The following is a 117,691-nucleotide window of genomic DNA, read 5'->3' on the forward strand; positions in this document are numbered from 1 at the left end:
TGTATTGGCTTGTATACCTGCTGCTGCCTGCTGTCCTGTATACAGATATCTGCCAAATGTAGACATACCTACTATAGAGTATATACCTTATATATACAGTATATACCTTATATATGGTACAATCCTGGTAAAATATTTTGCTACTGACCACTGCCCACCCACAATCAAAGTGTTGTACCACACACACACACACACACACACACACACACACACACACTTATGCACACACAGAGACACACACACACACACACACACACACACACACAAACCACAGAAGCTCATTCTTGGTTGGGAGGAAGGAACAGCTGAGAGTCGTGGGGGTCAATGGCGAGGGCTGGTCAGTTGATGGGCGTTGGTTAAAGGGCAGTCAGATGTTACGGCTCCATGTTAACTGTGTCAGCGGTGATACTGCCACACTGCCACTCTCTCCTAATGACCAACCAATCAATAGCAGTCAGCCCTCAACTGTGGCCAATCAAATTGACATATAGAGACATATAGAGCTTGTCTCTAGCAGGGAGTATTCCGCCGCAGCACATACTGGCTTTTCTATTCTAGTTTCCAGAAGTGTTGAGAGCCGTCTGCATATTCTTTAGTTGGTGTGGGTTGTGTTAAATATATTGTACCATATTGAAAAATGATGGCCAAAGCCTTGTACAAATCAAACTTTATTGATTAACTGAATTAGAGCACACATTATCTTTTACAATGTCAGGTTTGTGGGGCAAACACCAGATAACTGCATATATACGGGAGAGTTATGGCCAATGAAGTTTAGTTTAAATAGACTGCAGTTTCAGAACAGGACTGAACAGTTCAATGGTTGTGTACAGTCCAATAAGCTGTTGCAGTAACACTATCATCATATAAATGTTGTTATAAATTGTTATAACAATGATATAAAAGCATTTATAGTAAACTATCTGTATAAATGAATATTCCAGCATTCATATAATAATATAATATAATATATGCCGTTTAGCTGACGCTTTTATCCAAAGCGACTTACATTGCAGTGAGTGCATACATTTCAGTAGATATGGTCCCAGCAGGAATCGAACCCACAACCTAAGCGTTGTTAGCGCCATGCTCCACCAACTGAGCCACAGAGGACCATTCATAAACATTACATGATATTCACCTACATTATAATCATTTATAAGCATGACAAATTAAACGCATGTATTTGCAGTTATACAGCCCTTTCAAAGAATGCATGTCATGTTCAAAGTGGCCCTTTATAAAGTTCAGTTAAAGTCAGGACCCAGCCCATTTGTGGAGTGAGGGACAATTCACAATGGAAGCCTCTCTGACCATATACTGAAATAAAAAAGTGCAGCATACAGTGCTTTATCCTCCAATCTTCTCTCTCTCTCTCCTCTTCCCATCCCCCCCCCGCTTTTCTCTCCCCCCTCACCATCCTCCTCTACTTCCCTCCCTCCTCTCCTCCCTCTCTGCTGTATCATGGTTGAAGGGTACAGGAAGTTCAGTTTGAAGCAGTGGACTTGTGAGATAAAAGGGAATTCATCAGCGATGGGCACCGGTCACACAAGAGCCTCAGTCCTCAGTGTCTGTCCGTGACCTACACCATCTGTCCATGTGTCCGTCTGCCCCTCAAAGAGCTGTTTGTGTGAGACTCTTCAGAACCAACGGGCCTAGTTGGACAGGGGCCCAGAGGAGAGGAGGGTACGGACCGGACAACTGGACCTCTCTCTGAACCTGGAGTGGAGCGGCTTGTGAGTGACACGGGCGGGTACCACACAGACATGACACAGGACGCGAGACACCAAGGGATGTTTTCTTCTGCTGCTTTAATAGTTGGCATGGTACATATCCATTTATGCATTCATACATTGCTTACAGGAACAGGTCGCATTCAATGACTCAATCATCTAGGTCATGAATAACATTATGGGAACATATTATACTAATTCTACTACTGAAAATCACAAATACTGTACAAGTGTGCGTAATTATAATAAAAATATTAATAACAATAATAATAACAATAATAATAATAATAATAATAATAATAATAATAATACTATCATGATATGACAATATCACAACATCTAGAAAATAATGAGTGCAAGAGAGATGTACCGTATAATTCCTACTGGCTAGTTAAACTTTAAAAATGACTGCAGGCAAGATTAGGAATTATAGAAAACTGGTGAGATGAAAAATATCATCCTACATCGCCACTAAAAAATACTCCTTCATCTGATGTTCTAAAAAAATTGATAATTTGGACCATTATAATTTTATACAAAATGTATCATCATTTCCTTGTCTTGACGTTCATAAAATAAACTATTTCACCATAACACTACTTTTTTTATTAGGACTTTTTATATTTTTTTGGTCCCCTGATAATCTGTTTATCCGTTAGTGTCACATTACATTTGCAAAGCAGCTGGAGGGACCAGTGGCATCTTGTATGGAGGGCTTCAGTGTGATTACTCCAGCTCATATTTGGCGGGCACTCAGACTTGTCAAATCCTTTGATCTGAACTGTCTTCATAATCACTTCAAAAAGTCTTCCTGAGACCGTGAGGGCTTTACAAATGCGCTCCTCTGCCCCCCCCCCGCCCCCCCCTCTGTCTGTCTGTCTGTCTCTCTCTCTCTCTCTCTCTCTCTCTCTCTCTCTCTCTCTCTGCTCAGGGACTTTTGAAGGCCCGGTTGTTATATTTTATTTGTATTTATTTATTTACTGTGCTGTGGTGTAGGCCTATGTTGGGTTTCATATGTGAGATGCTACCCCCCACCCCATCTCTCTCCCTCTCTGCTTCCTCTCTCTTAAACAGATGGTCAGAGAATATGACCACAATCGAAACAGACAATGCCTGCCTTCGAGAATATTTTTAATATCCATCCCCTCTACCTGGTCAGCGGCGTCTCCGTCTTTGTGAGCCGTGCAAGAGACAAAATGAAACCCCACAGCCCTCTCTCCATGCATTATACTCACCAGGAACACAAGCAGAGGGGGAAGAGAGAGAGAGAGAGAGAGAGAGAGAGAGAGAGAGAGAGAGAGAGAGAGGGAGAGAGAGAAAGAGAGAGAGAGAGGGAGAGGGCTCCTCTACTTTGCGCTTTAACAATAGCATTTGCATATTTTTATAGTCTCTCAAAGAAAACAGCCTGGAGCGTGAATACTCCAGCAGCGGCGCGCGGAGGAAACGGAAGCTGGGGAGACTTGTGTGTCCGCTGCTGGGGGAGAGAGCACACACACTGAGGCCCTTACCTCTTGAAGAGGGGGTGGGGAGGGGTGGGGGGGGGGGTTGTTGGAGGGGCGGGGTGGGGGGGTTCTGCAAGATAGAGAAAAAGAATCTCACATTAAAATCAGCTGGAAGAGCGCATCATTAACCGAGAATATTTTTCAGGATCGACTTAAAAATGAAGTCCACTTATTCAAGCACTCTGGAGCTACCCCAGTCATTTTTTTAGGGTTACTATAGCATTCCACGACGAATGGAGCTAAACCCCATCTATGTAAATGCAGCCTGTTTGTCAAAATATTAGATACACCTGAATAACTGTTATTTTCCCTGCCTGAAATGCAAGCCTGCGGAGAGGGTACCACTTTAACCAGATATGCCCTGTGTTGTAGCATACACAACCTAGTAAAAAAAAACGTGGCAGACTCCAACCAAACATATTTCTAAAAATGCAAAATTCTGTCCCGTTTAGATTTTGATTTGACAAACGGTACCATGGAGTGAAACGCAGATGAGGACAGACCTGAAAACAGCATCACAGCAATTGACTAAACATGAACTAATGTCAACAATGTGTTTCACAACGTGAGCTCAGGTACGGCAAAAAAAACATCGCATTTGTATTCTAGCCTCAAGGTCATATTTCCACAGCACAACAATATGACTGCACATATAGTGCTCTGTGTATAGGAAAACAGTAAGGGAGACAGACAGGAGAGGAGAGAACAACATTACATAACTGTAACTATAACTACTGCATGTCACTGGTTCTGGGGTTTAGGGAAGTGATATGTAGTGATTGAGGTTGGCTTAGTCTACGTGTTTCTGAGAGTGACTTACATACTTGAACATGTGGGAAGTATCGGGTCGCCTCCCATGCCATAGATAGACATGCATGTTAGTGCTACCGCGTGATTTTACCACCAGGTTTTGCAAATGGTTTGTCTAAAGCTGCACAGGATTTCAACGCATGAATACAAAATAGCAACCCTGGCACACACACACACACACAGACACACAGACACACAGACACAGACACAGACACACACACACACACACACACACAAACATGCATGCATGCATGCATGCACATACGCACATCCACACACACACGCGCACACACACACACACACACACACACAAACACTCTATTTAATGAAGTTAATGGGCACATAACTAGTGCTTTCGGCTGAGGAAATGGCCCATGCTGTGTTGAGCTTTAGTCTCACACCTGGACATGTGGGAATAGCCGTACAACAACAAGCTATGCGCCACTTTGCACTGAGGGAGCGGAGTATGGTACATAATGACCAGATGCATTATCTCAGCTCCAAGTATTCATATATGTATCGAAGTAGGCATTCAAATATAAGTGGGCTGCAATAAATTAGAGAGAGGAACATTTACTTTTCAGACCGGAACGGACTACGAAATTATATTACGGCTAAACCATAGGGCTCAGGTAACTATCTGAATAAAGAATTCCTTGAGTGCATTTGCAATTGATATGTGTGTTTTAAAAAAAAAACGGACTGAGGAAAGAGAAATCCCCTCCTTGAGGGAGGAGACAGGAGTTACACATCACATCAGCCAGGTCCAACAGCAGAAAGACTGTCCAATCTCCAATAAGGGTGGGGGGGGGGGGGGACCCCCGCTCTCCTTGCCTGGGACATGAGTGAGGCGTAAGGGGTGAGTAATGTATGGTGGGCATGATCTCAGAGGGTCACAGCTCAGCATGCCGTCCTCTCAAAGCCGCTTTTGTGATGCTGCTGGCTGAATGCACGCGCCCGGACAGGGAGGGAGGGAGGGAGGGAGGGAGGGAGGGAGGAAGGGAGAGGGCCTAGCGCCCAGGGACTGTGACTGTGACTGTGTGTGTGTGTGTGTGTGTGTGTGTGTGTGTGTGTGTGTGTGTGTGTGTGTGTGTGTGTGTGTGTGTGTGTGTGTGTGTGTGTGTGTGTGTGTGTGTGGTGGATAGGAGTGAAAAAAACAGGCACAGAAGATGTATGTAAACCCATTTACAAACAAATGGGGCTGACTCCATGCGAATGGGAGAGGGCCATAAGCACCCAACACGCATAATGCCCACATGAATCAAGACTTCCTAGCAGTGAACGTGACCACACAAGCTCATAATAGCACATATCACGCACACTTACAATCTAAGACAGACTCTGTCTCAGAGTTGGGGGACTCCGCTAGAATTGGACACATTCAAGCTAACTCTTCTTCCTCAATATACTGTATCAATACACGTGATAACTGTTGGAACAGAATAACAACACAATTCATGTACTGTACATTAAATACAAATATGTTATAGCGGGAATACAAAACTATAGAATATCGTAGCACCACAGCTACTGAGTATGCATATTTATGTGCAGTACATTTGCCTACATGGAACCATGTCCCTGTAGGAGCACCCTTTGTATAACCTTTCTGGGTTCCATGTAGAACCCTTTCGGCTTCCTTGTCAAACCCTTTTGATTTCATGTTGGACCCTTTCCACATGAGGTTCTCAACGGAACCCAAAACGGTCTACATGGAACCCAATAGGGTTCTTCAAAGGGTGCCCATACAGGGACAAACGAATAACCCTTCTTTCTTTTTTTTTTCCTAAGAGTGTACAGCTGGCCTAGGGTCCCCATGAAGCTGTATAGCCTACATTTTCCCGCTCATTTGCTGAGCATCATGGGTCATCATATAGTGCCAGTGTGTGTTCTGGTTCTGGTGAGCGGCCAGTCTGGACCCTCTCTCGTGTCAGCCGTTCAGCCTGCGATGGCTGGTGATGAGGCTCTGGGGCTCGGTGGGGTCAGACAGGGACCTCCCTCATGTCTACTCACTCCCTGCACTCCCAGTAGACATGGCGCTGTAGTGCGGTGCTGTGGTGGCGGCAGGATTGCCTTTTCGCCACGACGCAGCGAGGCCATCATTTATCCCTGATTGGAGGGAAGGCAGGAGTGCTGAATTTGTGTTACAATGCGGCCGCCATAAAGAGAGGCGACATTTCCTCCCCATTTCCCTCATGAATATCAAACACGCAGGCCGCGCCGGGTCGCAACATAACAACACATAAGAAAAATTACAGCTCTATTATTTTATTTGCATTACCTGAAATAGGCAGCATATTGGGGGGAGTATTTATTGCGGTAGTAAGGCCGGCTTTCGCTGTAAACAGTCGCTGATTTATTAGGCAGCCAGCTTTACTCTAAATCACATGTAATTATTTAGCAAATTGTGAAAGAAATGATGTTATTTTCTCTCTCTCTCTCTCTCTCTCTCTCTCTCTCTCTCTATTTGTGATATTGCAACGCTTGCTAAGTTTTGAATTGACTACAATTGCAGGCAAGTCTAGCTCCAGCCCGGGTGCTAGATGTTTCTCAGTCTTAGAAGCAACCAAGATCCCAGTCTAGCCATGTGTTTAGACTCCTTATCCATGTGATGGCCCCACACAGGCACCACCGAGAGGGATGCTGGCTGTATTTGTACAACTCTATCCTGAGTCAACCCTAGACTGTGCAAGGAGGTGGTTAGTGTTTGTATGTCTCTATCTGGGTGCCGAGTTCCCATCCAATTATGTTGTTTGGGCTTTCAACGGCCGGGAGCCACAGCTTTGTAAAGCCCATCCTCTCTGTTCCACAAAGTTAGATAGAACTAGATCCATTAAGTTGGCGAAATGAGCAAAAAAAAAAAAGGTTACTTATAGTGCTCAGGTCCTCCGTTATCCAATTTTGTTGGGATTTGGAGTGATTTGTGCCGAGCTCCCCAAGGGAAATAAATACTTTGATTAATGTAATCCTGGGCAGAGAGGTGCCACAAACCCTTCTCCTGAGGGAATTCTCCTGTTTGACAAACAAAAACAAAGGAATGACTATAGCAAACTGCACTCAATGGCAACATCTCACACTGCTGGGATCCATCCTACCACCACACTTTGGATTTCAGTTTGTTTGGAATTAAGCGATTTATTTATTAATTACTAAACTTAATAATACGACATCAGTCTTGATTAACATGTGTAATGCAGCCTAATAGAATACAAGTAGCAGCACATTTGTGTACTTATTTGCATACACAATAATACTCAGATATGTGCTTGTGCTCCACCATTGGTGGCGGGGGGGGGGGGGGGGGGGTTTGAAGGTTCTGGATGTTCCAGACAGTGTGTCCTTGTTGATGTGTTAGTGCTAGTGCTCGGGGGGGGGGAGATGGGGAAGGGGGGGGGTGTTGAGATGCCTTAGGTAGGCTCTGTCTGAGCTCTCTCTCTCCATCCCTGGGCGTCCCTGGGCAGTGTGTGGGGTGAGCTTGCTTGACAGACAAAAGGCCCTCCCTCCTACAGACCTCTGTCCTCCCCTCTACCACTTCATCCTATCTGTCCGTCTATCACTCACCCGAACGCTGAGGTCCGTGTGTGCCCCCACACCTGCCTGCCTATGTTCAGAGGGACCTGACAGACTGAATCAAATGCATCCGTCCCCAGCCCGAACTTCGCAGTGTACATTTCAGACCTCCACATGTTGTGTAGAACTATAACGTCTAACTCCTGTTGGCAGGTATCTCCCTGTTGCGCTAGGAATGCTGAATTTCTGCCTGAGATAATGTGTTGTCGCCAATCTGTACGGCATCGGTCAATCACTCCAAATATGTTCATATTTCACAAAACACACTTCATTGGTGTCAAAAAGCTTGTCCTGCGGATGATCAATAGTCAAGTCCCTCTGGCCCATTTCAGGGTAAAAACAAAAACACTGCCATTACAGGATGAGTCTAAAAATGCTTGCCTTGAATAATTCATATTCAGACATAAGTCACTATATCAGGAATGCTGTAGTCCGTAGACAATTTCATCTGGGGAAACACATTTATGGATAGCAAATTATGAGATTTACATTGATTTCTGATCCGTGAGACACAATCAATAAGGGACCGGTTGATATATGTATGAATAATGGAAGTTAGTCAGATGAAGGCAAAGCACATCCTAGATCCATGAAATGAGACTTCCCCATCTAGTCCTTCCTCACCTCACCTATAAACACAGCAGCCAGAGCGCTCTGTTCAGGGCAAAGACGCCCCATGGGAACACACAACAAACAGGCAGTCGTGGGCTATTATAATATAGGCTATGTAGATGAATATAAATAGACTCCCTGTGTAGTTATCATGGGTTTAAATGATATTTAATGTAGCACACACCATGTCGCAAATTGAGAATATTTATATTGCTCGGTGATATTCAGTGTGCGCCATTTAATTAACGCGGTACATTATTGTTGGACTACTCCAAGTTGAATTCTGCTTTAAATCAACGTCTGGCTTGAAGTGAACAGTTAACGTATTTTGTGATTAACTAGTAGACCAAGTGAAGAAAATAAATCATGTATAGCCTACATTAACTAACCTGTAATTAAAATAGCCATTGCACCAATTCAATTTAAATATTGAGATATTATAATATTTAGATATTATAGTCTTATGACGCCAGTTATGAGTTGTTGTTAAAAGCCACGACATGTTTCTGCATATGACAGACGACAGTGGATGGATGCATGTCATTAATCCAAAGGCAAAATATTGTTCTCTCATGTAAAGACATCGATGACCCGATGTGGTAGCCTACCGGAAAGGTTAATATGATGTCTTCTTTGAGCACATGCAGTTATTGGCTAAGATTTGCAAATAGGCTACATGAATGGGGGTTAGCAAAAGCAATATGACTCTGGCAATATCAGCTCTGCTCATATAGTAAATTGATTGATACATTGATAGGTTATCAAAATAATTAGCATATTGCGATTCCATTATGTTCTTGAAATGATTAGCCTATGTTTATTATGCAATGTTACGGCTATAATTTCATATTTTATATTTTACAAGTTGTTAACTATTCAACTGTGGTTTTAGTAGCCTAGATGGTTGATGACGGTGATAATGATGATGAAGATGACGATGATGGTGATGATGATTATGATGATGATGATGATCATTCGAACTATACAACATACTTTTAGGTTGACTTAGGTTGAATTACTGGTCAAGCATGCATAGAAACCACAGGGTACTAATTCCCAAGACAATTGGTGAGTTTTTTTTTGTTCTAATTTGTTATGGTTTCAAATAGAATACAGTAACAATTCTATTAGGCCTATTATACCAGTGATTAGTGATGATGTTCATTGAAAAAGACTAGCCAGTTCATTTCAAATCTAGAACATAGCCTAAATGACCAAACAACCTTAAGCAATAATAAACATATTAGCTAGAGTTTTGCATATTAAATGAAATGGTCTTAATTAGGCATATACAGTAGGCCTACGTGTTGGGTTATTCACAGTCCCATGTCATGCCGCTGAGGTTTATTTGCTTAGTGACATATTTTTTGCTATAAATATTTGCTCTCATATTCAAGTTATATCAATTGAATTATGGTGCTACATACGTTCAACATAATATCTGCGATCAAGTCGAACAACATCAAGGTGATCAGTAGGCCAACCAGTATTTAAAGCATAATGTAGATTTCAAGGAAACGATTTAACAATTTGGCGTGCAAGAACGGAGGTAGTGGTGGTAGTGGAGGCTTACCCCTCTGAAGTTCTGGGTAATGGATAAGGAAAAAGTAAATATCGCCACAGAAAGTATCATGTGAGTTCAGTTGTATTTCCAATATACTAGGGTCTATTTTTATTGGGTAGGCCTAAACGTCTCTTAGGTTATTTATCACAGAAATGCAAATATTAATCAGACATTTCCATTTAATACATTAAGCACAACCTGACAACGACTTAACTAGGCTATTGTAAACCAATTGAATATAATATTTCATAAATTAGGCACCAGACATATTAGGCCTATTTACCTTTGGAGTGCAGACAGTTTCTTCATGTCTTGTCTTCATTTTCTTTCTCTCGTCCAACTGTTTCGGTTGCTTATATATATGTAGTCGTCTGTAGTTTTGTCTCTATTTAAAATTGCTAAGCAGTCAACAAAAACAATAATGCACTCACCCAAAACTGGATTGCCAACATGAGTGAGCGCGACACCTGCTGGTGCAAAATATGTATCTAGCCTAAAGTCAACAATGGAACTCAATTTGATTCTCCCTATCTAAAGCAACCAGCCCACAGGTGAGTCTCTGACTGGTTCTACAGTGTTGGTATAAAGATGAGGTCTAAGAACTTGGAAATGAGGTTGAGTTGTTGGTTTGGCTTTGTGATGATAGTCCATGCTTCTATAACCTATATGGTCTTGGCTTCAGCAGCTAGGCTCTTTCATCTAGAGTCCAGTGCACAAACATATAGCTTAATGCGACTAGTGTTCTCTCTTTTATTCGGCTCACCATGACAACCGAAACTCTGGGTTCAGAAATGTCTCCCCATCAATGAAACAAACGGTCTTAGCTGGGCTGCGCGCGACGGCATGAGGGCACACAAAGTTAACCCGTGAGAAAAACGCAGTAAAGTGAAGAAATTCGACTACAAAAAAGTGCGATTTTAGAAATTGTATGTTATAGACTACAACATGTATAGCCTACTTTCAATAATGGTTAAAATTCCAAGAGACAATATAAATATATTTTTTAAGCAAAGGTGGTAGAGGATCATTGCATACGGATTGGATTTATGAAAATCTGAATATTGTTGTCTTAATCAGTTCATCCGCATAATAATCTATCGCTTTAAGGATTAAGGATTCCCTATCCCTCTGCTCTGGGAATCGCTCCATGAATTCCTGAGATGGAACAAAATGTAGCCATATGTCAAAATATAGTCCTAGAGCGTCCCATTCGACTCGTTTTCATAAGCATGCGTGCGGTGATTACAGTGAATGAGTGGGCTATGTCTGTAATGTTGCTAAACTTTAAACAAACTTTGCAACAGCGGCATGGGATCGATTTATGTAAACGATTTGATATTCACTTGTGCCTACGCGAATCCTCCAGAGAATTCAACCGAAGGGGTCTCCTGCTTAAATTTGATTGATTGCGCCTTCTCCAGTGGACATTCACTACAAAACAGCACAGCTTAACCGTCTGCTCACTATTTATAAAACCGAGGGAGAGAGCGAAAGGCAACACAAAGCATATATTGATTTTTGGTTTTAAAAAAGAAGAACAACATATGGTTTTATGAGAGTTAGAGGTGGGAAATGTTATACAGCATGACAAACATATAGACTAGGCTAACATTACATAAAGAGACACAAAACAACAACACTGATGTTAAGAAATTCATAAAGCTATACGTTTCCAATGAAGTTCATTGCATTCTCACAGACAGATAGTGTTAGGAAATTGAAATAATTGTTGACTTACCTCATGTCCAAGAACACTCGAAAAAATGCTTTACATTTATATTTTGACTCTATTAATGGCTATCTCCTGTCCTACGATTCGGTGCTCCCTAAGATTTTCTTTCCTCTGCCTCAACTGAGCAGAGCAGTCCTCGGCGCCGCTATTATTTTCACTAAAATATATGAAAATTTATGCAAATGAAAATCAGCACTAACTGTTCGTCTCTTGTTATACTTGGGGATTTTTTTTCCCCTTTCTTTTTTGCATACAAAACAAATGAACTCCCCAGCAGGGAACTTGTGGACCTTATGAAATAAACAAATAAATAATAAACACATCATATTTCAGAGAGAGGACTTTATCGGTAAACGTTGAATTAGGGAAATGTTTTAAATGGCTTTTCACTCTTTTGGGTTATCTTTTAGGAGTGAACGGTTTGCTTCCCACATCCCCGGTGTCACGTTTCTCACGGCCGCACGAGACGCCCTCTGAACGCGTGCAATGTGAAATGCATAGCAGTAATTTAGACAGAAATCCTCACTGTATATTAATGAAAAGACTGTCCCATGGCACCGACCCTATCCAGCCTATTCAATATAAACAAATCCACGAGGCTCTCTCGGTTTTGAGCCGAGTCCAAATTAAATCTATTGGGAATCAGAGCACTGGCGTTTGACAATGTGCTGAATTACACCGGTGTTTATCTTTTGCTCAAGTGAAAAAAAAAATCTGTCTCCAATACTTGGTTTGGTAAGTTTTTAAAGGGAACAATATTGAGGGTTAGAATGGTCATATTACCTTTCTCTTACAAACCCCTACAACATAAGGTCGTGGTGGTTCATCCTAAAAAAACAGTAAGGATAGACTATCTTATTGGCAAGAGGCGAACGCTGTATCGCTCCTGTGCGTCCTTGCTTTTGCTCCACGTGAACGCGACTGCGCCTCGACCAGTGTACGCTATATATATATTTGGCATTCATTAACACCTCTGGGTGAATCCATATGCTGAAGGGGTCCATCACTAACAAAGGGCCATTCATTTCTAGGTGATGTAGCCTAGTGATCTGAAGGGAGGCCTAAATTTAGCTGGTATAGTGGTATTCAGATTCAAAGGCAGACGTTTTCTCTGCAAATCCCCAAAGGACTGCTCAATTTGCCCTTGTTTTGGTTGCCACTTTCTCTTCTACTGTGGTTCAGTGAGGTTGCCTATGCGCTGTGTTTTCCGCATGGAAGCACCCCCACAACCTTTGTGCGTTAACTCCTGAGGAGCCAGAGCACTGCCATGGAGCACCGTGCTTGGGTTATTGAATATTGTGGTATTAAGGCGCCATAAATGGCATCACTCATTTGTCCATCTTATCATATCATTCAATACATTCTCAAGGGCACACTGCCTCTGACAGCAAGCCTGCCTCTCCTGATTTTACAACTAACAACATGGAGCATTAATGCCCTTGCAGCACACTGATAATGATCAATGTGATGCTATATCTTCATAGGCCTAATAATCGTTTGTTTTCCTGATTGAAAGGGTGAGGGTTAGTATATGCAGCAAATAATGCATATGTTATGTTTGTGTTATGAAATACTATCTTTCAGTATTTCAACAAAAAACTACTTCGATGCGTTTTCTAATTTCAGAAGGCTATATGGTAATGAGGAGAACCTATAGCCTACTTCTTTTTGTAAAAAAACGATTTAGGTAAGGGGCCATTTTATGTATCTATTTGTTTATTATTTATCTCTTTTTTTGTTATTATTAACTTACACTTATTTATTTATCTATTTATTTGGATTGAATTAAAAATCAGCCAATTGGAACGGCCGGAAGGACGTTTACGCGCCTGAAGCAAGGCTGGCGAGACCTGTCAATCGCACCCCGGGTATCCAATCAACGGGAGTCTTGCACTCGACTTCCTCGTATTTGGGGGGAAAGACGTGGACGATGTGCGTACGCTTGGCACAGGGTAAACATTCGTGTGTCCTCGAGCTTTGAGGGAGGGACTGAGCGAACTGTCAGAAAGAGAAAGAGAGGGAGAGAGAGAGAGAGCGAACAAGCGAATGAGAGAAGAGTCTTGCAACCATCGCTTTGCACTGTAATACTGGATTGTACTTCAACGGGAGTTAGCGGTTTGGCAGGTTTATATACATCAAAACAGAACAAAGAGATAGACTCTACACTACTATAAAAGAAACAGCGAAAGAAAAGAATAAAGCAACAAGGGAGAAATCTCAGCGGCTAAATTACAAAAGAACTAAGGAGCCTTGCTTGTGTTTTTCTCCGCGATTAAAGGAACATAAACCGGGAGTTCATATTTTGTGGAGAAATTGCGAAATTTCTTCGACCAATACAAGTTTGTTGGGGACAAAGATTTTTCTGTGCATTTGAATTTTAATTCGAAGAAATTCCGAGACGACAAACTTTTCTCGACGGACTGCAAATGGTTTCAAAGGGCTTTTGAAAACCTGGATTTTTATTCATCGACATTTATTAATTTCTATATGAAATACATGAATGCTGTAAATACTAAAACTACGGATTTTATTCATTTTTGCTGTCCTTTTTTAACCTTTTGGTTTTTCACGAACAAGTCGATGGTATTTGCCAAAATACAACCCAGACTTTTAAAGTTTGAATAATTCATGAGATACAATTTGCCTGCTCAAAAAAGTAACTGAAAAAGGGAGGGGGTAATCAACAAACATATTCATAAGGGTTAACGGAATGGCCACCGCGGCTTCCAATCCCTATTTGTCCAGCAATATCTTATCGTCAGGCTCGATCGTGCATTCTGACTCTGGAGGCGGTGGCATGCAGCCGGGCAGTGCTGCGGTTAGCTCGGTGTCTGGTGGGTACAGGGGAGACCCCACAGTAAAGATGGTACAGAGTGACTTCATGCAGGGGGCAATGGCAGCGAGCAATGGAGGACATATGTTGAGCCATGCCCATCAGTGGGTGACATCCCTGCCGCACGCCGCGGCGGCCGCAGCTGCAGCCGCAGTAGCAGCAGCCGAAGCCGGATCACCTTGGTCGTCGAGTCCCGTTGGCATGTCGGGCAGTCCACAGCAGCAAGACGTGAAAAACAACTCGGGGAGAGACGATCTACACACGGGCACCGCGCTGCATCACAGGCCCTCACACTTAGGTCCCCACCAGACTCATGCAGGGGCTTGGGGGAGCACGACTGCGGCTCACATCAACTCATTATCGGGGGGACAGCAGCAGCAGCAGTCGCTGATTTACTCCCAGCCCGGGGGCTTCACGGTGAATGGAATGCTCAGTCCACCGGGGAGCCAGAGTCTTGTGCACCCGGGTTTGGTAAGGGGGGATACCCCTGAGCTCGACCACGGCAGCCACCACCACCACCATCATCACCAGCATCCGCATCACCAGCAGCAGCAGCACCACGGAGGGGTGAACAGCCACGACCCACACTCCGACGAGGACACACCGACTTCGGACGACTTAGAGCAGTTCGCCAAGCAGTTCAAACAGCGCCGGATCAAACTAGGCTTTACGCAAGCTGACGTGGGCTTAGCTCTGGGAACCCTGTATGGGAACGTCTTCTCTCAGACCACAATTTGCAGGTTTGAAGCTCTTCAGCTCAGTTTCAAAAACATGTGCAAGCTGAAGCCATTGCTAAACAAATGGCTCGAGGAGGCAGATTCGAGCACCGGTAGCCCCACCAGCATCGACAAGATCGCCGCGCAAGGTCGGAAGCGAAAGAAGCGCACCTCTATAGAAGTGAGCGTGAAGGGGGCATTGGAGAGTCACTTCCTAAAATGCCCCAAACCCTCGGCCCAAGAGATAACCTCTCTAGCGGACAACTTACAGCTGGAGAAAGAAGTGGTTAGAGTGTGGTTTTGCAATAGGAGACAGAAAGAAAAAAGGATGACGCCCCCAGGAGTGCCACAGACGCCGGAGGATGTGTACTCTCAGGTCGGCAATGTGAGTGCAGATACACCGCCCCCCTCCATGGACTGCAAAAGAATGTTCAGTGAGACATAGAAACAGCACAAGACTAAAAAATATTTTATATACAATTAAACTGATAAAACACAGACTGTCGTCAAGATAGCCAAAACATTTTTGATACTGTGATTGTGAGGGAATATGAATAAGACTGCAAATGTGTTATATATTTTTCACCAGAAAAAAAACAACCCCCCTTTTCAACCCAAACCCAAAAACGCACCGCTAACCTTCTTCCAGGCCCTGAAATGTCTTAACCTAAAAGGTTCCTTCTTCTTCTCTTTCTTTCAGGGACATTTTTTAGTAGATTACTTAAAAGATGCAAGTTTAACTGGGCCGAGTGAACCGAGCGACCAGAGGGTGACAACTACAAGTTCGTTCCATCAGGTAATTTTGGCGCATTAACAACACCAACAGGAAAAGAAAAGCAAGTATTCGAATTTTTCTAAAGATTTTACCCCCCTTTACCCTGTATCTGATTTGCGAAAGACAAACGAAGCAGGCATTTGTATATTTAAAAATGGGAATGGGACATTAAACCCAACTTTAACAAAGGAAAAAAACAGCAACAGCACCAATGCGAAGAAGAGTGGCATCCACGAAGCTTCCAACATGTTTTTGTTTTTGAGGGGAAGACTGCATGGTTTAATTTTTTCACGAAAAGGAATTGGGATTTTGTGGGCCCCCCACGCCTAATGTGGTAAAAGATAAACACACAGGACTGTCCCCGCCAACTGATCTGCAAGATCACATCTTTTTTTTTTTTTAAATGGGTTTTTATTTAAGGGACTGAACACCGTGAATGGATTTTTGAAGAAACAGAAAAAGACATTTGAAAAGACTATCTTCAGCTGCACTTATTTGAAATTCTCCTCTGCGAAAATCTGTTGCCAAGTGTGACTGACTGGGTGCTGTGGATGTAACTGTACTGCTGCCCTTTCTAAGCAGTATTCTTTAATAAACAAGACTCTGTAAAGCCGGCAATATAGATTCATTAGATCAGATGCTGATCTGATTTATTTACTTTATATTTTTCATCAAAATGACTTGTTTTAATATTTTATTCGGAATACATATGAATTATTCCAAACGGTAATTTATTTTCCCCCAGAACTTGTGTAAGATGTTTTGTTTTCCTGTTTTCGTTGTTGACCTTATTTGTTTTGTTTAATTTTGTATTATCATTTCTAAAGGAGCACAAATCAACATAAACTGACATTGACAGTTGTTAGGTAATAAGGGTATATTTTGATGTGATAATTTGATTGTAATTTAATTTCAGTAGTGATTCCGTAAGAGCTGATTGAGAACAATAAATTTGTTAGAATGAAATTGATTACGTTGATTGTGTGTTTTGGGATTTATATTTGGAAAACTAGGGTGTTGAGAAACAAAGCATAGGCCTATATTCGTGCTATTGTCGTGTTATGAGGAAGACTAACGTTGAAAAATGGCGGATTATATTTGTCCTCACTACCATTCATCTACTTTTATTAGATGGATATAAGATTTGCACAATACATAAACAACAAAACTCGTTGAATTAAAGACAAAATATCTTGTATGGAATGATAACATCTGGACATACCTTATGACAATATTATTGAGGCCACAGGGGATTGACAATTTTGTATAAATTAGTCTTATTTTAAGATTATCATTAACGCATGATATTTATCAAGAATATAGGCGTATTGATCTTCAACTAATACGCGCGTCCCGACCTTCATCATAGTAGCAGCAACCGATAGGCCTAATTCTATTGATTATGCAGCATTTACATTATCTGTTGGCAAACTATAGCCTGTCACTTAACTGGGCTGCACCCGTTTGTTTACATCGCCACCGTGAATTCATAAACGCTCGGTATAGAGTCGTATTCGCCGAGCCTATTCTGTGACTCTATCATTAGGCCCTGTATATTTTTGCTCATCTGTGTTTTGCAATATTTAACAGAGCATAATTGTTTGTAAAAATGTTTTATATTGTCGGAAGTATAGGCTAACTCAATTCAAAATAGCAGAGGTTTAAATAGTCATAGTAGTCATGATGAAATCTCAGATGAGTCTTGAAATTACGTGTTTGGACGGTTGCTCTCAGATATTGTTTTTCAATGTGTAGCCTGATGAAACCTTAATTCTTTAGTGGTCGCCATTCAACCTAGATAATCAGAGGCTGCACTCACACACTATCGAAACAAACAAAAACTTTCTCTATCCATGTCCCCTTTGTTGTTGTTTTGCGATGAGAGCAGTGGTATGGTACTTTGTTTCTTAGCTTTTAGTTGCGACTGCACAGTTTGGGTTCTGCTATGGAGTACAGCCCTATGCTCTTGCACATCGACTACAATAATATTATGAGTGATTACATAGAACTGCAATAAGGTTAGATCTTTGGAGACTCATACTACGAGTTCTCGTTATAGTTGTTTGATTTATTATGATTAAACTTTTGGCCAGCCTTACTCTCATAATACTTACACTGGGTTTTTTTTTCTTCGTTTTTTTTTTTTTACATTCATACATTCCATTCCGTTCAGAGTATGACGTGCTGTCTTGGGTGTAGAATAGGCTATATAATTCAGCCTAACTTGGTGCATTGATATGTTGTCTGACGTCAGGATTCGGGGCAGTTGGTCCATTGAAGACGTTAAATGGTAACTTTCTAACAAATTATTAGGGTCTATTGGAAGCGAAGAAGAGATAGTCCTAACAAATGGGTTATAACATGTTTGAATTACATTTTGGGGTGCATGAACATTGGTATTGCCATACCTGTTAAAACATAGGGATAAAGGATATGATTATTTTGTTAATGTTTTAGACTTTGTTGTTCTACTTTATTTGGCCTATACATGCCTATCTCTATTTGCGTAGCCTATATAGGCCTAGGCGATATGTCCCGCCCTGTTAGGCTATACAACTATTTCGTTTTCTGGAGATTGAAAAGGGGATATAGGCCTAGGCCTGTAAACCTCATATGCTTAGCAAATTCTCTTGGTTCTCAACTTTCTCTTGAGTTGACTATTCAGCAAAACGCACAAAACGCATCTCCTCGCTCAAAGATTTGAATTTCGCGGATGATTTCCCACAATCGTTGCTTAGCAACTGAATTCAATGTTATAGAAGTATGCATCACTTTCCTTTGTCCCCCATTAATAAAAGTGCCAGTCAGACACATGGGCGGAATTTGTATAATTCAAATCCGTGGAACCTCAGAAAAAAATACGGTATAGGCCTATAGGTTTTGGAATTAGAGATACCCAGTAGGTCACAGCTTGCTTTGAACTGAGTGCCAAACTGTCTTGACTCGCAATTGCTATCGCGCTAACCTATAGGCTATATCCAGGAAAAACTCCTTAAAGGGATCCGACGTGAGAGAACATTAGACTTTAGGCATACGATAGGCCTAATACAAATAAGGATATCCAAGATTGTTGTAGCCTATGGTGGGGCATAACAACACAATATATAAGGCCATGGAGGTTTATAGTATTATATAGGCTATTTTATCTTATATAGGCTCAATGATCTTGCACGTCCTTGAAATGTGGGAACCGCAGATTGCATGCGCAAACAATAGTTTCATAATAGGCCTTGCTTTTGCTAAATGCAAACACATTTATAATATCATATCTTCATTGTAAATGGTTTATTGTAGGCTACTTTTTTACACACGGGAAAGTTTTCTTGCAGCATTATTTTTTGCAATAGCAATAAAGAATTTTTTTGCAATAAAGAAAATTGCAATCGCCTACTTTGTATATGGCGACTCTAAGACTTGCAGTAGTACTATGCACAACCTTACTCTTAAACAGCCTTGCTTTTTACCTTCAAAACAGACAATGGAAATATATCCTAACTTGTGTCTCCATACGTAGTTATAATGATGATTTTCGTTGTGGAATCTTTATGTCACCGTTACTTTCTCGTCACGCCGAATGTGACCTTCAGTAGGGGAGGTGGCACCCCGTCACCCTAAAGCAACACAGTGTGCACGCTCTCACAACACAATAGCGGGCCTTTTCACAATAAGGCCGTTTTCACCGAAAGATTTACGCATGTTTCATCGCTGCAGCAGGCCAGTGGTTTCGTAGATATTAATTGACGTTTATGATGTGGTATAATATCATGGGAGCATTTATGCGATTAGATCAGATAGAGTGGCAGATACATATTGAGTGTTATATTTGATATATAAACGTAACACTCAATTCCACCATCAACACTCTTTCTCTACACATCAAAATCCATCCATTCTGTCACGGCGTACCAAACTTGTGACTAGATTAACGACTGAATGATAAACCTGAGCTGCAGATATATTGAGGAGACATACGAGGCTATAAAAACAATAATAACAACTACCACAACAAAATGAAACAACAAAAATGAAAACACTATAACACTATGTATACATATATATAGTGCTCCTACAGTGGCCGACCAGTCGCCTATACTGCATGTACCCTCAGTTTTGGGCACCCTCACTTTTGGGCATGATGGTCTCAAAATTGTAATTAGGCAACATCATATTAGACTGCAGGGATATATGTTAAGTGCCCCGTATTAATTTTTAGCACCGGCTAGTATGTTATGTTATTTCCTACATATAAGTGTCTATGCAGTGTTTACATTTCTTGTCAGTGAAACACCAAGTCTATTGCCTTGAAATATGAACACACATCGTTTTCCTCATCCTATTTATCCCACGTGCCGGCCACATGAATATGTATTATTCTGGCGTTGCTCTCCATGGGGAGGCTTCCTCGATGTCCTATTGTAGGGGAGCAGTTTATATCCTGTTTCGAAATTGTGACTAGCGCATTCATGCTCTTGGTTATAATATAATTATAAAATCAAATACATGTTTTTCATTTGATAGACCTGATCCCGCGCGAATAGGCCTCCATTACCCTCAATTTAACTTAACTTTCCCCTTCTTCTTTTTCTTCTTCTTCTTCTTCTTCTTCCTCCTCCTCCTCTTCTTCTTCCTCTTCCTCTTCTTCTTCTTCTTCTTCTAGATTTCTGTCCTTGTTTCCATAGTTATATTTCTCATGCTATTGTTTATCTAAACTTTTGCAACTAGGCCAGGGGTAATGGGTGTGGTGAGGGGGCAACTTCTGATAGATATATGTTATAGTAGGCTATGTCAATCCCTTTTCCAGCTCCATTTCACCAGAGATGCAGGAACATTCTCAGCTCTCCTCCATGGGCAACATAATCCCGTCTCTCATGTGCAAAACTTTCTCTCCCTTTGTGAATTTCAAATCCTGCAGGTAAACATCAAATTCTTCGAAAAGTGAATTTTAAAAGCCTTTATAAACTCCAAATGACGTGAATCATATTATCACAACAATTGTAGGCTATTGAAATTACAATGATTTTTATTCAAGCGCTATAGGCTTACATTATGAGATTGTATTTGTTTTGATTAAAAATATATAGAGGCTACTGAATAATATACCACATATTATCAATACAACTAGGCCTACATAATTATAATTATTGTTATTATTATTACCATTATAGATTAATTCAAGCCACATGGACATTAAAATGGATGAAAGCCGATATGGATCACATTGCGCGCTATCCACGTAGCCTAGGCTCTACAAGTTTGAACTATGGACCTCACTTAACTAATTTGGCTCACTATTTAGACCCCCAAGTACAACAGTTAAACGAGGACATAACATGGTAATAATAACTACAGAATATACTGTATATCATGTGTATCACTCCACTCTGACAGCGAGTGCTTCAGATATTGAACCGTACAAAGCAAAGATTGGATTCCTTGATTTGCATCATGTGTGCTGCACGCGGGGTGCCTATTCCTAATTCTGTCTGCCTCGTGCCTTCGACCGACATTCTCACGCGCAGGAACGGAGGAGGACGTTTTAAAATATGTATGATGGTGACGTGACTCTCGGGGTTTCCTTTCTATAAATTGCGAAGGTCATGGTTTCATCGTCAGAAAGGATGGAAAGGCACAAGATGAATAGTCTATTTAAGTATAGCCTAAGTACTCTGAGGTAATGGTTAAGCATGATCTGTCAGTCAACAGCCCTAAAAGATAGGCCTACCTTAAACTCCAATGTTAGGCCTATATCTTTCCTTAATTAAAATCAGAGGGCATATAGACTTGAACTCTATGAGGCTAAACGTGTGATGCATGACCAAATTTGACAAAACGCCTTGAATATCAATCTCATCTGATGAAAGTATTGTCCCATGTTTTGTAAACGAATCACATGGAAATCCTTGTGTCAGCATATCTTAGATATTCCCGTTTCAAGCACCTCGGCCGAGAAGTGATTTAAAAAAAAAAAAAAACTCATAGCCTATATAAAACAATCTGCCAATCAGCCGGAAAGTTTGCAACTTGTTTTAATCCACAAGGAGTGTTCAGATGAATTGTGTGTACCACCGATACACCATGGGGTTTCCAACCATTCTTTTAAGACAACTTGACAGTTGCAAAAAAAGTTGAGGATGACTCGATTCTGGTCCGACCCCTGCATGGTTTCACCCAAGTTGAACCGCGGGGTTACTGTCAGTCTAGCGCGCGAGTCCCTGCTGCATTAGCCATTTAAACCTGCACCCGCACGGCCTCCTTCACCAGCCTCCATAGCATACAGCCTATCCAGCCTATCCAGCCTAAACAGCCTATACGTCAGACGTGTGGCTACTGGAGACGTTATCTGCACAGACAGGTTCATCATTTTAGAGATGCATACAACATTTGGGCTTTCTTAATGGACACCCGCCACGCGCTCGCAGGTCTGTTGCATGTGTTGTTTGAATATTTTTAACAGCAAGTATGAGTAAACAAATAAATAAGATGGTAAGACGGTTATATGAAAAAAAAAAAAAAAAAAAAAAAAAAACTTTATTCAGCTTTGACAGTTGTATTGTTGACGTGTTTCCTTTAAACTTAAATCTCAAACATAAGCTTTGCCTAAAATGTTACCTTGTATTTTATAAGTTGAATGGATAATCTAAGATTATTATTATTATTATTGTTATTATCATTATCATCATTATTATTATTATTATTATTGTTATTGTTATTATTGGCACTTTGTAGGCTACTTATCAGTCATATTTCAGCCAAGAAAATAAAGTGGTGGCCTGAATACTCACTTCAATAAAGAATGTAATGGCTTTCTAAGCTTTGTCATGCGAATCAAACTTTAAGCCTATTCGTTTGGATCTGTGTAGCGCTCCAAGTTTTCCTAAACAGTTACCAGCGGCTTATCACTTTTCCTTTTATACAGCCACGAAACTATACGTTTCTTATTTGCAAGCTTCTTATTATGCTTTGTTTTGTTAAAAAAGCATCACTCGTTTGATTATCAAAATAACTTGAAATATTTGATTCTATCTCTTGGATGTATGAAATGGATTTGAGGGCTCACTGTATCTCCCTAAGCTTCTATGACATTATAGCGCCATCTGCTGGGATTGACAATTGGGTTTCAATGTTGCAAAAATATGCTTTTGTTTTGTCTTAGCCTTTCACTGACCAACTGAAAAAAATAAAAGTAAAATCAGAAAAGATAATACAAAATATAAAACTGGGACAATTCAGCCTATATGATTATTAGTTGTATATATCTATAATTCATGTGTGCAATTTGCCTATTTTTGTGTGTTTACACAAAACCGTAATGTTTGTGTATTACATTTAAGTATTATGTTAAAATAGGATAGCATAAATAACAATAGTACACTGAATCAACTGCATTTGGTTTGGTTAATTCGTCTGAATTCTGATTGTTTTAAATATGTTACACTCAAATGTACACGGTACTGTACTTTTGAATATCAACTATCTTTGTGACAACGCATAGGCCTATGTGAGTTTTCGCGGAACAATCTCTAATTTCTTTGGATGAGTCTATATTTGTATATCTGTATTTCATTATGGCTGATTATAAATAGCAGATAGGATCCAATAAAATGTGTTCTGTAGAGTCTACTAGCCCCTGGCATTATGGTCTGACAAAACAGCATCACCGTATAAACAAAGCATAATCACCAGGCTTTTACGGACGCTATTTAGCTTACTACTGCTCCGGTTTTATTTTCTCTAATGTTAATACTTTTTTTGCATGCAATTGTGTATGCATTTATCACAACTTGCGTTGCTGTGTTTGCCTCTACTTCTGCTGTTGGTGCAAGTTTAATTTCGTTCAATTGAAAATATTGCACGTCATATCTCTTACAGTAGGCCTATATGTGGAATTTAATCGAGGGAAACGTAACTTTTAACTTGTAAATGTCCCCATACCAACCTTGCAAATTCATACGCATTCATAACAAATCAACTGGTTTTAGAGGCAATACCGTTTTACACTAATATTCAAACTCCAAAAACGGTTGTTTATAAATGTATCCCCTACTTGTAACATATTTATACACTGGTCGTCTCTGTTACTCATGATATTTGTGTTTGTGGTCATGCAATCTTTACCTCCCTGAATTGTTTACTATATTCCTATATTCGTTCTGTACTCACACAACAGAAGTGCCTCTGACTGTGAAGCTCCGAGTAAGATGCACTGTACTCACTCTCTGAGCCATAGAAAACTATTGAACATATAAAACCAGAATCAAACGGTTATAACTGACAAAAACATTGTCCTGACTCGATCATCTCTCTGTGCTTTCGGCAATGGAGCACTCTGTCTCTCCTAATCAGAGTAGGCTGTTGACCACTCTCTCGACTGTGCTCCCTTTCCCCCGCTTCTTACCAGGACGCAGGAGAGACATTTCTTCTCAAGGGTAACTGTTGTTGATGGCGACAGAATCCTAAAAGTCCCGAGTCATCTGCATGACATCATGCATAACTCTGATGTCATGGTGGTCCTCTGTGCCTCAGTTGGTAGAGCATGGCGCTAACAATGCTTAGGTTGTGGGTTTGATTCCTGCTGGGACCATATATACTGAAATCTATGCACTGCAATGTAAGGCACTTTGGATAAAAGCATCAGCTAAATGGCATATATTATATCTCCTTTTTGGGAATGGTCTATCTGAGGGGGGATATGTTGTCACTGATGACAAACCTATGCGTTATTCATGCCAGATATGTTTCAAGTTTCTAATAGTTTATGTGCTTTGTTAAATCCTCCAGGCACAACACAGGCATCAACAAATAAAGAGCCCCGTTTAACAACATAAAATCCTAACCTCACCTGACATGCTGATCACCTGATTCACCTCCCTCTTGTGTAAACTAACCATGCCTGCCAAATGAAAAGACACATAAGTTATGAAATCAAATCAAACTGTATTTGTACATGTCATACACACATGCAAAGGGAGATGATGAATGTGTTACTGCCAGAGAAGATCAAACAGCTAAAACAAGGATTAAGAGTATAATACAATCATACCAGTAGGATTATGCCCCGTCTGTGCTAGCACCAAACCATGTCCCATTATCTTATGATCAGTTGTTAGACTTACATCCTCAGTGGTCCTCTGTGGTTCAGCTGGTAGAGCATGGCGCTAACAACGCTTAGGTTGGGGGTTCGTTTCCCGCTGGGACCATATATACTGAAAAATGGATGCAGCCACTGCGATGTGAGTCGCTTTTGGATGAAAGCGTCAACTAAATGGCATATAGGGTATATACTGTAGTTCACCCTTTGCTTCTCCAGTAAACTCACCTTGACTGGACTGAGCCGTGACATTTTAAATGATTAAACTAACACTCTAATTCAACCCTATAAGCCTACATGCAAACACTGTGTGTATATAGTTTTAAAAATCTCTCCTCTAATGAAATTGTTGACTGTGAGTAACTCTTTATACTGTCTCTTTATAATGTGTTCTGTCATTAAAACAGGAAGTCATGCGTATTTAGCCAGACGAGCCACATGTGGTGTGGATGCTCAGTGAAGGAACAGCTCCAGACCTCATGTCCGATGGCTGGCTGACTGGCTGGCTGGCTGACTGGCTGCTCCACAGACTGGAGAAATAAAGTGTTCTGAACAATGTCTGCCCACAACCACAGTGGGCCAGTGCCATTGAATACTACGAAAATCGCCCCTAAGAACTATTGTTCAGTATTCAGTTCAGTATTACAGCTTCATGGACAAATAAGGGCAAATATTGGTTATTATCAGAAATGTTATCCCAACATTTGCTAGACCATACATTTCCAAGGTACTGCAAGGAAGAAATCACATAAAAAGACTTGAGGGTATTTAAATGCGATTTTTGTACTGGTCATTGAATAATATATTGCCTGCTAACTCTCAAGAACAAACCAATCTATGTAATCAATTGTTGAAATCTATTACCACCCCTGCCAGTCTAGCCCCAAAATGTTAAGCAGAATAAATTCTCTCCAAGTTGGTCCGAATCAATGGCTGGTGCCGTGAAGGGCCCGCCCTCTGGGATCCGGTGACATCTCCTGCCACACGCCAGCCACAACTCCACGCCGGCCCGCCAACAGAGGTCAGCCATCCCAGCAGGCCGTTCGCTCCGGCAGCAGTTACCAAGGTGACAGCATGTCAGTGCGGCCCCAGAGTCCTGCAGGGGTGAGGTACGGGAGCCCGATGCATCACTGCTTCTGATGGGTTTGTCAATAATACTTAGACCAGGGGGAGTGAGGCCTCGCGTGACACACACTGCTGCCCCCACCGGATAGTTGTCCCCGACACACACACACACACACACACACACACACACACACACACACACACACACACACACACACACACACACACACACTCATATCATGAGCATGAACACACCTCAGCATATACACTGACATACATGGATAGCTGTCCCCAACACACACACACACACACACACACACACACACACATACACACACACACACACGCTTTCTCTCTCTCAAGCACACAGCCTCACACATGCACTACTGACAGGCTGATTGTTTGAGGAGACATGTGCGTTTGCATACATGCATGGATTAAGCCATGAGTGCAGGAGGCTACAGTGAGCTGGCAGATAGAATTACTGTATGCTCTGAGGCCCAAAGGAAACGGAGAGGAAGAGAGAGAGAGAGAGAGAGAGAGAGAGAGAGAGAGAGAGCGCACAGTTGGGCCGTATGACTCTGTGTCTCATTAACCAGAGAGGGATTGAAAGCAGAGAGAAAATCTGTGGCGTTTGGCTCAGAGGGGTTGCAGAGTAACCATTCAGAGGTGGAGGATTTAATAGATTACTAATGATTGGACACAGGTATTTTCAAGTTAGGCATTAAGTCCCTAGGCCCAAAGATAGATCATGGTTAATACGTACATTCTCACCTCTTTGGCTCTCTAGTTTAAGATCCCTTACAGAATATTTGAATGAGAATGGGAGTCATGGTTCTGGTTGTGAAGGTGCTAATGATAATACAGTTCATAGTTTAAATGTACATGCGAGAGGATTTAGTGTTAGAATATTTTGCTGTGGTGGTACAGGAGCTTATGTCATGATATTGACGTCACTTGTAGGCGCAGGTTTCAGGACATGCAGTATGCCCCTGATTCATAGGCGACATCCAACGTTACGTCCTTAGCTTGAAAGTAGTCTCTGGGCCAGGAGAAACTGTTATCCACGGTTCAGAGTTGTTTAAATAGCCACTACTACCATCAGCTAACTTTAGCCACTGATAACAGAGAAACAATAGGACTGATTCGGGAGCAAACTAAAAAGTTTAACATTTGTGGCCAAATCACCTCAAAGTAACTTCCAACCAAGTCAGAGAGTTAATTTGAGGTAAAATAGTGAACTCTCCCTTTAAGGACATGCTGTAAGAGCAGCCATGAATCTGTAATTCAACTGTACTGCTCAACCCTTTTCAGTCATTCTTAAAGGGTTGGTTCAGGATTTTTTAAAACAATATCTAGGTATTCTACTTAGCAGCAGTGCTGTCGATCGATGGGTTCTATTTTGGAACCTATTTGAGCTGTCATTCATATCGGGCGCCTTCACCCGATAGCATTTTCCTCATGAGCCACAATGCTACTCTAAGTAGACGGGGCTACAAATTCAGTCTGTCCAAAAAGCGGCCAATTAAACTCCACATGACACTTACAACTAATAATAATGTGGTGGCAGTCCATCGAAGCTAATTCGATTTTTAACACCATCACGTTGAAGTCAAATAAACGTTCAATCCAATACTTTGTGGATTTTTTTCTGTTGAGGTATGCAATAGAGTGTCCCCCTGGCAAAGTACCCGCGAAGCGATAGGTTGTAGCTACACTCTCAGCCTGACATTTACGTTACATTTATGGCATTTAGCAGACGCCTTTATCCAAAGCGACTTACAACAGATACATTTGTTTAAGTAAGTGAATTATCTATCCATCAGTCATCATAAGATAAAGTAATCAATGGTCGGACCAGGGACATAGGCAGTCACAATGCTAGAAGATGCTTATTTTATTTTTTTAGACAGTAGCAGCTGTGGAGGGGCACAGTAATGCATACTTTAACTGAAAAAATAAGTTCCACCACAAAGTAATCTCATGTGAAGTTTATTTGGGTGCTTTTGGACAGACTGAACTTATAGCCATCGATCAATATCACTGCTGGTAAGTAGAATGCAAAGATATGGTTAAAAAAAATCCCAAACTTTAAATACCCGCAACCACAGTGGTCCTTTGGCTAGTGGTATAGTGGCAGGGTGAGAGGAAAAGGAGAGAAGGAGGGGGGGGGGGGGCAGGGAAAGAGAGAAGGGGGGGGTGGGGGGGCAGGGAAAGAGAGAAGGGGGGGGTGAGGGTGTGAATAGGACCAGTGTTAACACTGTCTCTCTGCCAGCTTGGCAAGACCCAAGGATAGCTGTCTGCAGCCTAGAATGTGTTAGAATGTGTCATCTGTACAGGAATGAATGGGCAGCTTCATTTCCAAAGTGTGTCAGAAAGCTGTAAACACAGAAGAAACATTTTGCAAATGCACGACAATATACAGTAGGCAAGATGATGGAGTGGTTTTGTATTATTTTCTATATGCTGCCCAGAACAACACCTCGTCAAGAATATGGTGTCATAGCTATGTTCTTAGTGTTTTTAAGATAATATTGATGATGAGGAGGAGGAGGAGGAGGAGGAGGAGGCAGAGGCGGAAGAGGAAGAATTGTGCTTTTTCACTAAAGGTAAATCAATTTGCCTTGCGACTCACTTCACCTCACTCACCACCAATGTGCAACACTCATCTGGGGCCTATGAATTATTAAAGCCATGTGAATGAAGCTGCTAATAAACAAGGTCAGAACAATCTGTCACTATTTGGAGATTGAGACTGCTGTCATTCATTCAAAATTGTTTTAGAAATATTATGAAAAAGACATATGTGGCGTGCCTCTGGTATGCTCTGTTCTTCCCCGTTTTGGAAATAGGAAATCCACAGACACAAACAGACCAAAGTTGCACACTTCCAAAGATGAGCTACGTTTGAATAGCTTCCGCAGTTGATTAAGAGCTTTGCTCGCTGAAATAAAAGTAATTAACTGGTGTTATACACCAAGGACATAATTATCTTTTCCAGTAACTGGCACATATTTAATTACAAGTAATTGTTCCCCAAGCCTTGTTCAAAAGTGTTGTACACCAGACAGTTATAATGTATTATACACTAATCCTGTGTTTGATACTCGGTCATTAGGATATTTGAGTCAAAGAGCAGTCATGAAAACACCACTATGAAAAATTACCACACCCCCTTCAAAGAGCAATAGCGTACGTAGCTCCTAAGTAAATATAGCAGGCTGCATATACGTACATCTCTCCCTGCTTGACGCAGCTTTGCTCCAATCCTTGGAGCCATACCTATCCTCCACCCTTGGTGTTAATGCCTGCCAGATTGCGAAAGTAATTTGAGACCATTTTGCAACAAAGGGCACAGATACTGATTAACGTGGCTTTCTGTGAAGAGTGGTCCCATTTAAAAGTGTTAGGAGCTAAATTTACCCCGCTGCACTGGGGGGCAGAGTGGGCCGGGGGGCAGAGCTCGGGCCCTTGAACATGAGAACAGGGCTTAATAAGTAAACAGGGAGGGAGAGAACAGTGCTTCTGATCAGGGGCGTATTTGCCCGGCCAGCCCCGCTGTACGCTGTAGTAGCTGATTAGCCTTGCCGATTGTACCTTGTAATTGCAGTGCCTTGACCCCCTCTAGGCAAATATTACATTTTAGTGGTTTAACCTTTGCAGTCTACAGTGCGGTTAAAATGCCTAAGCAGATGTTAAGGAGCCCAGCGGTAGTCCCCAGGTCCTCTGATCAGCAGGGAAAATGTCTCCAGATTGGAGATTTTTTATTATTGTCTCAATTTGCTGTGGCCTTTCAGGCAGATTTTTTTTTTTACAGCGATTTAAACACTCCTATCCTATCCTGGCGGTGATTTGAGGTTACGAGCATGACATATTATTTTAAATCAGTGCAGTCACAGTATTCGTTTTTAGGGGGAATGGGGGGGGGGGGGGGTCAATCAACCATCAATCTAGTAATCAGTCAATCCATCTATCTATCTATCAATCTGTTCGGCAAACCATGAATAACTCTCCCCCTGTTGTTATTAGTATGTTATTATTTTATTTCCCACTACTGAGAACTTGTGATGGTTCAACAAAGGTGAATTATCTTAGTCTACATGAAGGCTTGGTCAAGTACAAATTATTTACTATAAAACATCGGTAACACTTTACTTAAAGCACACTTTTATAGTGCATTATTATGCATTCAGAATGCTCCTGAGCTACTTTGAGCCATTTTCCAACAGTGGAACAACAATGAGATATAGACATAAGACATAATACAGTATATTATAATAGATTATGAAGACTTTATAAGGCATCATAAATGGTACAATGACTTATAACACATCATACCGATGTGCTTTAATGAAAGTGTTACCGCTACATCAGTTGCACCACATTGAAAGAGTGAGATCCAGCTGGTCACATTGTGTTGACAGAACCTCACAGACTGAGGCAAACAGGGAACACTCTCTGTGAAGTCTCTGAGTCTCGTCTCTTGAATGTTTCATATGTCCTCAAATTACCCTAGGGTTTCAGCTTGGGGGAGATGTTGAAGCTCAACATTTACAGAGTCTTGTCACCCGGATAAAAGCACTACTCTCAGACAAATCCCTTTTGTAATAAACCGTGATTGATGTGTGACTACATGCTGGAGTTCTCTTCTTGCAACCACAGCCAGAACGAAAACAATATGAATATTGTTGCAAAAGCCCTCACAACCGCACACAGACTGGAATTTCCTTGACTTTTAACTTCCATGTTCATAGATCTGAATCAGGATCTGAATATTCAAACAAATATGTCTTGGTGCCAAGCAACTGGAGACAGCGCCATGAAGCGCTGTATGCCTGGTTTTGATCATTTGTATAACACTGCAGGTGTTGAAACTGCAGAGTTCAGCGTTACACATATTGGCCTCTTCAATTTTTTTATTTTTTTTACATTTTTCTTCTCGGTGTTAAATACTGCCATTCTTAACATAAACCTCATCCACTACTCTTACAGTCATTTCATCAATGGATGGGTGTCTGTCTGTGTATGTCTGGGGGTACAGAGTACTGCTCAGTGCTTTCTGTCTCGGGGGAAACCCAGGGGAGAGGCCTTGCCAGGCTGAGACGATTATGGAAAATGTTTATGGGACGAGGCCGGGCGGAAGTTTTCCTTGGGTCATTCCCAGTTATTTCCAGGGGCTCAGGTTTCAGCCCGTCCCGTCTCAAGGCCCAGAGCCTTCCTCCCAAATCGCCGGCAGCTGTGTCCCAGGGCCCTCCTCTCCTCACAACACTGTAATGATTTCCTTCCTCCTGACGCTAAAGGGACTCCCCGCCTCGCCCGCCGCTCACCTGAGAGAAAGAAACAACAAGTCATGGAAGCAAGGAAAAAAGGAGACTATAGTCTCCTTTTCATCCCGCGGAAGGGCTGGAGTAACCCTTCGGCTTGTTTCAGGGTGGAAACCCAATACTGCCGATTTTTTTTTCTTCTAAGAGAGAGAGAGAGAGAGAAAGAGGAAAAGGAAAAGAGAGAGACAGGGGGAAGCCTCCAAAGTGGTTCCATGTGATAGACTGAAGTCTAGTTGTGGGACACAGCCCCACTGCCCCCAGCTGACATAGGCACCTGATAGAGCCCTTCCCACAGCCATACAACCAGGTTTTATAACTGAGACAGAAAGCCCAGAGAAGATGAAAAGATGCAGCAAGTTGCAGCAGCATGAGAGGCAAAAGCCTTTTTGTTTTCACATCAATTAAATTCATTTAAATTCAATTCAATTCAATGCAATTCAATGCAATTCAATTCAATTCAATTCAATTCAATTCAATTCAATTCAATTCAATTTTATTCTATTAAATTACAATCAATTATATTCTGTTCTTCTCTTCTATTCTATTCCATTATATTTTATTCTATACTATATCATTGACAGTGAAATCTTGCAGAGCTGACATCCCAATGAGAATGTGAATCCCTGTTTAGTCTGTATCCCTGTTTAGTCTGAAGGCACATAAAGGCGTCTCTCCTCAGCTGGCCCCCCTATGGGCCCTTGCTAAAAGGACTAATATCTGTGGACATCTATGGCCGAGGCCCAATCTGTTGCAGTGGTCGATTTGTTTCACGCTCTGCCAGGAGTGCTTTGTAATTAGCCTGACATTGATGAAGGCTGATTCCTGCAGGTAATCGCTGGCAGTTCAACTTCTCTACGCATCTCGGCAGAATGTCTCTATTCATTACTGTGTGTGTGTGTGTGGGGGGGGGGGGTGTATGTATGTGTGTGTGTGTGTGTGTGTGTGTGTGTGTGTGTGTGTGTGTGTGTGTGTGTGTGTGTGTGTGTGTGTGTGTGTGTGAATAATTTCCATTTCGTGCTCTGCTCTTTGATAATCTGTGAGTTTTTTTTTTTCATGCCCATCGGAGATAGTGATTCTAGCTAAACAGTCTTAACCATCCCTGCCCCAGCTGGTGGGGTGGGAGAATGGCAGTGGCCTTGGCAATCCATACACTAAGAAAAACATGGTTCTTCATTTGTCCCTGTAGGGGCACCCTTTGAAGAACCATTTAGGTCTACATAAAACCCTTTGGGTTCTATGTAGACCCCTTTTGGGTTCCATTTAGAACCATCTGTGGAAAGACTTCAACATGAAACCCAAAAGGGTTCTTCAAAGGTCGCCCGTACATGGATTTTTTTACTCTAGGTGTAGAATGATCATTTTAAGGAAACAGGAATCCAATGCTCTTCTAGTAGGTCTAGGACACTCTGTCACATATGTTTTGGACCAAAGGGTTAGGGAAAGGGTTAATCCTAGCCCTGTCAGTACTTCTGGCCGGGGACAATAAGACACAGTGGCAAAGAGAACAGCTGATTTAGGACTTTTAAAAGCCAGCCATTCAGATTCAGATTTAGAAAATGTTATTGTCCCACTCTTGGGCAATTGGTTTCGTAGCTGTATAAAATGTTGTACATAGCACATTACAAAACACAATATAAAAACACACACAAAATATAGACAGGTACAAAGACATAACAATGGTTGCAAAGTGCAGCATCAATGATAAAAGGGCAACGTTGAGTCAGGTCGGCCAATAAAGACAAAGCATGCTTTACATTGTTCAGTGCGTATAAGGCCCTGGCCATGAAGGCAGAATTACCTCTGACGGTTTTCAGTTTTGGTACCCTGTACCGTTTGCCTGATGGCATCAGTTCACATTTAAAAAAACAGGGGGTGGTCACAGTCACAGCCATCAGCACCTCACCCCCTTCTCCAGCTCCTGGTATTGATGCCTCCTGCTAACACCCTGGAGCTGGGGTGGAGGTGGGAAGAGCGGTTGCTGGCCTCAGGCACTACTGATGATGGAAATTACCTCTGCACGATTATTTAGACAAGGTTTCAGCCTCAGTCCACCTGGCCTCAGTCTAGGTGGCCTGAGGGCTGTAGCATTGGAGAGTGGACAGATTAAAGATGCATTAGCTTGGACCCTGAAGTCTGTCCAGTAGCCTGTCTGCTAATTGAGCGCTAAGCGTGGGCCAGTGGCTGGGACCAAGAATGGGAGTCCTGGTTTTAGGCTCAAAGGGTATCATGTTTTTCCAGACACACACACACACACACACACACAGAACTGTGTCTTTGTTTCATCCCACAGCGAGACCCTTCTGTGTTGGTGCCCGATGTGTCCGTCTGAAGAGAAGACAAAACACACCCAAATAAATGAGTGGAAGGGAGAGAAAATAAGATGGAGAGACACAACCTTCCTCCTGGGAGAAAACAGAATATGTATGTCTGTGTATTCATGTGAGTTGTTCAGGTGCGTGCGTGCGTGCGTGCGTACGTGTGCGTACGTGCGTGTGTGTGTGTGTATGTTTTGCAGGAGGACTGCTGGCTTCCTCTGGATTACAGTGCCCCTGGCCCCTCTCTGCTCCCATGCTGCGGCCGGGACACCATGTGGCCCACTCATATCCCCCGGCTGCCTTTTCCAATCACGGCCTCTCCACTCCCCACAGATAAGAAGCCAATCAGTGTTGGCTTGGGTACGCATGCTTGTTCCTGAATGAGAGAGGTGGGGGGTGTGAGGGGTGTGAGGGGTGTGAGGGGTGTGGGGTGGGGGTGGGGGTGGGGGTGGGGGTGGGGGTGGGGGTGGGGGTGGGGAGGGGCGGGGGGGTTGTAGCCTGGGGATATGTACAGTGTGCTGGCACCCATGACAAAAGCATAGGCCTGTATCCACAAGGGTGGGGGAAAGTCAGCTCTCTCTCCCCCCCGCCCCCCCTCTGCTCACCTCACATCTGTCTCTCCCCTCAACTCTATATTGTGTGGCAGTATTTCTCCCATTCTCCCATTCTCCCATTCAACTGTCCAAAGTGATACACACACACACACACACACACACACACACACACACCAAGCTCATACACACACATACATGTAGCATGTACAGACACACGCACGCATACACACACGCACGCACACTTCTCTTGACGGAGAAGATGGGTGTTTTCAAAAACGGTTGGTTGACTGCGACCTTCTGTTTCAGGTGAAGGTAAAGATGACTGTCAGCCAATGAGGGGAAAGGGATTGCTATTAATAAACACAGTATAAGCACTTAAAGGAGCTTCACATGACATTTTCACTTTACTACAGCATATAAATAGCCTTGACAAATCTGCAGGGATTGTGGAGCAATAGTGTTTAAAAGTAATAGCTCATCACCAACGTTTCGATTGGCTATGGTATTAGCATATTGATTTCTCCTGGCCGGCTCGGCCACTCCGTTCGTAGCTGGTTACAAGTAGGCCAATCGAAACTATCCGTAGCAAATATTTATTATTACCTGTTCACTTGACATGTCGGGATCTTATCTCAATGGTCTGGATAGCCCATAGCCATGATGGAAGTTAGCTAGTACCAATGGCTAATGTAAACAAAGCGCCTTGTCATTGCAATTTCCAATCGTGGCCACAGGGGAGGCAGATTTCATGCGTAGCTCCTTTAAGTACACTCGTAGAGGCAGGAGATCGTGTCTTGCTGTATGATGTATTGATGCTGTCGTCCACTGCAATGTGTCAGGCTTTCGGAGAGAAGCAGCGAGCGCGGTTAACCTTATCATGGAGGACATCAGTACAGCTGAGGGAGTCTGTCCTTGGTCATGTTTGTACTGTCACAGTATTGAATCCCTCTGTTAATGTATCAACTAGATGGATGGTATGAGATGTATACATGAATACATACATACATGAGCACATACAGTGCACATATTCTACATACACACCATACAATTAAATCATTAATCATCTTCTCCATATGAATCTATTTGTCTTTGGCAGAGAGTTGACATTCTGGTAGCATTTACCAGCTTCAACTGGTCACACACAAAAAAAATTGTTTCTGGACTGCGTTGCCATGTATTAAGTCTCCTCCGGTACATTACTGTACATATCACTGGAGTAAATACCAGTAGAAAATTAGCTTGTGAAAACTGGCCCTTTGAGTTCATGTTTGTGGAGACTATAATGGATTCTTAAAGCGATGAATGGCTTATAGGCATGACAGCCATGTTTCAGCGGGATGGGCTTATCCCAGCGCAAGGCGCTAAGGATATTAGGGAATCAGCGTAAAGCACCATGGAAAAGATGACTGGAGCAAAGCCTCAGCTCGCTGGTAAGCCCTCGCCACACCAGCTTGGGAAGAGGAATCCGAAGTAGAGTTGGCACACATCCACACCATGATATTCCCATTATTTGTTGTGTCATTAGTTCTTATCCATACAATTACCAGAATGTCACTCCATCTGCAATCAAACTGACTCGAGGTCAACGTTGTTTATTGTGGTATTCCCTCTCAAGATTAATGTTCGCTGGAATGCCTCGGAAGTCCATATGGAACAATGACAAGATTGGATGAAAGCCAATTCACTAATGATGGTAAGCAAGGTGTAGATGAGATCACAAAACGTGCCAACAAGCAATCAGGCATCTATAACACAGGCCCATGGTATTTACTTCATTTTACATTTATTTCACTCTCATACCATATTTAAAATTCGCCACGTACATCTTCCCATGTAATTGTTTTTTTTAATTTATTTTTTAATATTTTTATCGGCGAATAATTCCTGAGTGATAAATGGTGTCATTTGATGGTAAACATTTAACAAATAGCATATACATGTTTGAAGTAACTACTGTGCAGTGTCATGTTTCATAGTTTATACGAGAACACCCTCTGCACACAAACATCTCCACCCAATCTGTAGAGCTTCTCCTGCAGAGAGAAGGACTAGGGCAGAAGTATGATTTATGTCCCACCTCTCACCCCACACTGTGAATTAGAGACCATGGGTCGAAACTATTTTTCATTGTGAGCAGGAGCATGCTTGTGGCTAAAAACCAGGGCAAACACAGTTTATCATCTGCTTGATGACAGCCTTCCTTAGGCGAATTAGCCACGCAACCATATCGACTGGCACAAGCCGGGAGTCTGTGCCCCTTCACTGTGATTAATCTCCCAGAATTCCCATTCCAACTCTATCAAAGTGATCTGAGTGAAGACAACATTGATCTGTATACACTACACAAGCCCCCTTCAAAGTCGAACCAGGTCTGGAGGGTGCTCTCACCTGCTAAATGCAGAGCCGGTGTCCTGTTATCTTGCATAACTTGCGTACTTAGTGTGAGGAGATGTGCATTCTAAATAGTGTGCTAGAGTGACAGTCAGAGCAGACGCAGACGCGAGCAGGCATGAGCTATTAGTACTATTACTACTAATACGACTACGCTGGCGAGCTTACTACTACTACTATTACAACTATTACTACTACCACTACTACCATTATCACTATTATTACTACTACTACTACTACTACTACTATTACTACCACTACTAGTACTACTAGTACTACTACTACTACTATTATTACTTTTATCACGATTACTACTACTACTACTACTAATAATAATAATAATAATATTATTATTATTAATATAATATTACTATTATAACTATTACTACTACTACTACTAATACTATTATAACTATTACTACTACTACTATTATCACAATTACTATTACTACTACTAATACTACTGCTATTATTACTATTACTACTACTACTATTATTACCACAATTACTACTACTACTACTCCTAATACAACTAGGCTGGCTAGCTTACGACTACTACTACTACTATTATTACTATTACTACTACTATGACTACTATTATCACTATTACTTCTACTACTACTACTAATATTATTATTACGATTAGTATTACTACTACTGTTCTACTACTACTACTACTACTACTATTAGTATTACTATTACTTCTACCACTACTACTACTACTACTACAATTTAATGTAGTGCCTCTGTCGATGTATCTCTGTCAGAGTATACAGATAGATTGGCCCAAGTTTCCTTTACATGGCTTCTGTATATTCAACAATGAACCTCAATACACGCTATGAGGTATTATGCCTAGCTCCAGCCCTAACCCTAACCCTAGCTCCAGCCCTAACCCTAACCCTAGCTCCAGCCCTAACCCTAGCTCCAACACTAACCCTAACCCTGGCTCCAGCCCAACATACAATACAGATACAGAATATATTGTTTTATTGTTTTGGGCATGTGTTTGGCAAGAAGATTAACTAAATTGTCATTGCTTTTCCAGCTGTGTATGTTTTTTATCAAGCAACAGATATCACTTTGAACATATTTGTTGGGCAAAATATATAAAAATGAACCCTTCCCTGGACGTCTTGCACGTTTTCTTGCAACCCCTGGTCCCCTCACTGTGTCAGCCTGAGCCCTCACACCGCGGAGGAGATACGACCACTTCCTAACAGCTGACGTCACCGTGCCATCAGAGCGGACCAACAACATGGCTGCCTCCGGAGGGCGAACCGTGGGATCCTTTCTATGGAAATGCGGCACTTGTTCCAATTTCAACGCAACCTCGTCAAGTTTAACCCGCCAGGTAGGTTAAGGCGAGAGTGTTGCGAGAAATGTCCTAACCGCTTTTCCTCCATGTCAGACTACGCTGCAGAAATCGGCCAGAGTTGTCCTTGAAATAGCTAGCTAGCTAGCTAGCTAACGCTAGCAGTACAGCTCCTGTATCCTGTCACTCAGCTGGCTCGTCGGCTCACAGAAACTGGTCATTGGTCTTGGAGCTGTCTAGCTAATCAGTTCAATTACCAGCTGAACGTTGGCGAGTGTTTCTTGTTACAATATGCCGGTCATACAGTCCTCTCTATTCCGAAAATAATGTATAATTTACACAGTTGGTCACAACGCTATTAGCCCCATCTGTCCCCATCGTATTCACATGTGCTTATCATTGCTGTGTGACGATGCGACAGATTGGCCGGCAGCTAAATGACAATGACAGCTCTGGACTGTGGCTATAAACGTTAATAGTACGCTCGGTAGTAGTCGGTATCTTCCTTCAAAACCGATTCGGAACGCTGGAATAAAAAATAAATCGATGAAATAGAGAGAGTCCCAGACAGTGTGATAATGTTGTTGTTCTGCTCCTCTTCCCTCCAGGTCCTCAGTAGGCAGATATGTGTGACCTCTGCGCTCCACAGGAAGAACCTGGCCGCCGCAGGGCCGGAGAAGTTCTCAGAGGAGTTCATCAAAAAGCAGGTGGAGGACTTCAACATCGGGAAAAGACACCTTGCCAATATGATGGGAGAGGACCCGGAGACGTTCACTCAGGAGGACATTGACGTAAGAGCCCGTTTTAAAATAACAGTGCAGAACTTTGAGAGCTGGGTGATGCTGAAGTTGAAGTTTCGCATTAGTTTGTGTCTCCTCCGACATTTAGAAAAATTGGTCTAACTTACACTTCCGATTTGGGTAGGCTAACCATTCATCATCAGAGAGGGCCTAAATGCCATGTGCATTTAGACCATTTAAAGTGTTTTAATAGCCATTAGTGTTCCTATGAACTAAGGACTGTTCCAGGCCTGGCCCAACTGGCCTCTGTAGTCACACATGTCACCAGCATCTGTGTACGTGGATCACACAAACAGTGGCCAGCAGGGGCCAGCAGTGCGTAATGTGGTCTGTCTACAATATTAGCAACGCTTTCTACCTCTCTCTCTCTCTCACACACACACACACACACACACACACATGTTTTATTCATGACAGAGAGAATACATTAGCTCTGTTAGCCCCACTCACTTAGTTTGATTTTTCCTTTCCCAGAAACCCCTCACATGTAATGAACAGAGCCGTTAGGACGGGGGGGTGTGTAAGCAGAAGTGACGGAAAGCTTCCCGTCCTCAGATGTGTTGAAGGAGAGAAGCGGAAAATAGGGGAAACCACAGGGGGGTTACCTTGCAGCCACCTGTGTGCTAGCTCCTCTCCGCTTTATGTCGAAGCGCTTCAGCCGACATGACACCCCTCCTATTAGTCCTAATGATGATTCTTCCGAGACGAATTACGTCTCATGAAAAAGTGAAACTTCTGCAAGGAACCAGTGTGTGTGTGTGTGTGTGTGTGTGTGGGTGTGTGGCCGGCGCTACAGCTGTTGTCATGTCGTAGACCTAATCGTAGGCTTAATCCAATGAGCCTGAAGAGATTCTGACACAATGCACAAGTGCATTATTTTCTTTTTTGTTATGAATCCACACATGGTATGAAAAAAAGAGAGTTGAAGGAGATGCTGATATGCACATAGTCAAGTGGAAGTGTGAGGTACGCTATTTCTTCCACAACCAGCCAATCCTGGCTCAGAGCGCTTTCCTTTAAACAGCCGTCTGGCCGTGACAGTTTTCACATGCATACGTGCATCCCATAAGATGGCGCCGATGAGCGTGGTCTCCGTTCGACGAGCTCTACCTCGACTCCGTGTTTTGCTGAGTATTTCAGTGTTTAATTTTATTTTATTTTGTGTATACGGTTTCTTCAACCATTTATGACCGCCAAGCACTTTTTCTACATAAGAGCAACTCTCAACTTTGATTTATCTAAACTGGAATCTGCTGCCACCATCAAATATCTGTTTCACAGATGAGGTGGTATGCTGTAAATCTTTTCCCTTGCAATCACTCTGGTGATGTCTGTCTTATCTGTCCACAAGACTGTTTTTCCAGACCTCTGCAGGGTTTTTAGATACTTTTTTAGTAAACTGTAACCTAACCATCCTTTTTGAGGACAACTAGTGGTTTGCACCTTGTAGTGAAGCCTCTGTAGTTCCTTTTATTTACTCTACACCGTTAAGAGGTTGCTTGTTTCAAGCATTTTATTGTACCGTTTACATCTGTATCCTGTGCATGTGATAAAAAAGTTTCAATAAACTTTGATTTGGTTTGATCTGGCAAGGCCTCTCTGCCTTGGGCCTTCTCGACTGGAGCTGAAGAATCAGTCAGTCACTTCCTATGCCAGACCTTGGTTTGACTGAAGTGAAGTTGCCCCGGCCAAGGGGACACCTCACTCTCTCAGTTGTGTGTTGACATGGAGGGAGTTTAGACAGTCACAGTGTTGCGGGCACGATCAAATCTGTGGCGGAGAGCTCTCTCTCTTTCTCTCCATCCCAGGGGGCTGAGCCATATTGCATCCCAGGATATGAACAGGTGCTACCTTCGTCTGGCATCCCTTGTTCCACACTCCTCCTTGTCGTCTTTTTTCTCTCTCCCTCACCTGATTTCTCCCTCCCTCTCTCCCTCCCTCTCTCTCTCTCTCTCTCTCTCTCTCTCTTGACAAGCCTAAAGGCTGCAGCCTGTTCCCTCCTCTCGGCACCTGCTCCCCCTCTAATTGAGCAGACAGAGTGAAGGAGGAAAAGTTAAAGATGTGGGCAATGAACAGCCTGGCTGGGTTTGAGTGGCAGGGTGGACATTACCTGTCCTGTCCTGTCCTGTCCCCCCCTCTTCCACCCACCCACATACACACACACACACACACACAGCGTCTTGTCAGGAGAGTGTCGTCTGTACTGATGATAATGACCTGGCCACACTGCTGGCTGGTGGCTGAACTCCGGGTGAACTGGTGGATCCAGCCTGTCCTGTCTGTTCCCTGTCAGCGGCCCGTCTCCTCTCTCTCCTCTAACGCTGTTTGTCTGTCTGTCTCTGTGATCGTGTCCCTCCCTCGCTCCCTCCCTCCCTCCCTCTCTAGGGCTTCAGGAAGTTCCCTCTCTCCCCTTTGCCTGAACTCTCAGAAGCTTGTAGTGCTTCTGTAGTCATCTTCCCGTTTCTATAGCTACTTGCCGGCCCATCATCCTTCATTGTTCAGAACCGGCCATCTGTCTTCAGACGTTTGTCATTGTTGCTGTCAGTGGGAGCGGACATCCAGGGAGCAGAACTGCTTTTGTGTGTGTCGAGGGCTGTGTACGGTTTTGCATATCGAGTACTTTAATAATAATAATAATGTAATATGTCATTTAGCTGACGCATTTATCCAAAGCGACTTACATTGCAGTGAGTGCATACATTTCAGTATATATGGTCCCAGCAGGAATCAAACCCACAACCTAAGCGTTGTTAGCGGTATGCTCTATCAACTGAGCCACAGAGGGGGAGAGGGGGAGAGGGGGAGATTTCTGTCTGTAGCCTTATGGCTTGTCCTTGTCACCACTTAAATCTGTATTATTGGCTTATAAGCAAATATTGATGGCAGTTAATGACTGTATTTGATGTTTAGGAATGAAAGGCGAGATGTTCTGTTCTGTAGACTTGTGTATGACCCTGGGTACGAAGGCTGTTGTGTAGAGACCAGCGGGGCAGGGCTGTAGTCTGGCTCTATACAGAACACTCTGATCAACTGAACCCACAGGGTGCCAAGATACAGGCATGCACCCCTCTGAGGTGTGTGTGTGTGTGTGTGTGTGTGTGTGTGTGTGTGTGTGTGTGTTCAAATATTTCAAATAACATTACTTTTTTTTCACTGTTACAGAAAAGTATTTCCTACCTGTTCCCTTCCGGCCTGTTTGACAAGAAAGCCAGACCACTGATGAAGGTAAGAACTCCTTCCATGTTGCTGCCTGTCTCACTCTCTCTCTCTCTCATTTACAAGTGTATATACCTTAGAAGTATGTGTGTAGACCTACATGTGTGTAGATAAAAACACCTCTCTCTTCTTCTAGCATCCAGATGAAATATTCCCAAAACAGAGAGGTAAGTCCTCCTTTGACTCATGCCAATGTTGTCACAGAGACAAACAGTTCTCAGAACAGTTTGCTGCCCATGGTTCTAGTCACTGTGACCAGAGGTGCCATTTCATCATATCCCCAGCAGGGGGACTCAGGAGTTTAGGAGTTTTCTCCTGATGGTTATGAAACAGTGCTGTGTGTTCTCGTCCTCCAGCTGTCCAATGGGGAGCAAACGGCCGGCCGTTCCACTTCCTGTTCTACACAGGCAAGCAGTCCTTCTACACCCTGATGCATGTGAGTATGAGAGAGTGTGTGTGTGTGTGGGAGAGAGAGAGAGAGAGAGAGATGGGGCTGTCCTGCCTCCTGGGAAGAGTGCATGGTAGGAATAAACTCCTGTCCCAGCTCCCCAGGGCTCTGTTCACAGAGAGGGGCTCCTGGTCCCCTGGGGAAGGTGCTGTCAGATCCCATTTCACACACACAGGTACAGCTGAATAGAGAGTAGAGCTGCCCACAGGCAGGGTAGGGGGGTGGGGGGGGTATGAGAAAGGGGAGAGGTAGAGAAGAGCTGGGAGAGATGAGGTAGGGGGAGAGATGGAGGGAGATGGGTGGGGAGGGGAGCTGCAGGAGGAAGAGTGAGTGAGTGAGTGTGTGTGTGTGTGTGTGTGTGAGAGAGAGAGAGAGAGAGACAGCCCCATCCCCATCCTAAATCGTGTTTCAGGCCTGGCGTAGGGACTAGCATGGCTGGCTTGTCAGGCTTTGTGGGGGGATGAGAGCCGGTCTGCCATGGGGATTTAGGGGGAGATAGAGGGACCCCCTGGAGACTACTGCCACTGGAGCTATCCACCTCCAAGTACAGAGAACCTCTCTCTTTCTCTCCCTCTCTCTCCTCTCTCTCTCTCTTTCTCTCCCTCCCTCTCTCTCTCTCTCTTTCTCCCTCTCTCTTTTCTATCAGGGTTTCTGTTAATTTGCCGCCAGACAACATGACCGACAACATTACCTCATTTCCTTCAAGCATCGGAGCGCGTGCTCTGGCACACTGTGGACTGGACGTGAAATCTTTTTCAGACTATCGGAATAGCGAAATCAAAATAATCGTTCAAAGGGCCTCTTTCATCGAGCTACAGTCAGTCTGTAGGTCTAGAATAGCTAAACTAGCCTATTCTTTCATCCTTCGGGTCGGGGCTACAACCGGAACCGTCCGGTATCGGGTGTCTTTGTTCACGTGTCCGTTCGGGTTTGATTCTGACCATCCACGGGGGCGTTCGGGTCCAATTGTCTTGGCTACAAGACAATTGTATTTATCGGTTTATTTTTATCGCCCAAAAGCCGGCTATTACCGGCTAACGGATACTTGGGAGTGCCTACGCTGAGCAACCAGTGAGTGTGCCCGTGTTTTGTCCTCTGGGTGAGCATGTCATCTCCCTAGCCCACCCCCACCCCCATCCCATCTCCCCAGCCCACCCCCACCCCCTGCTCCCCTCCTGCTGTTGGTTTAAATAGGTATGTCAGGTGAGTCTCCCCAATCTCGCCACTCACTACACTCTCCCCTGCCTCCTCTCCTCTACCTCCTCTCCTCTACCTCCTCTCCTCTGTCTCTTCCTTTCTCTCTCTACTCCCCTTTCTACCCCATCTCTCCTCTTCCTCCCCCCTCTCCTCTGTCCATCTCTCCTCTTCCTCCCCCCTCTCTTCTGTCCATCTCTCCTCTGGAAGCAGCACTCTCTCTCCTCTTCCTCCCCCCTCTCTTCTGTCCCTCTCTCCTCTGGAAGCAGCACTCTTTCTCCTCTTCCTCCCCCCTCTCCTCTGTCCATCTCTCCTCTTCCTCCCCCCTCTCCTCTGGAAGCAGCACTCTCTCTCCTCTTCCTCCCCCCTCTCCTCTGTCCATCTCTCCTCTTCCTCCCCCCTCTCCTCTGTCCCTCTCTCCTCTTCCTCCCCCCTCTCCTCTGTCCCTCTCTCCTCTGGAAGCAGCACTCTCTCTCCTCTTACCTCGCTCCATCGCTCCTCTCTTTTCTCCCCCCCTCGCTCCCAACACCACACACACACACACACACTACGCACACGCATGCACACACACACACTACGCGCACACACACACACACACTACACGCATGTATGCACATGCAGATACACACACACACACGCTCCAGACAGCCCTGCCAGGAGAGGGCAGTGGGACGGAAAGCCTGCTGTGTGTGGAGTTCCTGCTCGAGTGCTCTCTGGCTCTGGTTTGGCACAGCCAGCGTGGCGTATTAGCCCCCTAACTGCTCCAGTGCCCCATTTATCTACTCCCTGAGAGGAGCTGGGGGTCCCTTACCCTCACACACACACACACACACACACACACACACACACCCCATCCCACCACACACACACACACACACACACACCCCATTCCACCATACACACACACACACACACACACACACACACACACACACACCCCATTCCACCATACACACACTCACACACCCCATCCCACCATACACACACACACTCACACACCCCATCCCACCATACACACACACACACACACCCCATTCCACCATACACACACACACACACACACACACACATTATCCAACCTTGGGTTCCTGACAGCAGCAAGCAGCGTAGTGGGAACCAACAGCTGTCTTGGACCAGGTCTCAAATTAATAAATTAACAAATTAGTTTGTCTCAATGATGCTAAACCTGGATAAATTAAGGTACAATAAAATACAACTCTGGCACAAAGTTCTGTCATATGATTTGGCTACATCAACAACCACCACCCCCCCCTCCCCCCACCCCTCGTTTCGGACCTTGGTGACTGTGGGACTGGTTGTATGTCTTTGTATGTCTTTGGAGCCAGATGAGTTAGGGGATACATGCTAGCAGGACCCAGGTTTGCTTGTGCATGTGTGCGGGCGTGTATATACCTCAGCTAGGCCCCTAGTGAAAACAACAAGGTCCTGCTGTACTTTTGACTGCTTTTTGAATATGAAGAACTGAGAGAGCTCAGGAGTAAGTGGAGCGTTGCATATTGAAGGGCATTCCTCTCTCTCTCTCTCTCTCTCTCTCTCTGAAGGGTTTAACTGAAATGTGTTCAGAGAGATGCGTTTCTCTCCCCCCTCTCCTCTCTTTCCCCCAGCTTGTATTATATTCTTGAGGAGTCACACAGAGCTGGAGCTGAGGTGCCATTCAGTCGATTTAAAATGATTCTCTTGCGTTGGTCAGTGTTCAGAAACGTGTTACGCTCCCCCTTCTGCCTCTATCTTCCCTACTTTATCCTTTTTTTCTTCACGTTTTCTATAACTTCTTTTTTTTTTGTGACAAATTGTTTTTTTCAAATTCATTTTTATTTTATTTTATTATTATTTTTTCTCTCCTTCGGCAGAGTGGTGGAGGATTAGAGGCACTATATCAAGAAGGAATTAAAGAAACATCTGGTGAATAATTGACAGGGAAATTAATTCTCATCCGGGCGCAGGGGCTGGCTGCCTCAGGGACGTGACCAGCATGCCTTCCCAGCATTATACCCCAGTCCTCCAGTATTATACCCCAGTCCTCCAGCATTATACCCCAGTCCTCCAGCATTATACCCCAGTCCTCCAGTATTATACCCCAGTCCTCCAGCATTATACCCCAGTCCTCCAGCATTATACCCCAGCCCCAGTCCTCCAGTATTATACCCCAGTCCTCCAGTATTATACCCCAGCCCCAGTCCTCCAGTATTATACCCCAGTCCTCCAGTATTATACCCCAGTCCTCCAGTATTATACCCCAGCTCCAGTCCTCCAGTATTATACCCCAGCCCCAGCTTTATACCCCAGCCCCAGTCCTCCAGTATTATACCCCAGCCCCAGTATTATACCCCAGCCTTATACTCCAAGTCTAGCCCCAGTATTATACCCCAGCCCCAGTCCTCCAGTATTATACCCCAGCCCCAGTATTATACCCCAGCCTTATACTCCAAGTCTAGCCCCAGTATTATACCCCAGCTCTAGCCCCAGCCCCTAGTGTCAGCCTGAGCTCTGCCAGCAGCACCACTCTCGACAGCTAACATCAGGCTCATGGGCCTGATGCCAATTTAGGGGGTGAGGTCACAGGGTGAGGTCACGAGGCAAGGATAGGGGGGTAGGTGGTAACCCAATTACATTTCCACAGCCAATTGAATGGGATGCAGAAAGAGATGGGATCTGCCCTCATAATGCCGAAGTGGGTGTGGGTGGGTGGGTGGGTGGGTGGGTGTGTGTGTGTGTGTGTGGGTGCGTGGGTGGGTGGGTGCGTGTGTGTGTGTGTGTGTGTGTGTGTGTGTGTGTGTGTGTGGGTGTGTGGGTGCGTGCGTGCGTCTAACCTGTCTCATCATCTGTATCTCTTCATATCCATGGTTTCCAATCGATCAAGGTGCTGATAATTATCACGTCACAGTATCCTAACGTTTCATCCATCTTTCCTTGTAGGACACGTTAGGGAAGGTCTTGGCCATAGAGAAGTACCAGGATCGCCTCCGAGCCAGGGGGCTCTTCTCCCTGGACACCAAGCAGATGTGAGTAATAGTCTTTTGTAATGAGCTAGAGGAGATATCGTGTGTGTGTGTGTGTGTGTGTGTGTGTGTGTGTGTGTGTGTGTGTGTGTGTGTGTGTGTGTGTGTGTTAGGGCTGACCCTGTCTAGTCAGCTATTTGGTCGTTTTGCTCTTAGTCGACTGAATTTGTTTTTGTTGAGCAGTCACAAGCTACACACAAAGTCCAAGCCTATCACAGCCCATCATTCTCTGATGCTGGCACTGAAATGATCAAAATGGTGCGACACTATAAACAAATAAAAAAACTCTTAACAAACGTGTTTTCTACGAAGATTTGTGGCGCGCGTCTGACTTTGTGACTTTCCTCAGCGCTCTGGTTGGGAGCCGGTGGATGCAGAAAGAGGAGCTTGAAGATTTGCTGGTGGAGACCATCTCAGATCACGATGTAAGACAACGCTTTCACTGTCATCCAATCAGCATCACCAGACAGCTGCTTCCTCCCTCCCTCCCTGTCTAACCGCTCCCTGTGAATCCCAGACACAGCACATGATCCACTGGGGTAGTGCAGTTCATCCAGACACCACAAGAGGGTACTGTTTACCAGCTGTATGAACAGAGCAACATAAAGTGTGTCTGTGTGTGTGTGTGTGTGTGTGTGTGTCTGTGTGTGCACAGTACGCCCGGTTCATCCAGCTGATGGAGAGGCTGCTGTCCCAGCCCTACTGCTCCAGGGAGGAAGACTTTGTCCTGAACTACCGCAAACAGCTGGAGATCCAGTCCAGTAAGCAGACGGTCCAGCCCCTGCAGCACGACCAGAACGGAGTGGCCTTCAGCACCGGGGAAGGTACAACACCGGCACACAAACCCGACCCGACCCAAGCCCCTTGAGATGAGGCCTGAGCCCGACGTCAATGTGCCCCAGTCAGAAAAAAAATCTGAATATCTAGCCTGAACTGAATGCCATGTTGTTACTCCTGAACATTTGACCGTGTGTGTTTGTGCGTGTGTGTGTTTGTGCGTGTGTGCGTGTGTGTGTGTGTGTGTGTGTGTGTGTGTGTGTGTGTGTGTGTGTGTGTGTGTGTGTTGCCTCGCCTCGTCTCCCAGGCAGGAGGAAGTCAGCTAATGGTACTGTAGTACTGCGAGACTGTGGTTCAGGTCGCATCAGCATCAACGGGACAGAGTACATCCGCTACTTCTCCGTGCTGGAAGACAGGTATTGTGTGTGTGTGTTTGTGTGTGTGTGCGTGTGCGCGCACCGCTGTGGTCCGTGGTTAACACAGTGCCTCTCAAAAGCTGACAGTCTACCTCTCACACTCACAGTACTGTGGTAGATAAAGTCTGAATAAGCTTTCCACGTGATGCCTTCAGTTCTCTCTCTCTCTCTCTCTCTCTCTCTCTCTAGCATGCACAGCACAAGGGCCGTTGCAGTCCTCAAACACACCAAAAAACTGTTGAAAAGCAGCTTTTTCTTTGTAATTCACGACATTGCTTCTATATTATTTATCTGGGAGTGGAGTTCATTACACAGCTGAGTGAGTTAGAGTTCTGGTCCGCTGTCAGGGTGCAGCCGGGCCATCGTGTTATCGCCCGGGACGACCACGAACCTAATTGGACCAGAAGGGTGACGTTTGACTGTGTCAGCACAGGCCCTTCAGCCAAGGATGTGGGCTGTAACACACACACACACATACGCACGCACACACACATACGCACGCACACACACATATGCACGCACGCACACACACACACACACACACACACACACACACACACACACACACAGATAGACAGACTCTCACAGACACACACCTAATTTTCTGGCCGAGTCAGAAGAGACACCACTGTGTCTAATTATGATGAGCGTGTTATTCTCACAAAGGGGGTTAAGATTGCTGTGAAGTACACCCAGCGCTGCTCTTAATGAAGGTTCAGCCTGTCCCACCATTAAAGCTGCTGCTGGTGATACTGGCACCTCACAGCCCACCCCCTTGACTGGGCTCTCTCTCTCCCTCCCTCCCTCCCTCTCTCTCTCTTTCTTTAATTCCCTCTTTTGGTTTCTCCCTCCCTCAAGCACCACACACTCTTTCCCTCTCCTTCATCCATCCATTATCGTCCCCCTGTTTCTGCTCTTCTTCCTCCTCTCTCTCTCCCCTCCCTCCCTCCCTCTCTCCTTCCCCTTCCTTTTTCACTTTCCCTCCCTATCTTACTAACCCCTCACTCCTCCTCTCATATATATATTCTCTCTCTCTCTCTCTCTGACAGAGAACAGATAATGTTCCCCCTGCACTTCGTGGGTCTGCTGGGCAGGTTTGACCTGGACTGCAGCGTTAGCGGCGGAGGGCGTTCCTCCCAGGCGGGGGCGCTACGCCTGGCCATCTCCCACGCCCTGCTCAGCTACCTGTCTGAGGGCCAGGTGGAGACCATGAGACAAGGTGGGTGCTGCCGCTGAGAGAGGCTGTATGTGCTCTGCCTGCTCTCTACTCAGATGGTTTAAGCATTTGGGGAGGGTTATGCGAAAAAAGATTTTGCTTGGAGGGAAAAAAAAGAAAATCCTAAATGTTCATATTTTAGAAGTTTGATTTCCTCCTTGCAAAAATGGATATACCAATCCCAGATTGCCCCTTTTTAAGCCAGTGCTGGATAATCAAAGTAATTGTTCATCCGTTCCCTCCCTCCCTCCCAGCTGGCCTGCTGACCCCTGACCCCAGGGTAAAGGAAAGGAAGAAGCCGGGCCAGGAAGGAGCACGAAAGAAGTTCACCTGGAAGAAACGCTGAGGAGGAGAACAGAACCAGACAGCCAGTCAGAATCCTCTGGATGATCTCTAACCACAGAGAACAACATCTTTAGTGGGACTAACTCGACACAGGCAAATCACAGCATCAATGTCATCATCATCAGCTTCTTCTGGCTGGTGTATGGGAGGGGGGGGGGGGTGCACTTTTTAATATCATCTGTATGGCTGTGGAACTAACTCTTCAGCCACACCATCAGACTGTGTGATGTCCCATCTATGTCCCCTCCTGTGGTCTGGGGATAACCACTAAGTGGGTGACACTGTATATGTGGAGAAACAAATGCTTCATTTGACCCCTGTGTTCCAAACTCTATATGCTGTAATATGTTCAGCCACAAGAGGGCAGTCTCTGACAAGAAACCTACATGTGTTATCTATGTCAATTAAATTATGTTTTTTCATATACTGTAAGTTGTTGTAATTGTTTGTTTTGTCTTATTCCTGTAGCCTACATGAATTTTGAGTAGTCTTGAGAGCATATTTCAGTGTGTAGAAATAAAAATATATTTGACTGACCTGACAGACTGATACACACATACCCCCACGATGAAGTCGGCCTATTAGCTCACTGAAGTGTCATTTACCTGCCAGGGTGGAATGTTTGATGCCAAAATGAGGAAATGCTGTAAGATGTGCCATTTTAAAAGGCCCTTGAAAATGTGTGCAGGCCTTTACAGGATGAGATTGTAAAAAAAACATTAGTGTGAATATACAATATGTAAAATGCTCTCAGTATCCTTGTCACTGTCCTTGTCACTGTCCTTGTCAGTGTCCTTGTCAGTGTCCTTGTCACTGTCCTTGTCACTGTCCTTGTCACTGTCCTTGTCACTGTCCTTGTCCGTTCCCATCTCTCCTCTCTTTTATATTTGTCTCTGCTGTAGTTTTAATCACTGTCTGACCAGTTGCTCTTCACTCCCGACTGGGACACTATCTCATGATTAAGCTAAAAGATTTTATAAGATTAGAAGGTTTTGCAGTATGTGAAATTTACCAAAAGTGGGGTAATGCATAAAATGACAGGATGTGATGAATTATACAGCATCACATGTACATCCAGGATGTAAATTAAAATGTCAGAAACACCATTCAATGGAGCAGGGCAAGGGGGAGGTCTGTAGAGTCATCACAGTTGTGGTGAAGCATGATTGAGGCACAACAATGGGGGATGTATGTTTGATTGATATGTGCGTTTTAGAGCATGTATCACCTGGACAGACCCTGCAATGAGGGGCTTACCTAGAAAGGGATAAAGAGAGAGGAGAGAATGGAGATATGAACATGTTAATGGGTGTACTCTGAATCTAGCAGTGGTTCAACTGTGCTGTGCAGCAGAGGCAGGTCCTGCCACAGTAAATTGCTGATTAAAAGTTGTGTTGTTATACCAGCCCAAATTTAAGTCAGTCCGTTCCTAAGAACCAGTTTTAGTCAAAGTTGCCAGTTTGATTCTGTTTACAGCCACACAACCCCCCTAAAAGTTAAATGACAGCTTTGTCAAATCAAATGAAAAATCAGCATAAGAGTAGCAACATAAAAAAATATGGTAAAAATACTTGGTTCCGTCACTATATGTCTGATTGTTAAAAAGTAGTAGTTTTTTTTTCTTCCATTTTTAATGAATGTTTGGAACAATTATGTTTGAAAGTGTGTTTGTAAAGCAACATGTGTTTAACGTGTAGCTTAAAAGAGCGTATATCAAGTACGGATATGCTCTAGATAAGAGTGCAAGAACACAGTTTGGAACCCAGCCCTCGTCTCACTGACGATCCGTCACACGGCGACCACACTGGCCACGTGTGTGCGCCAACATTAACAACACGTGCGATTGCCGAACGTTTCGGTGTCCACGTCAGACTCGCTGAAGACACGCAGGAGAGAGCAACAAAACAAACTATAAACCAATAATACCTGGTGGATTTCGATACACATGCGTGCACTGTCACGCCATATTAAAACAATGCTAATTTATCCTGGGGGAATTGTGCAATATACCTGAAATTTCCATCAATCTCCCTCCATGCCCTCTCCTTTCTAGCTACAGATCCTTGTAGTATTTCAAAGCCCGACTGTACATGAAAATGTGTTTCTATACGTATATAATTAGCGACGCCTCGTCCACCAAGCTTTTACCACCTTACCCACGCTGGTTTATTATTGTTTCGAGAAGTATGACTGTGCATCTTGAAACCAATGAACATATAGGAGAGGCGGGACTTGCAAAATATCGCTTGGAGCGTAGCCTCTCAAAGAGAACCAAGGACTTTGTCTGTTCCAAAATGCGTTCTTGCACACTACAGTCTACACCAGGGCTTTTCCTGATTCAGGTACACATGTGTCAAGAACACGTTCATGATTGGTCATGAAAAGTGAAGTAAATGTGCAAGAACGCATTCTGGAACACAGAGTGGTTTACAGTCAAGTATGTTATAAGCTCTAGAGAGAGCGCAAGAACGCATTTTGGAACAATGGCACACCTGTGTTCCAAAATGCGTTCTTGCGCTGTATCTAGAGCACATCCGTACTTGGTATAAGCTCTCGATAGAGTGCAAGAACGCATTTTGGAACACAGCCCCGGTTTGATCCGAAAAACACACCTCACCTGAAATCTAATTAGACAGCGCTCTCAGTCTGGATGGGTCTATCCACTCAATGCCGGGGGTGGAGACAGCCGTTACTACCGTCCCTTATTGGGTGATGCGGCGTGTGAATGCTGTAGCCATAGCCTATGGGCACGGAGACATCCGAGATAACGTAGGCTACTACCGATTGTTTGATATCAAAATCACAGTGAGGGCGGGAGTGTGGCTCACCCAGTCTTCAATTTAAAGTGGTCACATTGGAGAAATTGTAACCTTTGTTTAATGCGTTGACATCCAATGGAGGAAGCGTTGTTAAACCCCCAGATAATGACGGATGTCGACTGCAACAGCAATGCCGTGAACGCCGAACTGGAGGTTATAAAGCTGCAAGAGCTGGTTCGGAAATTGGAGAGGCAGAATGAGCAATTGAGGACAAGGGCGAACGCCTGCACCGGCAACCCACACATCCTACCGTCCACACCGGCCTGTAGTATTAGGAATGCCTTAGTTGCCGGGGGCTACTGCTTGTCAAGTCCACCACTGACACTATGCCCGCCCTCCCTGGAGTCCTTTTGCCAGTCAGAAGAACCGTTCGAGTATTTCCATCCCCACATTGCCGCCGAGGCGGAGGCTGATAACGGGGAGCCTACCGTTCTGGATGAGGTGGACATTCTGGACCTCGATTCTCTGTTCCCTTGTGAGGAGTCTGAAGATACCTGGTAACGTTGCACTGTCGCTCCTATTCTGTTTGTTAACCTGTTGGGGGGGTTGTTTGATAAAGCAGTCATCCGCATTCATGACAACAGTATTTGCCAACTGGTAAGGCTTTACGATAGGGCACTCTTTTTAAAAAAATTTTTTATTAAAACGATGTGTTTTAAAACCGTCCTGGTATGGCTACTGTAAAATACCTGAGTGTAGTAGGCTTGTACAACTACAAAGCCACACCTTCTAAACTAATTGGCCAATGTGCCTGTTGTGCCTGTTGAATGCGCCTGTGTAAATGGAGGCTAAATACACAATAGATATTCTGTCATGTTGGGGAGTTTAGGCGACTGTCTTTCCCTCAGTCAATGAAGTGGACAATTTCACATGCATCCTCCTATGAAATGAGATGGAGTGTCGCGTTGGAGCTAATCAGTAAGCAATAAGGTAGAAACTCTCAGATAGAGATGTGTCGACTCTATACATATTTCCTCCACTCTCTCTCTCTCTCTCCTCTTCCTGGCCTCTCTGCAGGCTGTATATGCCATCCAAGACCAGACTATGGGGGGAGAGCCCTCTCTCCCCCCTCCAGTGGTGCAGACATGTCTTGGACAGCCCCAGGGCTGAGACAGAGGCTGGAAGACGCTCACTATCCCTCAGGATGGACCAAGGTATGAGGGGGGGCCACCATATAACCATCCTGCCTAAATACTGCCCCACCCTGGGCCCTGTTCCAATACTTTGAAAACGTATCCTCCTTTGCCAGCTTCCACATAGTGATTACTGGTCTCTCTGTCATGACTGGGTTGGATTCAAGCAATGTTATGGAATCCTTGCTTTCACCTGTTCAACCATGTTGGATCAGTGATAAGTCCAGCAAAGGGAGTATGAAAGGTAGGGCTGGCCCAGACTAAAAAAAAATCTTATGCATCAGTTTATTCTAGACAAATCTATGAGTTGCTTACAGTAACTGCACCAGCTGTGAACTCACTGGCTAGGCATGGCTTGCATTACAGGTGAGCTAAAAGCAACCTAGCACACTCATTAACTGAACCATGTAGCAGGTAACGTTACAATATGAGTTTGTCAACTGTCTCAGTCTCGCGGACGTCGATTTCACGCCCGTGGTCTAGTAGTTGGAGCAGAGCGACCAAATAGTCGACTAAACAGGGTCAGCCCTAATGGAAGGGTGCATTTTCAAAGTATTCAAACAGAGCGATGGATTGGTATGTCTTTACTAAATAGCATTTAAAGTATCTGTATAATTCAACTTTACTGTGTGAACGTCGAGCGTGGGTGTCCATATCTCTGTGTGAGTGTCACTGTTTAATCATCATTAATTATCATTATCACCTAGCTGAGATCACACCTTGCCTTGTTAACGCAACAAGTGTGGAGATTGCTGCAAGTGCTGCTGTGTTGGCTGAATAAATAATGCAATTCAGATGTCATAATCACGGGGCGCTCAGTGGCCTGGCACACTGAGGCGCATGCCATGTCATCGCAAGGTCCCTGGTTCGATTCCGGCCATCGACATATCCTGCATGTCATCCCTCCTCTCTCTCACCCATCCTTCCTGTCAATCTCTACTGTCTCTATCCCAATAAAGCAGAAATTCCCTAAAAACATATATATATATAAAAAAAAAAAAAGATGTCATAATCATAGTGATGCAATCATCCCTAATAACAGAGCTGAGAGAGTTGATCGATGAGTGATGTTCCAACAGGACGTCCACCAGACTGTGACAAAGTGATGGCGAGCGGGGCATTGATCACCGCTCGCACCAGGACATCAAACAGCATTGTCACTGATGTGTAAACACAGGTGTCAGTCACATGTGAACAATGTGGTCCTCTGTGGCTCAGTAGGCAGAGCAAGGCGCTAACAACGCTTAGGTTGTGGGTTTGATTCCCGCTGGGACCATATATACTGAAATGTATGCACTCACTGGAATGTAAGTCGCTTTGGATAAAAGCGTCAGCTAAATGGCATATATTATATTACATGGAAAATAGTGGTTGGGAGTTCGCAGACATGTTCGAACCAGACCGAATGTCGCCTGTCTCCAAAACCCTCTACAAGCGGGGAGGCAGGAGGGAGGCTATAGCAGCGTGAGAGGTGCTCAAGTCTCAGGATTAGCGGGGCAGTATAGTCAGCCAGCCTATTTTTGACTCTGAGGTGAAGATAGAGTACCTTACCAGAGATAATCACACTCGGTGGCGGCTGGTGTCAGTCAAGATTAGGGAGGACGATATATATTTTTTTAATCAGCAGGCTTTATTTCAGCTATTCTATTGCAGCTTATTGGACGACTGCGTTCATATTCCATTCTCCCACCTCAGTGTAACGTTGATGGGTTTAGACTATTACATAACCAGTCCGGGCATGATATTAGAATTTGCCCACTCTATACCCATCATGAGGTTGCTCCAACCTAGCCCACACATGAAAGTTTATAACGCAGGTGCGCAGGAGGAGAGAGAGATTGTAGTGATCAAGGTGACACATTCAATACCGACTTGCACACTCTTGCCTGGATGTAGCTGATCTGATCCACCCACGCACACACGGTTCACTTTCATAGCAGCCACATACAGCATCATCACTGTGCTGGTTGTACAATTCCTACAATCATTCACATAGCAGGTTCACATGGTTTCACATGGTTTCACATGGTTTCACATGGTTTTTGGTTTGAGAACTACAAGGAGCTTTAGGGAGGAGTGAGGTTATGGTTTCTGAATTAGCTACTGCCCTATTTGTTTACATCCATAGAACCTTTCTAGCGCATACTATAATAATATATGCCATTTAGCTGACGCTTTTATCCAAAGCAACTTACATTGCAGTGAGTGCATACATTTCAGTATATATGGTCCCAGTAGGAATCAAACCCACAACCTAAGCGTTGTTGGCGCCATGCTCTACCAACTGAGCGATAGAGGACCACACATCTATGACATCTATGACTTGGGTTTACTAACGTGCATCTTCGCTTAGATGCTCCTCCGTGGCTGGCTGGTTCGATATACAATTCTCTCGCTTATTTGATTGAATTATTGTATATTTCGTGGCTATTTAGACAGCAAAGACCACTAGTTGTGGTATGACAGTCTGTGACCATTTTTCTTGAAGCAGGGTGATGTCCAGTCAAGAGCAGTGAGCCAAGCGCCATAGTGATGGTACTGTGAGTGAGGGGGCGTCTGCTGCTCTATTGATGTTACCTGGCTGGCTGGGTGACTGAGTGAGAACACGGAGAGAAACTCCCAGGGGAAGAGAGGGGGAAGGGTTGGAGGAGACAAGTAGAGGATTACAGAATGTGCCCAGAGTGCAATGAGGCCAGGTTTGACATTTTGTAAGGACAACCCAGCGCTGGCAATAAACTCCCATGGTATATTTAATGACCGTGGCGTCCGGACGTCAGTTTAACACCTAGAGAGAGGGGGGAAGGCTGTCGTGTGGTTCAGCAGAGCAGGACAGTGGAAATACAAATGACTATGTCGGCACACTTGTGTGTTTTTTTTTTGCTGACGGTGAGAATACAGCTTAAGACCTTAAAGTCCTTAGTCAGAGGTGAAGGGAGCTCTGTCCGTCGTGTATGTGTGTCTGTGCGTGCGTGCGTGCGTGTGTGTGTGTGTGTGTGTGTGTCTGTGCGTGCATGTGTACGTGCGTGTGTCTGTGTATACCCTTACAAAAAGCTCAGTACCAATTTAGGCGTGATTCCGTCTTTTATCATGTTGCTGTTTTCTATCATTCATGTCATTCAACAGCACACTGTTGCACCATTCAAGCCGCTCTTGCGCTAGTGAACTTGCTTGGTTGATGTAAACGATGTCTTGTATCTTGCACAGTAATTGCAACCAGAGGAAAAACCTCCCACTGCTTGGCCCACTGTTATATTCAAGAGGCCTTGAAGTTATGCAACCAGAGTGGTACCCATGGAAACCATGCTTACATGAAAGGAATCTGCTCTTGGTGTTAAGTGGCTTATATTCTCTATATATTGACAGGGGGGGGCTATGCTACCTATACTGTATATAGAGGGATATACTCACTGTGTGCATCAGGATTGGGGTGAATTTCTTTTGAATTCCATCGATTCAGGATGTGTTTTGAAACTTCAGTTCCAAATTCCAGTGCGTTTTATTTTTATTTTAAAGCAGAATAAAAAAATAAATAAAATACACTCAGTTGAGTTGCTGATAATTGGAACATACAGTATACTCAGATATTTGAAAAGTAATTGAAAATGACACACACACACAGTGGCATGATGTACTTTCTCAGCAACATATTTTTCTTTGTTCATCTCTCTATAGGTTTTCTCTCTCTCTGAGAGTGTGTGTGTGTCCGTGCCGTTCCTTCCTCCACTCTGTGTGGGCTGGCCTGTGAGCAGTGTTCTGAGCCTCTCTGGGAATGTACACTGAATGTAGCTTTGTGTCCTGGTCGTCAGAGAGCAGATGTGTTCTCTGGCAGCGGCTGAATGGTGGTTTTGTAGGGGGTCACGCCAATGTGATGCACTGGGTGTGAGGTAACAGCAACACAGTGTGACCTCTTTGTCATACTGTGCTGTGAGGTGCCCTGAAAGCACTGGCGTGTGTGTGTGTGTGTGTGTGTGTGAGGGGTGAGTGTCAGATATTGAACTTGACTTATAACTCCTTCCCTTCATGCCATCCCTCCCTCCCTCCCTCCCTCCTCCCCACCCGTAGTGCACAGGTGGCGGGGGGCCTTTTCCAGCCCATCATCGCCTGCCCTCCCCCTGAGTCGAGTACCTGGAGTGTCCCCCCTCAGTGCCTCCTCCTCCTCCGCCAAGTCCTGCTCCAGCCCTACGCCCACTGAGAGACATGGTAAATAAATACCCATTCAGATTGATACAGTATTGTATGCAATCCACTTAGACCAAACATGGCCTCTCAAAACACACACAGTTTCATTCCAAAACGCAAAATGTTTGGTCACGTTACATTTATCATCTATCCTGTTAGTGTTGTTTACAGCATGTCAAGTGAACATCCTGGCATTTTCAACAGCATGCCACACTGTTTGACAGCAGCTGACCACAGTGAGAGCCACCCATTAGATCATTGTCGTTGTCATTGTTTACATCAGAATCTCACCATTCGTTATAAGCATCCCAATGTTTGGTAAGGGAGATGTTTTTAAATGGTTTGGTGGGGAGTCTTGAATGGAATGTTGACATGCCTACTTTCCATTGAAACTCTCTGTGATGATCATCCTCTCTTCCCTCCTCCCCTCCCCTCCCCTCCTCTCCTCCTCTCTCTCCCTCTGCCCCCTCCCTCAGTCTCATTCTCCTCCCCCCCCCACCACCATCCTCTCCTCCACCTGACCCTGAGACCTGTTGGGAAGGAGCCCACTGGTTTAGCCGAGAGATCTCCCACATTCCTCTCTCAATCAGCCAATCGCAGTAAGCCTCACTGCCACATTCCTCTCTCAATCAGCCAATCGCAGTAAGCCTCACTGCTCTGCTGCTGGTCGGTGTTGTGTCTCGGTCTCTGTGATGAGTGTCAATGGGGTGCGTCTCAATTGCCTAAAATGGCTTCCTCTCCTTCCCTATTGGACTATTGAGATGCACCCACGGTTATCAATCATCATTTGTCATGGCAAAAAAAGGGTTGGTTCAATTCAATTTCCGCTGGTTCAGCCATTTTTCATGGAAGGCTACACATACAGTGCGGGTCTCGGCAGATTGAAGTGGCATTGTTCCGTTGGTGATGGAAGCACCATGTGTCACTCTCAAGAAGGGTTAGCCTGTAGCAGATGTGACTTGGGGAGGCAGTTGGCTACTTATCAGGATCCAGGGCCAGCCCAAGTGGGTGATGGCTGTTCACTGTGGTGACAAATGATAATCCATAACACGCAAAATAATCCCAAAGAATTTAAGATAAGAAAAGAAATCCGGATTTCCCAGAGCAGATCAGGCCAACACGTGGTTAGCGGCGGTGTTGGTACCAACTTCTACCCGGTGCAGCCCACCGACCTCTTAAACATTTCGTCATTGCCACTCCGCCCTGGGACCTGGCCCCAACTGCCACTTTCCCAGGTGTGGAGTGTGAGATGTGATAATGTGCTGTGTCATTTGCACTCTAAACCTAAATCTAGCCCAGCTCTAAATCTAGCCTAGCTATTCCTAACACCCTGCATTCTTTAGGGAGAGTGACTATTTTTGTTGTGGTCTGTTTACTTCCAGACCCTGCATCTACAGGATGCTTCTCATCCTGTTTTCAGTAGTCTTTGTGTTCATAGTTTTGTGAGACCACTTTGATGTGTGTGTGTACTACTGTACATTATTCAAAACTGTCCACCATAAAATCCAAAGCCTGTAGCAAAAAGACTCCATCTGCTCTACTGCTGTGTGTCAGCACTCCATTTAGTACCAGACCCCAGAGCTAGGAGAGCTCCCTTCTGTTGGTCAAATCATAAGGGTGGGAGGGTGGGGGGTGGGGGGTGGGTGGCTGGCTGGCTGGCTGGCTATCCTGTTCTCCATAGCAGATGCTGTTAGCACCCATGTAAGAACAGGGAAAAAGTAAAACTGGACCAGGGCTGTGTTTCATTCCAGAAAGTTGTTCCTTTTCAACCTGCCATCGTCCACTCCCCATTCACAGATCTGATGGGATTAGATGGGTGTAAGCTGCACAGTGAGAACCATGTTGCTTAGGCCCATTCAGCTCACTATTTGATCCTCAGTCAGATCTGTGAAGGGGAGTGAATGAGGGCAGATTGGAGGGAACAACGTTTTTTGAAATGGAACGCAGCCCAGGACTAGACATTAGACTAGCCTGGATAAATAAAGGTTAGATAAAAAAAAAAAATGTTTTAAAAAAAGCTGGCAGTTGGCCATCACAAGGGCTGCATTCAGTCGGACGCAGCATAGTGGAACTGTGAAAAAGGAACACATCATACAGAACAGACAGGCCTCTCTGAAGTGTACAGTATCGACCAAGTAAGGAATCATGTCGGCTCTTCTCTAGTTTATTGGATTCTACCCCTCCTTGTTGATTACTGTTGACTGTTGTCGATCGAGCAGCAGAATTCCAAAGCGTTTCCCTCCGTCAATTCCGGCCGTGCGCGATGTACGTCGTGACAAATAACATTTGATTGGATTGGATTTGAAATCCGGTCTTTTCTGACGTTGTTCTCTGTCTTGCGGTCGTCGTGGAGGCCTGAGACGATCGGCCGTCAGCCCCCAGTCTTCCGTAGACAGTGAGCTCAGCGTGCCGGAGCTGGAGGAGGACGACTCCATCACGCTGGGCTACAAGCTGCAGGACCTGACGGACGTCCAGGTGATGGCCCGGCTGCAGGAGGAGAGTAAGAGAGTCTTCTTTTTTTACCTCCCAGAACTGGTTTTGATGCGTCATAGAAAATTTTGAGCACTCGTGACGTTTTATCATTGCTCTCTCTCTCTCTCTCTCTCTCTCTCTCTCTCTCTCTCAATCCCCCCCCCCGTTTCTGTCTCTCTCTTTCTCAACCCCCCCGTTCCTCTCTCTCTCTCTCTTCTTCTCTCCTTCTCTCCTTCCCTCCTTCCCTCCTAATACCATAACACTAGACCTCAGAGCTCATTGCCGCTCCTACAGCTTTATTAACATGTGGTAAAGGTTGATTGTGTGTGTGTGTGTGTGCACGCGCGTTTGCGCGCTTGTGCATATTTCTACCTCCCTCAGGTCTACGTCAGGACTACGCCACCACCTCTGCCTCAGTCAACTGCCGCAGCGGCAGCTTCTCCTTCCAGTTCGGCCGACGCAGCGGGGAGCCTGACCTGGAGGAGGGGGAGGAGGAGGAAGATTACGGGCAGCTCCCTCCTCCCCAGCCCCGTCTGACCCGCGCAGGGCCCTTACAGCGCGGCCTCCCCCACTCCCACACCTTCTCCAGCATACGGGACTGGCGCAGGAGCATCTCCAGCCCCACCGCCCCCTCCACCCCTCAGTTCGCTTCCGGAGGGTTCTCCTTCCAGCTCCAGCCCAGTCCCACAGTCAGCCCACACAGCCCCGAGCAGCAAGGCCTCAGGCCAGGATCAGGATCAGGTGAGCTGGAGGTCTGGCCCAAGCCTGCCTGGCTCATGTTTATTAAGGGCCTTTGTCTTTGTATGGATGCATGTATTTACCTGAGCCACAAAGAAATGTAAAGCCAAATGTCTCCATAAGCAATTACTTCCTGTAAGGCCTGAAAGTAAAGTTGAGATCGATCATATAACAATTCATGAATTTGCTTGCCAAGAGACTCTTCTAATGAAATCTGTTGGTCTGTTTTGTTTATGTTTGTGTGTATTCACGTCCGTTTGACACACCATTTTGGGGGAATCTTCCACGTGGAAACCAGCTGATTATGAGAGTAAGTTGTTTTTAAACAAGCTATTTTGTGATGTCTTCATGATGTTTTCATTTGTAATCATTCAACTTAACACAGAGCTCAATAGTAGTTGTCAGTTGCTAACAAAGCACCATGACAGGTCTATGCCACGACCTCCATTGCTCTTAATACTCTGCTGCCTCTATCTATATGATAGTGTTCTGCTCATCAACCTCTCTGAGGTTTTGCCGTTGTATATCGTTATTTTAACGTGGCTTCGAATGCCCTCTCGGCCAATCGTCATGCTTGGTCGGGTCTGACTGTTGTATAATGACGAATAAGCCGTAAGATCACTTGCTCCCTCTGTTGGCCTAATCATTCTATTCAGTCATTATATAACAATTAACAACTAACTAACTACTGTACCTTTTTGAGAGCTGTTCTGTTCTAAGCCTCTTGTGCCAGTGTCTCTTAAGCCTTCAGAGGCCGTCTGTTTCGATTCTTGGAACTCAACGGGAGAGGGAGAGTCTGAGGAGATTACAGGAGAGCAGTGTATATCTGTGGGGGCTGGAGGCTTTGGTCCTTAAAGAGAGACGGAGCTGTGAGCGTGTGATTTATCCCTCTTAAAGAGAGAGGACTCTAATACAGCAGCATTGAGATGTCAAAGTCTTTCTCCTCTTCATCAGGATATGTGGCCTTGTGTTATTCAAAGTGTGTGTGCGTGTGTGTGCGCGTGTGCGTGTGCGTGTGTGTGTGCGTGTGCGTGTGTGTGTTTATTTAGATAAGCTGCGGAGGAGCATGCCTAACTTGGTCAGGACCCCCAGCATGCCTAGCGTGCCCAGCCCAACCAATCACAGCACCTCACTTCGGAACAGTCAGAGCTTCGACTCATCCAATGGGCTGGCCAGACTACAGTCCACCAGTGAGACCCTCTCCCCCTTCCTTGTTTTGCTATAACCTAGTACACAACTAGGGCACTTCATTGATTCTCCTGGTTGTTGACAATGTACCTTCTAAATATTGTTGTGTAGACTTGTACTGCATGGATAAAAAGTCCATTGAGGAACTTCAGGTGACACTAACCCGGTCCCTTCTCCCCATCAGTCCCTTCCCCAGGCCAGCTGCAGCACCGGGTCCAGAGCGTGGGGAACTTCCAGACGATGTCACGGGGGCAACCCCTGAAGGCCACAGCCTATGTCAGCCCCATCGTCAAAGGCCCGTCGTCCATGCCGACCTCCATCAGTCTCCAGTCCCTGAGCAGCAGCAGCAGTGGGATCCCCCACCTCAGGAAACCTGCAGGGGGCACCACACCCCCACGCAGCAGCCTGCCCCGGCCCGCCTCCTTCATCGGGACGAGCTCCACCCCTCGCAGCAAGATCGCCCAACCAGTGCGCAGGTAGGCTCCTGGTTAGACAAGGGCCAGAGAGTTTATTTTTCTATATATATATTTTAAAAAAACTTTTCAAAATAAAGCCAAGAATCCTCTTACCAACCAACATCATGCTCATCATGACTCTGTATTGCCTGTGATGATGAACATTAATCTAAATCTTGGGTCTCAATCTATTGTTGTTCACCCAGTTCACTGACACCTCCAAAGAGCTTGTCCACCTTGAGTGCCCTCCGAGACGGGAGCTGGAGAGACGGCTGCTACTGAGGGATGGATGGATGGGTGGGTGGATGGATGGATGGATGGATGGATGGATGGATGGATGGATGGGTGGGTGGGTGGGTGGGTGGATGGGAGGGAGGGAGGGATCCAGAGAAGAAGAGGAGGAGTTCTGGCAGTGTAAAGCCACCCTGCTGGTTGGGGTCACACACTGCAACACAAAGGGCGGTTTCACAGACAAGGCTTAAGTCTAGTCCTGGACTAATTCACACTTTCAATGGCAAATTGCACTGAGAAGCGTTGTCTGTGAAACCAGCCCCAAGTGTTCTTGGGAAATGAGAGCGGTCAACCAAACAGTTACGAGGAAGGAAACCTGCGTCGTCATGGTGATCATTGTATGAATGCAATACTCTTGAATTTTTAATGTGAAGCATTTAACCAAATTAAAGCAAATGTCTGAATATGTTTACAAAATGTCTCACCAAGACAGCAAAATGACAAAGTCGTTTTGACATTTTGACACTTTTTAAACTATAAATATTTGATCGTATACACAATATTTGTGATTGTTGCACCAGTTATACACGTGTCTGAATTGAAATTATGTTTTTTTTTTGTTCCTTTTATTTGTGATTGCACTTTCATCGTTGGTTGTTGACTGACGAAGACCACTGGATGTTGATGTCTTTTGAGATTAATAATTACTTTAAGCAAACACATGTAGCACTCTCTCACATTTTGTTAGAAATGTTTTTATGCACATCTCACAACCGTTAACTCCACAACACTTTTCTTACTATATTTAATTGAATGTGTGGTTATGTTTTAAGAAGCAGAACTAAAATAAAAGATTTTCAAATTATTCTCTCTGGTTTATTGGAACAGGGCTCCTCTGCATATTTGAATTTGCCATTTGATTCAGTCTGGAGTGTTGGCAATCATACTCATACATTTTGTATACATACAGTGCCCTGCGTAAGTAATGGGACAGTGAAGCATTTTTTCTTCTTTTGCCTCTATACTCCAAAAGTATAATCTCTCTAAAGTAGAAATGCTCTGCTTTTTTATATGCTATTTGTGTACATATTGGTTTCACAGGGGGGACTATGTATAAAAAGTGTTGTTGTTTCTAAATGGTGAAACCAATATGTAAAATACCCTCAAATAAAAGCTGAGAATATGTACTTTAACCTCATAGTAATTGTTTGATTTCAAATCCAAACCTTTGGAGTTTAGACCCAAAAGATTCATAAAATGCTTCACTATTGCATTACTTAGGCAGGGCACTGTACCGTATCATTGGTGTTGGTCAGGGGGTCAGATAGTGCTTTCTAGGCTCTATAGGCTCTGTCCTTCCCATTAGTTTTCTCAAACCCATGATCATACTTTGTGTGGCCTAAGAAGAAAATCAATTTTATTAGCTTCATTTCACTCAGCTAAGTTTTTTTTTTTTTTTTTTAAGAAATGTAGAACATTTAATTGGTTTTTAGGGAAATACGAATGATCTCCTAATTGCTAATAATTACATTTAAATGAATAGCAGAGGATATGTTCTCAGTAAACAGTCATCAGTGTGGTCTCAAGAGTCTACATTTTCAGTGAAAACTAATGGGCCCTAATTTGCATTTGCAAAAATTTTTGCTAAAATGAGAAATAATCCAATGGGAGTTTTGAATGCTACATCTAGTGTTTCCATGATATGCAATGCATTTTCAGACTGTTCACAAAAACTCACAGGAAAACAAACAGGAAAAACAACTAATTACTGTAACTCAACATCTGGAGGCAACTAATGTTTCTGAGTTGTAAGGTATGTTTTGCTCTGCTGAGCAATATTTGCTGAATCAAATTGGGGCCTAGGTTGCCTAATATTATTGATATTGAATATCATGGGGCCAGCTGATAAACCTGGCTGTATACATAGCTCCTATTGGCTAGATCTACACCACACAATCAATGACAGACATGACTAGACTAGATAGATAGCAAAACGTAGCAAGGGAAATCCAGTTATCCAACTTTTCAATTGCGAAATCCCCTCAAAAGTGTTATTTTTCCGACAATACGTATGCTAATTTACGGTCATCAAACTAGCTAGAGACACACGTATATCAGATAAATTACAACAGTAAACATCCATTAAATACACTCATATTTCTGATTATTGCGCAATATCAAAACCCGGAAGTGACCCGGAAACAGATGCTACCCTCTGGGTGTGGCTTGATGAGGAAGCGCTGCTGACGCTCGACGCGATGACGTTCCTGCGCTTATCATGTGAATGTCAAGAAGTGAGCATGTGTATGTTTACTACTATTTCACCAACGATCTGTCCAAAAGTTGTAAGTTACGGTGACAATTTCCACAGTTGTCTGAACAAGTCAATTTTTTTTGTTTGTTTTTTTACCAGATTTTCTAAAAGATATTCATTCCCATACCGGGAGTCGAACCCGGGCCGCCTGGGTGAAAACCAGGAATCCTAACCGCTAGACCATATGGGAGGTCATACATGCAGAGCAGAATATTGGGTACTTAAACATACATAAATACAAATAAATACATACATAAAATCTGTTCTTTCGATTTCAATCATTGTATTTATTTGACTCGTCCTTGTAACGGCGGGTGTCACGAAAACGACTTTAAAACATTGAGCATTAAAGGGGCATAGTCCAATTAAAATAATAATAATAACAAACGGTACAATAAATGTGACCCTTAACGTTGTGGGGTCGAGGATGAGCCAATCAGCGTCGCTCTGCATTAGCAGACCGGAAGCTAGACCCTAGTCATCCTCAACCCGAGTAGCTGTCAGGCTAACTAAACTAGCAGGCAAGCAAAGTGAAAATCTCGTAGCTAAACGTGAGTTCATTTCGGGATCAAGACGGTAGCCATATTTTCCACCTTTCCATGTAACTTGTTAAGGCTTTCCGGACCCTAATCATATTGTGCTGGATCAGTGTAGTAGAGACAATGTGAGTATTGTGTTTCTTATTGCATCCTCGTCTTTGCTGGATAGTTACCAATTTGATTTAACATCCAGTCAACATAACCAGTACCACGAACACGAGATCGCATCTCATTGATACTTCTACTAACTATCTAAGTAACGCTCTATGTTTGGGTTTTCAGGTCTGAGTATTGGAAGTCTCAGCCGAAGAAATTCTGCCAGTACTGCAAATGCTGGATAGCCGACAACAAGCCTGTAAGTAGCTATGGTAGTTATTGTTTAATGTTGTGGTTGTGCTGGCTTCCTAGTAGCCGGGTAGCATCCTCCTCGATGCAAGTCCTGCGATGGACAGATAGTCGGAGAGGTTGTAATGTATCTAATAATGACCCACTGTTTGTAATAAAATGCTTCTTTCACTGACTTGAATGGTTCGTCAGGTGTTTGTCCCGGGTGGTTGCCGGTTATCAAGCTTGCCAAATGTGCCTTGCAATAAATAAACAAGTGTGCTGCACACATGGTGTCCCCCACGATTGATGTAGCATAACCCTAACTCTATATAAAAGGAGAGTGATGGAGAAGCATGTGAATGAAGCAAGACGTTTATTTATAAACCTTTTACTAAGACACTCTGGTTGTCTCTGTTTTACAGTGTTGTGTCCCCATTACGCTCAGGGTGGGCTTTTCTCTTGGTGCGATCGCCTTCTGTGACCAAAGAGAAACATTATTTGTGCTCTATTAGGCTACTATCGTAGTAACTCTGTATTGATATAAGTTATAAATAAGTTATAATTTGCACAGCCAATATTTCCATCAGTCTTGCTTCTTACTGCTTTGCGTTGATTTCTCAAAATATTATTCCCAAATTCGTTAGCTAAAACAACATTTTTGCACAGGCAAATTAATTGGTTACAAATGCGACTGGCTATAAACCAACTCTGGTTTCTGTATTGTGAGAGGCCAATCTTCGGTTTTAAATTATGCTTTTTCAGAATTTTATGAAGTGCCTGGATGTTGCATATCATGTTGCTGATCATTGTTCTGATCATGTATTTAACCCCTGTGTTTTCTTTCCTTTTGCAGAGTGTTGAATTTCATGAAAGAGGGAAGAATCACAAAGAAAATGTCTCTCTCAAAATTGCTGAGGTATCCAGAATGTTTTTGTCATGCTGTCATTTGGGGACAATATTCAAAATGTCATCAAAACATGGAAAAAAGGAATGGTTTACTGGGAGTGTAGGGGGTTGCACCACACTGCATATCTATATTGTAATCAGAATGTTTCTCTTTGTCTATACAGTATCAGCTCAAGATATGTCTGCTTGCAATATTATTTTATAGAGAGCTAACGGCAGGGGTCACTGTTACAAAGAAAAGTAGGATGTTTAAAAAGGGGAACACACTTTGACTGGCATGGCAAGTTGGCATAGTCACAACCTTAATCTACGATAAGGTCCAGACATGATTCTCTGAACCCACACTGTCCTGTTATTGGTGGCTGACTCCTACGACCCCTCCTCTCCCCACTATTTCTCTGCAGATGCAAAAGAAGAGCATTGACAAGGCCAAGCAGGAGGATCGTCAGTCTAAAGAGTTTGCAGCGATGGAGAAGGCTGCACTCAAGGCGTATGAGGAGGACATGAAGAGGTTGGGGATAGTACCTGAACCAGGTAACTCGGTAGCTGACAAGCTTATTGACATACCTCATGTTAAAAAAAAAAAAAAAAAAAAAGTTGTACTTTCTAAATGGTGTGAAAAAGAAAACCATTGAATTAAAGCTGAGAATCTCTACTTTGACCCTGTGGTAATTCTTTGATTCCAAATCCAAACTGTTGGGAGTATAGAGCTAAAAGAAGACGAAATGCTTCCTCTTTTCAATACTTATGCTGGGCACTGTATAATAATCTTTTGTGTTTGTTCAGTTTCCCAACCCCAAACAGAAGCCCAACCCCCAGCCCCAGCCCCAGCCCCAGCCCCAGCTCCACCAAAACCACAAGTTCCACCTCTATCTAAAAGACAAGAGAAGAAACTAAAGAAGTCTGCAGGGACGATGCAACGAGAGCCCAGAAATGAAAAGGAGTCCTGGGCAGAGGGGAAGACGGACGATGGACACACATACTACTACAGCACTCTGACCGGAGGTGAGGCACAACCGGAGGAAGCCCACATCTCTACTCCCCACGCGCAATTTATTATCAACCTAAACCAACCCTGTTTGGTTCTCACAACTATGAAAGCCAGGCTTATTAATCATTACTACATCAAGGGCTGGTTTCATAGACAAGGCTTAAGCCTAGTCCTGGACTAATTCACACTTTCAATGGCAAATTGCCACTGAGGATGCTTTTTAGTCTAGGACTAGGCTTGAGCCTTGTCTGTGAAACTGGCCCCAAGTGTTCTATCTCCGGAAACATTGACAGGTTAATTTGTTAGATTGCAGTATTAATATGAGATTATGATATAACTGTATTTTTGTCTTTTTCCAGGATCTCAGTGGGTCAAACCTGAAGGGTTCCGGGGAGATACCTCATCCTCTGACAAGTCTGAGGTACACACATTGAGTTTGTTTTTCAGTAATAGGGTGCATGTTTTTTCATGGTTACAGTTACCCATTAGATCATGCTTAGGGTAATGACATGAATACTCTGTTTGTGTCTGTAGAGATCTGCAGGTAGTGCATGGATGGAGGCCGTAAGTCCGGATGGATTTACATACTACTACAACACAGAGACTGGAGGTGAGTCAAGTAACCTACCTAGTACCTCATCAAAACACACAGGTATACTTATGGCTTGTCGACTCACAATCTAATGATGATAATGGATCTGTTTCCACAACGTTATTTGATAATTTGTGGTCTTTTTAATTGATATTGATTGATGTTGATCGGCGTTTGTCTCGGTCTCTCAGAGTCCAGCTGGGAGAAACCAGCAGATCTGGCTGATAAGGGGGAGTCGGAGACTAGCGGAAAGGCTGAGGGCCAGGTGGAGCCCTCGACCTCTCCTCCCCAGTTAGAGCCCCCAGGGGAGGAGGACAGCTCCAAAGTAGCCGAGGGGGAGGGAGAAGACCCCAAACAGCCCAAGGTCCCCATGTTCCGCGTCAGGGTGAGACTCTTCATATCAAGCTCATTGGTGGACAATGGGAGTAGTCAAATGGGAGTAGTTCATCGTTCCAGAACAGTGTTCTCTGAAACTACCCTCCACAGCTGCGAATTGGTTTTGTGAAAAGCATGGTTGTTATAGTATTGTAAAAGTAGCCCAGACACTTTTGCTAATTGACAATTAGTTCAGAGGTTACATTAGCACATGGATAATCAGCAGTGCTTGTTGTTTACACACCTCCTTTCGGACTGCGAAGCAACAAGGTGTGGTCCTCAGTGGCTCAGTTGGTAGAGCATGGCGCTAACAACGCTTAGGTTGGGTGTGTGATTCCTGCTGGAACCATATATACTGAAAAATGTATGCACTCACTGCAATGTAAGTCGCTTTGGATAAAAGCGTCAGCTAAATGGCATATTTTAGCTAAGGTAGCTAACCTTATACGCTGTTATCTCAGTCCCAACAATTTTGCTATAAACCAAAGCCTTTCTTTCAGGGTTGTCGCATTGATAAACTGTCTCCCTGGTTACTTTTACTTAAAAACACAGACTGTCTGTCTGATGAACCAATGCCATGTTTTCCACGTTGTTTACCCGGAATGGTGGGCCAGCCAATTCCCACATGCAGTAGGCAGCTTTAATCCTGGTCCTGGGGATCCAATGAGTGTGTAGGTTTTTGTGACAGACCAGTACAGACGCCCTTGATTCAACTTTTCTCTCCTTGCTCTCCTCAGAAACGAAAGGAGGGGACACAACTTTCAGAAAAGGGTGATGATGAGGAGGTGGATGATGATGAGAAAGGAGATGGTGACACAAAGACGGCAGCACTGCCTGAGAAAGAGGCCACACCTGCCAAAAAACCTCGGAAGAGCAACCCTTATGGAGAGTGGGAAAAGATTCAGGAAGAGGAGGACCCTTAGTAAGTAACTGCTCCTGAGTATTGGATAAGTGCAAACTCTGTTTGGATAAGTATAAACTCACAGTGCATAAGTGCATCTCCTTCAGGTAGAACAAGAACAGAGATCTTTGCTACTGTGCTATCAGGTTTGCAGTCTCTACAATTGTAGGCCAGTTCAGTTATCACTACCTATCTTCCACCGTAGATTAAAGACCCATCTCTTCAGGCTACATCTTAACTGTCCCTCCTAAAGACCTCTTCATCCCCACTACCCCCTTGTACAATCTTTCTTTCTTCTAGTCCTTAGCATCCATAGCTCCGCTCCGTCTATGAATTTGAGAGTGGTTACTTCCTCCATCCCCGTTCCTCAGCTGTTAACCTTTCATAAAAGTGGCCGGGTGACCACTTTGTTGTTGTTGGAATCCCAGAATGCCCCTTTAGTGTATTCACAGCAACCCGGTGTCCTGGCTTCCTGTATGTCTCTGCTTTAGCCAGCTTTTCAATCTCGTCATTTATGCTGTCACTCTGTGTTGCTGTTAGAAACAGTCCATTAGCCAGACTAACACTGCTCTCTGTCTTCCTTACTCCCCTTACAGTGAAAACGTGGACCTGCAGCTACCCAAAGTGGAGGGAGTCAACCCCGCTGGTCCCCCTGGGCCCACAGATCTACCGCCCGAGCCCAAGCCCAAGTTCAAGGAGCGTACCATCACCTCCCTGGGGGTTGAGGGGGGCTCTTCGACATTCAGGAAGAGAAAGACAGAGAACGGCAAATCCAGGAGTCTCAGACAAAGGGGCAATGAGGATGACTAACGTCCAGGATGGACATTGTTTTTAAAACACAGACATTGACAGCTTGATGCTGTCAGAGACTTGGGGAGGGAGGGAGGGGAGGGTAGGGGTACAAGTCTGTGAATGTCAAATGCCTGGTTACTCAGCTTGATTCTTTGAGGGCCACAGAACCCCTGTTTTATGTAGGTACTTACTGAGATGCTTTGTTACCGCCATCGTTTGTGATAAAGTTAAAGAGGTGCCATTAATTCTAGAACAAAACGGGTCAATGAATTAGACAGAAATGTTGTCAAGAAATGACCTGATTGGACAGAGGGGCACATCTCTCCAGTACCACGAGCAAAAGGTTCATTTCCAAATGTTTGTTGACTCCAAACTGAGGTCTGTGTTATCTAAGACGACAAGAAATCAATCGACATGATATCATGAACCATACAGTCAACACAAAACCTGAACGCCTTCATCCACCCAACTCAGCAGGTGTTGAGGGGATAATCAGGGGGGATGTTGAGAAGCAGGGGTCTGAAGAAAGCAATAATTGTGTAAACAAACTACTTTTTCTGCCTCTGGAATGTTTTTTTCCTGTTTCTCCCTGTCGTACTGAAATACATCAAAGTATTGGTGTGTCTGTGCCATTGGTCCAGGGAAGCACTGATTGGCTTACATAGCATGGAGGTATGTTGCCCCTCCACATAGTCCCAGCCGACGTCCTGACGCAGCAGATATATCATTCTCAAATGTATATATTTTGTTGACGTGGCTGTGACGTATTTGTTGCCTGATAATTTATGAATGGCTTGTTAAGTGTCTCTGTGATGTTCTCATTATGTGATGGTGTTGTCTTTAATCATATCACCTGAACCACACTTCCTTATTACCTTCAGTGTGAACGGGTCAGAAACCTTTGAGAGAATGGGGAATGCAAGGCATGTTTTGTTTTTTTACAGAATATTGTACAGTACAAAATATTTACTTTTTCATAAATAAAAATCTGCTGGTGTGGTCATTTTCTCAGAGTGTATGTTTTAATATTTTTAACCCACAAATATGTTCATATTTTTCATGTTTTCAGAAGTCCTCCATTGGTTTATTTGAATAATGAAGGGAGCATCAGTCATTACTATTTCCTATTTTTTGTTCACCATTGAAACGTCTTTAGCATATCAACAAACATTGCACGTGGAATCGAATAGCCTCAAAGTAATTCAATCAATCGATCATTCTGGTACGTCAAAGTGCTCCCAGCTGAGGCTCTACAAAGATAGGTATTAGTGCCACGGTCGGCCAGCTGGCACATACAGGCCAGCCTGGGTGGTAGAGATAGGCTTGGAGCAGGAGTGTGTTGGTGTGGAGCTGATACATGCCTCTGCCACACCCAGTTGGCGTAGCCAGAGACATTCTTAAAGAATGTAATGTGTGAGACTGGTATAAGTAAATAGGAGACGGTTTGTTTGCAGCTAGGTTTTGTCCTTACACACACACACACAGCTTTTCTCAATTGTTAGGAACACGACTTCTCACGTCCTCTCCTCCGTCCTACTGAAAACGCATTGGAGGAAAAGATCTAGGTCCCTCCCCTTACACATTCTCTCCGCCAATGCTTTTTGAGGACCAAGCGGTCGGAGGACAGGGGAAAGGACGCGAGTCGTGCTCCTAACAATTGAGAAAAGGCTACAGAGTCAGGTGATGTGGTCAGTCAGGGCTTCGTATGCTGTAGCTCTTTCAGGATCAGTGGTGCAGCCATTGCTTCAATGTCTCCTCTTAACTCTATCTACGAATGTCCAACTGAATGTGTAACTGCTGGGTACTGCTGATATAGAGGTGGTTCAGTGAATTACACTCACATAATGAGTAGTCTTGTTTGAGACCTGGAGACTCCTGTTAGGTCCTAGAGATAATGTCTAGGCTTTAGCTCAGTGGGCTAAAACAGTCATGAGTCACAAGGGGGGGGACCTGTGTTTGACCCCCGGGCCAGTGGGTGTTACAAGTCCTTCTCCGCTGACTGTGTCTGACTGCTGTTCTCCACCAGCTCCAGAAGGGCCATTCTCTCTCCGTGTTCCAGCAGTTCTGAGATCAGCTCATCCAGAGGCTCCCCTCCTCTCATAAACTCCTGCCCAACAGAGCACAGAACAATCCCCATCATTACAAGTGAAGGACATTATTCTAGAACATTACACAGCATACAATGTTAACATTACCACGTAATGAATGACAATACAAAAGATGATGTAAATCCCACACTGATTTTGCTTACAATAAGTTTGATATAAAGCCTAATCCAAGGTGTGGATTTGGTAACCTGGATGTCACTGACCTCCCCGCCCCCTCTCACCTTGATGTCTCTGGTCACATAGCCCGTCCGGTGGTCGGTAACACGATCCTGGCTGAAGGTGTAGGTGCGAATCCTCTCCGACTGAGAACGAGTGCCCATCTAGAGTGTGTGGGGTGGGAGAGCAAGGACACAATCAGGCTAGGTGAGAGAGAGTTGAGGAGAGGTGAGGTGTGGGGGGGGGGGGGGGGGGTAGGATGGGTGTGAGGATGGGGGTGTCTGAGAGGAGCACCTGTTGTTTCCGTGCTGCGTGCCTCTGCTCCGTCTCTCGACCAATCATCCTCTGGTAGAGTCGGGCCTTCAGCACACGCAGGGCGGTGTCACGGTTCTGCAGCTGAGAACGAGACTGCTGACACTCCGCAGCCGTGCCTGGGGACGGTAACCATGGTAACGTGTGAAACCACGCGCGACTTGTGTCACGCTGACATGTTGTCATGTTGTTTGTCTCCTCAACAGTGGCAATACTGCTGGCGGAGAGGTGGCAAACAGGTGTTCAACGCAAGTTGCTAAACGATAACAACATGTATTTATGTAGAAACACAACATTAGATCTTATTAGTAACAAAAAGGTTGACATACTTTATAATCAGTTAATAACCAAAAGTGACGTAGGCAGCGGCCCCCATCGGCTTGTCTCACCTGTAGGCAGGTGAACGACGCGAACAGCGCTGTCTGTGGTGTTGACACTTTGACCCCCTGGCCCCTTCGACCTGAAGGTGTCGATACGCAGGTCCTTTGGGTCAATGCTGATGTCGAGCTACACAACAGAAAAGGAAGAGGACTTATCCAGTGACGCATGCTGTAGAGATTTGCTTTAGTAGCATATTCACACATAAAATAGTGAATATGAAACAAGTTCTGTGTTGCTAGAGCATGGCGCTAGTTGTGAGTTTGATTCCTGTGCCAACAAATAAATGCACTCGCTGTACTGTAAGTTTCTTCAGATAAAAGCTTCTGCTAAATGTCGCTAAATATATTATATTACATTACCAAACTCACTAGAGAGAAGAATCCCCTGGAGATACCTATCTTCCACCGTAGATTGAAGACCCATCTCTTCAGGCTACATCTTAACTGTCCCTCCTAAAGACCTCTTCATCCCCACTACCCCCCTGTAAATAAATTATAAAAAGAAAAAAGAAAAAAAAAATCCTTCCTTTCTTCTAGCATTGTGACTGCCAATAGCCCCTGGTCCTAGCATAGATTACTTTTTCTTATGATGACTGATGGATAGATGATTACTTAATCAAATGTATTTGTTGTAATAAAGGAGTCTGCTAAATGCCACAAATGTCATGTAAATGAGAGTGTACTGTACATGTACCTCACTGGGTTGTGGCAGGACGATCACAGTCATGGTTCCTGTGTGAATACGCTGCATTCTGGAGGACAGGCCCACCTCAGGGATCCTCTGAACCCGGTGCGTCCCTCCTTCATGCTTCAAATGGCGATAAACACTCTCCCCCGCTATCCTCACGGCGGCATGGTGCAGTCCACCTGAGGCAGAACCAATCAGTTTACCAGTCCGCCCATCAAAAAAAACAATGTATTATAACGGTGTTACAAAGTCAATGACTGATTGCTTTGTTATTGTGTTGTCATGGAGTCAAGGGTTTTTTGCTATTACAAAAGTGGAATAACAAATGGTCCCTATTCCACTTGTTTGATTATGAAAACTGTTCAACTTAATGTAACTTCATCCTACCAACGGCAGGTGTGTAGTTGAAAACCTCAAAGTCCCAGTTTTTGTAGCTGGCGAAGCCTTGGTACATGTCAAACATCTCTCTGGTGAACTGCTGGCAGATGTCACCTGGATGAAAACAGGGGGACGAGGGATAAACGTGTCTTGCCAGTCTGGGGAGGGTCTAGCCTTGTCTTCCATTTACAGAGCTAGCACTATTGTGGTTATGGTTTATTTGTGTGTTTCTCTCATGGACAGCACAGCAGTGACAATGACACACTCTCTGTGAAATTTTACTGGTATAATAAATGAACAAAAAACATAATGTTGGAACAGACAACTCCAGATAAGTCCTGTCACCCACCTCCTGTAGTCCGCCCTGCCACCACCTCCAGGAGGACAGGACTGCTGTCATGTGGGTCACTGGGCACAAGTGTCTGGATTAACTAGGAAAAAAAGTTCAGGCCAGAATATTAATTTGATTGCAGACTATAAAAAGTTCCAAATGTTCCACATCAAACATTGATCTTCCTCTTACATCTTTTTTCAGTGCCCCTATTATTTGGGTCATCTGTGCTTGTTCATCTTTCAGAAGCTGGATCATTTGCTGGTCTTCCTCTCTGGAACCAGTAGTACCTGCAGAGGGAGAATAGAAGCATTGTGTGAAGGGACAGAGACCAACAAAGGTTGGGTTGCAGTTAGTATTTGTTGTAAGTCGCTTTGGATAAAGGCGTCTGCTAAATGCCACAAATGTAAATGTAAGTCAGGACATCAAAGGCATAACAACGTTTTAAGAAATACTGAAAGTGAGTGCACAAACAGGCAACGCATTCTTCAACCATCAACTTTGACCCCATAGTAATTGTTTGATTTCAAATCCAAACTGTTGGAGTATAGAGCTAAAAGAAGACAAAGTGTTTACTCTTTCCAATACTTCAGAGCACTGTATGTACCAATTAAAGCATTTGACAGCATGTTGAAACAAAAAGAGCGACGCCGTGTGGTCAAATGCAGGAACAAAAACACGCTTATAATTTAAAACAAACATCTTACTCTGAAGTAAAGACTCGACCTCCTCAAGATCTTTCATTGCATGTTCGGAGCTTTGAAAAGCATTTGCAATAGGTGACAACTCCCCCCGTCTCTTGTTCAACTCTTTCCTATCAGAGTCGCTGAGAAACGCATGTTGTAACCTCTCGGTGACGTCTCTGTATTCCTCCATAAGCTGGCGAAGATACCTTTGAACCGATTCATTCCGATACAAATCCCCGAAATCACTGTGACAGTAATTTCGTGATGATGATGATGATATATTCCGTGGCATGGGTCCTCGATTTGACATCAGGACAATCAATCTACTGTTCATGTGGTTGTAGGGTGATAGGAGGCAGGCGTAAGAGCCGCACAATCGAATCCATTTTTGCCCAAGCATCAAGCTTATATGAATGAAATGTAACTGTTTGTTAATGGTTATATCATATGTTTATCATCTCTTGTTCGGTAACACTGTGGAGTTGAAGGATACTCATGCTTCCCAAGTAAAGACACACATGACCACATGACCCAACAACAAGGTTAAGGAGTCTCGCTGGGAATATTGGGAAATGTCGTCCTATTCAAAATATAGTAACTAACCCATTTCCTAGCGCCCTCTAGATGTGAAAGTCTTAAATTAACCTATCACCTGATCATCAAGGGGTAAGTAGGTTACTAACAGTGTTTAAATTTTAATTAAATTAGATTTTCTTTGACTGCAAAACAGCCATGATTGCACAGTCTAACATGCTTCCAGCAGCACACATGCGCACTTACGATCGACCACAAGGGGGCAATGCGACGTCGCGCAACAGCATCGCCCTCTCACCCTCTCTGAGGAGTCTAAACCTGGGAGGGAATTTAGTGTTAGTGTTTAGAATTAGTGTTGCATGCTTTGAGGCTATGTAATTTACAGACTTGCATGCTTCATTCACATTCCTCAATCCCCCTCCCCTTGCAGGATTAGCTTTAACGATTACATTTGCTTAGATTAAACTAGAACACACACCTACTTGTCCTCTAAATAGATCTCCAGGCCTTTCACAATCACTCCTTCCAGTCCAAAACATTTATTAGCACCACAAAAACACAGTCTCTGCTCAACAGTTGCACTATTAAGACAGAGGAAAGCACAATTCAATCGAACCCGCATTCATGCAGTAGAAGGAAATTGTTATTGAATTGATAATGTGTGCCATTGATCGATTATCATGATCAGGAGACATGTCACTTATTATCGGCCCAAAGTCTGCCACGTGGTAGACCGTAGGGCTCGGATTGAGAGGTTTCGCGCGCAGCGTATACAGGCAGTCTACACACGGTCTCCAATATGGCAAACGTTGGGCCGACTGAACACGGTATGATATACCGGTAGATAGCTTTAAACAAAACAAACTCTATATACTGTCTTATATAGTCTAAGCACATAGGTCTAGCTTGTATTAATTATGGGTAGACTGTCATTTGGATGCTAATGGTATAGCTATTTGGCAGCTAAAATAACTAGCATCGTGCTACTTATCTATTGTGAAGTTACGGTGATATCAGCGTTCAGGCCTACAGCATCGTAGCCTATGTGTGTTTCATGACTAACTCGTCTTTATTTATGTAGAGACAGGGCGGGAGGTATCGTTAACGGAGGCAGTAGAAGATGTCTCTCAACAAGGATATGCTCAGACAGTGGCCTTGCAGGAGAAACAGCAAATGTTGACCTCCTTTCAGGTTATTCCCCTTCACCAACTAAAGCGCTGACACTGGGCAAGTAGGCCTACCTCAAACGTTTCACATTCCCACCTGTCTTCATCCACAAACACTGATTATTGCTTCCCACAAACACTGATTATTGCTTTACTACTAGACTTACTCTGCATGCAACCTCGACCTTTCTCACTCAATCAATGTAAGCAGGTGCGGTGATTAGCTTATCAATTTTTCTTTATCCAATATAGGCCATACTGTCAGGCATAGAAAAGAAAGGTGATGATGCAGAGCTGGAGTTGAAATCGAACGTGAGACAGATCCTCCTCCTTGAAGGTAAGATGGAACACCTGCAGCGAAACATGCAGGACCTGGGGTCACACTCCGTTACCATCTACAACGAAAACACAGAGCTGAGACTTCAGCTTGAGGAGGAGGGAGACAACTCCCGCTCGGCCCTGGCAGGGTACAACACGTATCGCAACAAGATGGAGGGACACAGGGTGTCCATCTCGCAAGCGGAGAGCCTGACGACAGCTCACAGAGAGCTGGAGGAGAAGAGGACACTTGTCAGAACTCTGAGGGAGAGGAGAGAGGAGCTCCGAGCGGACCTTGAGAACCCAGAGGGCAATGCTGCGAGGCAGGCACAGGTCAGAGCTGAGAGTCGAGGTGGACTCACGGTAGAAGAGGACATTGTTACCATCTAACCCCGATCTTAAACCTGTTATTGACCCTGGTTATTGTAAACATTTTCAATTCATCAATATTGATAATGGAAAAAGATTGGTAGGCTAAAGATGGATTCTCTCAACAGAAAGAGATTGATGACCTGAGGGGGCAGATATCCTCCTTAAGGAAGATTGTAGGCGAGAGGAGAGAGTTACTCCTGAAGGAGTTTGAGAGTCACACACTGATAAAGAAGGATATCGAGGTATAGTAGTGAATGGTGCTTTATCATGTTAATAATAATAATATAATAATAATAATAACCTTTTTTTTTTTTTTTTTTAATATAGCACCTTTTTAAAACAATGTTACAAAGTGCTTTACAAATAGATATGCAAATAAAAACAAAAATAGAAGTAGAAACAGTAAAACATTACAATGAATAAGGGCAACATCAATTAAAGGCTAGTCTATAAAATTGAGTTTTAGGAAGAGATTTAAAAGAGAATACTGACCTTGCTAGCCTAATATCTGCAGGCAGGTCGTTACTGAGTGTGTGTTCTTCTCTTTTGTTCAGTGATTTAGGGTTGATGAGTACAAAAACAGACAGTCACCCAGGAAACTGCCTCAGCAGTACTCAGTATCATCGTTACTAAGAATCCATCTCTCCATCTAGCTCTCCTTTTCCCTTTCAACCAGTGAATCAACGTACTCGCATAGACATCCATTTTGGGGATATTAGGGACCCATGTTGTAGTATTCACGTAGTGTTCCGTGTGTGTTTGGTCAGATCCAGAACAGACGCTATGAGGCCATCGTGAAGCGTCTCCACTGCCAGCTGAAGAAGGCCCATTCCAGCCACAGGCAGATCTCTGGGGATATCTACCACACAGAGAGTGAGATTGAGAGACACCTGGAGATGCCTTAATACTGTGTCTGTGTCTTAACTTATGTCCTATGTTAACTCATTAAACAACATTTTTTGTTATCAGATTTTTGTCTGTTTCAACATTTCAACATTTCCTATTTATTCTCTCTGTATTGATTTCTTAAAAACATCTATCACTGTTGTGAAATGAGTCCGATGCAATATTATTATATGTAAATTTTGGGTCGCAAAACAAAAACGTTTGGGAACCTCTGGACTAGGAGATCCTGAATATCTGCGCAACCGTTTGGCCACAGGATGGCAGTAATTCCACACCAAAAAGTGACAACGGAAATAATATGGGGGTGTCGTACACATATTGTACTCGGCGGGAGGGGGGGGCACCATTTATGTCTGTCTGTACTGGTCTCCACCCCCAAACAACAATCCCACCCCGCGCAACATGATACTGTACAATCCTGCAATGAGGCGTTCCCAGCCGTTCTGTCTGCCGCCTGCAGAAATCCTCCAGTCAGGTCACTGCCAAATGGAATCGCCCCAGGGAACAGCGGAGGAGTCGAACCAACCTCATCATCTGCCAAGTCAGGAATAGCGTAACGTTATGATAAACTGACCATGCAAGCTTTCATGGATAAATGATTCAAATCTAGAAAACCACGACGGAGACGGGGACCTTTGGCATAACAGGGAATATGACAGTATCTAGCATACCTTCTTAGCTATCCTACTTTTTATGCTAGCTAGTTAGCACTGGTTGTGAAGTAAGAAACAAAAGGGGAATATATTGCCTACTGTAACGTTTGACTTATTTGAACAAATGGCCATGAGCTGGCTCAAATTAAAAACGAGCTAGTTGGTGGTGGTGAAATTCGTTTCCCCGCAAGTTTTGCTGAGCTAGTCAGATAGCTAGCTTGCTATTTAGTTGGCTACTTTATTAACTAGCTAGCTAGCAGCGATGCCCAAAATAGTAGCCAGCCAGCTATCGACATCATTACTTAGCTAGCTAGCTGGCCTCTCGACTCGAATCTAGATTCTATGTACTATTATAGCAGGACAATCAGTCCTCATCGCGGGCCTTCTCTGACACAGATTTAGGCTGTTTTCAATGTGTTGTTCCGTGCTGGACACTTCAGTTCAAGTCATTGAGCTGACGTGAGACTTAGAGAAAACGAGGCGAATTACTAAAACATAAACAAGTTTAGCGGAGCTGCGAGTTCGAGCCAAGCGACGATGTACAGTGACTTGATGGCGGGGCTGAGCCGAATTACTCTGCTGGCATTCGGGCTTTGCCTGACGGTTCTCCTAACTCCAATTACCGGTAAGTAAACATGAGAGCCAGTTGATTTGATAGTGACACTGGCCGAGATACATGCCTATACTCTGTTTTTGGTTTCTAGTGGGTGGTTCTGGTTCCATTCAGAAGCAGTGGTATCTAAACAATAATGGGTTAGGCTATTTGCTTTGATTTATTTGGTTTTCTCTTACAGTATTGTTGCAAGACGGGTTCCTTTCCTTACTAAATGGCACAATGGAAATGTTATTTAAGTGGTATTCTTTTTTGCAAGCATACAGTTTCATGTCATCTGGGTCTCTTTAGATTTTGACAAATGAATTGGGTCCTCCATGTGGTTTTATAGGAAAGGAAATGATCAGTCCTTTTTGCACAATGTCAACACAGACGAGTCCACAGATCATAAACCAGTGAACATCACATCAGGCCTCTGGCAGGCCCTAATGGTTCCTGTTGTATTGTTTGTTCTTCTATTACTATGGTCACAGATGCTTACACTGTGATTGGATTACCTTACTCTTCCTCAGCTTTTGTGGTATATTCATAGTCCATAGGGTGCCTAGAATAATAATACAGAACTACAAGTTTGGCCAAGATGGCCGCCAGACGTGATGTGTTTTTCAGGATTTCTCCAGTAAGACCGTGGTCATTTGATGGCATGTGGCACCCCCACCGGTGTCTCTTGCCAATGGCACCTGCCAATCTCAGTGACACCTGGTGACACCTGTCAGTGGCACCCAGCAGTGGCACCTGCCATTCATCAGATGTACCCACCGGTGGTATCTGCCACTCATCAGTGGTACCCACCAGTGCCAGTGCCTCCCAGTAGTGGCATTTCGCCACACAGTGAGCAAAATATCGCCACAGCAGCTTGAAATATTTAATCGGGTAATCAAATCAACTTTCGAATCAAACTTTATTTATATAGCACATTTCATACACAGATGCAACACAGTGCACTTTGCAGGAACATAAAAAAACGGAGAGAAGAAATAAAAGGTCAACAAGACAAAACATAAGAGGACAGAAGTTTGACAGCCGTGGGAGCTCAAACAGCAAGAGCAGAGAGGTTGAGGGCTGTAGAGATGAATGCATGGTCGATAAGAGCTCAAATGGAATAGAAAAAGGATGAGCTAAATGGACCGAATGACTAAAAGCACCCTAAGCAAGGGTAAAAAGCCATGTTTTTAAGACGTCTTTTAAAAATGTCCAGAGTTTCGGCCCTCCTCAGCTTCTCTGGCAGGCTGTTCCAGAGGCTGGGGGCAGGACGGCAAACATCTGTCCGTGCCTCTTGTACCGTGGCTTTGGAACAGTTACAAGGCCAGTGCCAGAGGACCTGAGGAATCTACTGGGTACATACTTAAATAATCTTAAAATCAATTCTAAAACCAACAGGCAACCAATGCAGACTGGCTCTCCTTTTGGTCTTGCTGCTGCGTAATGTATGGTTTGCTGTTGACCTTTGCTTTGTTTGGTAGACGAGACAGGAGAGAGTTACAGTAATCAAGCCTGCTAGTAATAAAAGCGTACATCAGTCTATCAGCCTGAGAGAGAAAAGGTTGCACTGTGGCAATGTTCCTCAGTGATACAAGTATATGTTAGTCACAGTCTTGATATGGGTTTTAAATTAAGATCTGAGTCAATGATGACACCTAGGTTTTTGGCTTGGTGTTTGGTGTTAAGTGTCTATAGTAAGTGTACAGACAGTTTCTCTCTTTCGGCTTTTGCTCCAGGGCAGTTCTGTGTGAAAGGACCCATGAAAATCAAAATGTGAAACTCATCAGAGCATATCAAATTAGTTGTCAAATGAGAGTCTATATTTTTGGGAAATTAAGTCAAGTGTAATCATTGCCCGGTCTCCGGGTCATTCTGTTACCAAAAAACCTGTATCAGTGTAAGATATTTTAAAATGTCTCTGCCTCATGAGGAGTGAGGATAATGAACTACCAAATACTCGTAGTGTTGTTACTGATATTGTTGATTTTGTTGATGTTCAAATCGGTAACGGCATTACTGAAATTTCACTTACTGTACAGGTTTTACAGAACCTTAAAGGGTTCTTCAGCTGTCCCTGTGGAAGAACCCTTTTGGGTTCCATGTAGGGTTCACAGAGGGTTCTACATGAAATTGAAAAGGGTTCCAAAAGGGTTCTTCCACAGGGACAACAGAAAAACAGTGGGAAATCGTACAGTAGTAGTTACAAACCACTGCATCAACACCCTCATCTCATGCTCCAATAAATGGAGACTTCATTGTTGTTGAGTATCTGAGCAAATGTCAGACTTCTATTGAGAGTGATGACATACATGCACACTTCTACAAAAAGGACATCAAGGGATTTATCTTAGTCGTTCTGTTACCATCATTGTGTCACTTACTGTAGCTCAACAACCAAAATAGATATTTTCAAACTCAAGGAATCATATCATAGCTAACACCACACTCTTTCTGCAGACATATTTGAATCTTAATTTGAAGCAGATATTTAAGAATTTTGGGGAAACGTGGTTATATACAAAAAGAGTTTTTAGGGTCATTCTGTTACTGAACTTTGAAGCTGCACAGTTCTCTGAGTTGTTTGTGTGTTTTTTCAGTTGGAATTGTTAGTAGTGGTCCTTGTGAATAGAGTTGTATAGTTTGTTAAACTTTCCTATCAAGGGTTTTTGTTTGGCATACGTTTAAAAGTGAGAAATTTAGTCCCAGGGTCATCCTGTTAGTGTGGAATTGCTCTCCAACAAAAAAACCAGTGTACAGTAAACATGTTGTCCCCTGATAATGATGTAGCGCCCCTCTATAAAAGGAGAGTGATGGAATGAAGCCTGTGAATGAAGCAATACTTTTGTTCGTACCCTTCTTTACTAAGACACAGTATAGCTATAGCAACTGGACAGCCGGCACAAGACTGGGGGGTGTAAATCACGATAGGAGACAGCGAAGCAAGGATAAAATGTGAAGGCTTTTGATAGATCCTCCCTGTTATAGGAGAGGAATGCAAACAGCAACAGGAGGGTGGAGATTGAACTGAGGCAGACGGCAGGCAAGTTTCACCATACACGACTACTGTGACTGTAATTAAAGTGCCATTTATTCTCTGACTAAGCAGAGGCGATATTCTCGCGACAAGCTCATTTGTTTCCGTTACCAACGTCATTTGCACGAGTAGGCTTCAGAACTGATGGATTTTCCAGAACGATGCGCTCACTAAACTTAAACTATAGCTTAACCGCAAGACTGACGCTGATGGAGTAAATTTGTCATGGAGTAAATTGTTTGGATTTATCCTCCTTTTTTAAAATAATTCTCTCCATAATTGATCCTGCCCCATCTTTTAAACAGTAGCCGCTAGTGAACTTAAGGAGGTTGTGGTTTACTGCCAGTCTTTAGCCCGCACATCTGTATGCCATGGACGTAATTTGTCTACCTGACTCTGCAGATGACCATAGATACAGGGGGACATTTCTAAATGAAGATGAGGCTGTATGTATTGCAGTTTTGTGTGTGTGTGTGTGTGTGTGTGTGTTCTCAATCTAAAAAGTCATTTCACGTTCAGATAAAATCCTCTGCAGTTTGTCAAAACCTCTGCACAACACTAGTCTTGGATGTCCACGGACCTGCTGGTGATATAAGTCCCTTCTCACCATGGCCTATACAATCAATCGATAGGGGCTTTCACACTGGCAGAAAACAATAAAGTGATACCCACCAGTCATCTATCGTCCCCAATTTTGAGATTCTGATTGTCATAGTTTGGCCAAAGAGGTTGCACACCTGGCTACCCAGGTCGAAATTAACCTCTAAGTGAAAGGCAGGGAAGAATATAATAATAATATATGCTATTTAGCTTTTATCCAAAGCAACTTACATTGCAGTGAGTGCATACATTTCAGTATATATGGTCCCAGCAGGAATCGAACCCACAACCTAACCGTTGTTAGCTCCGTGCTCTGCCAACTGAGCCACAGAGGACCAGCAAGTACAGCATGTGTCTGCAGCCATCATTCTGCCTTCCTCGTGTAGACTGGCTTGACGCTTCTGTGAAACCTTGAGATAAGATAAGATATAAAAGATGGCATGCTGCTCGGCATTTAGAGAGGGGGGGGGGGGATGGAATATGCTTAAAGAGTGAAACGAATTTAGGAGTCAGTGTAAAATTGAGTCATGTGATGGAAACGTGTATTCTTCTGTCCTGTAATTTTCCCATCCCAGCCAGTGTGTCTTTTAATGTATGGTGGTGTGGTCGATGCTCTGTGTACATCTCTGTGTGTGTGTGTGTGTGTGTGTACCATGCAGTGGTTTGAGTAGGCTTATGTGTACAATTTATTTTAGTAAAACCTGCATTATCTAAGAGTCCTTCAGTCTAGAGACTATTCCAGAACAAGTTCAGCCCTCAAGGACTGCAGTCGGCGTAGTCCTCCTGTTTTTTTTTATGTCCCTCCCCACAACATATCAGTCTCTGTGAGTCCCCGTGGACCTTAATTTTCCAATGGCCTTTATCATCATCAACCATCATCATCATCAGCCTTTTCCATGTATATATGCCATTTAGCTGACGCTTTTATCCAAAGCGACTTACATTGCAGTGACTGCATACATTTCAGTATATATGGTCCCAGCGGGAATCAAACCCACAACCTAAGCGTTGTTAACGCCACGCTCTACCAACTGAGCCACAGAGGACCACAAACTGGAGTCAAACTGTCATGGTAACCATCTACAGTGCACTGCATTTACTGGCCTTCTCAGCCGGGTTGCTCACAGATGGAGAGCTGAGCTGTCAGTGAGTCAATTCACTCTTCAGGCTCTTGATTCCCACATACGGTAACTGTAATTGGCTGAAGGAGATGAGTTACAGTGTACCATCTGGTCCACCCTTCTAGTCTACTTCTAGTTTTTTTTTCTTTTTTTAACTTAAACTGCATTCAGACTGTCAGACTTTGTGCTCAGGACAACATTTAGTACAATGTACTGTATGTATGGTATACAGTTACAAGGCCTTGCCTTTATGACACAAAGTGTAGCCTGGGACCTAGGCCTATAGGCTGTGCGGAATATACTGTGAGCCGGTCTGTGCCTCTTAAACACATTTTAGAGACAAATAGGAATAGAAACTTGAGCCAGGGAAACTGACTTCACCCCAAGGGATCATTCGGATTGCAAAAACCTTTTGACTAAATGTTGTGTCAAACACACAGCTTGGGACAACAGTAGCCTAATTCCTGTCTGGATAATGATGATGAGGAGGGAGGAGAGAATGCTAGAGCAGTAAATGGTCTTTATGACCGAACAACACAGCTCTCCTCTCATGTCACATTCTGAAAAATTGTTCCATCTCCTCTCTCTCTCTCTCTCCCTCCCCTCTTCCCCTCTGTGTTTCACCTGTGACGCCTTCCTTTCTGTCTGTTTCCTGTGACTAATCTATTTGTGGGTGTACTCCTGTTGCTACCCACCACGGTACTTGCAATGGGGAGGTGTCTCTGTGGAGGAAAGGGAGGGGGAAGCAAGGGATGAGGAGAAGCAAGGGACGTAGGGAGAGAGAGGATTAGCGTTAACTAATACTTGTCAGTATGATTTTCTGTGCTTGTCTTGTGCAGCAATCTTTGGACAAAGCCCGAGGCTACGTCTCCTGAGCCTCACAGAGAGAGAGTGACAAGGCCACTGTTCCCCAGCCCGCCCCTCTCTGTAGAGGCTGCCACTATGCAGTAAGCAGTCCCTCTCAAACTGTCAGCTCCATGGTTATGTCACCATGTCAAATAGAAAGAATGGGCCAGCTGGGATGAAGTTTGGACTCTCAAAGACCAGCGGCCAATTGCATAAACATAGACCTAGACTTTGACTTAAGCCTAACTGTTAGTCAGACTTAGGATAGACGTCTAATTTCACCTGTTGCATGCAAGTGACTTACACTTGGTTAACCCAAGTCCTACTGAAGTCCTACTTACCTAGGAAAAGTAAGACACTGAACAAAAAAGAAAACATGGCTGTTGTTAAGTGAATTAGCTATTTAGGCTAATTTGCTAGCTTGCCAGCGATCTGTGCCTATCTACCAGTCAGCTAGCTAGTTGCCAAGGTTGCCAACAAAGAAACTAAGTATATTTGCATGGATATATTTAATTTTTCTTTTGCCTCTTACATAACTACAATTCAATCTTAAACTAGAAATGGCTAGACAGTTCTTTTTGAATGACTAGTCAGCTGTTGCCATTGCAAGATTAAATTTAGCCTGGGGGTAGGCAGTCTAACTTTTTGGGCTCACAGTAAGTTAGTCTTAGGGCTGGTTTCACAGACAAGGCTTAAACCTAGTACGAGAATAAAAAGCATCCTCAGTGGCAATTTGCCATTGAAAGTGTGAATTAGTCCAGGACTAGGCTTAAGCCTTGTCTGTGAAACCGGCCCTTAATGTCTATGCAACTCGCTAACTGATATTAGCCTGGTCTTACAGCTAAAATAAGACGGTCAAGGCCATACACCAGTCTTAACTACGTTTATGCAACCGGCCCTAGAGGTTTGTGGGGCTGGTTGGTCTAGGTCTTCAGTCTAGGCAGGTCTTCATTCTTTAATTTTAATGAGAGAGCCTACTGATTAAGATTGGCATGCCATAAATAGAGCTGACATGTCATGAACCTTATTCTCTCCTGCAGCTGTAAATATTATTCAGACAGAGCATTGGGTTTGTTTGCAGTCTCTTCAGTGTGTTTACTTTTCAGTAAACCTGTCCCTGGTTTCAGTCAGTAACGGACCCTTTGGTGCTCTGTTGGTTATTTTCAGCAAAGCTCTTAAGCATGATTATCATGACGTTGTGCCATTACATAGTGTGCCTCAGCTCTCTGTGAAGTTTGTAGTTGGTGTGCTTCTGGTCAACAGTGTGTTCTACTTGGGGCAATGTGCTTGAGGAGCTTGTATTAAAGGTTGGCTGTACTCAGCGATATGACTCCTATGAGTTAGCGACTTCAGAGATGTTTCAGCTTCATTCAAGCTAGATGTTTCACTCCAGATTCTGTAAACGCATGAGCACGACAATACAGTGTGATAGACGACACGACAGATTGGCCAACGAGTGAATTGTCTTGCTTTCGACGATCCCTGCCGGAAGGCGCGCTGCTATTCAGAATCAGAATTCTTTCATTTGGCCAAGTATATTTGCACATACAGGAAATTGACTTGGTGAGGTTGGTGCATGGGACATAAAAAAACAACAATATATATAAGCAAAATATTAAATATAGAACAATAATTTTATTATACTTTTTATTATAATTATGTAGGCTGTGTGGGGCTAAGAGGCATTTCTTGGCTACGTCATATCGCCAAGTGTACTTTAAATCATCACGTTTGTAAAACATAATAAAATTGGATGTTTTTGGTTTTTTTACACTGAAAAACTATTACTCTGAAATAAACAAGGAAAACCAGCCATGAACACAACATTACAGTCACAGTTTGATTAAAAAACAAGATATTAACCAAACCTTGTTTATTTTAGTCATAAACATATGCACACCTTCATTGGAAATAAAGCTTGGAAATCAGGAATTGCTTAGCGTATTTTAGCAGAGTGCTCTAGCCCTCCCCACCTGTCAGTGAGAGGGTTGTTTTCTGTCTTCTGGATGAGTCGTGACTGGTGTGCGGCACACAGGAAGAGCAACACTGAATGGGCATTAGAAGACCTGATTTGAAAAGATTTCTTTTGAATGTTTAATAAAACAAAAGGAGCAGCCTTGGGATGTGATATGGGGAGTTCTCCTTGGTCGGCAGAGACAATAGGATAGTGGGTTGGAGAAGGACTACTGGTACTCAGGTCGAAATTGTGGGACACTGACTGACCTTGCAGCAGCAAGATTATTGTTGTGAACCCTGATAGAATATGACTCAATTTTTTTTTTTTTTTTTTCAAGGAACAAACTTTGAGCTGGCACTGAGTAGTCCTATGTGTGGGTCTATGGGAGTACATTTTACCTGTTCACATGGAGAACCTGTGTCATGGCTCCTACGCTCTTGTGCTCTAAGGCATGACTTCAGATGTGTAAGTTATAGGCATGTATTTATATTTTTTCAATGGCTTTCTTTTTTCATCTCCTTGATGGAAAACAATTGCTGAAAGAATGATGAGTGAAAGCAATGTGGTTGAAACGCCACCTAGCCCGGTGGTACAGTCCATGGATAGCTAGAGTAAAGGGCAAGCAACCGACACATTTAACTCCCGCTCCATTATAACACCAATGTCTCTAATCTCTAATCTGAGATTAACTTTCCCACTTGTGACCCCCCCTCTAAACCATATAGGTCACAATCTTTGTTTTGAGCACATTTTTGGACTGTCATAAACTCATTGTGTGGTTAAGTGATTTCAGCCAAGAGAGTCTGTTTGCACTCCTGAGTTGTAGGATTAACATAACTGCAGCAGACAGACAGACAGACAGACACCGGGGGTAATGGGGGGGAGAGGAACAGATGGACCAGCAGAGGGGCAGATTACAGACCGTTCCTTTGGGTCAACAAAAACACTGTCAATTGCGGCTGTCAGCAAAACCTCATCTCCCATCGTCATTACCTCTCTGTGGCTGCATGCATCTCTGTAGTCTCCTCTATGGCTGCATGCATCTCTGTAGTCTCCTTTATGGCTGCATGCATCTCTGTAGTCTCCTTTATGGCTGCATGCATCTCTATCGTACCTCTGTGGCTGCATGCATCTCTGTAGTCTCCTCTATGGCTGCATGCATCTCTGTAGTCTCCTCTATGGCTGCATGCATCTCTATCGTACCTCTGTGGCTGCATGCGTGTCTGTAGTTTCCTCTATGGCTGCATGCATCTCTGTAGTCACCTCTGTGGCTGCATGCGTGTCTGTAGTCACCTCTATGGCTGCATGCATCTCTGTAGTCAATGGTGGCTTCCTCTGCTCCTGTCCTTCACTTGCACTGATCTGATGGAACAAAGTGTGTTTGAACTAAAGCTGCGTACACACTAACCTAAGATTTTGCATGTGTATATATAGAGAGAGAAATACAAATTCATCGACAATCACAGAAGCGGCAAGCAGTTACAACGGCGGGCCCCGGTGGAAATAAATTAATAAAATCAAAATCTTACCTTGAATCGGAGGACATGCCAGCTAGCTAACATACAAAGCATTCCTCTATGAGTCAGGTTGTTGAGTAGGCAATTAGCTTTCATTGTCACCTTGATCTGGGTGAATGTAGCCATCCAATATGCTTCAAGAAAACAGGCCATTCTCAGTTTTAATCAATTATTAATTCAGAAACTGAATTGATATCAGTAAAAAAAAACTACAAGTAGTTGCTAGGTGATCCTTCTTACTTTTGTTCACTTTTATTATCCACACATGAGGCAGAGATAGTAAAAAAGATATATTACACTTACTGTATGTGTGTTTTTGGTAACAGAATGACCTGGAGACAAGGCTATCATTCTTAAACTTACATAAGCCAAACCATTTCCTCAAAACAAAAGAAGTGTTTCTATTAGTTGACCCGGGGGGTCTGTACTTGAACCTGATTGGGGATTTATGTTTTGATGAACACCTTTTTTAAAGACCTTTTCTGGTAGATGTTTTCTTAGACGCTTTTCCATGTCCGTTTGACCAGAAGTCAAAACCTTTGCTGATTCCTATTCTTAATATGGAAGACGGTTGAAGAATGTGTTTCTGATTTCATTTCCCAAAAATATAGACTCTTAGCTTTCATTTGGCACCCAATTTAATATACAACGAACTGCCCATATTTACCACAAATTCCATGAATACATAAAGGTAAGGAGATGACGAATGAGGAAATTATTTATTGGGATTCACCTCTCCTAGGAACTCATATGAAGTATTTCTTTTGCCGCTTACTTTGATGAAGATGACAGTGGGAACACACTAGGAACACAGACACACAGTTCCATGATTCCTTTACCACAGTCTTTAACTGTAAACCCATGCCCCGCAGCTCAGAGAGAAGCGGAGAGACGGAATGAGAAAATGAAAAAGAAAGAGGGAGAGCTGGATTAGGCTGTTGTTGTTTTTCGGGAGTGAGGCCGGGGCAAGTGGGAGGAGGGGGGGGGTGCGATGAAGGCCAAAGGAGGGGAGCATTTTTTTTAGGGGGGGGGGGGAGAGATTAGCAAATAACTGGGCCATGGGTAAACACAGCACAGCCGTCGTCCAATGAGCAGGCTCTGAGAGGAAAACTACTCTAAAGCCTTTTGATATGACTCCCCTCTTACTCCGATTTGCTCCGCTCCAGTGCCCCTGCTGCACACTATGACCCACAGTCGCTTTACAGGGTAGAGTAGGGGCCTCCGGAGAGCTGCAGAGGAACGGTCACTGCCTGCCTCCAGCCTCCAGCCCCCCTCCTGTTCTCTGTCCCTCACATGTCAGTCAGGTGACAAGAAATGGTCACCTAGCCAGGTAAAGAGGAGAGCAGTGGTACACTGTGAAACATCAGGGTGAATGTACTAGATTGCTCTTTACACGAGTGTGTGTGAGAGAGAGTGTCTGTCTGTCAGTCTGTCTGTCTGTCTGTCTGCGTGTGAGAGTCTGCGTGTGAGAGCGTGTGTCTCTCTGTGCGTGTGAGTGTTTATATGTTTGTGTACATGAATACACACACAGTCACTGGGTCATGTTGTTATTTCAGTCACAGGATGAGGAGGGGAGAGGTTGTCACTGCAGTTTGGCTTGGGCCACTTTCTACAGGGCAGATAAGGTCTGGAGTCTGTGCAGGTGTGTTCCTGCTCCATTGTCTTTGTTCTCTCTCTCTCTCTCTCTCTCTGTGTGTGTGTGTGTGTGTGTGTGTGTGTGTGTGTGTGTGTGTGTGTGTGTGTGTGTGTGTGTGTGTGTGTGTCTCTCTCTCTCTCAGTGTTCTCTCTCTTCCTCTGGCCTGTCTCTCTCTCTCTCTCTCTCTCTCTGGTATCTCTGGTCACTCTCTCTGGTCTCTCTTTTCCTCTGGCCTGTCTCTCTCTCTCTGGTCTCTCTTTTCCTCTGGCCTGTCTCTCTCTCTCTCTCTCTCTCTGGTATCTCTGGTCACTCTCTCTGGTCTCTCTTTTCCTCTGGCTTGTCTCTCTCTCTGGTCTCTCTTTTCCTCTGGCCTGTCTCTCTCTCTGGTCTCTCTTTTCCTCTGGCCTGTCTGTCTCTCTCTCTCCCCCATCCCCCCCACCCCGCCACAGGCTTGGCCCAGTAGCAGCAGTTCTGTGAGTGAAGGTCCACAGTAGGGCAGGGTTGAGTGGTTATCAGTGGGTGGGATAGCGCTGACATTCTGCCTGGCAGCGTACTAAGTGACTGCCCACATGACCTTGGGCAGGCGTAGAGGCCTCAGTAGGGGGGGGGGGGGATAAATTGGCACATCATGTCGCTGTTTTTTGTAACACACAAACACACCACTGTCAATGTGCAGCACCATCTAGGGGACAGGAGGGAAAACAAGAGGGAAGAGAACAAATACCATTTCAAACTACAAAGCTGAGCCTAACCCAGCTGAGCCTAACCCAAGCCGTACTGCGCTGGCCTGGGTACACATCCCTGTGTCTCAGTAGAGCATGGAGCTAACAACGCTTAGGTTGTGGGTTTGATTCCCGCTGGGACCATATATCCTGAAATGTATGCACTCACTGCAATGTAAGTCGCTTTGGCTAAAAGCGTCAGCTAAATGGCATACATATACAGTACCAGTCAAACGTTTGGACACACCTTCTCATTCAATGGTTTTTGTTTATTTGTATTATTTTCTACATTGTAGATTAATATTGAAGACATCAAAACTATGAAGGAACACATATGGAATTATATAGTAAACCAAAAAGGCTTAAACAAACCAGAATATGTTTTATATTTTAGATTCTTCAAAGTAGCCACCTTTTGCTTTGATGACAGCTTTGCACTCTTGGCAAGTTTGTGTCCAAACTTTTGACTGGTATGTGTGTATATATATATATATATATATATATATATATACATCCTCCCATAGTTGATGAAACTGCTGAAAAGGACAAAAAATGATAAATAAATGTTCCAGCCAACACAGTACGGTTCGTGTTAGCACAACAGTGTGAAAAGGGGAGCCTAATAATAAACACACACACAAGCACACAGTAGCTGAAAGCTGGTGCTGGATCTCAAGGTTGTCGCTTTATCAGCAAAATAGACAAAGAAGACGCAGACTGCCTACCTATGCTCCTAGTTGGGTTCGTTCTTTTCAACATGTTTTTTTTCCGCTCTTTGGAGGAAGATGTTTGTCAGAGTTTGAGGTCAGTCTTACGTGACTCGTTTTCGAGTAGTTTTGCCCGACTGTCGCCTCTCCCTGGAGCCTTTCTCGTTGTTGTTTCTTTCGTTTTTATTTCGTTTTATAGTTCAGTTTGTTTCACGTGAATTGCTGCCTGGCTTGAGGAGAAGGACGTTCTAGAGTGGTTTCCTTCTTTCCTGCCAAATATTATGTATAGTTTCCTTCTTTCCTGCCAAATATAATCACGCCATCGCTGGGGGAAACGAGTCTTGAAAGCCCTCTCTCGCTACAGCTTTCTCGCCTGAAAGGCCTTTACTCAGTGATTTTAATCTGTTAGATATGCTATGGAAGTGCACTGTGTGTGGATGATCAGATCAGCTATGCAGGCGAGAGTGTGGAAGGCAGTGTTGAATCTGTCACTGTCACCTTTTACTGCTTCAGCTCTCCTCCTGGACACCTCCGATATCAATTCTCATAGCAGCCTCATACATAGGATGTCAAATGAAAAAAACACTTCATAGGTACAGGTATGGGGCTTTTTTTATGATCAAATCCATCGATATTCAGTGCAGGTGTATTGGACAAACCTGTATGAGTCTTGGTGTGTCCTACCAATGTAATGAATGAATAATCTCCCTCTCCCTCCCCCACCCCTGCCTCCCTCAGCCACCCAGGGTGAGGAGAGGGAGTGTGCGTTTGCAGACCAGCAGCAGCAGTGGGAGGTGGAGCGGGTGGCAGGGGGGGAGGGTCGGGTCTCCCCTGAGAACACCACCATCCGCTGTGCCAAGGGCAGCCACTGCTTCGGCCTGTGGGAGAAGAGCCATCCCGGGGAGGTCCGCCTCGTCAAGCAAGGTGTGTGTGTACACGCGCACGCACGCACACACACACACACACACACACATACATGTCCATTGCTTCTTCTTCTCTCTTCGTACTCCTCTCCTTTATCTACCCTCCTCTTTTCAATCTTTCTCTCTTAACCCTCCATCCATCTCTCTCCCTCCCTCTCTCTCCCTCCCTCTCTCTCCCTCCCTCTCTCTCCCTCCTTCTCTCTTACTCCCTCCCTTTCTTACTCCCTCCCTCTCTTACTCTCTCTCCCTCCCTCCCTCCCTCCCTCCCTCCTGCCACCTCCAGGATGTTGGACCCACCTGGGGGACCAGCAGGAGTGCCTGGACGACCGCTGTGTGGTGACCAACCTGCCACCTCAGATCCAAAATGGCACCTACCACTTTTGCTGCTGCAGCACAGACATGTGCAACGTCAACTTCACCGAGGACTTCCCTCCGCCCAGCCCCACCACCGCCCAACCACTCTGTAAGTGACGGGGGGAGGGGAACGGACGTCGCTCTGCGGCCTAAACATGCCTCCAGAGGCTCCATTTTGCTTCTGCTAAATAGCACCAATGGTGACCAATGACAGTAATAGTCAAAGTAGACTGGACATGCCAATCTATTCAAAGCGAGTTTGGAACTCTACAGATTGTCTGTCCAATGAGACAGTAGCGATTATTGATGAGCAATTCATTTGACCAATAGTGATAATCTGTTGCAAGCGGTGCAATCGCAATCCATATAATTCCAATGTTTCTTTGCAAATGAATTGGCACGCCCTGTCTCTTTTGAATGCATGGACCCTAATAGGATGTTTTCTTGAAATATTTTGGAGTTAACCTTGAGTTATTTAGCTGAAGCCAAAAGGAGTTGTAGATATTTGTATTCAGAGGAAGAGAGAGAAAGTTGACGTGTTGTGCGTTCACACTGTACAGTCTTGACATCTCTAAGGTTTATCGCTGAACGCCTCTCCTCAGATGGCCTTCGCTGGGAGCTTGAAAACTAGTGTTCTCTCACCCTTGCCTACTCGCACGTACACACACACACACACACACACACACACGTCTCATTTGAATGGCAGAGACGAACTCATTCGTTGCTCCTTGTTGCTGACTGAAGTAGAGCAGGTAGTTAGGAGCTGTCTGCTCTAAGACATAAATCAGGCCTTGGCAATGCTTAGACTGTGGAGAGTACCCTCACACACACACACACACACACACACACATACAGATACAAACACATACACATACAAACACACACACACACACGGACAGATACACACACATAGCCATGAAAGTGCAGCAGTATTAATAATTGATGGCCCAGAGGCCCTGATGGAGCCTCGACTGATAGACACCCACTAACAGACACACAGACACCGTGACACACACACTCACTATGGAATACAGATGAACTGCATGTTTAGATGTTACATGTTTGTGTGTGTGTCTGTGCGCGCATTCTAGTGAACATTGCTACAACCTTGTGTTTGTGTGTGTGTGTGTGTGTTTTAGTGAACATCAGATACACGGTTGTAGCTGTGTGTGTGTGTGTGTGTGTGTGTGTGTGTGTGTGTGTGTGCGTGCGTGGTAGCTCCATGATTTCCAGTCTGTTGAGCATTAACCACGCTTGTTCGGCTTAATTCATTTACTCATATGCTTCACCTCTCTTGCCCCAGTCGCTTGGTCGGGCAGAAACGGACATATGCATAGAATATGTAGATTTGACTTGTTTGATTGATGGATTCAAGAAATAAATACTTTTACAGCAATAGAACAAGAGATGCATACAAAGACGTTAGCTTTCACATTGTCGAATTCCAAGCACACTTAAATAGATAAACCTGTGTGTTCGTTTGTTCATTGGACAGACATTAGTGAGTAAATCCTGAAATTGTGATGTAACAGTGCATTATGGCGTCTATTCTGATTTCCTTGCGCTCTGCGTGTTTTACGCACTTCTGGCCCCACACTTTGCAAGATTTGGTTTTCCCATTTTGAAAAGGTGAACACACATCTCGCCAAATGGGCATTCCAGACTTTACGCACTAGGAAAATCACACCCTCTACCTAAAAATCACACCCTACCTCTAACCCTAACCCTAACCCAAACCCAAACGAAGTCAGTCAACCCAAGAGTTCAATTCAAGAGAGATTTGTCTGAGGAATTCCTACAAAACCTTTTATTTTGATGGCAGTCCTCCTGGCGTGAAAGCCTCCTCAGACTCAGGCATTTCCAATAACACCTTGTTTACCACCTTTCTGTGTAGACGCTCGCACGCTGTACTGTGAAGAGACCATCATTATCGCCCTGGCAACCCTCTCCGTCTTGGCTGTTGTGGTCGTCGGAGCCTGCTTTGGTTACAGGTTGATGACCGGTGAGTAACCATGACGATGCAAATTTGAGTAGGTGGTTTTTAGAAGCAGATACATTTTCCCATCTATGCTGTTGACCTAACGTGTGTGTGTGTGTGTGTGTGTGTGTGTGTGTGTGTGTGTGTGTGTGTGTGTGTGTGTGTGTGTGTGTGTGTTCGTTTGTTTGTTTGTTTGTTTGTTCGTTCGTTCATAGGAGATGGTAAACAGGGCCTTCACAACTTGAATATGATGGAGGCAGCTGGCTCTGAGAGCTCTATGGATCTGGATAGTCTCAAACTATTAGAGGTGAGCCTGTCTGTCTGCATAAACCCAGTATCCTCCTCTACCCTGGCCTAACCCTGCCCTGGCTTGACCTGCCCTGCATCGACTGTGCTTCTGCTACTGTATGAATCAGACTCCTCAAACAAAGCCCCATTTCCACAGCGAGGCTAACACTGTGCGTACAAAGGCCAATTGCTTTTTCCACAGTCTCTCCTGGCCTTTAACGATGCTTACTCAAGGCCTATTCGGTTCTTTAGACTCCGGCTTTTAGCCTCCTCTACCCCAGGCGTGCGATGTCGAGAGAGAGTTGGGATTTTTCTTAGTAAGTGTTTTAGTTGGCTAGCGGACTTGGTGAGTTAGCTTGCAGTAACTACACAAATCGAATTGATTTGAATAGTGTTTTTTTTTAAATTATTATTATTATATAAAATTGTCACAAAGTGCTTTACAAGTTACTGGAACTTGTTGGGTAAGAATGTAAACAGATGGAGATCATACTACTGGGCAGGACTATAAAGCCCAGCTGTGGATACAAAATAAAAATTGGCTTCTGGCATTACGACTGCCAATGGCCCCTGGTGTGAGCATTGATTACTTTGTCTTATGACTGTTGGATAGATGATTCACTTACTTAAACAAATGTATTTGTTGCAAGTCACTTTGGATAAAGGTGTCTGCTAAATGCCATAAATGTAAATGTAATGTAAATGGATATTCACTAGGCTTAAGGCACTGGGCTTTGAGCACTAGCTGGCCTCTAGTAAACCTTGGCACGAACTGGCACCGCTATCAAAAAGCCGTTATTAGTTGGCTTGCTTCAACAAGTCCAACTATTGTTCTTGATCATACTTGAAAGTCCACTTTTTAACATGGAGGTCTACAGGAACCAAAAGATGACATTTCTGAACCGCCACTGCTCTTGCGCCTTTTAAGCTATTCACACCAATCCAACTGTAAAATGTACCAACAGCTTCAAATTATCAACCCTGATAAAAGCTTTCTGATACCTATTAAATCTTTTTAACTATTAAGCTTTTTGGAACTCCAAAAACTCATCCGGTTAATATGGTGGAATGTTGATTTAGGCCAACATTCTGAGAGCTCCATTGTTACTGCAGCTGCCATGGACATTTCAGGACTCTTGAATAGAAACAGCATCTAAGAACACATTCTTAGAATGATTACACAATATTGCACTCTCTTGGCTACCAGTTCTACCCCACTGAAAGCACTCTCAACCACTTAACAAACCAACTCTAATAACAACAAACAATAATAAATGCATTTATAGAACACATTTTCATACAGAGACTGCAGCTTAAAGTGCTGAACATAAAAATCAAGTAAAAAAGAAACAATAATACAATAGAAGAAAAATAGGAAAACAATCAATAAACAGCAGTAGCCTTTATGCTAAAAAGATACCAACAATGGTAAATAATAGATAATTGAAGCTATTCAAGCAAAACAGTGAATAGTAAAATAGAAAGATAAGAACAATAGTATATGCTAGGATAGTACAAATAATGGTAATAGATAATTAAATTAAATTCCATTCACATTGATTTGTATAAATCTAACCTTCTGTCATCTATCTATCTTTCCCTCATCTATCTAATTTCTATCTATATATCTACAGTGCCCTCTATATGTATTGGAAGGAGGAAAAATGTTCTTCTTTAGCTCTATACTTCAATATTTTAGCCTCATAATGGCTTCCCTGACTGTCATTGAGGTCTCTCTGGTCCTCATGTTGACAGACACCAATAGCAGACTCCAAAGGCAAACGCAAAGCCTACAATCAATACTAGACATTGAGAGCTCTCTTATGACTGCACAAATTAAGTTACGGAACACACCTGACTTGTCAGAAACACTTGTCGCGTTACTTTTGGTGCCCTGAAATAGGGGGGACTGTATAAATAGTGTTGCCATTTCTAAATGTACACAAATACCCTCAAATAAAAGCTGACAATCTCTACTTTAACCTGCTTCCCAGACAAAAGCAGTCTCTCTCCTCCTCCTCTTTCTTCTCCTCCTGCTCTCTCTCTCCTCTCATCTTTCATTCCTCCCTCGCTGCACCGTCCTCTCTATCTGCCTAGTAAGGTAAATGCACTTTATGGTAAATAAAAGGATCATTCTCTCAAGTATTTTATTAGGCAGCAAGTAGGAACATCATTTCTTTACACCTCTTAAATTTTTCAGGGGCATTTTCAAGAGCCGAGAGACCCTTCTCCCTACTTGACTATTCTCCACTTGTTTATCATCAGGGGAAACGTTTCTCTTCTTTGAAAAAAATACTTCTACAAAATTAAATCAAGAAGACTTCATTTGGCTGACGTTACCTTGACACCGCCCGGCCTGTGTCATCCTCATTTAAACTGATCTGCTTGCTGCAGAATTCTGATTCACCCAGTTCGTCTCCCCAGTCATCTTACATCAACATATCCTCTCTCTCTCTCTCCCTCTCTCTCCCCCTCTACCCCTCTCCCTCTCTCTCTTTCTCTCTCTCTTTCAGCTGATAGGCCGAGGGCGGTACGGCTCAGTGTTCTGCGGTTGTCTGGACGAGCGGCCAGTGGCGGTGAAGTTGTTCACGTCGGCCAATCGGCAGAACTTCCTCAACGAGTGTTCGATCTACCGGCTCCCCCTGCTGGAGCACGACAACATTGCACGCTTCATCACGGCAGATGAACGCCTGGGGGCGGAGGGCAGGGTGGAGTACCTTCTGGTCATGGAGTACTACCCACACGTGAGTACCCCTCGGGAGACTGAGATTGGTTCTACTTGGGGGGGGGGGGGGGGAGACTACGAGGAACTGGGTACTACTGGGAGAACTGGGTAGGCTAGTGGAGGCAGTAATCGGAGGACGGGCTCATTGTAATACATGGAATGGAATGAGGAATGGCGTATTTTGTGCACTTTGTGCTCCTCTCCCTCTCTCTCTCTCTCCCCCTCTGTCTCTCACTCTCTCTCTCTCTCTCTCCCCCTCTCCCCCCCCCCCCCCCCCCCGGTGTTGAGTCCCATAGTGGTTCATTGTTAGCGGAGACACAGAGTGACACAGGCAGCTGTCTCGTCCCACACTAGTTCCTTCCTGCAGGCGCTCTCCACCGACACAGACGTCAGCAGCTGCTCTCCACTCTCCATCCCATCAATGAATGCCCACCACGTCCCTACCTACTGAACATGGCACCTGCCAGCCGGGGTCTCTGAAGGTAGCGTCGTGAAAAGGCTGGAGCATTGTAGGTCAGACGTGACCACGAGTGATACGAGCAGAGCTGCTTCTTCTTCTTATTATTATTATTATTATTATTATTATTATTATTATTCCGTCCCCTCAGCCCTCATTGGCTGGCCCGCAGACGATGTCACAGGCCACGGCGATGATGACGCGTGTTGCCATGGCAGCGGAGCGTAACTCGGGACGCGACACGGCGGCCTTGTGGACACGCAGCGCATGCATTTTAAAAAGAAGAATCGTAGAAGAACCGTTCCTACACTATGGATGGGGAGGGGGGGGGGGGGGGGGGGGGGGGGGCAGAGGGGGGGAGGCACTCTGTCTGGAGTTTTCTCACAGCCGATTAATTAGTAACCTAAAGTGACCAAAAACTAACTCTGCAGTTTCTGCTTCATTTCCTCTGTTCTTTTATACTGCGGTGCTACAGTAGTGCTGATTATCCTCATGGATAGCAATGCGGTAATATCGTTTACTCCCCTCTCAGTCCCTCTCTTTTTCTCCCTCAACATCTCCCTCCCTTCTTCCCTCTCTGACTCTCTCTCTCTCTCTCTCTCTCTGACTCTCTCTCTGTTTTTCCCTCTCCTGCAGGGTTCTCTGAGTCGCTATCTGGGCCTGCAGACTGGAGACTGGATGAGCAGCTGCCGCTTGGCCCACTCCGTCACCAGAGGCCTGGCCTACCTGCACACAGAGCTGTTCAAAGGAGGTGAGGAAGAGTTACCCCCCCCCCCACCCCCGCGGCTCCCTGCCTCTCTGTCAGCACTGGGGAGTCTCCACTGTGTGTGTCTGTGGTCTGTGTGTCTGGGTGTGTGTGTCTGTCTGTCTGTGGTCAATCTGTGTGTGTCTGTGGTCAATCTGTCTGTGTCTGTGTGTCTGTGTGTATACATTGGCCAGTCAGTCTGTGTCTAGAGCCCAGGTCTAAATCTCTAGTGAACCAGGTGTCTTTGCCTCTTGTTTGGCATGGAGGCATTCGCTACGTACATGAAGACGGGCAAGGAAGGATATTTTTTAGATGTGTTTAGAGAGCCACCTTGTAGAGAGAAAAAAAACAAAAAACAAAAAAACATCCTAGTATAGAATTATTAAGTATATAGCGTGTAACGCATTGCCATGAGCAGAACAGAGATTTGAAGATGAGATGCAGTTCTCTCCCTTTTCCCAGATGTGATGTGAGCCGGTTGTGAACACTCTGCTTCATTATGTCTCAGACCTGACCCCTGCAATTAGAGGAGGGAGAGGGAGGGAGGGAGGGAGGGAGGGAGGGGGGGAGAGACAGAGACAGAGAGAGAGAGGGGGGAGAGACAGAGAGATATACAGATTGGGTTAGGTTTTTGGTTGTTTCTCAATTCTACTTGTAGTTTCCAGCAGAGTGAGTCTCTGGGGCTGGTGGACGATGTGAGAGAACGCTTTGTTCGTGTTGTCACAAATAGCCATGTCAAGAGAGGACAAACACAGATTAGTTACCAGTGGACACCACACAAACAGAACAAACATACAGGGAAGACCATTAATGTCTTAATCAGGGGAGCAGAACTGACCTTAACAATACAAAACAACACTTTTGTCACTACATCTTGGTTTGCATTTTGGCTTGTATGTTGACTGTATGGTTCACGATATAATGAGAATCGATTTTAGATCACACAGTCCTTCATAGAAGGCTAACAAACTTTAAAAAAAAAAAAAAAAAAAAAAAAAACATGAAAAATAAAGCTTACATTTTTGCTCATGGGTGTGAGGAGGTGTGCCCCTCTTTGCCCAATCAGGTCATTTCTTGACAATATTCTATTTAGGGGACCCACATAGTTCAAGAGCTCCCCCATAGGTCGAAATTTCCACATTGTAAACTTTAAACTCCTCTCCACTTTTCTCTCCCTCTCCTCTCCTCTCCTCACCCTCCCTCTCTCCCCCAGATGTGTACAAGCCGGCGGTGTCCCACCGGGATCTCAACAGCCGCAACGTCCTGGTGAAGGCAGACGGCACGTGTGTCATCATCGACTTCGGCCTGTCCATGAAGCTGACGGGGAACCGGCCGCTGCGGCAAGGAGAGGAGGAGAACGCCGCCATCAGCGAGGTGAGCGGGGGAACGTGGAACCATCGGAACCCCCCAGGGAACGTAGAACCCTACAGAACCCCCCCTACCAGGGAACTGTATGCCATCTCACCTCAACCATGTAGAATAGAATAAAGAAGAAGAGTAAAAAGAAGTAAAAAAATATGGAAACATCACTGATCGGTCTCTTTAGTCACCACAATTCTTTTTCTCTCTCGCTGCCCACTCTCCCCTTTCCTCTCCTCCCTTCTTTACTCCTCTCGCCTCCCCTCCACCCTCTCCTCCTCTCCACCCCTCCTCTCTCCTCACCTGTCCCAGGTGGGGACCGTCCGCTACATGGCTCCTGAGGTCCTGGAGGGGGCAGTGAACCTGAGGGACTGTGAGTCGGCCCTGAAGCAGGTGGACATGTACGCCCTGGGTCTGGTCTACTGGGAGACCTTCATGCGCTGTACAGACCTCTTCCCAGGTGAGCCAGGTTTCAGATGTACAGTGCCTTCGGAAAATATGAAAGTATAACTGACACTGGGGTTCAGGATGCTAACGCTGAGGCTAGCACTGGAGCTTGTTTGGGATGAGGTGGGGTTCTGTTTTTGTCACTGACTTTTGACTGTTCTCCTGGTGTCCCTCTTCTCCTCAGGGGAGTCTGCTCCGGAGTATCAGGTTGCGTTCCAGGCAGAGGCTGGGAATCACCCTACGTTTGAGGACATGCAGGTTCTGGTCTCCCGGGAGAAAGAGAGGCCAAAGTTCCCCGAAGCCTGGAAAGAGAACAGCCTGGTGAGGCGTTATTTGGGTTTATTTGGGTTTTTATGTACATTGTTTGTGTGTCTGTGTGTGTACAGATTGTTTGTGTGTTTACGTGTTTAGCTGAGGTGTAATTCGACGTGTGTGTGTGCGTGCGCCCCCCCCTCCCCCAGGCGGTGCGTTCTCTGAAGGAGACGATAGAGGACTGCTGGGACCAGGATGCCGAGGCCCGCCTAACGGCCCAGTGTGCTGAGGAGCGCCTGGCTGAGCTGCTGCTCATCTGGGACCGCAGCAAGTCTGTCAGCCCCACCCTCAACCCCATGAGCACCGCCCTGCACAATGAGAGGTCAGTACCCAGTTATTAACTCATCCAGCGCCGAGGGTGAATAAAAGTCGGCCAAATTGTTCTGGAACATTCTAGAGTGCCACGGGTGACTTTATTCACCAAAAGTACATGAATGACAATGCTTCATTTTGTAGCCAATCAAAGTGTTGTTTCTAGGAAAATACCACATAAAACAGAGACTATCTGTCTGTCCGGATATACACAGTGATACAGTCCACAGTTGGAAGTTTATTTTTGTTGACATTTTCTGTGCAGAAACCGCATGGTGCCAAAGTCCGGCCCTTACCCGGACCTCCCCTCCTCCTACATCGAGGAGCAGGAGGGGGGCGTGGCCAAGAACGCTCAGACGGACACGGCCTCCTCTTTGAGTGGCCGAGCCGCGGCTGGGGGCGGGGCCGGCGAGAGGAACAGGAACTCTATCAACTACGAGAGGCAGCAGGCCCACCACGCCCGTCTCCCCAGCCCAGAGGGCAGCAGCGCTGCAGGGGGAGGGGGCAGGGGAGGAAGCCCGGCCTCCACCTCCGCCAACAACACAACCAGCACCTCCATCTCTGAGGCCAGCCATAACCTGGAGGGCCCAGCAGGGGGCGCCGTGCTGCCCGTCTGCCTGCACCTCACCCAGGAAGACCTGGAGACCACCAAGCTGGACCCCCGAGAGGTGGACAAGAACCTGAAGGAGAGCTCTGACGAGAACCTGATGGAGCACTCCCAGAAGCAGTTCTGCTCCCCGGACCTCAGTCCGGGCAGCTCCAGCCTGCTCTACCCACTCATCAAGATGGCCGCCGAGGCCTCCGGCTCGGGCTCGTGGGACGCCGCCACCCCAGCGGCGGCCATCTTCCCTCTCCCCAAGCAGCAGAACCTGCCCAAGCGCCCCTCCAGCCTCCCTCTCCGCACCAAGCCCACCAAGAAGGACTCCTCCTCTTCCTCCTCCTCTTCCTCCTCCTCCTCTGCCCTGAGGTTTAAGTTCGGCCGCCACGGCAAGTCCAACCTGCGGCAGGTGGGCGTGACCAAGACCAACGGTGTCTCCGTTGCCATGGTTACTGCCGCCGCCGAGCCGCACCACCAGACAAGCGCCACCAACAACCTGCCGGTTCCACGGGACGCCCTCGTGAACGGGCACGCCAGCGGCAGTTCCTCCTCCTCCTCGCCTGCAGGGGGCACTGCTGCGTTTGGGAGCGCCAACACGGTGGCGGCAGGGCCTCTGAATTCCGAGGACAGCCGGCTCAGCCTGGGCCTGATCACGGCCAGCCCAGATGAACATGAGCCTCTGCTGAGCAGAGAGGGAGAGCAGAGGGGAGCTGAGCCACGGGACGCCACCCTCCTCCTCCTCGCCGCCGCCCGCCCCAACACTAACAACAACAACAGCAACAACGGAGAGAGCGAGAGTGATGGAGGAGAGGAGGAAGAGGTGGAGGAGGAGGAGGGTGCAGGAGGGAGTGGCAGTAGGGAGGCCAGCAGCTTACCCCCAGGGGACGTATCTGGCCCCAACAGCAGCTCCAGTCCTGGCTCTGGTCGGGCCGCCCCGACAGCTGCTGCCCCCCACGTCACCCTCAGAGGGGAGGCCCTGCTCAGGCAGCCTAAAGCCCGCAGGCCCGAGAGGCCCAACTCCCTGGATCTGTCCTTCACCACCCGGGACCTCGCCTCTCTGGGTGAGCTGCACATTCACTTAAATTACAGCTTCTTTCTCTCTCTCTCTCTTTTTCTGTCTCTCTCTCTCTTTCTCTGTCTCTCTCTCATCCTTTCTCTCTCTCTCTCTTTCTCACGCCCACTCACTCACAAACTCCTTCATTCTTTCTATATTTGCCAATCTGTCTTCCAGGGGAGGGCTTGGAGCAGGGAGACGGAAGCGCGGAGACGGGGGAGAAGATCAAGAAACGCGTGAAGACACCTTACTCCCTGAAGCGCTGGCGCCCCTCGACCTGGGTCATCTCCACGGACACCAGGACGTCAGAGGTCAACAACAACACCGGCCACAGAACCAGGGGTCAAGGTCAGGCTCAGGCGCGGACCAAATCCACCTCGGCCTTGTCCCTTCGAGGGGGAAACCCCAACGCGGAACCCAGCGACACACGCGTGTGAACTTTGACCTTCAGCGGGAGCCATAGAGACGGTAGTGGGGTCGGAGCTGTTGTTGTCAGAACTGTTTTTTTTTGTTGTTTTGGAAGTTGTTTTTTTGTTTTTTTTATAAATGTACCCTGTTTTTATTTTTCTCCCGTTCAGCAAGAGGAAGCTATCAAGAGTCTTGTTAACAAGCAGTTGATTCTGGTACACTACAGCACGTCTCTCCTGTGTCTTGTTTATGCGATTGCTTTAAATGGAATCCAGCTACTGTATGATATGTATGTATATATCAGCCTTTGTTCGCTTCTGTTTGTATGTGGTTCATTTTTATCTGCATAATAATGAGGTTTTGGGGGTTTTGAGGTTTTGTTCTCAAGGTGCACTTCTTTTGAACAGCTGACATCTGTCTAAAGTCTTTCTCTTTTGACCATGACAAGGAGTAGTCTCTGAACTTAAATGGCGAAGAAGAAAAAAAAAAATCAATCAAAGTATTTGAGTGCTCTTATGTCTTTCTGTCAGCATGATAAAGAGTCTGCTCCATGAAAGAGAAACTATGGTCTTAAAGACACGATTTAACTTTTTTTTTTATGCAATGTTAATTTGTATGTTTGACTATGTCCATTTTTTTTTTGTATCATCATTTGAATTGTGCAATAGGATGTAGCTTTTAGGTGCTTTTTAATGGTTTCGCTGCTTCCATTCTTTTTGTTGTTGTTGTATGTCTATTTTTTGAACATGTCATCTCTGCGATGCACTTACGAACGGTCAAAATCCTTCATCCGGTCCACGACCCGCACCCTATTTCAGAGATGAGTCTTACGGATGACAATCCTCTCTGCTCCTCTCATCCTCTCAACAATTGAATACATGTGATGAGAAAAGTTAGCAATCAATCAACTGAATGACTTTGGTTGTTGGACCATGGTTTGGCACCTGTATTTCTTTGCTTGCACAAGCGCCCAGGAGGATTGTGACTCTGGGGACTACAATCATGAGAAGCAGGAGAAATGGAACTGTTACAGACATGGACAGCCGCACCGCAACAAACAACACCTCACTGTGACCTGAATCTTCAGACAGGGACATTCAACCCAGATATCAGTCATGCTCCAGATCAGACTCTTGTCTTTTAAACCAAACCATCTGATGCACGACGCTGAAACCCTTTGCTTTGCCTCTGTCCCGTGTATGTGTGGGTGTGTGTGTGTGTGTGTGTGTGTGTGTGTGTGTGCGCAAGAGAGTGTGTGTGTGTAATATATGATATATATATCTATATGACATTTAGCTGACGCTTTTATCCAAAGCGACTTACATTGCAGTGAGTGCATACTGTGCAGTTATCAGTGTATATGGTGGAATAGAACCCACAACCTAAGTGTTGTTAGCGCCATGCTCTACCAACTGAGCCGTGTGTGTGTGTGTGTGTGTGTGTGTGTGTGTGTGTGTGTGTGTGTGTGTGTGTGTGTGTGTGTGTGTGTGTGTGTGTGTGTGTGTGTGTGTGTGTGTGTGTGTGTGTGTGTGTGTGTGTGTGTGTGTGTGTGTGTGTGTGTGTGTGTGTGTGTGTTGTTCCTTTACATGTAATCAAGAGGTTTAAGTGAGTGAGGTGTGAGCCTAGGGCCATACAGGCCTATGATGTGTCAACGTAGATGGACAATTTGTTTCAGTGCAGCTTCAGAGCGTATGATTGATTGACTGCTTAACCGATTTCATTACGTTTTGTAATCTGTAATTTGTATGAAAAATATATGTATTGCAACAAAAAGGTATTAATTATTTTACGGAATTCTGTTTTGCATTCAATGGACATGGCTTTTTTTATTCCATTGCTGTGGCTCTGCTCTGTAACTGTTTATTATTTTGGACTAAAAAATTCTGCAAAAAAAATAAATAAATGTATGAAAGCACAGTGATGTATTTACACATTTTATTTCAGTGACATTTCTTTTTGCAATTCTCCACTCAAGAAACTAACAATGCTTCCACACAGTCCTACACTGTGACAGAAAGGCATTTTGCGATGGCGATAGCTAATTTGGTGAATGCGCATCAGAAAGACATGCACATCATTTACTTTTAGATTTAGTTTCGCATAGATTTTAAACCATGCCATACAAACAAAATATATTGTCATATACTATAAATGCTTCATAAAGCATTGTGATGTGCCTCGACTCGCAATGCTTTATGAATGCAGTTATTCGTAAAGTTAATGCGACATAACGTGAAATAACGGTGGAAAATGCATTATGAAAAGAATGCTCATCTAGACCCCAGTCGCGAGGAGAGCCTGTGAGAAACGTACTTCAAAGTTTGTGTGTCAGTTCAGAGTATGTGTTTGAAATGTTTCCAAATGTGTCACACTATCGCCCACTGTGATCATAAAACTACTTAGTAAATTCTACTTAGTAATTGCAATCTGTGGTGAAACAGTGTGGGCCGAAATGGAGTAACATTCCAGCAATCCTGAAGGTGTCTTTACCTTCTGTAGCGAATGCTCCATTATCATTTAGTCGGCGGCGCCTCACCGTTGTGAATGGCTCACTAAGGACATGGTCCCAGTTCAGGACTCATTTCAAACACAGTTTTTGCCCTCTCTCCGAATTACGGCTAATGCACTTTTTCCACCCTCACTCATAGATGCAGCATTCCAATTGTGGTTTAGGAATGGATTTAAACAGGTAAAAATATAAAATATTTTTCAGGACAATGTGTTCGTTTTTTGAACGATTACTGAGTGGATACACTATCCTAAGCTCACATTTTTACAGGTACTTGCAGGTTCGCAACTTTGTTAAAAAAACAACAACAACAAAAAAAACATTTCTCTTCTGTCCCATCACTCCCACCTAGTGGCTGGATAGATGAGTGTTTAGATATGCATCCACGGCAAAGGGGACTTTAGGTCTAGGTAATATAGCACTACACAAATCCTCCCCGTCCCTCAACCACCTCAACGACTTATGGGAGGAGGACTTTGGTTGTGAGCTCTCGGATGTTGCCTGGCAATTTGCAATTGAGCGGATACATTCAACTTCTATTTGCATCAGACATGGTTTGCTTCAATTTAAAGTATTCCATAGACTCCATCTTTCTAAGAGCAGGCTTGCCAGGCTGTATCCAGACGTAGATCCAACTTGCTCCAGATGCCATCAGGCTCCAGCCACCTTTTACCATATGTTCTGGTCTTGCCCAACATTAGTTCCATTTTGGTCTGCCGTCTTTGAGACATTATCTTATATTTGCGGTAAGGTGATTAGCCCTGATGCTATAATCGCAATCTTTGGCGTGGCCCTTGAGGGGGTGACGGTCTCTGTTGCCCAGTCAGATGCCGTAGCCTTTTCATCGCTTCTGGATCGATGCCTTATGAAGTCAGCTACCCCTCCATCAAACACACGCTGGGTAAATATTCAACCCGGCGATCTACTCTGAACACGAATTCCACTTTGAACAGGAATTCCCCTCAAGAAACAGAAAAGTGTGTGTGTGTGTGTGTTTATGTGTTTTTTTTATCTTATTATTCTAAGTGATGCAATATTGATGTTGAATCTCTATTTGAAGTAGTTAGCTGCACTAGAACCTCTTTACAGAATATCTTTCTACTCATATATTTGAAATCTCACTTTCTCGCTCTCTGCAGATGCCCGTCCTCCCCTCACAACCTTAGATGTTGCCCTCCTGCTCTCGTCTCCTGACTACTTGGAAGTAGGTAGCTGTGCAAACACATCTTCAACTATTAACAATGTGTCTTTCTATTTGATATCTCACCTTGCTATCATCTCTCTCTCTCTCTCTCTCTCTCTCTGTCTCTCTCTCTCTCTCTCTCTCTCTCTCTCTCTCTCTCTTTCTCTCTCTCTGTCTAGAGCTGCACAAGCCCACCTCTAACTACAGTGCCTTGCATAAGTAATGAGACAGTGAAGTATTTTTTTCTTCTTTTGGCTCTACACTCCAAAAGTTTGGTTTTGAAATCAAACACATATTATGAGGTTAAAGTAGAGATTCTCAACTTTTATTTGATGATATTCAGTACCAGTCAAAAGTTTGGACACAAACTTGCCAAGAGTGTGCAAAGCTGTCATCAAAGCAAAAGGTGGCTACTTTGAAGAATCTAAAATATAAAACATATTCTGGTATTCATATTCCATATGTGTTCCTTCATAGTTTTGATGTCTTCAATATTAATCTACAATGTAGAAAATAATACAAATAAGAAAAACCACTGAATGAGAAGGTGTGTCCAAACTTTCGACTGGTACTGTATGTGTACATATTGGTTTCACCATTTGTAAATGTCAACACTTTATATACACAGTGGAACTATGTATAAAAAGTATTGTATTTCTGAATGGCGAAACCAAAAATAATTGTTTGATTTCAAATCCCAACTTTTAGAGTATAGAGAAAAAATGCTTCACTGTCCCATTACTTATGCAGGACACTGTATTTACTTATATTTTTGGGAGGATACAATGTCTTCTCTGAGCCCTGATGACTCTCTGTTTGTTCATTTTTGTTTATTAACTTATTAGTCGCAACTGTGACTTTTAAGTGGTGTAATTTGACCCTTTTTTGATCCCCTCATGCAACCTTAAGGGAAACGTTCAAAGAATGTTAAGAAAACGTTCCATCATCATCACCAGAGAACATTGGCTACCTTCCAAGAACGTTTCTCACTTGGTAACGTTCTCCACCAACCTTCATACAACCAAAGAAAAAACATTGATAGAACGGCAAGAAAACTTTCCGTCTGCACCTTTTAGGGAACCACCACAGTGCTACGGTAAGGAAATGCTGCTGCCCACAACCTAAAAAATCAACCCAATATTGTTGCTGCCCCCCCCCCCCCCCCTTTAGTCTCCCCCCTTTAGTCCCCCCCCCCACCCCACCCCACCCCACCCCACCACCATCTGCTCCATGCGCCCTAGCAACTGCAGCATCAGCACAGACAGCGTGGTGACACGCCACGTCAAAGCCGTGCAAGGATTCGACGCCGTCTCCCACTACCGTAAGCAGAGCATCACACAGGCAGCCCCCGATGTTATGCATTTCAAATCGCTCATTTTGATTTCGGTTCTTTTTTTATATTGTGGACACTCTGATATGTGAACGATCTCCATTCATCTGCTTGTGCGGCTGCGACCTGACGGTTTATTCGACCACCGGCCGCGGACTCCGCCACATCATCAACACCGCGGCAAGCGATCTGCATCAGCAGCAGAAAAACAACATCCATCCACACGCCCGGGCTGCAAATATCGAGCAACGCCCCATAGCAACCTATGCGCATCTACGACGGTCTGTCTGGTTCCGGCTGTTTGTGTTTGTGTCCGACTGGATATCCATCGCTTCCGACGTCCCTGAATTGACCGCCAGGTCCGCTCCCCCATCGCCTCCTCAGCACCTCCAGGTAGCGGCAGACCCGGGCAGGTCTGTGTGATACCGCGCCTCGCTTGGGCCGTCGGAGCTATTATCCAGGGATCGTTTTCACAGGTGATCAGTCTACCTTATTTTCAGATGAAAGGCGTAGACTGCACGCATGCGATCTGACAGTCTACATCCACGCGTTTTTAAAGCGAATGTACGGCGTCGCAGGGCGGTAGGCCTGTCTTGGGTTATAGATCCGCTCTGTGGATTCTCACCCGACGATATCTAGATATGAGGCGGTGTGTAGGCTGCGGCTGTGGAAAGGCAGAGGATGCAATAAACAGATTGTGTGTGTGTGTGTGTGCGTGTGTGTGTGTGTGTGTGTGTGCGTGTGTGTGTGTGTGTGTGCATGTGCATGTGCGCGTGTTTGTCTTCATTTTGTGCTTATGCATCAAGCATGTGCCATTTTAATGGGTGACCCTCGCACGGTTCAGCACATTCCGTTTGTTTCGTTCGATTAGTAGCCTAACCTTCTGTTTTTCTATGTGTGCTGCTTCGATCTGCCAGTTCTGCCGAACCTCAGTGCTGGTCTTTGCTTCCAATATTAGCATAAGGAAACCCAGCTGTGCTGACACATGCCACCGTTCACCCAAGAGATACACATGCATTAATGCAGAGCGCTCCATAGCAACAGTGATGCTTCCTGGCCTGGCCCTGACAAATATAGCCGCTGCTGGACCGACGTCGTGGACGTAGTGTTCATTGGTGGACTCTCTGTCAGTCAGTCAGTCGGTTCTACATATTTACTGAAATCATACAAATCAAAGGATGATGTTATCTCTGAAGCTGAATTCACACCAGCAGCTTTACAGTGGCAGATGTGATGAGTGAAATGTTGTGTTGTGTTTACATTTTCTAAAGGTGGAAAGAGGAGGAGGAAGAGGGGGTTACAAGGACAAAGGGTGCTGAGGAGGCAGTTTAGGGGAGGGGGGTACGGGGTTGGTGGGGTTGCGAAGGGGGTGTGTGTGTGTGGGAGGGGGGGTAAACCATAAGTGGGTCAAGTTGAGCTGCTGACTGTGTGTGTGTGTGTGTGTGTGTGTGTGTGTGTGTGTGTGTGTGTGTCTGTGTGTCTGTGGAGGGGGGAGGGGCACCTGCCTCATCGGCCCACCCGCCCCTCTAATCTGATTTAATGTCATTAAACAAGCCTGTGGATTCAGGTTCAGACGGGGGGCCACAATGCAGCCTAGGGATTAAAAGCCTCTCAATCTGGCAACTCACCCCCTTTGAGGGCTGTGTGTGTGTGTGTGTGTGTGTGTGTGTGTGTGTGTGTGTGTGTGTGTGTGTGCGTGTGTGCGTGTGTGTGTGTGCGTGTGTGTGTGTGTGTGTGTGTGGAAAGCTTGTTAAGTCTACTACTCAGGTTCCTGCTTCCTCCTGTCAACCTGTCAACCTGTTTCTCCTCCTTCTCTCCCTAGTCTTCCTCGTGTCCAACTGGGGCACGCTCCCTGGCTCTCATCTGATTGGTCCCTGGCCTCAGGACGGCAGCCACATCCACCACGCTCCCTTCATGAGGGACAAAGCCACTCAGGTGAGTGTGTGTGTGTACACGGGTATATAGAGGTTGCTGACCGCTGCATAAGCTCACAATTGGCAGACTGAAAAGGTCACATGACTCACACTGCTGTAGACATTAGATATTAGATTAAGTGTCGACTAAGCGTCTATGTCCCCTGTTCCCTCCTGTGTGGCGCTCTCTCTGCAGCTGCACCTCCTTCTCTCCTTCGTATCTCTCCAATCTCTCTCTCTACAGCCGCTGCTGCGCCTCCTTCTCTCCTTCGTATCTCTCCAATCTCTCTCTCTACAGCCGCTGCTGCGCCTCCTTCTCTCCATCGTATCTCTCCAATCTCTCTCTCTACAGCCACTGCTGCGCCTCCTTCTCTCCATCGTATCTCTCCAATCTCTCTCTCTACAACTGCGCCTCCTTCTCTCCTTCGTATCTCTCCAATCTCTCTCTCTACAGCCGCTGCTGCGCCTCCTTCTCTCCATCGTATCTCTCCAATCTCTCTCTCTACAACCGCTGCTGCGCCTCCTTCTCTCCATCGTATCTCTCCAATCTCTCTCTCGTTTCTCTCTCCTGTGTCTCTCGTGGTCTCTCTCCACTTACTTTCTGCCCCACTCCTCCCCCTCTTACTCCCACCCCCCACCCCCCCTCCCCCCTCCCTCCTTCTCTCTCTCTCTGCATCCTGAGTCTCACCCTTGTCTCTCCTGTGCCCTCAGACCCCCAGGGCCTGGGCAGATGAGCGGAGGAGGGGCTCCCACAAACGTTCGGCGTCATGCGGGAGCACCGACCAGCTCAAGGAGGTCAGCCACACGTTCAACTTTCCGCTTCAATCATAACGATTTATATGAGAATAATTTCCGTTCACCACATACAGGACACCCCACCACACTCTGCAATCGTGACCACTACCCAATACAACAGTATATTCAGTACCAGTCAAAAGTTTGGAAACTTGCCAAGAGTGTGCAAAGCTGTCATCAAAGCAAAAGGTGGCTACTTTGAAGAATCTAAAATATAAAACATATTCTGGTTTGTTAAACACTTTTTTGTTTACTACATAATTCCATATGTGTTCATAGTTTTGATGTCTTCAATATTAATCTACAATGTAGAAAATAATACAAATAAAGAAAAACCATTGAATGAGAAGGTGTGTCCAAACTGTTGACTGGTACTGTATACATACAGTATATACACTATAATAGAACGCTAATCTAACCGACAACGTCCAGTGTATAAAGTACGTAATAACCCTGCGTTTTCCACACAACCACCGTCAAGCTCTCTGTAACATCTCCACTCCTTGCCTGCCGCCTCCCCACTGTAGATCGCCAAGCTGCGTCAGCAGCTCCAACGCAGCAAGCGCAGCAGCCGCCATCGGAGGGACAAAGACCGCAAGTCCCCGTTCAACGGCAGCCATGCTGCCATCATCCAATCACAGGTGACCAACATAGACTGTGTGTGTGTGTGTGTGTGTGTGTGTGTGTGTGTGTGTGTGTGTGTGTGTGTGTGTGTGTGTGTGTGTGTGTGTGCGTGCGTGCGTGCGTGCGTGCGTGTGTGTGTGTGTGTTCCTCTCTGGGGAAGTCGGCTGCCTCTCTGGTCCCAGTCTCGGGTCTGGAGTATTTGAATATGCCCCACTTTCCCTGTGTCCCTGCCCCAGATCTGTCTGTGTGTCGCCGACACATACAGGGACAGGGACAGAGCACCTCCCTACGGACCCCTACTGCGCCTGGGTCTGTTCTGTTACTCACGTCCCGGGTCTGAATAGTTTATATTGTATTTTTTAATGACTCTACAAATACACTTTCAAAGAAGTGCTTGTATGTGTACAAGTGCTAACAAAACACACACATACACACACACACACACACACACACACACACACACACACACACACACACACAGACAATGCCTTTACAAATACACTTTCAAATAAGTATTTTGATCATTTTCCTTAGAAAATACTGAAAAGAGTCCTGACTCTCCTGCCTGGGTGACAGTCCCACTAGTGTTATCTAGTATCTCCTGAATGTCAGTTTTAGTAGCCAATATCCTTAGATGAAAATAGGCGTCAGCTGACCTTTTGAAGGGGATAAGGCCAGCTCAATGAATAGCGCCCCAGAAACAACTTGGTGGCGCTTTCATGTTTGTCATCAAAGTAGGGAGGGAGGGAGGGAGGGAGGGGGGGAGGGAGAAGAAGAGAAGAAGGACAGAATATTGCTCTCAGAGTTATCAAAATGGTACGTGGTCAGTAACGGGATGGTGGTGTGTGTGTGAGTGCGTGCATGCGTGCGTGTGCACGGTGTAGAAACAGAGACTGGTACAGTAAATGAAGGTGTGTGTGTGTGTGTGTGTGTGTGTGTGTGTGTGTGTGTGTGTGTGTGTGTGTGTGTGTGTGTGTGTGTGTGTGTGTGTGTGTGTGTGTGTGTGTGTGTGTGTGTGTGTGTGTGTGTGTGTGTGTGTGTGTGACGCATGGTTTTACACAGGATTTCTCTGTGTGTGTTTCCCAGGCTCAGATGCCTAAGACCATCCTGATCCCCATCCCCATCTCTAAGTCCACCGCCCCCCGCTTCCGAAACAGCATGGAGGGCCTCAACCAGGAGATCGAGCGCATCATCATCCGGGACACCCCTGAACGCGATGAGGTCATCATTGTGAGTCGCTGACTGCCAAAACTACCACAGCTTCTTGCCTTCGCCGAGACACACACTCCAGAGAAATAGAATGATTCTTGTTCTATAGCACACGCACATACATACTATAATGTTATTGAACACATCACACACACACACACACACAAACTCACGCACGCAGTACGGCCTTCAGTATGGTGTTGTTATTGTGACCTCATTTACTGTGTGTGTTTGGTGTTCAGCCGCAGGACGTCCCAGATGGGCACCGGGCGCCCCCGCCCCTCCCCCCCCAGCGCAGCAGCAGCACCCGCAGCATCGACACACAGACCCCCTCGGGGGGGGGCCTCGGCGGTGGGAACCATAGCAACAGCAGCAGCCGCCCCGACTCTATCTCCCCCTCATACCTCACCATCCTAAACGACATGGGAGGGGGGAGCCCCTACCCCGGTGAGGAGAAAGGTGACAAACACACACACACACATAGTCTACATACACACACACGCACACACACACATAGTCTCCACACACACACACACACACGCACGCGTACACACGCACGCACGTGTACACACACACACACACACACACACACACAAACACACGGCATGCCAGTACAGTATATCTAGCTGTGAGTGACCCTGGCTTCTCTCTGTCTCCTCAGAGCTGGGGCCCTGCTCGCCTCTCCCCAAATACGCAGCGTCCCCCAAGCCCAACAACAGCTACATGTTCAAGAGGGAGCCTCCGGAGGGCTGCGAGAAGGTCAAAGTCTTTGAGGAGTCACTGTGAGTAACCCTAACCCTTACCCTAACCCTTACCCTAACCCTAACCCTTACCCTAACCCTAACCCTAACCCTAACCCTTACCCTTACCCTTACCCTAACCCTAACCCTAACCCTAACCCTAACCCAACTCTCCCCTTCGCAGGGAACCATTCACCCAGTGGACGGGGCTGTGTCTGTCTTAAATGACACGCTAGTAGTGTACTTTGGACCAGGGCCCGATTTGGACTCTTGGTCCATAGACAAATGACTGGTCCATCCATTGCTTATTGTGATGCACCCCTCTAGTACTCAGTCTTGCTATCATTTTGTTAATTAATTAATTAATTATCTTCAGATGTCTTGGAATGACAATTGTGTGTGTGTGTGTTTGTTTATCTTCGCAGACCGCGACCACTGCAGGAGATCCCCCCCTTCCTCTGCCCCGATCGCAACAAGGTCAACTTCATCCCCAAGAGCGGCTCAGCCTTCTGCCTGGTGAGCATCCTCAAGCCCCTGCTGCCCGCCCCGGAACACACTCTCAGCTTCCGAACAGGGGTGGGCCTCCGCAGCCTGTCCCCCTCCCTGGTGCCTCTGGGCGGGGTGGGCCTGCGCAGTCTCTCCCCTTCCCTGGGGCTCTCTCGGGGGACCAGCACGGCCTCCCATCAGCAGCCCTGCCTGCCCCGCCACCTGGAGGAGCCAGAGACCTATTAGCGCCGCCCTGGTGGACAGACTGAGAAAGTGTCAGCGAGTGAGCTCTCAGAAAAAAATACCGCTGGCAGTCAAGTCAATAAACTGGACCCTCTCCAAACGCCTTCAGCATGCTAACTCGCCCCGCACTCCCCGGATGTCCAACTTTTAGTAAAGAGTTTCTTCCAGCCTCTCCTCAGAAGAGAACCCTGAATCTAAACCCAACCTAAACCTGTAGAAAATGGGTTCAAGCTAAATCCTTCACTGCTGTGCTTTTAACCCTTTGTGCTCATTCATGTAACTGTCTTTGGAGGGAGAAGAAGGCAAGGAAAGACTTTTTTTTTTTTTTTTTTTTACAATTTCATCGCATTATACCATGAAGCCTTTCCACAGACATATCTTCTGCTTTTTGTCTTTTTTACCATTATTATTTATCTTAAAATGACATATAATGCCTTTCTTTATGTATAAAGCACTCAGTGGCAACCCAAACAGGGGAGAGTCATCGGTAGCTGTGGGGCTGGGACGGGGGGTGGGGTGTTAGGGTTGGGGGGGGGGGCGTTAGGGCTGGAGGGGTGGGGGGTTAGGGTTCGGGGGGGTGGGGGTGGGGTGTTAGGGTTGGGGGGGGCGTTAGGGCTGGAGGGGTTAGTGTTTGGGGGGGTGGGGTTAGGGTTAGGGGGGGAGGGGTTAGGGTTAGGGGGGGAGGGGTCTGCCAGAGATATCATGGTGAAACCATCACGGATGAGAGAATAAGGAAAAACAAACGTGCCTGATGTTTCAGACCTGACCTGGCTCATAATGTCTACAGTGTTCAGCCTTGTCTGCCAGGGGGGGAAACCAAGGGGACGTGACATGACCACCAAAGCCGTGTTGAATTTCCCCAACTGGTTCAAATGTAATTATGTAAGTTATCCTTCGGGTTAAGTGTTTGGTTAAGGTTAGGGTCAGTGATTGATAGGTTTTCACCTACTTGGGTTCCTCAACAGGATGCTGGTCAGAAACGTCCCTTTGCCGTCTTCCCATTGTTTTGCGACAAGTGGCGTCATTCCTACGACCACCCTCGGAGCCTTGACCGAATCAGAGCATATGGAGTGGTGCCGTCTGACTTGAGACAATGGTCTTTCTGTTGTTTGCCCCCCCCCCCCCCCCCCCCCTCCCCTCATGTCATCACATCAGGTGTTTCCTCCATGCGTGTGTTGTTCGGCTTGTTTTTGTGTTGTGCTGCGTCAGCCATGTCTGTGGAGGTCCAGAGAGAAGAAGCCTTTGTAAAAAAAAAAAAAAAAAAAAAGCTCTGGTCCACCCTGCTGTATATCTGTTATGACATTACTGTGCCTGCTAAAGTGGGAAGTCTGGAATGTATTGGATTTGTAAATACATGTATTTGAGGCACTGTGTTTGTATTTTAGATTAAGGGGAAATAAGACAAGTCAAACTGTATTATATTACACCTACAACCCCCCCCCCCCGGTACTGTGAATTACTGAAATTATGTGAGCAGTTCAGTATTTCATATTCAAGTTGTTTTTTCTTGGTCTTCAAGCAGCTAACTTCCAAACCAGTTAAAGTCCCTTTCTCCGTCTCAGGGTGAATTGGGTTGGGTGCACTTGTAAATCATACAGACTTGTACAAACTTCTAAACATAAACTACCAAGACTATCTACTTTAACAGAGAAATTAGCTCTACTACTATTCAGTATGTAGATTTTCATATTGGACATTCAAATATCTTTTCAAATATTTACAAACTTGTAGCTGTAGAAATGTGTTCACCATGTTTATTGTAACATGAATCGGCAGATCTGTTAAACAGGGTAGCTTGTTATTGTATATGAAATGAAGTGGGGGTATTATAACCCACTAGTTTTATTTATTTTCAAATGAAAGGGAAACTTAAAACGCAGAAACACAGAGATTCAAAATGAGCTCAAATAACAGTTTTATTAACCTCCCATCAAGATGATTGTTGGAAACAGACCATCGTTTCATCCTAGTATGACGTTACATCCTTCCAGTGAAATAAAAGGCATAGTTGAATAAAATAAAGCATTTGTGATTGATATACATTCTTTTCCATACGTGAAGTAAGGCATCAAGATTGCGATAAAACAAACACCCTCCTATACCTGTTCCTGCCCTTGGGAAACTACTTCAGTGAACATCCTTCAACAGCAGTGTGGGGTTATCAATCAACTCTTAACAAAGACAATCATACAGTACTTCTAAGGTCGCAGAGCAAGCATTACAGGTTATTCATGTGTTACAACAACAGAATATCAGGAGTGAGCAATATGAAAATACCCCAGTGGTGGCAGTGTCTGACATCTGATATACAGTGTTTGATATCAGAAAATACAGTGTTTGATATCTGATAGGAGCAACGTATACAGTAGCTTACCAGCTGTTAGGAGGATATTGTGAAGCAGGAGAACAATAGAGGAATTCGGCAAATAGCATAACCATTATACATGGAATACAGTAATGGACCATTAAATATACCCTTAGACACCATCACCACAAACCAGACCTCAAGCTGAGAGCCTGGATGCAAGCAGGGCACAACACTGGTGTGTCCCAATGATCTACACTTCGCCTGGCGCTCCCACTGGCATTTAAAAGCATAGGAGGGGTGGAAGAGACCGATGCTCGCACTAATCCTATGCTTTCAGTCCCATGCAGGGTGCACACATGCATATGTTAGGAAAAAGGATAAGAGG

General features: G+C 44.8%; 7 protein-coding genes across 9 annotated transcripts; 6 read left to right on the forward strand and 1 right to left on the reverse strand.

Moving 5' to 3' along the window:
- Positions 1–14,209: 14,209 nt before the first annotated feature.
- pou3f3b (POU class 3 homeobox 3b) lies at positions 14,210–15,886 on the forward strand (the record flags this gene model as incomplete). Of its 2 annotated transcripts, none has more annotated exons than XM_083679875.1 (2): positions 14,210–15,448; positions 15,773–15,886. In XM_083679875.1, the coding sequence occupies 2 exons, from the start codon at positions 14,234–14,236 to the stop codon at positions 15,884–15,886; spliced, it is 1,329 nt and encodes a 442-aa protein (XP_083536001.1). The 2 variants fall into 2 exon arrangements, with proteins under 2 accessions (XP_083536001.1, XP_083536000.1); XM_083679874.1 differs by having other exon boundaries at positions 14,234–15,457.
- Positions 15,887–37,820: 21,934 nt separating this feature from the next.
- Positions 37,821–49,763, forward strand: mrps9 (mitochondrial ribosomal protein S9). The gene is made up of 11 exons (XM_083680260.1): positions 37,821–37,938; positions 38,508–38,690; positions 41,862–41,924; positions 42,052–42,082; positions 42,272–42,351; positions 46,495–46,580; positions 46,927–47,002; positions 47,233–47,401; positions 47,662–47,770; positions 48,820–48,989; positions 49,241–49,763. Exons 1-11 carry the CDS (start codon positions 37,843–37,845, stop codon positions 49,330–49,332), a joined length of 1,155 nt encoding a protein of 384 aa, XP_083536386.1. The 5' UTR covers positions 37,821–37,842; the 3' UTR covers positions 49,333–49,763.
- Positions 49,764–52,225: 2,462 nt separating this feature from the next.
- On the forward strand, positions 52,226–62,597 carry LOC310812561 (SLAIN motif-containing protein 1-like; the record flags this gene model as incomplete). Its single annotated transcript, XM_083681184.1, has 8 exons — positions 52,226–52,647; positions 53,168–53,304; positions 57,346–57,483; positions 59,816–59,962; positions 60,316–60,675; positions 61,722–61,862; positions 62,045–62,336; positions 62,522–62,597. The coding sequence occupies 8 exons, from the start codon at positions 52,226–52,228 to the stop codon at positions 62,595–62,597; spliced, it is 1,713 nt and encodes a 570-aa protein (XP_083537310.1).
- A 2,851-nt stretch (positions 62,598–65,448) lies between these two features.
- wbp4 (WW domain binding protein 4) lies at positions 65,449–70,361 on the forward strand. Of its 2 annotated transcripts, none has more exons than XM_083680091.1 (10): positions 65,449–65,524; positions 65,682–65,754; positions 66,580–66,642; positions 67,037–67,166; positions 67,419–67,637; positions 67,983–68,044; positions 68,158–68,233; positions 68,407–68,600; positions 69,328–69,512; positions 70,088–70,361. In XM_083680091.1, coding segments are annotated over exons 1-10 (1,218 nt in total). In that variant the 5' UTR covers positions 65,449–65,522; the 3' UTR covers positions 70,302–70,361. The 2 variants fall into 2 exon arrangements, with proteins under 2 accessions (XP_083536217.1, XP_083536218.1); XM_083680092.1 differs by having other exon boundaries at positions 67,437–67,637.
- Positions 70,362–71,211: 850 nt separating this feature from the next.
- Positions 71,212–75,812, reverse strand: mtrf1 (mitochondrial translational release factor 1). The gene is made up of 9 exons (XM_083680838.1): positions 75,344–75,812; positions 74,829–74,926; positions 74,655–74,736; positions 74,315–74,419; positions 73,934–74,106; positions 73,249–73,366; positions 72,842–72,978; positions 72,613–72,711; positions 71,212–72,390 (listed from the first exon to the last, which is right to left on the reverse strand). The coding sequence occupies exons 1-9, from the start codon at positions 75,720–75,722 to the stop codon at positions 72,262–72,264; spliced, it is 1,320 nt and encodes a 439-aa protein (XP_083536964.1). The 5' UTR covers positions 75,723–75,812; the 3' UTR covers positions 71,212–72,261.
- An 843-nt stretch (positions 75,813–76,655) lies between these two features.
- ccdc122 (coiled-coil domain containing 122) lies at positions 76,656–78,617 on the forward strand (the record flags this gene model as incomplete). Its single annotated transcript, XM_083681185.1, has 5 exons — positions 76,656–76,683; positions 76,938–77,047; positions 77,275–77,673; positions 77,838–77,954; positions 78,480–78,617. The coding sequence occupies 5 exons, from the start codon at positions 76,656–76,658 to the stop codon at positions 78,615–78,617; spliced, it is 792 nt and encodes a 263-aa protein (XP_083537311.1).
- Positions 78,618–79,770: 1,153 nt separating this feature from the next.
- On the forward strand, positions 79,771–105,881 carry bmpr2b (bone morphogenetic protein receptor, type II b (serine/threonine kinase)). Its single transcript, XM_083680812.1, has 13 exons — positions 79,771–79,896; positions 92,745–92,930; positions 93,213–93,392; positions 95,178–95,285; positions 95,477–95,568; positions 98,063–98,293; positions 99,368–99,482; positions 100,690–100,850; positions 101,148–101,295; positions 101,467–101,603; positions 101,744–101,916; positions 102,172–103,565; positions 103,736–105,881. Exons 1-13 carry the CDS (start codon positions 79,809–79,811, stop codon positions 103,993–103,995), a joined length of 3,273 nt encoding a protein of 1,090 aa, XP_083536938.1. The 5' UTR covers positions 79,771–79,808; the 3' UTR covers positions 103,996–105,881.
- Positions 105,882–117,691: the final 11,810 nt, after the last annotated feature.

The sequence above is a fragment of the Argentina silus genome (assembly GCF_951799395.1).
Source record: "Argentina silus genome assembly, chromosome: 11".
Classification (NCBI taxonomy): Eukaryota; Metazoa; Chordata; class Actinopteri; order Argentiniformes; family Argentinidae; genus Argentina; species Argentina silus.

Bases quoted from the DNA above. Each gene is read 5' to 3' on its own strand.
- mrps9 (XM_083680260.1), top strand. From the start codon at position 37,843: ATGGCTGCCTCCGGAGGGCGAACCGTGGGATCCTTTCTATGGAAATGC. The intron at 38,691-41,861 runs GTAAGAGCCCGT...TCACTGTTACAG, and splicing joins TCACTCAGGAGGACATTGAC to AAAAGTATTTCCTACCTGTT. The intron at 42,083-42,271 runs GTAAGTCCTCCT...CTCGTCCTCCAG, and splicing joins AATATTCCCAAAACAGAGAG to CTGTCCAATGGGGAGCAAAC.
- wbp4 (XM_083680091.1), top strand. The intron at 65,755-66,579 runs GTAAGTAGCTAT...TTCCTTTTGCAG, and splicing joins GGATAGCCGACAACAAGCCT to AGTGTTGAATTTCATGAAAG. The intron at 66,643-67,036 runs GTATCCAGAATG...ATTTCTCTGCAG, and splicing joins TCTCTCTCAAAATTGCTGAG to ATGCAAAAGAAGAGCATTGA.
- bmpr2b (XM_083680812.1), top strand. From the start codon at position 79,809: ATGTACAGTGACTTGATGGCGGGGCTGAGCCGAATTACTCTGCTGGCA. The intron at 92,931-93,212 runs GTGTGTGTGTAC...TGCCACCTCCAG, and splicing joins GGTCCGCCTCGTCAAGCAAG to GATGTTGGACCCACCTGGGG. The intron at 95,569-98,062 runs GTGAGCCTGTCT...TCTCTCTTTCAG, and splicing joins ATAGTCTCAAACTATTAGAG to CTGATAGGCCGAGGGCGGTA.
- mtrf1 (XM_083680838.1), bottom strand. From the start codon at position 75,722: ATGCTTGGGCAAAAATGGATTCGATTGTGCGGCTCTTACGCCTGCCTC. The intron at 74,927-75,343 runs GTAAGATGTTTG...CTCCCTCTGCAG, and splicing joins GGTCGAGTCTTTACTTCAGA to GTACTACTGGTTCCAGAGAG. The intron at 74,107-74,314 runs GTAGGATGAAGT...GTTCTGCCTCAG, and splicing joins CAACTACACACCTGCCGTTG to GTGGACTGCACCATGCCGCC.